At 42.2% G+C, this 125,771-nt stretch overlaps 6 protein-coding genes across 9 annotated transcripts; 4 read left to right on the top strand and 2 right to left on the bottom strand.

The window, feature by feature from the left end:
• Positions 1-17,069: 17,069 nt before the first annotated feature.
• Positions 17,070-20,578, bottom strand: LOC135546311 (tetratricopeptide repeat protein 16-like). Its single transcript, XM_064975046.1, has 9 exons — positions 20,573-20,578; positions 20,346-20,489; positions 20,084-20,184; positions 19,380-19,509; positions 18,934-19,148; positions 18,411-18,703; positions 17,680-17,821; positions 17,373-17,538; positions 17,070-17,075 (listed from the first exon to the last, which is right to left on the bottom strand). The coding sequence occupies exons 1-9, from the start codon at positions 20,576-20,578 to the stop codon at positions 17,070-17,072; spliced, it is 1,203 nt and encodes a 400-aa protein (XP_064831118.1).
• Positions 20,579-22,466: 1,888 nt separating this feature from the next.
• On the top strand, positions 22,467-36,423 carry LOC135538289 (solute carrier family 2, facilitated glucose transporter member 8-like). 3 transcript variants are annotated; one of them, XM_064964233.1, is made up of 10 exons: positions 22,468-22,832; positions 23,017-23,179; positions 23,397-23,603; positions 23,836-23,935; positions 24,701-24,912; positions 25,320-25,469; positions 31,106-31,214; positions 31,710-31,877; positions 34,976-35,121; positions 35,460-36,423. In XM_064964233.1, the coding sequence occupies exons 1-10, from the start codon at positions 22,741-22,743 to the stop codon at positions 35,601-35,603; spliced, it is 1,491 nt and encodes a 496-aa protein (XP_064820305.1). In that variant the 5' UTR covers positions 22,468-22,740; the 3' UTR covers positions 35,604-36,423. The 3 variants fall into 3 exon arrangements, with proteins under 3 accessions (XP_064820412.1, XP_064820305.1, XP_064820357.1); XM_064964285.1 differs by having other exon boundaries at positions 22,471-22,832; positions 23,532-23,603; XM_064964340.1 differs by lacking the exon at positions 31,710-31,877 and having other exon boundaries at positions 22,467-22,832.
• Positions 36,424-37,347: 924 nt separating this feature from the next.
• lcn15 (lipocalin 15) lies at positions 37,348-39,831 on the top strand. The gene is made up of 7 exons (XM_064964173.1): positions 37,348-37,502; positions 38,083-38,222; positions 38,506-38,582; positions 38,720-38,830; positions 38,952-39,053; positions 39,222-39,247; positions 39,357-39,831. Exons 1-6 carry the CDS (start codon positions 37,410-37,412, stop codon positions 39,245-39,247), a joined length of 549 nt encoding a protein of 182 aa, XP_064820245.1. The 5' UTR covers positions 37,348-37,409; the 3' UTR covers positions 39,357-39,831.
• Positions 39,832-40,816: 985 nt separating this feature from the next.
• On the top strand, positions 40,817-91,884 carry jak2b (Janus kinase 2b). Its single transcript, XM_064964096.1, has 24 exons — positions 40,817-41,523; positions 43,655-43,900; positions 50,482-50,605; positions 50,726-50,843; positions 69,557-69,702; positions 69,988-70,279; positions 70,988-71,107; positions 71,271-71,428; positions 71,537-71,648; positions 71,824-72,010; positions 72,662-72,786; positions 76,702-76,836; positions 77,065-77,152; positions 77,661-77,788; positions 78,027-78,165; positions 78,469-78,620; positions 78,748-78,898; positions 79,245-79,381; positions 79,608-79,797; positions 82,315-82,439; positions 82,655-82,827; positions 84,045-84,162; positions 89,773-89,886; positions 90,156-91,884. The coding sequence occupies exons 2-24, from the start codon at positions 43,669-43,671 to the stop codon at positions 90,261-90,263; spliced, it is 3,372 nt and encodes a 1,123-aa protein (XP_064820168.1). The 5' UTR covers positions 40,817-41,523; positions 43,655-43,668; the 3' UTR covers positions 90,264-91,884.
• Positions 91,885-99,707: 7,823 nt separating this feature from the next.
• Positions 99,708-104,403, top strand: zgc:114041 (uncharacterized protein LOC574425 homolog). Of its 2 annotated transcripts, none has more exons than XM_064964008.1 (5): positions 99,708-100,100; positions 101,501-101,581; positions 101,791-101,934; positions 102,338-103,126; positions 103,275-104,403. In XM_064964008.1, exons 2-5 carry the CDS (start codon positions 101,557-101,559, stop codon positions 103,481-103,483), a joined length of 1,167 nt encoding a protein of 388 aa, XP_064820080.1. In that variant the 5' UTR covers positions 99,708-100,100; positions 101,501-101,556; the 3' UTR covers positions 103,484-104,403. The 2 variants fall into 2 exon arrangements, with proteins under 2 accessions (XP_064820080.1, XP_064820031.1); XM_064963959.1 differs by having other exon boundaries at positions 101,357-101,581.
• Positions 104,321-121,044, bottom strand: LOC135537822 (glycine dehydrogenase (decarboxylating), mitochondrial-like). Its single transcript, XM_064963867.1, has 25 exons — positions 120,661-121,044; positions 120,407-120,485; positions 117,872-118,007; positions 117,158-117,322; positions 116,697-116,774; positions 116,453-116,600; positions 116,051-116,247; positions 115,748-115,844; positions 115,420-115,525; positions 115,093-115,232; positions 114,561-114,641; positions 114,339-114,436; positions 112,471-112,555; positions 112,277-112,318; positions 111,775-111,917; positions 111,277-111,352; positions 110,182-110,307; positions 109,811-109,960; positions 108,217-108,329; positions 107,870-108,011; positions 107,287-107,398; positions 106,557-106,652; positions 106,228-106,400; positions 105,685-105,765; positions 104,321-105,539 (listed from the first exon to the last, which is right to left on the bottom strand). The coding sequence occupies exons 1-25, from the start codon at positions 120,943-120,945 to the stop codon at positions 105,399-105,401; spliced, it is 3,090 nt and encodes a 1,029-aa protein (XP_064819939.1). The 5' UTR covers positions 120,946-121,044; the 3' UTR covers positions 104,321-105,398.
• Positions 121,045-125,771: the final 4,727 nt, after the last annotated feature.

Below are 125,771 nucleotides of genomic sequence, written 5' to 3'. Positions count from 1 at the left end.
GGTCTAGCTACCAAATCCTTCTCCTTCACACTGAGGCACTTTCAAACAGCTGAGCCTACCATCCTCAGAGCAGCTGGTGGGGATTTCTCCTTTACCAGGTAAACTTTGTGTCACTAGCTAGCTTAAGATAAATGCACTAACTGTAAGTCGCTCTGGACAAGAGCGTCTGCTAAATGACTAACATTTTTAATGTAAGAAAGTGCAATCTACAATCAACACTCTTAACGCTAAGTAATTGACTTAATTTCACTATTGTTTAAGAAATAATCATTACAGAATGTACACTGACTATCTTAGACTGGTGCTTTTCACAATATTGATCCACAATCATTGAGTAATAATTTGTGTAGTTTTCTACTCAAGATCCTAATTCTTCTGCAGTTGATGAGAACGAGATTTGATCATCTTCACACGTTTAACAGAATACCTAAGACATCATCAAAACGAATGCATTTAGTGTGCTATAACACATTATATAGTTTATTGTTCAAATCACTTTTTCATTGGGCAGTTTCAGAACTTGAATTAGCATGAAAAAGAGCCTCCCCCTCATCAGTCTCTCCCACAGCCTTAGAGAGCTCTCCATCAATACACACACATTCACACCCACACACGCATTCACAACCACACACGCATTCACAACCACACACACACATTCACAACCACACACGCATTCACAACCACACATGCATTCACAACCACACACACACATTCACAACCACACACACACACACAAACACACACACACACACACACACACACACACACACACACACACACACACACACATTCACAAACAACACACACACACACACACACACACACACACACACACACACACACACACACACACACACACACACACACACACATTCACAACCACACACGCATTCACAACCACCACACACACATTCACAACCACACACGCATTCACAAACATACACACACACACACACACACACACACACACACACACACACACACACACACACACACACACACACACACACACACACACACACACACACACACACACACACACACACACACACACACACACACACACACACACTTGTTTTGGCCAGGAACAGGAGACAAGTCTCATTGGCTCGACTACCACATCACAAAACATACTTCACGGTAGACACACACACACACAGAATCACTTATGAACACACACATTATATGCACACACTTTTACACACAGACAGGCTGGAGGAGTGTAAATATTTACCCACTCACCTAGCTGCAGTCCAGGGGCCGCCGAGTTGTGTGATGCCGGGTCAGAGTGGGTGGTGTGGTGGTGGTGCTGCTGTGGAGATGTGTGTGCAGAGGGAGAGAGAGGGAGAGAGGTAAGGTGTGTGCTTTGCATCCCTCTTCCCCTCCCTCCCTCCCTCCCTCCCCCTCCCCCCCTTCTCCTCCCAGCAGCAGGAAGAGAGTGGCAGTAGGGAGTGAGGAACGCCTACAAACAGGAGGCTCCCGAACGGTGCCAAGCACTGGGGTGCATGCCTCTGCTGCTGCTGTATGTGGTGGGGACTCTGTCCTATTAACAGGCCAGCGCAAGCCTGGCAGCTCAACTCTCTCTCTGCTCTCGCCCTCTACTCCACTTCGCTCCACTCCACTCGCAGGTCAGACAGAGGAAGATGTTGCTGTTTCCAACAGTGGGACACCCCCCTACCCCTTCCCCTTCCCCTACCCCCTCCCCTAAACCCCCAACCTCCCATCACCCCTTCCCCTCATCTTCTCAGTTCCCTGAACATCCTTTCTCCCATTTCCTCTTCAGGCGCTGATATCTTGCCCTGTGTGCTTGTTTCAATGTCGAGAGAACACACCAGGAAGTAGTTTGTGATGAGTTTCAGAGCAGGACCCTACCTATCACTGAGGTGGATCCAGAATATCTAAGGCCCTATACATAAACAAACATTTCAATTAAAAAGCATTATGCATATCAAAGTTACAGATATGAAGAGAGTGAACGAAAAAGAGAAAGACGATGGAGAAAGTAAGAGAGGTTGAGTCTCTAGAATGTCTTGAGCAGCACAGAGAGAGAGAGTGAGAGACTGGGACTGGGAGGACCACCATGCCTGCCCACAACGTCTGCACCCAGCAGCCACATGTTCTCTCTGCTACGTTGCCTCTGTGTCTGCTATGTGCATTAGGATTCCTCTACTACGCTACACTGCTAGGCTTCAATCACATGCTCTATACAACCACACAGATAATCTATATATACAAAAGTATGTGGACAACCCTTCATATTAGTGGATTCGGCTATTCCAGCCACACCCGTTGCTGACAGGTGTAGAAAATCGAGCAGACAGACATGCAATCTCCATAGACAATCATTGGCAGTAGAATGGCCTTACTAAAGAGCTCTGTGACTTTCAACGTGGCATCATTCCAGTTCGTCAAACTTCTGCACTGCTAGAACTGTAAGTGCTGTTATTGTGAAGTGGAAACGTCTAAGAGCAACAACGGCTCAGATGCAAAGTGGTAGGCCACACAAGCTCACAGAAGGGGACCACTGAGTGCTGAAGCGAGTAGTGTGTAAAAATTGTCTGTCCTCGTTTGCTACACTCACTACCGGTTTCAAACTGCCTCTGGAAGCAACGTTAGCACAAGAACTGTTCGTTGGGGGATTCATGAAATGGGTTTCCTTGGCCGAGCAGCTGCACACAAGCCTAAGTTCACAATACACAATGCCAAGCGTCGGCTGGAGTGCTTGCCACTATTGGACTCGAGAGCAGTGGAAACGCGTTCTGTGGAGGGATGAATCACGCATCACCATTTGGCAGTTTGACGGACAAATCTGGGTTTGGCGGATGCTAGGACAACACTACTTAGCCCAATGCATAGTGCCAAATGTAAAGTTTGGTGGAGGAGGAATAATGGTCTGGGGCTTTTTTTCGTGGTTCGGGCTAGGCCCTTTAGTTCCAGTGAAGGAAAATCTTAATGCTACAGCATGCAATGACATTCTAGATGATTCTGTGCTTCAACTTTGTGGCAACATTTTGGGGAAGGCCCTTTCCTGTTTCAGCATGACAATGCCCCCATGTACAAAGTAACGTCCATACAGAAATGGTTTGTTGAGATCGGTCAGGGCTCTGGCCTGCACAGAGCCCTGACCTCAACCCCATCGAACACCTTTGGGATGAAATGGAAAGTCGACTGCGAGCCAGGCCTAATTACCCAACATCAGTGCCTGACCTCACTAATGCTCTTGTGGCTGAATGGAAGCAAGTCCCTGCAGCAATGGTCGAACATCGAGTGGAAAGTCTTCCCAGAAGAGTGGAGGCTGTTGTGGCAGTGAAGGGAGACCAACTCCATATTAATGTCCATGATTTTGGAATGAGATGTTCAACAAGAAGGTGTCAATTTACTTATGGTCATGTAGTGTATATATGGTGATGAACATAGGTCAGAGAGAGAACTGCATATACTGCAAGTTGAGTGATATTCTCTCTCTCTCTCATTCTCTCTCTCTCTCTTTCTCTCTCTCCTTCCTATAAAAGTATAAAGTACGAGGCGTCAAACAGAGGAAATGTTGTGGAGGGCTAACAATACTCCTGAGGTTTGGTGTTGTGTGGAGAAACGGTCTGGAGACAGTATGGTTAGTACACACAGACAAGTGGAAACAGTTTAGTTTTTTTCCCTCCACAGATGTTGGAAAATAAATATATACTGTTTCAGTCAATGACGCTCTTTCAGTGAGAGAGAGATTCTAGAATAAAAAGGTGTATTCCCAAACTGAGATATAAACAATATTGGCATTTTTTTAGGTTTTATTTACATTCATTTTAGTCATCATTTATATGTCTGAAATCAAATCTGAATTATAACACATTTTATCTGAATTGTTAAGCTCTATTTATTTCTGAGGTGTCTTTAACAGTTTATTTTAAACTGCCTCACTTCTCTTAAAATTATGTAAGCTATTGAGGTACCTGATAAATTCATTTTAGTCCATTTCAATGGTTATAGTTTTATCTTTTTAAATTCTCACCTACTTCCTCTGAGCTCAGAAACACAGTGACTGCTCCTCTTCAGCAGGAGAGGAGCTGTCATAACATTCTCTGATGTCCTCTTGGCTCACAGCCCAAGTTTATTCAAGCTGGTACTGCTCTTTAGACAGACACATTCATGCTCACAGACAGACAGCCAGACAGATTGGCAGACCTACACATCATCAAGCACATAGACAGACAGGCACACACACACACACAATATAACTACATATCTACATATCAACACACACACACACAAAGCATGCATGTGCCCTGGATATATTCTCTACATGGGAGTTTAACAGATAACTATTCTATACTCATACAGTATGTACACTGAGTGTACAAAATATTAGGAACACCTGCTCTTTCCATGAGACTGACCAGGTGAATCCAGGTGAAAGCTATGATCCCTTATTGATGTAACCTGTTAAATCCACTTCAATCTGTGGGGAGGAGACAGGTTATAGAAGGATTTTTAAGCTTTCAGACAATTGAGACAGAGGTTGAATGGTCAAGACAAAAGATTTAAGTGCCTTTGAACGGGGTATGGTAGTAGGTGCCAGGTCCACCGGTTTGAGTGTGTCAAGAACTGCAACGCTGCTGGGTTTTTCACACAGCAGTTTCCTGTGTGTATCAAGAATGGTCCACCACCCAAAGGACATCCAGCCAACTTGACAAAACTGTGGAAAGCATTGGAGTCAACATGGGCCATCATCCCTGTGGAACGCTTTCGACACCTTGTAGAGTCCATGCCCCAACATATTGAGGCTGTTCTGAGGGCAAAAGGGGGTTCAACTCAATGTTTTGTATACTCTATGTATCTCCAAGTCACTTTCCAAATATACTTTGGATATATTCCCACAGCTTTAAAACATTTTCTTTAGTATTATGCGTTCACAGAGTTGACCAACTAAAACATCTTCTTTAGTATTTGTAAAAGAACTGGAGGGCAGAAGGCAGAACTATTTATGAGCTAATCAAAAGGAAGCCCAGTGATTTCTCAGATACTTACAGGAAGTCCCTGGCAGCCACATTCCCACACTCCTGTCCATGACTATGTTTAGACAGGGACAGAGCAGGGGTATGGGCCTGTTGAGGTGAAAGTAAGCATGATACACTTTCATTTTGTTTGCTTTCCCCCTCCTCTCACATTGCTCTCTCAACAGGCTCAATCCATGACATTTAACCTCAGAATTCTGGGGTCAGCCCCTTTCCAGCGGCCATTACAAATTCCAAAGGCTGTACAATGGGCTGGTATGGGGAGGCCAGAGACCAGAGACCTGTGGCACTGAACACCCACTGGGGTCCCCAAGCTAAGCCTGAGTGGCGCTCTGATCGTGTGCCGAGTGCTAATGTTATATCCCCTCCTGGAATCTGAGGCATGAGGGTGTGTTCCCAATTACACTGTACCCCTTTGTGTTCTCTCATCAGCCCCACAGGGCAAGTGCAACCATTGAGGAGAGATGAGGACCACCACCAGCTAGTTCTAAGGGCATAGCCCTTTTCTGCAATCAAATGACCAAATTGTCCTCCAGTGGCCTCATGGGGGAGAGTGTTTACATTTACATTTACATTTACATTTAAGTCATTCGGCATAAACATTACTTTAAAAAACAGACAAAAGTCGGGTGTTTCTATGTCAAATGTTTTGGTTATATTTCAGTGTTCTGTGATATATTTAAAGTGTAATATTCAGATGTAAACTCAACATTGAATACGTTTAAACTCTATATCTGACATGGTACAGGTGTCTTATTCTTTTAAGCTCATAATCATGTGTGTGAGGGGTGTACTTTTGTTTGAAAGTAGATTTGTATAAGACTACCAAGAAACACTCTGTGACCCTGATTTAGCACCCTGCCATAATTAAAGGGCTCACCCTCTCTACCACTCTCTCAAATCAAATCAAATTTTATTTGTCACATACACATGGTTAGCAGATGTTAATGCGAGTGTAGCGAAATGCTTGTGCTTCTAGTTCCGACAATGCAGTAATAACCAACAAGTAATCTAACTAACAATTCCAAAACTACTGTCTTATATACACAAGTGTAAGGGGATAAAGAATATGTACATAAAGATGTATGAATGTGTGATGGTACAGAGCAGCATAGGCAAGATACAGTAGATGGTATCGAGTACAGTATATACATATGAGATGAGTATGTAAACAAAGTGGCATAGTTAAAGTGGCTAGTGATACATGTATTACATAAAGATGCGGTAGATGATATAGAGTACAGTATATACGTATACATATGAGATGAATAATGTAGGGTATGTAAACATTATATTAGGTGGCTAGTGATATATTTTACATAATTTACCATCAATTCCCATTATTAAAGTGGCTGGAGTTGAGTCAGTGTGTTGGCAGCAGCCACTCAATGTTAGTGGTGGCTGTTTAACAGTCTGATGGCCTTGAGATAGAAGCTGTTTTTCAGTCTCTCGGTCCCAGCTTTGATGCACCTGTACTGACCTCACCTTCTGGATGATAGCGGGGTGAACAGGCAGTGGCTCGGGTGCTTGTTGTCCTTGATGATCTTTATGGCCTTCCTGTAACATCGGGTGGTGTAGGTGTCCTGGAGGGCAGGTAGTTTGCCCCCGGTGATGCGTTGTGCAGACCTCACTACCCTCTGGAGAGCCTTACGGTTGTGGGCGGAGCAGTTGCCATACCAGGCGGTGATACAGCCCGCCAGGATGCTCTCGATTGTGCATCTGTAGAAGTTTGTGAGTGCTTTTGGTGACAAGCCGAATTTCTTCAGCCTCCTGAGGTTGAAGAGGCGCTGCTGCACCTTCTTCACGATGCTGTCTGTGTGGGTGGACCAATTCAGTTTGTCTGTGATGTGTATGCCGAGGAACTTAAAACTTACTACCCTCTCCACTACTGTTCCATCGATGTGGATAGGGGGGTGTTCCCTCTGCTGTTTCCTGAAGTCCACAATCATCTCCTTAGTTTTGTTGACGTTGAGTGTGAGGTTATTTTCCTGACACCACACTCCGAGGGCCCACACCTCCTCCCTGTAGGCCGTCTCGTCGTTGATGGTAATCAAGCCTACCACTGTTGTGTCGTCCGCAAACTTGATGATTGAGTTGAAGGCGTGTGTGGCCACGCAGTCGTGGGTGAACAGGGAGTACAGGAGAGGGCTCAGAACGCACCCTTGTGGGGCCCCAGTGTTGAGGATCAGCGGGGTGGAGATGTTGTTGCCTACCCTCACCACCTGGGGGCGGCCCGTCAGGAAGTCCAGTACCCAGTTGCACAGGGCGGGGTCGAGACCCAGGGTCTCGAGCTTGATGACGAGCTTGGAGGGTACTATGGTGTTAAATGCCGAGCTGTAGTCGATGAACAGCATTCTCACATAGGTATTCCTCTTGTCCAGATGGGTTAGGGCAGTGTGGTTGAGATTGCATCGTCTGTGGACCTATTTGGGCGGTAAGCAAATTGGAGTGGGTCTAGGGTGTCAGGTAGGGTGGAGGTGATATGGTCCTTGACTAGTCTCTCAAAGCACTTCATGATGACGGAAGTGAGTGCTACGGGGCGGTAGTCGTTTAGCTCAGTTACCTTAGCTTTCTTGGGAACAGGAACAATGGTGGCCCTCTTGAAGCATGTGGGAACAGCAGACTGGAATATGGATTGATTGAATATGTCCGTAAACACAACAGCCAGCTGGTCTGCGCATGCTCTGAGGGCGCGGCTGGGGATGCTGTCTGATTCATGCACTATTTATATTCACTACTTCACAACTGTCTCTGGAAAAACATTGATCCATACAATACATACTAAGAAAAAGATATGATTATGATTTTAATACTGACAAAAATGCATTGTACAGTCATATGTACAGTCATATGTGTCATTTATTAGGGGCACATATGTTTACAACTTGAAGTGTGGGTCTACCTTTATGTTGCGTTTCTATCACTGCTAACCTACCAGAGACAGTATTTGTTGATGGCACTGTGTCCTGTCAGAATTGAAATGGACAGAAATTAAGTTACTGTGTAATACAATGGTACTTAAAATTTATGGGAATTGTTTAATCCTAAATTTACAATGACCTACCTTGACATACCTAGATTTACCATGACCTACCTAGATGTACCATGACCTACCTAGATTTACCATGACCTACCTAGATTTACCATGACCTACCTAGATTTACCATGACCTACTTAGATTTACCATGACCTACCTAGATTTACCATAACCTACCTAGATTTATGATGACATACCTAGATTTACCATAACCCACCTAGATTTATGATGACATACCTAGATTTACCATAACCCACCTAGATTTACCATAACCTACCTAGATTTACCATGACATACCTAGATTTATGATGACATACCTAGATTTACCATAACCTACCTCGATTTATGATGACATACCTAGATTTACCATGACATACCTAGATTTATGATGACATACCTAGATTTACCATAACCTACCTAGATTTATGATGACATACCTAGATTTACCATACCATAACCCACCTAGATTTGATGACATACCTAGATTTACCATAACATACCTAGATGTACCATAACCCACCTAGATTTATGATGACATACCTAGATTTACCATAACTTACCTAGATTTATGATGACATACCTAGATTTATGATGACATACCTAGATTTACCATAACCCGCCTAGATTTATGATGACATACCTAGATTTACCATGACATACCTAGATTTACCATGACATACCTAGATTTACCATGACATACCTAGATTTACCATAACCTACCTAGATTTATGATGACATACCTAGATTTACCATAACCTACCTAGATTTATGATGACATACCTAGATTTACCATAACCTACCAAGATATATGATGACATACCTAGATTTACCATGACATACCTAGATTTACCATAAACTACCTAGATTTATGATGACATACATAGATTTACCATGACATACCTAGATTTATGATGACATACCTAGATTTACCATAACTTACCTAGATTTATGATGACATACCTAGATTTACCATAACCCGCCTAGATTTACGATGACATACCTAGATTTACCATGACATACCTAGATTTACCATGACATACCTAGATTTACCATGACATACCTAGATTTACCATGACATACCTAGATTTACCATGACATACCTAGATTTACCATAACATACCTAGATTTACCATAACCTACCTAGATTTATGATGACATACCTAGATTTACCATAACCTACCTAGATTTATGATGACATACCTAGATTTACCATAACCTACCAAGATTTATGATGACATACCTAGATTTACCATGACATACCTAGATTTACCATGACATACCTAGATTTACCATAACATACCTAGATTTACCATAACCTACCTAGATTTATGATGACATACCTAGATTTACCATAACCTACCTAGATTTATGATGACATACCTAGATTTACCATAACCTACCTAGATTTATGATGACATACCTAGATTTACCATAACCCACCTAGATTTATGATGACATACCTAGATTTACCATAACATACCTAGATTTACCATAAACTACCTAGATTTATGATGACATACATAGATTTACCATGACATACCTAGATTTATGATGACATACCTAGATTTACCATAACTTACCTAGATTTATGATGACATACCTAGATCTACCATAACCCACCTAGATTTGATGACATACCTAGATTTACCATAACATACCTAGATTTACCATAACCCACCTAGATTTATGATGACATACCTAGATTTACCATAACTTACCTAGATTTATGATGACATACCTAGATTTATGATGACATACCTAGATTTACCATAACCCGCCTAGATTTATGATGACATACCTAGATTTACCATGACATACCTAGATTTACCATGACATACCTAGATTTACCATGACATACCTAGATTTACCATAACCTACCTAGATTTATGATGACATACCTAGATTTACCATAACCTACCTAGATTTATGATGACATACCTAGATTTACCATAACCTACCAAGATATATGATGACATACCTAGATTTACCATGACATACCTAGATTTACCATAAACTACCTAGATTTATGATGACATACATAGATTTACCATGACATACCTAGATTTATGATGACATACCTAGATTTACCATAACTTACCTAGATTTATGATGACATACCTAGATTTACCATAACCCGATTTATGATGACCCTAGATTTACGATGACATACCTAGATTTACCATGACATACCTAGATTTACCATGACATACCTAGATTTACCATGACATACCTAGATTTACCATGACATACCTAGATTTACCATAACCTACCTAGATTTATGATGACATACCTAGATTTACCATAACCTACCTAGATTTATGATGACATACCTAGATTTACCATAACCTACCAAGATTTATGATGACATACCTAGATTTACCATGACATACCTAGATTTACCATAAACTACCTAGATTTATGATGACATACCTAGATTTACCATGACATACCTAGATTTATGATGACATACCTAGATTTACCATAACCTACCTAGATTTATGATGACATACCTAGATTTACCATAACCCGCCTAGATTTACGATGACATACCTAGATTTACCATAACCTACCTAGATTTATGATGACATACCTAGATTTACCATAACCTACCTAGATTTATGATGACATACCTAGATTTACCATAACCTACCTAGATTTATGATGACATACCTAGATTTACCATAACCTACCTAGATTTATGATGACATACCTAGATTTACCATAACCTACCAAGATTTATGATGACATACCTAGATTTACCATGACATACCTAGATTTACCATGACATACCTAGATTTACCATGACATACCTAGATTTACCATAACATACCTAGATTTACCATAACCTACCTAGATTTATGATGACATACCTAGATTTACCATAACCTACCTAGATTTATGATGACATACCTAGATTTACCATAACCTACCTAGATTTATGATGACATACCTAGATTTACCATAACCCACCTAGATTTATGATGACATACCTAGATTTACCATAACATACCTAGATTTACCATAAACTACCTAGATTTATGATGACATACATAGATTTACCATGACATACCTAGATTTATGATGACATACCTAGATTTACCATAACTTACCTAGATTTATGATGACATACCTAGATTTACCATAACCCGCCTAGATTTACGATGACATACCTAGATTTATCATGACATACCTAGATTTACCATGACATACCTAGATTTACCATGACATACCTAGATTTACCATGACATACCTAGATTCACCATGCATGTGATGGGCCAGGCCTCTCCATCATATGCTTCATTAAGTGTCCTGAAGTACTTCATCGTGTACGGAACAGCCATCTCTATCTGGGTCACACTGATAGGTGAATGTAAACAGCATCGTATCCTGACACTGTAATGGCCCATCCTCAGGGTGCGTTGTTAAGTGGCATAAAACTATGTTCAGAGGGCAAGTGAGCTCTGCATGCAATATCACTGAACAATTGTTTGGAACAATGTGCTGTGTCTGTCTCTCATTCTCTGCTACACACACACACTATATATTTTTATATTAGCTTCCATGTTTGGGGTGTTGACCTGTGCTATGGGATCTACCAGGACCTTTGGATCTACTCTGGACCAATAGGATCAGCAGTATTCATAATCACTGGCAGGGTTGTGTGAAGACAACTTATAATATGACTATGACAAACACTGATAACAATATGCCCTAAAATTGTCATATTTACAGTCATTTAATAGATATCTCATAATCTTGTCAATGCAAAATGTATACCAAAGTTCATACCTGTTTTTTTAAATACTGCCTAGCAACATTGCATTGATTATCTCTTCAACTGAACCTGTTATTCTAAACTGATCCTGTGTACTGTATCATATTTCAGTTAAAGAAAATGAAAGAGATAAAGGACCTCTACCAGAGACGTGTATATACCCAACTGGTGGGACCAGGATGCTGCTTCGGTGCCCTGACTCTGATGTCCGGCTCTGATGCTCCGCTTCTACTTTCAGGTATCATCACAACGCAATCTCCCTCCTTCCCCTTTCCATTCACAATGAAGGCAAGAGTAAATGTCAAACCTAGTTGAGATGTGTTCGGCTTTGCACAAGTGTGAACACATTGACATCCAAAAGTTTTTTTTTTTAAATGATTGATTTGAATTAGTTTTACACGAGTGGGAATATGCCTATGTCCAGTTTCTATCACCTGTCTATGGCTGTGTCCTTTGTGTTGCTGCTACCCAAGATGAACCGCTATGCAGGAACAGATGACCCTGCCAAGCTCAGCTGCTTACATCCTTTTTACCTCAACAATGCACATGGTTTCAGTGCTGGAAACATATTGCAGGAAGCACAGAACAAGTTCATTTCAGCTTGTTCAATGAGTAGCTGAATTGTGCCTATACTTCACTTAGATCAGTTCTCTCCAACCCTGTTCCTGGAGAGCTACCGTCCAGTTGGTTTTCACTCCCACCCTAATCTAAATCAGATCAAATATTATTAGTCACATACACATGGTTAGCAGATGTTATTGTGAGTGTAGCGAAATGCTTGTGTTTCTAGTTTCAACAGTGCAGCAATATCTAACATTTAATCTAACAATTCCACAACAACTACCTAATACACACAAATCTAATCTAGTGCACCTGATTCTAATAATTAGCTGGTTGATAAGCTGAATCAGGTGAGTTACAACTGGGGTTGAGCACTCCAGGAACAGGGTTGGAGAGCCCTGACTTAGATAATAATTCACAGTGACTTCAATGGAGCTTGTACCGGAGCTGCCATGTCTACAGTTGAACAAACATACTTGCTAAATTGCTAGTCAGATATAACGTGCTGTAAGCGCCAATAGACACCTTTGTTTCTAAACTCAGCACTGAAAAATATTACTTGTCTCTTATTCACTTCTCTCAGTGTTTCACAAACTTGGTCCCAGGGACCCCAAGAGGTACACGTTTTGGTTTTTGCTCTAGCACTACACAGCAGATTCAAATAACACATAATTAAGCTTTGATTAATCGAATCAGCTGTGCAGTGCTAGGGCAAAAACAAAATGTTCACCCCTAGGGGTCACCAGGATCGAGTTTGGGAAACAATGCTCTAACTTTTCTCACTCTGTCATTTACTATCAGCCACCCTTTCCTGCTTCTACAAAGGAGAAGGACAAGAAGACCCCGTCTCTAACCATTTGGACCATTCCCACTGAACGGCCTTGGACACGGGCCTGCAGCTCACCAACTCTCTCTCCCTCTCTCTGTACAACCCACCTCGTACACCCGTTAAGAAAGGACTGGACTTCAGCAGCACTAAACCTGTTCACAAAGGACTGAACATCAGCATGCTCAAAGAACAGAATGGCTGGAAGTGACCCCACAAGACAGATACACTTTTATAAGTCAATTGGTCTTGGTGATGTCCAGAGAGAGAGCAAATAGAGAAAGATGTCATACAATTAAGGGTTACAGGGAAAACATATCTGCAAAGGTCAAGCCCTGTACTGTGCCCTCAAGGACCTGAAGAGTATGGCTGTCTCTTCCCCCTGTACAGAAAACAGGCGATCAGCCCTCTACTTCAAAACACGGGGAGACTGACAGGGAGATTGTTCCTGAGGCAAGCCAGTAAAACTGACTGGAAAATTTGTGAGTAGCACAAACCGGCAGACATTTTATCTCTCCAAGATGAATAAATTGTCTTTCAAACGTTTCTCAGAAGGACCTAATGTCTGCTCCTCTCTCTGAGAAAGAAAATATGCAGTTAAATTTGGTTATGAAAATTACAAGATTGTGAAAGCACATTGTACTTGCTTCAATATATCCCCTAGGTGCCAAACATGTCATCTGGTGCATCAGACTTTTGAGTGTAGTGGAATCCGGTCCAGACGCGAGGCTGTAAACCAACTGCAAAACTTCAGGATGTTTTTGAGGCAGCAGGTATTTATTCCAGTAAAGTGAGTGACCAAGCAACTTTCACTTTATTTCCTTACTTTGCAACCTCGCTCTCTTTAACCATGATGAACTATACTTTCTATAATGCTTATTTATTGTAATGGGAAGGTTTGTAATTAACTGTTTCACTATCATGTACGTAAATATTTTTTGTAAGAAATATTTGAAAATAAAATGTTGATTCTTCATTTGATCTGATTCTGCATCCTTGAGCAAAGACCCCTCATGTGAATGGAAAATAACTACCTGTATCTAAGTAATTTTGTATCACCATTGATACACACCATGACTGGCAAATAAATGAAGCGGCACTAATCCACTTAAAGACCTATACATAATAAAACGGCAAGACTCCTACATTTCCCTTTCAGGACGACATAGTGGCGTGCGTTAGCTGCACGTCACCTGCTCCGAACACTACCCAAAGAGTTCAAACGTGTTCTGAATGTCTTAGACAAAACAGTTTCCAGCCAAACGTGAATGAAACTTCTCCGGTTCACCATTAATTATTTGACAGGGTGCCAAGCCACCAGCTCCTGTGCCCAGAGAAAGGTGTTTTTGTCTGGGCTAAAAACCTGACGGCCACTGGGATCTCCTGGACGCATTTCCCATTCCTGACAGGACAGTAACCTGAAACTTTTATTACGCAGTGTGAAACACTTTTCAGCTCCTTAACGACCACCGTCTGTCCCAGACCACTTTGTTCAGGGGCTGCAGCCCACACACACACACACAGTCTGAAGGAGCTGAACCCGGCACCAAGCACTATCCCCATTGAGACACCACATTGTAAGGCGGCGGCCCGACCACGCTCTCCAAATGGAGCGACTGAAAGTCAACAACACATCTGAGGATTGACATCAGTCTGGGCATGGGCTCCGTGGTCGTCTGCACCAACATTGGACAGACACCATTGAGAAGATTTGGGTGGTATCTGGCGTACGGTGTATGAACATGTACTTTTATATTACTTTCTCCACTGTTCCACTCCGCATGTGACTATGCCACTGCTCTCATTCTTATACCGGCAAGGGGAGCTTGAGGAGACTTTGTACTGTTCCTTCATTCTGGTCACAAATTAAGCCAAATGAAGTATTGTTTGTTCAGCAATTGAAATAGCTGGTATGGATGGATGGAGTGCATGTGATCAGCTACTGCTGGGGTGTTTTCTACAGGGTTGAGTGTCACAACTCCTTTCTCCTCCAATGTTACTACAGTGCTGGGAGGGGGCAGCTGCTTCGCTCTCAGTCTCCCATGTACAATATGCTACAATCCCCAACTATTACACACTGTAAACCACTTTAGATCTAGAGTTTAAAATATTTTATGCGTGGCAATATTTACAGGACCAGTATGAATTCAATCTATACAATGGTCTATAATCTGGATAAATATCTTTTAATTTGGCAAAACATACTTTTCAGACAAATTTCCAACACAAAACAATCTGTTAAAAATAAAGATTTACTGTATACTGTTAAAAATGGTAGACAGACAATGGTATTACCATTCAACTAAATTCTCAAGCTTATAGAACCGACACAATAGAGCTACAGTACAGTATCTCCATCCTTTATGTCTGTCATATCACTAAACTGCCCCACCTATTCCCTTTTGTCATACGCCCTTCACATGTCTCCATATGCCTGTTAATCTATGGACATAAACAATACAAAAACTTGAGGAAAATACCATAACAAAATCGTTTTGCCCTGACAATCTAGATTAATGGATCAATTAAATAAATCCAAACAGGTGAGGTGGAACTATGGAAAATTGTGCCTCTACTGACACCTATTGGATTAAGAACAATATGGTACCATCACAACCTCTACATTACTATGGCCACACTCAAGCTCAGAGGGCTGAAGAGCAACAGTGGACCAACAGTTCCACCATGTCAACCGAACAGTAGTAAATACCATTGTGTTGCTGCTCATTTGGAATTCACTCCAAACCCCCCAAACTTCCTCCAGTGGTATGGCCTATCCTTTGAGCCCAGTGCAGATTGCTCCTGTTCCACTGTGCAGCCGGGGGACAGACGGGGCCCGTCATAATGTAGAGGCTGCCGCCATTCGAGGGCCAATCGCACTGCTCGCTTCACCTGGCACAGCCAACACAGGAAGTGCACCTTTGGTCAGTATGAGAGATGCTCTCAACGGGTGGAAGATCCAACTTAAACAAATACTGATCAATGGTGAATGTGAGTGGAAAGCATGAGCGTTTTATGTGATTTGGTGAATAAGAGGTATGGAAAAGAGAGTTTGAATTGAAGGGCTTTATTGAGTGACCTCATTAGATGAGGTTAGATGAGTTTGTCTGTCCCAGTGTCTGGATGTCTTCCTGGTCTCGTACCTGCTGGTTGATCCTGACAATCTGCTGGTATACCTCCTGCGGGGCCACACAGGCTTTAAGAGGCTCCGCCCCCTGGTCAAACTGGTCCTCTGAGGATTGGCTGTCAGACTGGCTGTCTGCGTCATGCGACAGGGTTATCTTGTCAAGCTCACTGCACATTCTGGGGAAACAGGTTAAGGAAATCTGTAATTAGCATCCACCACAGTTAGTTTGTACACTTTGGGACTGGTGAACACACCCATATTTAGCCTATGAAAGGACTACAAATCACTTACAATTGAGACTCTCTGTTGGAAAAAGCTTATCTGTCGTCCAGGATAAGGCTTCATCTGGACCTGTGCAACTGCCCTTTAAACAAGTACTTGAGGTGTGCTTAATTTAGCTTGGATTCTGCACTTTGGGAACTATTCCACTGGTTATATTGTACCTGGCAAACTAAACCAAGTGAAGATTAAGTATTGGACATATATGTTTCTGACTCAGGTCTGACCTGTTTAGCAGTAACAGGGAGGGGTTGCAGACAAACAGTGCTAGCCTAACCTTAGCACGGAGGATGCAGATTGTTTGCAGGCCTGGATGCTGTCCATCAGCTGGGCTTTGACCGTCCTGGCCATTTCACTGGACAGAACATCTGACACGGAGCAGCCTGGGAATAGACTCAGCAGCAGAGGGACCACCTACACACACACACACACACACACACACAGATTTACTACAGCAGTCAGTTCTGCACCGTGGGAGTTCCGCACCACTTTATGAAACATTTATTACATAAAATGAAACGTTGGTTAAAAGAAAGAATCAACCATTCATGTATTTATAAAAAAACATGTTTGGTTTCCCCCCAACTGCATAGGAAACAAGTCGTGAGAGCTTTGTACTTGCATAACTAGGGCCCTTCGTATTTCCTGACAAAGTCACGTTAAGCCCTTGCCATAAAAGCTCATAGTCCATAGTTTTTGTACAGGCCAAGGTTAGTTTTATGGATAGAGTGAATGAGACATATAGGCGTTGAGGGTCTTGCCTGATCATTAGTGGGGTCCAGGATGAGGGTACTGATGGCATCCTGCTTGGCCCCCTCAACGTTGGGCAGTTTACTGTGGGCTTTGGCTCGGTTCTCATAGTACCGGCTAACTCCAGGGTTATAATTGATGGCCTCAGAGAACTTGTCAGCTGCCTCCTGGTACTTCCTGCGGGGAAGACAAGAAACAGTGGTGTGGATGATAGACAGACTCACCGGTCCTGGTAGCAGTGTGTTCCCAGGGTGTTGTGGATGAGACTCACCGGTCCTGGTAGCAGTGTGTTCCCAGGGTGTTGTGGATGAGACTCACCGGTCCTGGTAGCAGTGTGTTCCCAGGGTGTTGTGGATGACAGCGAGGCGGATCCTAATGACCTGGTCATCAGGAGAGATCTCCTTCGCCTGCTGGTAGTCAGCCAGGGCAAACTCCCACTCATCCTGTTTGAAGAAACAGTCTGCACAAACCACAACCACCTTTATAAATATCTGAAGTGATGTGTGCGGTCTACCCAGATGCACTCATTCCTGAAATTGGATGTTATGGATGTAGGCATAGCCACGGAAAGTAGGAATGCTGAGGGTGCTGCAGCGCCCCCTGATAATCCATTTTTTAAACATTTTTAAATACACAAAATTAGTGCCCTGGCCCTTTATTACTCCGGTATAAGCGAACAAAAATAGCCTTCATCAGCGTGCGGAGAAAAACATTCTCAGCACCCCAACCTCTAAACATCTTCCCATGGCCATGGATATAGGTACTGACTTTATGCATTAACGTATTCAAGTTGTATGAGGAGATATAAAATCACATCACCAGTCACTTCAAACACATTCTCTTTTGATCTCAGAGACTCCTGCCCACCATCTATAGTTACACAATATTGTTATTTCACTGGGCCAGACTTCAATTGCACCTTTTTCAAGAGGGAGCCCACAGCCTTCCTCACTTAATTTCACCTCAGCCAAACTCACCCCCCCCTCAGACATACCTCACTTCCCTGATCTTACCCTCCTCTATTATCCCCTCCGCTCATTTCTTCTCACCTCCTCTGTTGATGTAGAGGCCACTCTCCTCCTTCTGCTCCTGGATGGCCTTGTTGAGCAGCAGGACTGCCTCTGTGTAGAAGCTACGGGAGAAGCAATGCACAGCAAAGTCGTTGTAGGTGAGCACCAGCTGGACCTGGGCCTCTCCCTGCACGGCCCTCCAGTCTTCCTGGGTGTGTCCGCTCAGCTCCGACCCCTGGTCTCCCGCATCTCCAGCCTCACTCAGCTCCACAGCCAGGACCAAGTCCTCAATGGCAGCAGTAAACTCTTTCAGCCTGCGGTACAGAATACCCCTATGGTGCAAAATACTACATATTAGTGGATAATAGACCGTATGTATCCTCATTTACTATAGATTGGTAGAGAAGCTTCTCCTAACAGGTACATGTAGATGTATATCTCTTCAGTGGTAGCAGAGAACGGTATGGTAAAATGGGGTCAGGCATGTATCAGATAAACCACAGGCCTAATCAACCACCTTGCTTGGTGTATCAGAACCTGATAAATACTCTGCCATCAACACCTGAAGAGGTAGTGCCGCCCAGTCTCAGGGCAATGCTCCAGGGCTGTGTTGATCTTGGACAGGGCCTCTGTGAGCTCCCCTGCCAGAGCCCTGCTGACGGCCTGCTGCCTGGCCCTTTCACTGGCCTCCTCTAGCTGGCCCATCAGGGCACCTGCCTCTGGGCACGACGGACTGAGAATCAAAGCGGACCTCAGATCATGGTAGCACATTTTTACCTGTATAGAGAATTGTGCTGTCATTACATTACATTGCATGTAAATTAGACTTTTGATCATTTATGTAGATAAAAGTGGCAATGACCTCACGTGTTAAGCTAGTACATAAGCTATTTATCCCTAGGGTTAAAACTAGAAATCGCCACACCTTTGTTCTTTCTAGCATGGTATTTTCAGATATTGCCCAGTGTTTAACACAGAGGTAACGGAGTGTGAGAGTGTACTACTGACCTGGTTGAGCTGTTTGTGGAGCCGTGCTCTGAGGGTGAACAGATCTGCGGTCTGAGAGTCTGCCTCCAGCCAGTTACTGACCAGCCTCAGACAGTCAGTATAGCGGCCCAGGGCCGTCAGACATGCCAGGCTACAACAGCAACAAAGGGGGACACTTCAGTGGTTCACACTTTAAATCTTAGGTGAATAGCACCATCACATGGCTGTACACGGTGTCTGTCTATCTGTAGAGACGGCTGAGGTCAAAGGATCTCACATGACCTCCTTATGCCGCGTCCACACAAGTTATTGCCGTACGGTACATTTTACGTAGTCTTCACAATCCAAGTGCCGCATCACAGCAAAAAGATTCACACCACACATTAGCAACTTCTTCTGTGGTTTACTACTGACACCGCGCGGCAAAGCAACACACAAGTTTTAAAAATCCAACGCATGCGACACACTGCACGCAGTGCCACGAACCGCAACCTAGTCCCGCAGATGAGTCGCAGCAGTGCAGATTGTCTCCCAATTAAATTAATGGACATCTGCCGGAATTTGACGGAATTTTACAGTTTGACGCAACTGGTATGCACGAGGCGTTAGGCAGATAACATATGGATAAAGCCATTGAAAGTGTTTGTAAATAGAGGAAAGAGTAATACATCTATTATTTTTATGCACATAGCTCTCCATGTGAATAACTCGTATTTCACACTGACCTCCTCATGTGATATGACCTGCAGCTAGGCTTGAGCTCGGCAGCCTTGGCAAACGACTCCAGAGCATCCAGGAACATGCCCTTATCATACAAACATTGGCCCTGTGGAGTGGACAAGATTTTATATATTACAAACTGTTTTCAAGTGAAAGCAAGAAGTATTTCAATAGTGCTGGATGCTTGCTTGACTGTGTAGGAATGATCATCCTGTTTGCATCACACAGCAGGCCGCTTTGGGGGACATTCTCCCTCCTCACTCTCACCTGAAGGTAATAGATGAAGGCTAGACGTGTGTGTAAGGTCTTAGCCTGAGGCTCCAGGAGGCAGGCATGCCTGTAGCTGACGACTGCAGACTGGAAGTCACATAACTGTAAATAGGCCTCCGCCTGGCTCACATAGAGCCGGGTCTGGAAGTCAGGAAACGTATGACAACTTCAGACAATTCTTTCAGACAAATCAGACTATATTTCAGTTAAACAATCAACCTCACTCCCATCTGTTCTCCTTCCAACAGCAGTTACTGTAGATATTCAGAATTTGGTACTTGATGTCAATTTATGTGGTTCTGTACCTGTTTCGGCTGAAGATGGATAGCTTTGGTGAAGAATGTCACAGCCTTTGAAAATTGGGACTCTGCCATTGCCTCTTCTCCATTCTCATAGCTGCAAATTGTTAAATATAGGTGAGTGACCCTTGGCAAACTCATCTTCAGAGATCCTATTGACATGTGATCAAAGTAATACATTGTCAAAGAAGCTGCATCAACCTGTTGCCATGTCAAACTCACTGTTCAATGGCTTTGTTTGTTAAAATGTTAACGAGATCAGGCCGGTCCCCTCTACGGCTTTCAGATGATAGGAAAATGCTGCTGGACCCAAAGAGCCGGCAGATGGCATGTTTACGCCGCGCCTCCACGAGCACTTCCTCCGATACAGCAGTGGGGAACAAAACCCTGTCGTCGTCGACCTGTTGGTCTATCTTCAGAGCAGGAACAGACATGCCTTATATTATGCAGCTAACGTTAGCTAGCAATTTGTTGGAATTCATAGCTAATGTAGGGGATCGCAAAAGTGCCTACTTTATCATTCTAACGTACCAAAGTATTTGCATATAACAGGGTAGCTAGCTACTTAGCTATTAGTGCGAAAAGTTTCTATAGTTGTTTTTCTCTCTTTGCTTTCAGTCACTGTTGAGAGCGCCATGTAACCAAGGGAACGAACAACATGTGCATGAGCAGCAAGTGGATTTACCACGCCCATTCTGTCTGATTGATCACAAGCTTTTGTTACATAAATAATTACAATTTTAATGTTTTGAGAAGAATTTCTAACTTTAACCTGAAAGGCAAAGGAGAAGCAATTTGTTTTACTCTGCCCAAAATTGGTCCATAAAAATAGGCACACGAAGTGAGGAATTTTTGTATGGCAGTCAAGGGGAGAGTGGGCTGATTCGATTATGCTGAGCTCCGGGGACCCTTGTAATAGTGCTCGTGGCGTGCAAAAGCGGGAGTCGCGCCCTTCTCAAATCGAACAGTATTCTGCTCCGCTCAGAAACACACAATATCTATTTTATATTACATAAATCTTCGAATGAATTTTCAAAATAGTTTTAATTGAGAAGGCAGATTAAGTGTTTTTTTCAGAGGCAATCAGGTGAAAATATCATCCTTATCATTACTCCTCGTGCTTAATTACGTACATTTTGTTTTGAGGCAATTTTGCCGTGGTCTTTGAACGGGGCTCCTGGCACACGCCCAGGAGGCGGCCCGGTTCCAAGCGAATACAATCAACTTTCACCCGGGTCGGATTAATCGAATCCCCTCATAGTGAATTTGGTCAACAACAATTATTATTTGCTAATTTCCTACATGAGGCGTATTTAATCGAATATACGTTTCGTAATAGTTAGGTTGTTACAAATACACTGGAGTGGACGCACGTGGCATTTAGGCAATACAAAAACAATTACTTGAAATGAGAAGTGTGCCTGTTGTCAAAGCTAGATAGAGGATTTTTAAGCAATAAGGCACGAGTGTGGTATATTGGCCATATATCACAAACCCATGAGGTTCTTTATCGCTATTATAAGCTGGTTACCAACGTAACTAGAGCAGTATACATACATGTTTTGTCATACCCGTGGTATACGCCAAATAGTTCATCTGTGTCGTTTACAGTTTCAGCAAATTAAGCATGTGGGCAAAGCCATGTACAGGCTTGCGAGATCCTATTGGCGCGTTGTAGCAGATATTTGCATATTTCCGTTAGGGAACGCCTTCCCTGTGAAACGAACAAACTACGTCCTGGGGAACAGCTGCACTTTTATTTTGAAAAACCAAACCGGAAATTGCAATTAATTGCTAGCGTGCGCATCAACTGATTATATGAAAACACAAGACCAGATTTCACAATCTGCTGGTGGGTCGGTCGGTCAGTTGACAACATTGAAACGGATATATTGCTTTAAAAATTGTAATATAATTATGATTTTCGTTCTTTCTTGATCATTGTCGATTTGAATTAGGTGGTTCTAGTCTCACGCGCGGTGGTCGTTTTCAATTCGCGTATATTTTTTTTGCACAGGTTTGCTAAATTATCTGTCGCTGGCTCTGCATGTTCAACATTCATGGTTGTCAAGTGACTGCGAACAGGACAAACCATGATTGAAATCCAAAATGAGTCAAGACGATTGCTTGATACAGAAGATGGAGAATACATAGGAGTGAGGTCGGAACAGGACGCATATCTTGAGTAAGTTTGTGTTATTGATTGTTAGAAACAAAAGTTTTAACCCAATATCTTTGGTGGCCCTATACCACATATGTTGTTCTTTACTAAAAACATGGTCTCGTGTTGTTTAGATGAAGTCTTATATGTAATGTTATTGTTACAATATATACTGTTTTGTAACCCCACCTGTTCTGTCTTTCAACAGCAAGGTGAAGAATGGAAAGCTGTTCCTGGCCACTCTCGCAGCTGTCCTTGGTCCCTTGAGTTTTGGGTTTGTATTGGGGTACAGTTCCCCTGCCATCCCTGAACTAAGCACAATCACTGACCCAAGATTACGACTAGATGATGACGAGGCTTCGTGGTTTGGGGTAAGATAAATTCTGGGCCCCATGACGTTTTTTTTTTCTCCCCTCTCATAACCCCACTAGGATATGCTTTGAATCCTTGTCATGCGATAACAAGGACCCAGAGTTTTATTTGGTCGGGCCACACCACTCTTGGGGGGGTGGGGACTTGGGGCCCTAATCATTCCTGAGTGGATGAAAGTGGACATTTGCCACTTATTTGACTGTTTTTGTTTTGTAGTCTATCGTGACGATAGGAGCTGCTATAGGAGGTCTACTCGGCGGTTGGATGGTGGACAAGATCGGGAGGAAGCTGAGTCTTATGTTCTGCTCTCTACCTTATATCTTTGGTTTTACTATCGTCATTGCTGCTCAGAATGTCTGGATGCTGTATCTTGGGAGGGTACTCACAGGACTGGCAAGTGGGGTTACGTCACTCGTGGTGCCGGTAAGTACTATGGAATGTCTACTCTTATGCTATCAGTTTAAGGTCAGAGGGAGTTACAATTGACCATGATAAGTGTATTATGTGAATGCCTGCATTCTAATGATCTTATTTCATCATACAGTTCTTTTTTACATAGCACCTCAAATCTTGAATTATTTATATTGATATGCCATGCTGCATACTCTTCCTATGTGAAAATTGTTTTTCACTTTTCTCTTCCTCTGTGCCCTAGCTGTACATCTCAGAGATTGCCCATGAGCGTGTCCGTGGGACAATGGGCTCCTGTGTTCAACTCATGGTGGTCACAGGAATCATGGGGGCATATATAGCAGGTATGCCACAGTAGGTGTATGTTTGTTAGCGGTATTTGGATGTTATGACTTTATCGTTTTGAATCTCATGAGAAAGTCTTTAATTTTTTTTTATACTGTATCTGGTCAGCGGAGGGGATTTCTGACCATGTCCCTAAGGATTTCTCTGTATTATACAACTTTGACAGAGGTTACAACAGTAGTCATACGGGTAGAGGTTCATGTTTTAATGATGTGGCGCAAAGTTTTCCAATCCCAATCAGTATTGGCAACCGAACCTTGATAAACACATCATGTCATGTGATCATCATCATCACCAGGAATGATCAGGATTCCACCCTGCTAACTGAGAGCTCTCATTTGTGCCAGCCTCCCAAGCCACCGCTATGCCTAATCAAGTTACTGACATGACATGCTTGTTTCTCAAGATACTTTCCTCAATAGACAGTACTATTGCAGGCGTGGTAGGCTGTTTTGTCTCATTATTGTCTTATGTTTAGAAGGAATGGTCGGTCTTTGGCTGAGGAATGTTGTAAGGCAGAGGCTTTTCATTATCCCATTTTGTCTGTATATGCTCTTCTAATTATGCATATTTCAATTTAGTGGGGTGATGGATACTAATAATGGACACTATAGATTTTCATTGTTCATCTTCTGGAGTTAGATAATATCAACACCACTGTATGTGGAATCCAGAGTGTCAGTGGTTAATTTTCACTGGGAAGGATCCAACTAGGGTCATCCCACTACTGTCCTCTCACATTCCCTACTCTACTAACATCCCAGGGATGTTTCTGGACTGGCGCTGGCTGGCAATCTGCTGCTCCATCCCACCCACCATGATGATGGTGTTCATGTGTTTCATGCCCGAGACCCCCAGGTTCCTGTTGTCTCAGGGTAAACGGAGGGAAGCCGAGGAGGCAGTGCGCTTTCTGAGGGGGCCAGATGCCCCTGCAGGGTGGGAGTGTGCCCGCATTGAGGATGCTTCTGACGACCAGGTGAGCTTTGTGTATTCCCTAATAATCATGAGGTATAAGACTTGCTTTGAAAAAGACATTGTGCAATGGCGTAATACAAGGGACAAAGGTATGGATTGTGAAATATTGAGTCACCTCTGTGTTGCACTTAACCAAATCAATAAGAACATGTGGGGAAAATCCAAAACTTTCAGCTGAAGGAACTCTGTCTTTACTTGCATGGCTTTGTATCTGAGTGAGTATATTCTGGTCAGCCCCACTATTATATAGAAGCAGAGCAGAGAATCTTGGCAGAGCTGAGAAACGGTTGTCATCCGTTCAGTGGATATAGTGTGAGGAGAATCAGGAACAAAGAAGCATGCTAACACATCTGACTCATGTTAATGGGAATAAGAGGGTGTGATGACTGTGTGCTTTGTTAAACCCAGGGAGGTAGTTTGGGGATGGCTGATCTTAAGGACCCTGGAGTATACAAGCCCCTTGGAGTGGGCATCATGTTGATGCTCTTCCAACAGCTCACCGGTATCAACGCCATCATGTTCTATGCTGAGACTATCTTTGAGGAAGCCCATTTTAAGGTAAGAATTGTTAAGTGTTATTTGAGGTATTTTGGCTGCTGGAATGAGCTATTCTATTTTTTTTATGATTACAGTTTTAATACATTTATAAATGCAACAATTTCAAAATTGACTGAGTTACAGTTCATATAAGGAAATCAGTCATTTTAAATCAATTAAAACTGACATTTTCAGCTTCCAGGAATTGTTACATATTCTTGCGATGTGGGGCTGTGCATTATCATGCTGAAACATGAGGTGATGGTGGCGGCTGAATGGTACAACAATCGGCCTCAGGATCTCATTATGTTATCTCTGTGCATTCAAATCTCCATTTGATAAAATGCAATTGTCTTCATTGTCCATAGATTATTAGCTTAGCTTACTTATGCCCATACCATACTTACATAGCTTACTTATGCCCATACCATAACCCCACCGCCACCATGGGGCATTCTGTTCACAACGTTGACTTCAGCAAACCCCTCGCCCACATGATGCCATTTGCCCGGTACAATTGGAACCGGGATTCATCTGTGAAGAACACACTTCTCCAGCTTGCCAGTGGCCATTGTGACTTTACTTTCATTAATTTGATGACTTATTTATTTAATCCACTAACTATGTTTAATTGTTACCCGATTTAAAATGATCATCTAACAATTAACTCAGAAGGAATTTGGGGCACCACGGAAGAGATTAAGAGATACCATAGACTAATTAAGGAGATGACAAATCTATTACATTGATAAACAGTAATGTTATTAATTATTACCTCATATCATCATTCTAAACAGTTGTAATCTCATGCATCTGCAAAAAAAACAGCCTTTGGGCCTCCTGGGTGGTGCAGTGGTTAAGGGTGCTGTACTGCTGTGCCACGAGAGACTCTGGGTTCGCACCCAGGCTCTGTCGTAACCGACCGCGACCGGGAGGTCCGTGGGGCGACGCACAATTGGCATAGCGTCGTCCGGGTTAGGGAGGGTTTGGCTGGTAGGGATATCCTTGTCTCATCGCGCACCAGTGACTCCTGTGGCGGGCTGGGCGCAGTGCACGCTAACCAAGGTTGCTAGGTGCACGGTGTTTCCTCTGACACATTGGTGTGGCTGGCTTCCGGGGTTGGATGCGCGCTGTGTAAAGAAGCAGTGCGTTTGGGTTGTGTATCGGAGGACGCATGACTTTCAACCTTCGTCTCTCCTGAGCCCGTACGGGAGTTGTAGCGATGAGACAAGATAGTAGCTACTAACAATTGGATACCATGGAAATTGGGGAGAAAAAGGGGGTAAAAAAAACAGCCTCATGATTCAGTACTACACAAATTGGTTTATTTACTAGCTAACAGGATACACAACATGGAGGGGGAGAGAAAGAAAGATGCTTATCGTTGATACATTTCAGAACTTAATCATATAGTTTGCACACCGCCCGTTTAGAATAAGAAATTATGTATGTATTTGTGAGTTCCTTAGTCTTGTTGGCCTTTTCAGCGGCAAGCTGTATGGCTCTGATTGTCCGAAAGGGGTCTCCCCTGTCCCGTTTTCTACTGTTATTCTTTCTGGAAGATAGCTAGCTAGCCAGCTGTGTCGATGGTTCCTACTGGGTGACGTGACTAGCGTACAGTGATTGTCTGGAAGATGAGCTTCTCGCCAACCCCTCAAGTCGAGACTCAGGGTTCAGGATTCAGATCACTTTACACTCACACCTGCAACCTGGCAATGTTCTAGTCTCGTCTGGGAAGTGAGTATTTTCTTCACCTCGTGTTGAGGTTTAAAGTTCCAACCATTTCAAACGTGTAACTCACGGCTCACATTTCCTGGTCTAATTTTAATTTCTGTTGGCAATCCTTTTATGCATTCTGACCAAAGGGGAAGGTTCCGTTAGTTTGATATGCTCTCTGGCTACTTACTTATGCAGTTTATAGGAGAGGGATTCTCTTTATAAACTCAGCAAAAAAGGAAACGTCCTCACTGTCAACTGCGTTTATTTTCAGCAAACTTAACATGTGTAAATAGTTGTATGAACATAACAAGATTCAACACCTGAGACATAAACTGAACAAGTTCCATAGACATGTGACTAACAGAAATGGAATTATGTGTCTCTGAACAAAGGGGGGTCAAACGTAAGTCAGTTTCTGGTGTGGCCACCAGCGGCATTCAGCACTGCAGTGCATCTCCTCATGGACTGCACCAGATTTGCCAGTTCATGCCGTGAGATGTTACCCCACTCTTCCACAAAAGCACCTGCAAGTTCCTGGACATCTCTGGAGGGAATGGCCCTAGCCCTCAATCGCCAATCCAACAGATCCTAGAAGTGTTCAATGGGATTGAGATCCGGGCTCTTCGCTGGCCATGGCAGAACACTGACATTCCTGACTTGCAGGAAATCACGAGCAGACACTTGGTCTGCCACTGCGAGGGCTATCAGCTGTCTGTCCTGTATCCTTGTAGCGCTGTCTTAGGCATCTCAGTACGGACATTGCAATTTATTGCCCTGGCCACATTTGCAGTCCTCATGTCTCCTTGCAGCATGCCTAAAGCACGTTTACGCAGATGAGCAGGGACCCTGGGAATCTTTCTTTTGATGTTTTTCAGAGTCAGTATATAAAGTGGGGCAAAAAAGTATTTAGTCAGCCACCAGTTGTGCATGTTCTCCCACTTAAAAAGATGAGAGGCCTGTAATTTTCATGATAGGTACACTTCAACTATGACAGACAATGAGAGAAAAAAAAACCCGAAAATAACATTGTAGGATTTTTTTATTAATTTATTTGCAGATTATGGTGGAAAATAAGTATTTGGTCAATAACAAAAGTTTCTCAATACTTTGTTATATACCCTTTGTTGGCAATGACAGAGGTCAAACGTTTTCTGTAAGTCTTCATAAGGTTTTCACACACTGTTGCTGGTATTTTGGCCCATTCCTCCATGCAGATCTCCTCTAGAGCAGTGATGTTTTGGGGCTGTTGCTGGGCAACACAGACTTTCAACTCCCTCCAAAGATGTTCTATGGGGTTGAGATCTGGAGACTGGCTAGGCCACTCCAGGACCTTGAAATGCTTCTTACGAAGCCACTCGTTCGTTGCCCGGGCGTTGTGTTTGGGATCATTGTCATGCTGAAAGACCCAGCCACGTTTCATCTTCAATGCCCTTGCTGATGGAAGGAGGTTTTCACTTAATCTCACGATACATGGCCCCATTCATTCTTTCCTTTACACGGATCAGGTGTCCTGGTCCCTTTGCAGAAAAACAGCCCCAAAGCATGATGTTTCCACCCCCATGCTTCACAGTAGGTATGGTGTTCTTTGGATGCAACTCAGCATTCTTTGTCCTCCAAACACGACGAGTTGAGTTTTTACCAAAAAGTTCTGTTTCATCTGACCATATGACATTCTCCCAATCTTCTTCTGGATCATCCAAATGGTCTCTAGCAAACTTCAGACGGGCCTGGACATGTACTGTCTTCAGCTGGGGGACACGTCTGGCACTGCAGGATTTGAGTTACTGGCGGCGTAGTGTTACTGATGGTAGGCTTTGTTACTTTGGTCCCAGCTCTCTGCAGGTCATTCAATAGGTCCCCCCGTGTGGTTCTGGGATTTTTGCTCACCGTTCTTGTAATCATTTTGACCCCACGGGGTGAGATCTTGCGTGGAGCCCCAGATCGAGGGAGATTATCAGTGGTCTTGTATGTCTTCCATTTCCTAATAATTGGTCCCACTGTTGATTTCTTCAAACCAAGCTGAATCTGCAATAGGTAAGCAGTCTGCTCAGCCTGGAGCAGGTCTACAATTTTGTTTCTGGTGTCCTTTGACAGCTCTTTGGTCTTGGCCATAGTGGAGTTTGGAGTGTGACTGTGAGGTTGTGGACAGGTGTCTTTTATACTGATAACAAGATCTAAAACAGGTGCCATTAATACAGGTAATGAGTGGAGGACAGAGGGGCCTCTTAAAGAAGGTCTGTGAGAGCCAGAAATCTTGCTTGTTTGTAGGTGACCAAATACTTATTTTCCACCATAATATGCAAATAAATTCATTAAAAATCCTACAATGTGATTTTCTGGATTTTTTTTTCCCTCATTTTGTCTGTCATAGTTGAAGTGTACCAATGATGAAAATTACAGGCCTCATCTTTTTAAGTGGGAGAACTTGCACAATTGGTGGCTGACTAAATACTTTTTTTGCCCCACTGTAGGTCTCTTTTAGTGTCCTAAGTTTTCATAACTGTGACCATAACACTAACAGCTTACAGACTGTAGGCAATTAATGACCGTTCCACAGGTGCATGTTCATTTATGGTTCATTGAACAAGCATGGGAAATGGTGTTTAACCTGTTGAGTGTAGGGGGCAGTATTTTGATATTTGGATGAGAAACGTACCCAAATGAAACTGCCTATTTCTGAGGCCCAGAATCTAGAATATGCATATAATTGTCAGATTAGGATAGAAAACACTAAAGTTCTCAAAACTGTCAAAATATTGTCTGAGTATAACAGAACTGATATTGCAGGTGAAAACATGAGGAAAATCCAACAAGGAATTGCCTAAAAGAAACAAATCTCCCTGTTCCATTGCATGCCTTCCCTCCATTCATTTAAAGTCATATCAACCAGATTCCTTATGGCTTCCACATGGTGTGAACTGTCTTTAGACACAATTTCAGGCTTCTATTCTGAAAAATGAGCGAAGGATCACATCGCGTCAGTGGATGGCTGGGTGCCAGCAGAGTTTTGCATGCGCAACAGCTTGGAGCAGACATTTTCTCTCTCCTGTTGAAATATTATCAATTATTGTAAAAACAACCTGAGGGTTGAGTATAAAGAAACTTTTGACATGTTTCTACGTACATTTTACGGATACTATTTGGAATTTGTCTGCCCCATCGTGACCGCTCGAGCCTGTGGATTTCTGAACAAAATGCGCCAACCAAATGGAGGTATTTCGGATATAAAAATAATCTTTATGGAACAAAAGGAACATTTATTGTGTAACATCCAAAGATCATCAAAGGTAGATTCATTTTATTGCTTTTCTGACTTTCGTGACCAACTTTGCTGCGAGCTGTTTGTGATTTTTATTTTTTTTTATTATTTTTTTTTTGTCTGCTGAGAGCGATGTCCTTACATAAACGCTTGGATAGCTTTTGCTGTGAAGTTGTTTTTTTAAAATCTGACACGCCAGGTTGATTAACATTCCTGCAGTCAGCATGCCAATTGCACGCTCCCTAAACTTGAGACATTTGTGGAATTGTGTTGTGTGAGAACTGCTTATTTAAGTGGCCTTTTATTGTCCCCACAAAGTGCACCTGTGTAATGGTCATGCAGTTTAATCAGCTTCCTTGTATGCCACACCTGTCAGGTGGATGGATTATCTTGGCAAATGTAGAAATGCTCATTAACAGGGATGTAAATACATTTGTGCACACAACTTAAGATCAGCTTTTTGGGCAGCTTTTATTTCAGGTCATTAAACATGGGACCAACACGTTACATGTTGCGTTTTATATTTTTGTTCAGTGTCGATTTATTGGTTCAATTTGTTTGTTTTTACACATTACTATTCCTAAGCTGTAATCTGATCTAAATAATATCAAGACTATGGATATTGACATACCAGTTGGGTTAAATGTATTAAATGGCAGATGGTGATTTTGTTTTTCAGAACAGCAATGTTGCTACGGTGGTAGTAGCAGCAATCCAGGTAGTGTTCACTGCAGTAGCAGCATTGGTCATGGACCGCGCTGGAAGAAAGCTTCTCCTCATCCTCTCAGGTGCATATGTCTCAAGTGTGTCTGTGTAATATCAGATACTTAACTTTCCTCCACCACTGATTATAATGCATCAATTGAGTCCTTTGTGGCAATCCCGCTCAAAATGTAGGGGGCGGAAATAAGGCGCTGTCAAGCTTGACATCATCAGATTATCTCACCCAAACTGGGCCCAAACTCCCAAAAAATAATTGTTCAATGGCGGACCTGCATAAATATGGAGGCCTCCATGCACTTACCACAAATGCCTCGTTTGCTGTATTGTATATTGCTCTGTTACGCTTTTTGGATCTTTCTTTTTTTTTTTTTTTTTTGTATCGGCATTAGCACAGTATATGATCCAAATCTCCAAAGACACCAGCAACTCAAAAAGAAAAAGATTGAGCCATGTCGCGTCTCATAGTTTTAGAACTATGACATGTCTGTACTCTGCCATCTTTATACTTGTTCACCAATGTGAAAAGAAATGTCAATTTCTCCCTCCCTTTATATATCAAGGAGTTTCTATGTGCCTAAGCACTGCTGCCTTTGGTGTCTACTTCAAGTTGTCCAGTGAAACCCATGGTAACTCCTCAGGACTTTGCCTAGTAGAGAGTCCCCTTGCAGAGAACCCTGCGGTTGGGCTGTCCTGGCTCGCACTGGCTAGCATGGGCTTCTTCATCACAGGTGAGCTCCACACTTAGATTGGGCTCTCTCTAATCTAGAAAACAGTGACAACTGTTGCCCAGCAAACTATCCTGGCTAAATAAACACATTTAAAACAAATTGTTGGCAATGTACAGTGCATTTGGAAAGAATTCGGACCCCTTCCCTTTATCCACATACAGCCTTATTCTAAAATGTATTACTTTTTTTATACCTCATCAATGTACAAATACACTACCCCATAATAACAAAGCGAAAACAGATTAAAAAAAATGTTTGTACATTTATGTAAAAAACAACGTTATTCACATAAATATTCAGACCCTTTGCAGTGAGACTCGAAATTGAGCTCAGGTACATCCTGTTTCCATTGATTATCCTTCAGATGTTTCTACAACTTGATTTGGCGTCCGCCTGTGGTGAATTAAATTGTTTGGATATGATTTGGAAAAGCACACAACTGTCTGTATGGTCCCACCGTTGACACAGTACATGTCGGAGCAAAATCCAAGCCATGAGGTTGAAGGAATTGCTGTAGGATTGTGTCGCGGCACAGATCTGGAGGAAGGGTACCAAAACATTTCTACAGAATTGAAGGTACCCAAGAAAAGTGGCCTGAATCACTCTTAAATGGAAGAAGTTTGGAACTACCAAGACTCTTCTAGAGCGGTCCACCCGGCCAAAATGAGCAATCGGGGGAGAAGGGCCTTGGTCATGGAGGTGACAGGTCTCAATGTTCTTGAGTGGCTCGGACTTGAACACGATCAAACATTTCTGGAGAGACCTGAAAATAGCTGTGCAGCTAATAAATAATAGTTTTTGTAGATTCTCATTAATACGTGATATAAATTAAGATCAAGCTCCTTGATTGGATAAAAATGATAACTTTAACACTTCCCTGTGGTACTTTTATTTATCCCCATCCAACCTGACAGCACTTGAGAGGATCTGCAGAGAAGAATGGGAGAAACTCACCAAATATAGGGGTGACACGCTTGTAGCGTCATACCCAAGAAGACTCGTTGACACTGACGTCTTGCTTCCGGACAAGCTAAACACCTTCTTCGGCCGCTTTGAGGATAACACGGTGCCACCGACACGGCCTGCTACCAACGACTGTTGGCTCTCCTCTCCTCAACCTCAGGAGGCTGAAACTTGGCTTGGCACCCTCAAACTTTTACAGATGCACAATTGAGAGCATCCTGTCGGGCTGTATCGCCGCTTGGTACAGGAACTGCACTGTCTGCAACCACAGGGATCTCCAGAGGGTGGTGAGGTCTGCACAACGCATCACCAGGGGCAAACTACCTGCCCTCCAGGACTCCTACAGCACCTGATGTCACAGGAGGGCCAAAAAGATCATCAAGGACAACAACCACCCAAGCCACTGCCCGTTCACCCCGCTATCATTCAGAAGGCGAGGTCAGTACAGGTGCATCCATGCTGGGACCGACCGACAGACAGTTGTTTCAATCTCAAGGCCATCAGACTTTTAAATAGCCATCACTAGCACATCAGAGGCTAATGCCTTAGACTTCATCACTGGCCACTTTAATAAACGGAACACCGGTCACTTTAATGTTTACATATTTTGCATTACTCATCTATGTATATACTGTACAGTCGTGGACCAAAAGTTGAAAGAATGACAAATATTAATTTTCAAAGTTTGCTGCTTCAGCGTCTTTAGATATTTTTGTCAGATGTTACTATGGAATAAGTATAATTACAAGCATTTCATACGTGTCAAAGGCTTTTATTGACAATTACATGAAGTTGATGCAAAGAGTCAATATTTGCAGTGTTGACCCTTCTTTTTCAAGACCTCTGCAATCCCTGGCATGCTGTCAATTAACTTCTGGGCTACCTTCTGACTGATGGCAGCTCATTCTTGCATAATCAATGCTTGGAGTTTGTCCGAATTTGAGTTTTTGTTTGTTCACCTGCCTCTTCAGGATTGACCACAAATTCTCAATGGGATTAAGGTCTGGGGAGTTTCCTGGCCATGGACCCAAAATATCAATGTTTTGTTCCCTGAGCCACTTAGTTATCACTTTTGCTTTATGGCAAGGTGCTCCATCATGCTGGAAAAGGCATTGTTTATCACCAAACTGTTCCTGGATGGTTGGGAGAAGTTGCTCTCGGAGGATGTGTTGGTACCATTCTTTATTCATGGCTGTATTCTTAGGCAAAATTGTGAGTGAACCCACTCCCTTGGCTGAGAAGCAACCCCACACATGAATGGTCTCAGGATGTTTTACTGTTGGCATGACACAGGACTGATGGTAGTGCTCAACTTGTCATCTTTTTCCGGATTCCCCAAACAATCGGAAAGGGGACTTTACAACAGTTCTCAGCAGTCCAATCCCTGTACCTTTTTGTAGAATATCAGTCTGTCTGTTTTTCCTCAGTGGCTTCTTTGCTGCCCTTCTTGAGGATGGCCTGGTGTCAGTCTTTGCCTTGCTGTGCGTGCAGATGCACTCACACCTGCCTGCTGCCATTCCTGAGCAAGCTTTGTACTGGTGGTGCCCCGATCCCGCAGCTGAATCAACTTTAGGAGACGGTCCTGGCGCTTGCTGGACTTTCTTGGGCGCCCTGAAGCCTTCTTCACAACAATTTAACCGCTCTCCTTGAAGTTCTTGATGATCCAATAAATGGTTGATTTAGGTGTAATCTTACTGGCAGCAATATCCTTGCCTGTAAAGCAATGATGACTGCACGTTTCCTTGCAGGTAACCATGATTGACAGAGGAAGAACAATGATTCCAAGCACCACCCTCCTTTTGAAGCTTCCAGTCAGTTATTTGAACTCAATCAGCATGACAGAGTGATCTCCAGCCTTGTCCTCGTAACTCACTCCTGTGTTAATGAGAGAATCAGGCTGTAGAGTAACAATCTGGGAAAAGTTGAGGGTTTTGAATACTTTTCAAATGCACTGTAGGAGTGTTTAGTAATGTTTTTAGAGTATAGTGGGTTTAGTCACCTATTAGTAGTTCCATGTCTTTTGGCTATAATATTGAAATGACTATTAACCATAAAATATAAATGAGTATAAGTTCAGATCTGACGTTTTGCCTTGTGATATGTTTTCTCATCGGCATAACCTGTTGTCCGTTCAGGTTTTTCTCTTGGTTGGGGTCCTATCCCCTGGCTGGTGATGTCTGAGATCTTTCCTTCGCGAGTAAAGGGGTTTGCCAGCTCTGTTTGTGTCCTCACCAACTGGGGCTCTGCCTTCATCATCACCAAGACCTTCCAGGACATGATGGTGAGCTGGCGCTGATTTGTGGCATTGTGTGGCAGATGAGGGGGATAAAGGGATGTTTTGCAGGCAGAGGGCTTGGCAGGAAGCCATTTTGCAGTTATGGGTTTGCATGTTCTTAGCCTAATAGAGACAAATGTCTTCAACATGTTTTATTACAGATACACACAAATTGCTATGTATATATTTAGATACTAAACGCGTCGAGCAAGGTAGTTTAGTGCAGTGTCCAAGTCAAGACAAAACACAGTTTACAGGATCAGCTAAGATGTCTGAGGTAATACTGGTAACTGTAAGGATGAATTTGGGAATTGTAATAACAATCCATGATGAATTTATTTCAGGACCTTCTAACCAATGCTGGGACCTTCTGGCTGTTTTCTGGGTGTTGTGCGCTCAACATAGTCTTCACCATCCTCTTCGTCCCGGAGACCAAAGGCAAAACTCTGGAGCAGATCCAGACACAATTCAAAGGGACTCCAGAATAATTAAGCTACAATAGACTAACTTAATGCCAACCCCAAATATAACATCAACGACAGCGTCTCACGATACTTTGTGGTCAATAGTTTTCTGGGTAGTCCTATCCGGATGGTCCTTGGCGCTAGATTATCTCATTCTGTGACTTGAAAAGGTATAAATGGTTGTGGCTGATTTATGCCTATTTGATACGCTCAGACTTAATAGTGGGCCTTGCATTCTGAGCCATTGGCCTTTTGGGCATCCTGAATGAATGCTGGACCTCTTAAGCCCCCTTTTTTAAGGGTACTTTTACCAACAAAAAAATTGCTGGAGTAGTTTAGGTCACATCACACTTGAAGATTTACAAAATATGTGTGCTCCAGAAATATTTGTCAATTCAACTTACAATGCATGCATTTCATTATGTTTTATGTATTTTTGGGGGTAAAAGTACAAGAACAGTTTACAACATTTTCAAATGTGAGAACAATTAAGGCTATATGCATGTAAGTTAGAATTTGGCCCATATTGATAATTAGAGACTTTACTGATTTAATGTTCTCTTTGTACCATGGGGGTATACATTTTTAAGTGTGCACAAATGTCCTGTTGGTATTATTTGTCATGTTTTTCTTCTGAAATAACTAAATGTTTTTACTGAAACATATTAGAAAGGTGGAGAAAAGTATGTCATTTTGGTAAGAATGGCTGTGACTACAAATGAAGTATCAATGCACACTGTAATATAATATGGTATACTATTACTGGTGCCAAAACATTGAAAGTAAATGTGCTACAGTAGTGAATGGTCATAATATCATGTTAATAAAATACTTGTCTATTTCATCCATACTAGCACTGTACATTTGTTTTTTACAATAGACATTCTATTGTTTTCTTCTTCTGAATAGTTCTAGGGGTTATGGGGTCTGTTCAGTGGGCACTCAACTGTATGAAAGCCTAGCGGTTAGAGGGTTTCCAGTTAGAAACCCAGGTCTGATGTGAAAATTCTGGCGGGAAGTGAGCTGGCAACCGGGGCTGGTATCAAATCCTAGATGCCATTGCCTGCTTTTGTGCCCTTGAGCACAAAAACTGCTCCATGGGCGCCCAATGTGCATCCCCTTCCAACATGTGTGTCTGTCGGAGGGGTTGGGATAAAAGCAGAAATCGACTAAGTGTATAATTAATGAATAAAGTGATTTTAATAAGACTACATGAAATTGCTATTGCAATGAAATGAGGAGTGTGTGACTAACCCTTGAGAGACTTTTCTCAAACTTGTGGTGGGTCGTTTGATCGCCTACACCTGCAATTATCTGCCTTATTTCCCATCTTACATTTGTATAAACTTGTAAGACCATTTGACTTCTACACTTTTAATGTCATTAACATTTTCTGAGATTATACAGTATGTCGTCTCATGTTTTAAATCCTTTCAACTGTGAATGGAAATGTCAGCTGCTTTGTTTCCTGGCCTCACGCTAGGAATGAGTCTATTTTAAGCATATTTTATCACCTCTGAAAAGACTGTAGATGCATCATTACAATGTGGAAGTTACATTCTGATAAACCTTTTTTTGTTGGACAATATGGTATGTTTCAGTATTCTCATCACTACTTTACCCTTTGAAAAGTGAATATGCATTACCCGCAGGGTACAGGAATGTGCAATTACCTAATTGGTGACAGGTGAATGTGAAGGCGGCATTAGGAACATTTCCAAGTACTTAGAGGAAGATATAAAGGTCCACATCCAGGAGACCTCCCACTTATCTATTTGATTCTACCTGCTTGGTCTCACAACAGGGTCTGTATTTCTCTATTTGTTCATCATGTATTTAGTGGTGACCGTCTTCAGTGTGATGCTATGGACTCAGTGTATCAATGCTGATATTCATCCACAACAGCACTTTGATCTACAAAGGGTGAGAACAATGGTATATTTGTCAATGTGCTGTGGCAGTCTGTTTTTTCTGATAAAAGCACTGTGGTTCTTTGATCTTTTTTTACAGGTTTTACTCTTTGTTAAATGCCTGCTTTAGACCATTTTATTTATCCTCTGAAATCTGATTAACTAAATGTAATGTATCTATGGTAAATGTCTGTGTCTAATCATAGTATATGGAAATCCTTGTTTGAATCAGAAAAGTTACTGAATTGAAAAACAAACAGTAGTGAGGTCAAAGAACAGTGGAATTTCAACTTTGTTGTTGTTTGTTTAGACCATTACATAAGATTGGTCTTTTTGTGTGTTTTGAATCCTGTTTTGTGAACATTTATTTTAACGTGTACCCTGAGATATTATTTTAAAGCAATTATTAATATTTGTTCTTCATTTTAAACAATGCTGTTCTCTCGTCGCTATATATTTAAAAACACACAATTGTGTTATTGAATTGTTATTACTATACTTGATGCATTTTGATGGAAGGATTTTTATTTCCCTATTTAATGTTGTAGGGAATAATGTATTGTCTTTATTAAAATTCTTAGTGATTTGCTCAGTTTTCAGGACAGTGGTATCGTGTTGGCCTGGCATATGACTCGCCAGCATTTGTGCCATGGAGAAGTTATGTGCAGGTCTCCAATGGGAATGTAACCTATGATATGGATGGCAATGCCAACCTAACCGTATGGGGGACAGGGTATTTACCCTATTTTGTCTTTTAAATGAGATCTACACTCCAACAAATAAAAACATTGTAGTTATTAGGAACATTACACATATTAGTCAACACTGGGATAAACTGTATACCTACTTTATGACTTTAAGTAATAGGTGCTTATAGATGCTTATGTTTATAAATGCTTAAATACTCAAGTAGTAAAAGTAAACACTATAATATGTGTATTCGTACTTATTAATACATGTTATAAATACTTGCAGCACACAAACCCATAACCCCTTTCTCAATTTCCTGTTGTCAGGTTAAAAGGTTGCATGTGTCATGTGTACTACTACCAGAAGACTGACCTCCCAGGCCAGTTCAACTACTTTAGTGACCGTAAGTTGTGCTTCCTGTCTCGAGCTGGTTATAGGAGAGGTTTCATTTGTCTCTTTATGGTATCATGTCCTGAGCCTGTAAAGATAAACCATTTCAAACCATAAAGTATTCTAACTAACAAATTACCTAATTGACAGGCCATCAGATATTGAAGGACATCACCGTGGTAGAGAGCAATTACACTGAATATGGTCTGGTGGTGAAATACAAGAACATTGTGAAAGAATTCTCCCAGGTGTCTCTTTATGGTAAAGATAATTTACACACAGAATTGTCTTTTTCATGTGGATCCCCTTACTCCTACAGTTATTCTAGTCATTATCAAAAAAGTATGTTTTTCTCAATATTTCCCACTCTGTTTTTCTTAAGGTCGCTCTCCAACGCTGAGAAAAGAATTGGTGGAGAGATTTAGAAACTATTCTCTGTCTCTGGGCTTCTCTGCAGACTCCATTCTGACCCCATCGTTCGTAGGTAAATATGACTGATCAAACACAGCACAAACTGTGTTTGTAGCGTAGGACTTGGACTGGTGCCATTGAACTGTATATAATCATTGTCCCAATTTTAAAAAATGACTAAATGTAATTTTTATGCTTTAAAATTTCACCTTTTGTTTTTTTCATTTGACTACTTATACAGATCCCTGCTCTGATTGCGGGCATTAAGTGAGTAGAAATTACATTAAATGAGAATAACATTTCTATAGCAATGGGGTTTTCTGAGCGTTTCTTGTGTGCTGCTTTTTATATAATACAATCTGCTCACTTTTTTAAGGACCTAACAGCAAACATTGGTTAAAGAACTCCACACCATCATACTGGACCAAGATAGGAGCGCATCACCCTTCCATATCCTGGGTCTCATGTTTCGCTCTCTACTTTACATACATGTATTGTACAATAACACTATTGAATACACAGAGAAGTGTTGCCATACTCTATAACAAGTCTGAGTCATATTACTCATATACGTCACTGCCTCACGTGTTGTACATGAAGAATCTGTTGTATTTAATATGGGATAGTGGGTTGAAATGTCTTGAAGGTTGACATTGGAAGCTATCAATATAACCCTATTACCTGAGGGAAAATAGAGGCCTGCTTAACATTATTGCTGAATCACTCAACATCGCTTTACATCATTAAATCTTTCTATTTAAATCTCAGGTTTTCTGTAAGCAAATGTACACAATTTATACTGTATACACAGGTCCAGAAATCAACAATAAACAAGATTTTGCATATAATAACTTTATTTTTCCCTTGAGGGAACTTCTTGCCTGGTGAAAACAAAAAAAGGACCTTGTCTAATTGTACTTGAGCAGATCTGCCCCACATTTTACCAAACCTTTTCAGCTCCCTCTAGTGGGTCTTAATAATGCCATTTAAGAATTTTGTCAGTGTTCATTCAATTTCAGTATAGCCCATGATTTTAGTTTTTTAAGAAATGTCCTCCCATAATAGATCCATAGACACTGTGTGAAAAAGAGTGGACCTGTAGAAGGGAAACAACTTGGTTCTTGGGCTTGAACCAATAAATCCATAGTTATACCAAGTGCACTAATGGGCTAATACACTTATAACTATTTCACTTTTTAGGTGGTATGCTGAAAATGCAAACACAAAATGGCTTCCAACAAGGCCAGAGGGACTGTGATGACACTAATGTTGCACTTCCCACTAAATTATGGGGAACAGCTGGGAATGGGATAAGGGTTTGAACAGTTCATTGAGATTATAGAGCATGACTGAGTTTATACTATAAAGGTCTAGACTCCAGACACCTTGGTTGATGTCAGAGGCCAGTAACTGTACACTGTGAAACTCAATTAGGCCATTTAGCTATCCCTTTCTAACCTGAACTAAACAATTACAACGTTAGTCAGTGGATAACACATATAACACAGTAATATAGGGCACAGAACGCTAATGAAAACAAAACTCTTTTATAAAATATTTGTCCATTTAGAAAAATTGTGGTTCCTTCTTATGGGTATCAGTTCCATTCAATGGACATTTTGGACTAAATGTGTTCCAACATTTGGCCAGCCTAAGAAAAAAACTAAATTGAAATTGACATAGATATTGAAATTGAACGGCAAGGGTTTATAATCGAAACAAAGTAGAATTTACGAGATAGAAGTCTTCAAAGCAGGGCAAATAACTGACATAGATGGCCTTCACTCACAGCTCGTCAATTTCGTCCTCTGGCTAGTTTAGTTTAAAGCTACAATTGGCTGGTGTTACTGTTATGCAGATCTCCATAAGGGTGGTAGCTAGAACTGACATAATATTGCTAGCTGACTTGCTGGGATAGCTATTAACGTTACCTTATGCCGTATTCTTATTTCTCTGGTATTAACTAAATTGTAGTTTGGAAACTGTTTTCGACATAACATTGTCTTCATAACGGGGTTGATAGAGCTGTGGGAGCTTGACAAGTTGTGCATGCTTTTGAAAACTTAGCCTGTTAGCTAGTTTAGCTAGCCGGGGGTTGGCACTGGGGAACAGACTCGGAGAGCTGACCAGCTGGCTTGCTAGCCACTTACTACCAGTCAGTTAGCTAATGTTATTGGCCAAGCTAACGGTACTGTAACAATGCAGGTTAACTAGATAGCTATATTCGCTAGCTAACTGTTAAGGCTAGATAAATCGTTTCAGGTAAACTGTGGTGTAGCTACATGGATTCGATAGCTAGTTAGCCTGACGACAAGAACATAACATCTTGGCTTAACGTTAGTCCTCGCTACTGTACTTTTTTTGTTTCGTGAAGGGGAAGAATGGAGAGAGATACTATTTTGAGATACATTGACAAATGAATTTATCTGGCAAAGATTGATTTACAAGAATTGGATCGGACCTGGCGTTGACAAGCAAGCTATAAACTCACCCTGCTAGCTAGCTAAGTGGGCTAACGGTAGCTGACTGGCGTCAACAACCGAGTAAGTTCTATAACGCGTTACGCTAACGCAATACTTTTAACGCTAGTAGGTATAAAAATGTCACGCACTGTACAGTAACTTTACATGGTATGGATTTGTATTTTCTGAAGTTGTAGGTGCAGCCCGTAAGATTGAGTTGACCCGAGCTAGAAAGCTACATTAAGCTAGCTGACTAACGTTGTTACGATAAAGTCGAAGCGAATAGTCACCATATTCAAGTTGAATTGCAAGACATTTGTTCCACTAGCTATACATCATAAGAACAGTAACTAATTTGTCATTACAATAGCATATACTTGCTAGTAGCTAGCAATCAAGGCCCAGTTTGCGTAGTTAACTCGCTGACGTCAACAGGTTACTTAGCTACTAGCTAACACTAGTTAACTAATTGTTTTGCTAACATTAGCCAACTAAATAAGCTTGAAAGCAAGTTGTCAGGCACACATTTCTCATTTGTTTTTATGCATAATGTGTTTTCTGTTTGAATTGTATGGTGGTTAACAGTTTCTACACAAGTTTTCTGTGCTGATGTAGAGGTTATTGCTCCCATTTCTACCGGAAGTGGGGCGTAACTCTTGCGCGATAACTAGCTAGCTACGTATATACCCAGTAAAGTATGGACTGATTGTTTTTTTTTTACATCTAGTAATGAATAGGTGTAACATTAGGTAATTAATATATATCTGGACACCTTGAGTCACTCACACATTATTTGCAGTGTCTGCCTGAGGGGTGATGTCTCTTGGTCACCCTCACTGCCACAGCCTACAATTCGCTCAAACATAATTTGCACTTCACTAAAACTGAATGCAATATTCATTCAATTCAGTTAAAAAAATCGATGTATTGAATTGAAGTGCAATATCTTATACACATTGAAAATATTTAATTCAAATACAGTTTCTGTTGGCACTGAAATCACTCAATACACCACCATGTCACCATGAAGATCCAAGAGACCATGAGTCAATGACATTACCTATTTTGCATGTACTCATGCAACATAGGCACATATAAGGATTTGGGTTTGCCCATGTTTTGAAACTCTAATTGACCGTTATTTCAAACCCCCGAGCTGACAAGGTTGAAATCTGTCTTTCTGCCCCTGAACAGGCAGTTAACCCACTGTTCCTAGGCCATCATTGAAAATAAGAATTTGTTCTTAACTGACTTGCCTAGTTAAATAAAGGTTTAAAAAAAAATTCAGTTCAGATTGCTTCCAAGCCAGCACAGATATACTGTGGAAAGTTGTAATATTATGTAAAGAAATGATAAGGCCTGCATCTTCACAACAGTTACTCCAAAGCTGCTAACAAAGGTTTTTCTTTGATGAGTTGCTAAGTAATAGCCTTATACAAACTCTTGATGGTGTTATACACCAGTCTTCTGTGATTTTGATTCAGCCCCATTATAAGGTCTTGTGCTCCTCTCTAATCATATTACAAGCTTTTGCCCAGAGGCAGCTTTTGTCATTTACTTCTTCCGATCAGAAGTTATTCATCTCGGCTCAAAACTTTGCCAAGGGCTTAACTCCTGCTTTGGTCTAAGTGTTTGTGTTAATTGAGTCGGGCAGTCCTATCATGAGCTGCTCATCTCCGGGCCCACAGGCAGTGTCAGGAGGTTGTGTGTGTACAGTGTGTGTGAACTCCGGTGGTACTGGTGGAGGATTTACAGTAGTCAATAGACCAAAACATCCAGTCATCAACAGAAGAAGGCGCTCCTCTGCTCTAAGGCATCTTTGTTTCAAGGTTATATGTTTGTTTGTTATGAAACCCCTCTATTGCCTGCCGGGCAGTTGAAAAGTTGTGTTCTAGCCTGTTGCGCTTCTATGCTCAATTTCTTTGACTGCCACTACTATCTGTCATTGAGATTAATTCTGAGATCTTGATTGCAGACAGTTGTAGCACGCGCTGACAATGGGCCCCTCTGTATTGTAGCTCTCTGCAGACATTTGTTTCACGGTTTCCCTGCTAAGCTAATCAAAACATGAGATGCTCCGCAGTATGGTGGAACAACACTGGCTGTACTACTTTCAAAATGCTCTAACTAACCTACCTGTCTTGTATTGTGTGACAAAAGAACTCATCACCTTCCCTTTTCTTATTCTTTCCCCGTCTGCTGTTCAATGCAGGCAGCTGATTGCGGATGGCCGGTGTCTCTGTATTGGACATGGAGACGCCTTCATGCCCTCCGGTCCCTGTGCACCAGAACGGGACTGCTCACCGGGAGCCTCGGGGGTCCAGGCCAGCCACTGCTCCGGTGCTGCGGGTCCACCTCTACCACAGCAGCCTGGCTGGGCTAGACTCAACCCCCCTCAGCTACCCACCGGGGGACTACGTGGTCGAGCAACTGTGTGTCAATGCAGCGAAGGAGTGCAGTGAGTACCAGTCAAATTCTTTCAAAACAGCATGATAACGGTCATGAGTTTGTCCTCACTTAGTGACCTGGCCAAGAAGACCTCTGGACTCTAGTTGTAGACTTGTAACTTTAATAACTTAAAATCATAGTTTTTGGTTAGGTCCTGTGGGTTTGGCATGAGGTGTCTTTTCTGCACCAAAATGCATTGTTGCATTTCCTCTGAAAAGGGATAGAGGGAATTGGGTTTGAATGGTATTTTGGTACAGTATTTTATTAGGATCCCCATGTAACTTACATGCTCATTGAGTTAATGTACTCCATACTAGCTCAGACATAGAGGACTAGACACAGAGGTTATGGTCTTGGTTGATTGCAAAAATAAACTATATTATACACTTTGTTCCAGCCTGTCTACCTTTATGTGCTGTTGTCATGGACGCGTAAAATATAATAACTAAGGTTGAGTGAGTTCTGACATAAGCTCCACTCCCAATGGTCAATAAAAATGTGCGACAACAAAAAAATGTCAGCGAGGAGAAACTTAACCCGCATGTTTTTAAATGCCCACAAGATTTATTGAAAAGCAAAACATGAGGGACAATTTAAAGGACAATTCAACCACTTTTCAACCTCATTTTCATTATCTCCAGCACAATAACAGTTGCTGGAAATAAGTGTCTACATACAGTGTGAAAACTGCACATTTCTACATTTAAAAAAAACTTTTAATCCTACCCTGAGATGTCACAGAGAAGCATATTTTTAAGACCTACCTTCTCATCTTTTTAATCACAGATCATACAGACATGCTGTTTTAACATATGTAGACACTGGTTTGGTGCAGGAGATAATGAATATGCGGTTGAAACATTTCACAATTGCCCTTTAAGCAAACGGCAACAGGTACGTTTGTTGGAATATGTCCCAAGTTCCAACGGCTCAAATACATGTCTTGTGTTTAATGACCTTTTGGTGACCCTGTAGGTAGAACATTTTATTATCGTAACAGTGAAATCCTTTTCAAGCTTTTTAGTAAGACTCAAGGCACAGTGCATTATCTGGTCTCCTAAATGTTGATGAAAGATACAATGTTGTTGTGAAATAAATCATGTTTCCATCCACAGTTTTTATGCGAGTAAAGTCATACAGCTAAACCGGACGTTTCGGCTCAATTTATATAAATGCTGAAAGATCATTTGTTCGTTCGACGTGGTCAGATCTTTTTGTGTCGGTAAATTTTTGGGGTGAGAAATGGTGGTGGAAACCATCGTATAATAACCATCATCTCATCACGTGACTCCAAATTTACTTTGATATGATGTGGTTTAGAGGTCGACCGATTAATCGGCTATGCCGATTAACAATCAGTAATCTGCATTTTTGGACGCCGATTACATTGCACTCCACAAGGAGACTGCATGGCAGGCTGACCACCTGTTACACGAGTGCAGCAAGTAGCCACGGTAAGTAGCTAGCATTAAACTTTATATTATAAAAAACGATCAATCTTAACATAATCACTAGTTAACTACACATGGTTGATGATATTACTAGTTTAACTAGCTTGTCCTGCGTTGTAAATAATCAATGCGGTGCCTGTTGCGGTGCCTTATCATCGAATCACAGCCTACTTCGCCAAACGGGTGATAATTTAACAAGCGCATTCTCGAAAAAAAGCACTGTCGTTGCACCAATGTACCTAACCATAAGCATCAATGCCTTTCCTAAAATCAAGAAATTCATGTTAGCAGGCAATATTAACTAGGGAAATTTTGTCACTTCTCTTGCAAGCAGATTCAGGGAATATGCAGCAGTTTGGGCTGCCTGGCTCGTTACAAACTGTGTGAAGACCATTTCTTTCCAACAAAGACCGTAATTAATTTGCCAGAATTTTACATAATTATGACATAACATTGAAGGTAACAGCAATATTTAAACTTATTGATGCCACCTGTTCGATAAAATGCAGAACAATTCTGTATTTCACTGAAAGAATAAACGTTTTGTTTTGAAAATGATCGTTTCCGGATTTGACCATATTAATGACCAAGGCTCGTATTTCTGTGTGTTTATTATAATTAAGTCTAGGATTTGATATTTGATAGAGCAGTCTGACTGAGCGGTGGTAGGCAGCAGCAGGCTCGTAAGCATTCATTCAAAAAAACACTTTCTTGCATTTGCCAGCAGCTCTTCACAATGCTTGAAGCACAGCGCTGTTTATGACTTCAAGCCTATCAACTCCCGAGATTAGGCTGGCAATACTGTAGTACCTATAAGAACATCCAATAGTCAAATGTATATGAAATACAAATGATACAGAGATAAATTGTCCTGTAATTCCTATAATAACTACAACTAAAACTTCTTACCTGGGAATATTGAAGACTCATGTTAAAAGGAACCACCAGCTTTCATATGTTCTCATGTTCTGAGCAAGGAACCTAAACGTTAGCTTTTTTACATGGCACATATTGCACTTTTACTTTCTTCTCCAACACTATGTTTTTGCATTATTTTGAACATGTTTAATTATTGAATTGAACATGTTTAATTATTTATTTGAGACTAAATTGATTTTTATTTATGTGTTATATTAAGTTAAAATAAAAATGTTCATTCAGTATTGTTGTAATTGTCATTATTACAAATATATTTATAAAAGTCATCCAATTTAATCCATATCGGCTTTTTTTGGTCCTCCAATAATCCGTATCGGTGTTGAAAAATCATAATCGGTCGACCTCTAGTGTGGTCCTCCCACTACGTCTCGAAATTGGAAACTATGCAGTTTATTAGGCACACATGCCAAGACCAGAGTTGGCACATTTGCTATTTAACATAACTGTTTTTGTGACTAAACTATCAGTAGAGTTGAAAATGTAATGGAAACACTTAACTTTAGATTTTTAGCAAAAAAAATACAATTTTGTGTGCGCTACGTCATCACCAATGTTCCCTCTAAACTGCGCGCGTGCCCCGAGACTGCCCTTGCAGAAATATCAGCTCACAGAGAGAAGAAGCACTGAGATTGAATTTCTCTCAACTTTCTAGAGCAGTGGTCACCAACCGGTCGATTACGATCGCCTTGTTGATCCAATGCATTCCTAGTCAAACATTTCTGTAAAAAAAAAAACAACGTTAAAGACTTGTGTTTCTATTTTTTTGCATTAGTCTCGGGAAGTTGGCGGTATGTGCACCACGTTTAAAACCATGCCTAGAGAGAGACAGTCAACGAATACAGAAAAGTGTTGCTGTTTTTATGAATTAGTTCATGTTTAAGCTCTTACAACACTTTGTATTCAACATTTTTAGCGGCTTTGGTATTTTTTAATATAGAGGAATATTTCACTTTCTCTGTTCATAGAAGTAACAACATGCAGTTGTGCATGAGGCAGAAATAATGCAGTAAAACTCGTGTTTCGCCATCAGCTGGAAGGTGTTCCTTTTTAGTCCGTTTCAGTGGATGAAAGGGAGAGCGGAGGGATGTTGAGAGGTGGACCCTCAGCCCAGTAAAATAAAAAGCAAATAATTTGAATGTATGCTCAATCAGCTGTGCCTCACAAGTAATACAACATGTCTAGTACCGGTGTGATCATACAGCCTACCTCAAATTTTGTAATATAATTTTTTTTAAATGTCCCAAACAACAATGCATTGGCAGGGCAGTTCAAGCAAAGCTAATATGCAGTGTTAATGTGTTGGGCCTTTAGCTTACTGCACAAACCTCATTGCTACAGTACTGTTTTTAATTGGTTAATGTTGCAAAGGCTAATGTTTTTTAAGTCATGTAAAAAAAAGATCTGAGAGGTACAGTGAGGGGGGAAAAAGTATTTGATCCCCTGCTGATTTTGTACGTTTGCCCACTGACAAAGAATTTATCACTCTCTAATTTTAATGGTAGGTTTATTTGAACAGTGAGAGACAGAATAACAACAACAAAAATAAAAAAAAACATGTCAAAAATGTTATAAATTGATTTGCATTTTAATAAGGGAAATGAATATTTGACCCCTCTGCAAAACATGACTTAATACTTGGTGGCAAAACCCATGTTGGCAATCAGAGGTCAGATGTTTCTTGTAGTGGGCCACCAGGTTTGCACACATCTCAGGAGGGATTTTGTCCCACTCCTTTTTGCAGATCTTCTTCAAGTCGTTAAGGTTTCGAGGCTGACGTTTGGCAACTCGAACCTTCAGCTCCCTCCACAGATTTTCTATGGGATTAAGGTCTGGAGACTGGCTAGGCCACTCTAGGACATTAATGTGCTTCTTCTTGAGCCACTCCTTTGTTGCCTTGGCCGTGTGTTATGGGTCATTGTCATGCTGGAATACCCATCCACGACCCATTGTCAATGGCTGAGGGAAGGAGGTTCTCACCCAAGATTTGACAGTACATGGCCCCGTCCATCGTCCCTTTGATGCGGTGAAGTTGTCCTGTCCCCTTCGCAGAAAAACACCCCCAAAGCATAATGTTTCCACCTCCATGTTTGATGGTGGGGATGGTGTTCTTGGGGTCATAGGCAGCATTCCTCCTCCTCCAAACATGACGAGTTGAGTTGATGCCAAGAGCTCCATTTTGGTCTCATCTGACCACAACACTTTCACCCAGTTGTCCTCTGAATCATTCACATGTTCATTGGCAAACTTCTGATGGGCATGTTTATGTGCTTTCTTGAGCAGGGGGACCTTGCAGGCACTGCAGGACTTCAGTCCTTCACGGTGTAGTGTGTTACCAATTGTTTTCTTGGTGACTATGGTCCCAGTTGCCTTGAGATCATTGACAAGATCCTCCCGTGTAGTTCTGGGCTGATTCCTCACCGTTCTCATGGTCATTGCAACTCCACAAGGTGAGATCTTGCATGGAGCCCCAGGCCGAGGGAGATTGACAGTTCTTTTGTGTTTCTTCCATTTGCGAATAATCGCACCAACTGTTGTCACGTTCTCACCAAGCTGCTTGGCGATGGTCTTGTAGCCCATTCCAGCCTTGTGTAGGTCTACAATCTTGTCCCTGACGTCCTTGGAGAGCTCTTTGGTCTTGGCCATGGTGGAGAGTTTGGAATCTGATTGATTGATTGCTTCTGTGGACAGGTGTCTTTTATACAGGTAACAAACTGAGATTAGGGGCACTCCCTTTAAGAGTGTGCTCCTAATCTCAGCTCGTTACCTGTATAAAACACACTTGGGAGCCAGAAATATTTTTGATTGAGAGGGGGTCCAATACTTATTTCCCGCATTAAAATGCAAGTAAATTTATAACATTTTTGACATGCGTTTTTCTGGATTTTGTTGTTGTTATTCTGTCTCTCACTGTTCAAATAAACCTACCATTAAAATTATAGACGGATAATTTCTTTGTCAGTGGGCAAACGTACAAAATCAGCAGGGGATCAAATAATTTTTCAACGTTTCCCTTTAATGTGGCAATTGTGATTGAATCAATGCAATATTAGCCACTTTCAATGCAACATACAGGCAGAAAGCATTGGAGTAGGATTATATTGTATTGACACACTCTACACAGACCGGTGCGGTATAAACAATCAGAGTTGCAGTAAGCTTTTATGCAAATAGACCATTGCCATATATAGATCTGTGCCATTTACTTGGAACTGGATTGTGTTTACAGCATGAGAGGTCGTGAGTAGATGCGCTTGTTTTGAGAGCAAAGCGAGAGCTGCATTAAGCCACGTGCAAATTTAGTTCATATCCTTTACTAGTTAGTGAGAGCTATTAGCCCAGTTATAGATCATTTGTAGCCAGCAAAGGGGGAGTTATCGCTTCCTACAAGAGCACAAAACATGTACATTTCTAGACACCTTTGAAAAGGGAGAGAGCAAAAGAGCTTTTTTTTGTCTTAAAGGGGCAGTGTAGTATTTTGAGATAGGCTAAGTAGCCAATAGGCAGAGGGTAGCATAATTTTTCTGATTCTCTGTAATAATGGTATGACAATAATGCATTTTATTTTGTAAAGTGGTTTCTTGCATCAAACAACACAACAGCATTGTCAGTCACCTCATTGTCTGAAGGACAAGTGGATAAACAGTCAAGCCCTGTATGTTCTTTTTCAAAAGTCTCATGAAATGTAGACCTAGATTGAACACCACACATTGGCTGCTACTGTAGGCGGAATGATAGAACAGCTATTTCCATGTTAAAATGTTATGGGGTGCATTCTCCATAGTTTTTTATGGAAGGCAACTCTGGTAGGTACATGATGATCAAATAGCCACTATTAAAATGGTAACTTAAAGCGGGTACAGCGTCAATGTTCGCAGTAAATGCTGGAATTTGCACAGAATTTTCACAATGTAAGATTTTGCTTAGAGCAGACCTGAAATTTGCTCAGTGATGGAAAAATATTTGAGGGAGCATTGGTCTTCACACGCTGATTTTTATCCGCAACAAGTATGTTTGTTGGAAACACCACTGGTGGGAAAATGTGCTTATTTTCTTAATGAGGATTTTAGAATATTCACATGAAATTCTGTCGCCAATTGGATGGAACCTAGTTATTGAAACTAAAAATGTGTACCGTGGAAGTGCTTCATAAGCACAATGCATGCTATCTCATGATGTATCTTCTGTCTCCACTCTTCTTTAGGTGTGTCGCCTCTGTACTGCAGCCTGTTTGGGCTCTTCAGAGAGAGAGACGGCATGTGGTTCTCCCCGAACCATGTCTTCCAGCTAGATGAATATGCCAATGAAGACATGGTCTTCAGAATAAGGTATGTGTAGTGTTTTCTGTGCTCATTGTTTCTCCGTTTGTGTTCGCTCGATCTCACGCGCTCTAATTATACATTATTCATTTCTCTCTCTGTCTGTCTCTCTCGCTCTCTGTCTCTCAGGTACTATTTCCCTGGCTGGTACAGCAGTGGAGCTACGAGGGCATATCGGTATGGAGTCACCAAGGGCTCTGAGAGTCCTGTCCTCGATGACTTTGTCATGGCATACCTCTTTGCCCAGGTAAGAGTCAGTCTGGGACATATGGAACCAAGCAATCTAGCAAATTGTCTCACTCTTCATTGTGATGATGTTTGTTAAGATTTGATCACTAAAGCACACGTTTGTCCATTGGTGCACATGTGGCCTTATTCCTTCAATAATGCTGTGGAAAAACAATGGTGGTTGATTGGCTGACATTTACTGTAGCCAAGCGGTATCTGAGATAAGAACATTGACTAGCTATATCCTTGAGGAAGTATCAGTATTGCTTTCAGACTGTTGTACTGTCTGTATGTATCGTGCTTTCGGAAAGTTTTCAGACCACTTCACTTTTTCTACATTTTGTTACGTCACAACATTTTGTTACGCCCTATTTATCTTCAGAGTTTGTATTGTTAGGTGACCTAAACAGGGATATGCTTAACACCCCGGCCGTCCTACAGTCTAAGCTAGATGCCCTCAATCTCACACAAATGATCATGGAACCTACCAGGTACAACCCTAAATCCGTAAACACGGGCACCCTCATCATCCTGACCAACCTGCCCTCTAAATACACCTCTGCTGTCTTCAACCAGCGATCACTGCCTCATTGCCTGTGTCCGTAATGGGTCCACTGTTAAACGACCACCCCTCATCACTGTCAAACGCTCCCTAAAACACTTCAGCGAGCAGGCCTTTCTAAACGACTTGGCCCGGGTATCCTGGGAGGATTTTGACCTCATTCTGTCAGTAGAGGATGCCTGGTTTTTCTTTTAAAAGTGCTTTCCTCACCATCTTAAATAAGCATGCCCCATTCAAAAAATGTAGAACTAAGAACAGATATAGCCTTTGGTTCACTCCAGACCTGACTGCCCTTGACCAGCACAAAAACATCCTGTGGTGTACTGCATTAGCATCGAATAGCCCCCGCGATGTACAACTTTTCAGGGAAGTTAGGAACCAATATACACAGGCAGTTAGGAAAGCAAAGCCTAGCCTTTTCAAACAGAAATGTGCATCCTGTAGCAAACTTCAACAAGTTCTGGGAAACTGTAAATTCCATGGAGATTAAGAGCACCTCCTCCCACTGCACTGAGGCTAGGAAACACTGTCACCACCGATAAATCTACGAAAATAGAGAATTTCAATAAGCATTTTTATATAGCTGGCCGTACTTGCCACCTGGCTACCCCTACCCTGGTCAACTGCTCTGGACCCCCCCACAGCAACTTCCCAAGCCTCCCCATTTCTCCTTCACCCAAATCCAGATAGGTGATGTTCTGAAAGAGCTGCAAAATCTGGACCCCTACAAATTAACTGAGCTAGACATTCTGGACCCTCTTTCTAGAATTATCCCCCGCAATTGTTGCAACTCCTATTACTAGCCTGTTCAAACTCTCTTTCGTATCGTCTGAGATCCCTAAAGATTGAAAAGCTGCCGCGGTCATCCCCCTGTTCAAAGGCGGTGACATCCTAGTCCCAAACTGTTACAGATCTATCCTACCCTGCCTTTCAAAAGTCTCTGAAAGCCAAGTTAACAAACAAATCATCGACCATTTCGAATCCCACCATACCTTCTCCGCTATGCAATCTGGTTTCCGAGGTGGTCATGGGTGCACCTCAGCCACGCTCAAGGTCCTAAACGATATCATAACCGCCATCGATAAAAGACAATACTGTGCAGCCATATTCATCGACCCGGCCAAGGCTTTTGACTCCGTTAAGTCACCGTATTCTTATCGGCAGACTCAACAGCCTTGGTTTCTCAAATGACTGCCTCACCTGGTTCACCAACTACTTCTTTGACAGAGTTCAGTGTGTCAAATCGGAGGGCCTGTTGTCCGGACCTCTGGCAGTTTCTATGGGGGTGCCACAGGGTTCAATTCTCAGGCCGACTATTTTCTCTGTATACATCAATGATGTCGCTCTTGCTGCTGGTGATTCTCTGATCCACCTCTACGCAGACGGCACCATTCTGTATACTTCTGGCCCATCTTTGGACATTGTGTTAACTAACCTCCAGACGAGCTGCATGCACCTGCCCGCCCATCTAGCATCGCTACTCTGGACGGTTCTGACTTAGAATATGTGGACAACAACAAATACCTAGGTGTCTGGTTAGACTGTAAACTCTCCTTCCAGACTAACGTTAAGCATCACCGATCCACTGCGACCTGTATGCTCTCGTTGACTGGCCCTCGCTTCATATTCATTGCCAAACCCACTGGCTCCAGGTCATCTATAAGTCTTTGCTAGGTAAATCCCCGCCTTATCTCAGCTCACTGGTCACCATAGCAGCACCCACCCGTAGCACGCGCTCCAGCAGGTATATTTCACTGGTCACCCCCAAAGCCAACTCCTCCTTTGGCCACCTTTCCTTCCAGTTCTCTGCTGTCAATGGCTGCAACGAATTGCAAAAATCACTGAAGCTGAAGACTCACATCTCCCTCACTAACTTTAAGCATCAGCTGTTAGAGCAGCTTACCGATCATTGCACCTGTAGATAGCCCACCTGTAAATAGCCCACCCAACTACCCCATCCCCATATTGCTGTTTATTTTTTGCTCCTTTGCACAATTTTTTGCTCCTTTGCACTCTACCTGCACATTCGTCTTCTGCTCATCTATCACTCCGGTGTTTAATTGCTGAGTTGTAATTGTTTCGCCACTATGGTCTATTTATTGCTTTACCTATCTAGTCTTACTTAATGTTCACACACTGTAGATATACTTTTCTATTGTGTTACTGACTGTACGTTTGTTTATTCCATGTGTAACTCTGTATTGTTTGTGTCGCTTTGCTTTATCTTGGCCAGATCAGTTGTAAATGAGGAGTTGTTCTCAATTGGCCTACCTGGTTAAATAAAGATGAAATAAATATAAAATAATTGAACAGCCTTATTGTAAAATGTATTACATAAATATTCAGACGCTTTGATAAGAGACTTGAAATTGAGCTCAGGTGCATCCTGTTTCCATTGATCATCCTTGAGATGTTTCTACAACTTGATTGGAGTCCATCTGTGGTAAATTCAACTGATTGGACATGATTTGGAAAGGCACACACCTTTCTATGTAAGGTCCCACAGTTGACAGTGCATGTCAGGAAAAACCAAGCCATGAGGTCGAAGGAATTATCCATAGAGCTCTGAGACAGGATTGTGTCGAGGAACAGATCTGGGAAAGGGTACCAAAAAATGTCTGCAGCATTGAAGGTCTCCAAGAACACAGTGGCCTCCATCATTCTTAAATGGAAGACGTTTGAAACCACCAAGACTCTTCCTAGAGCTGGCCACTGGCCAAACAAAGAATTTGGGGGAGAAGGGCCTTGGTCAGGGAGGTGAACAAGAATCCAATGGTCACTCTGACAGAGTTCCTCTGTGGAGATGGTTGTTCTTCTGGAAGGTTCCTCTATCTCTGCAGCACTCCACCAATCAGGCCTTTATGGTAGAATGGCCAGACGGAAGCCACTCCTCAGTAAAAGGCACATGCCAGGCAGCTTGGAGTTTGCCAAAATACAGTGCCTTGCGAAAGTATTCGGCCTCCTTGAACTTTGCGAACTTTTGCCACATTTCAGGCTTCAAACATAAAGATATAAAACTGTATTTTTTGTGAAGAATCAACAACATGTGGGACACAATCATGAAGTGGAACGACATTTATTGGATATTTCAAACTTTTTTAACAAATCAAAAACTGAAAAATTGGGCGTGCAAAATTATTCAGCCCCCTTAAGTTAATACTTTGTAGCTCCACCTTTTGCTGCGATTACAGCTGTAAGTCGCTTGGGGTATGTCTCTATCAGTTTTGCACATCGAGAGACTGAAATTTTTTCCCATTCCTCCTTGCAAAACAGCTCGAGCTCAGTGAGGTTGGATGGAGAGCATTTGTGAACAGCATTTTCAGTTCTTTCCACAGATTCTCGATTGGATTCAGGTCTGGACTTTGACTTGGTCATTCTAACACCTGGATATGTTTATTTTTGAACCATTCCTTGTGGCTTGTGGCAAACTTTAAACGACACTTTTTATGGATATCTTTAAGAAATGGCTTTCTTCTTGCCACTCTTCCATAAAGGCCAGATTTGTGCAATACACGACTGATTGTTGTCCTATGGACAGAGTCACCCACCTCAGCTGTAGATCTCTGCAGTTCATCCAGAGTGATCATGGGCCTCTTGGCTGCATCTCTGATCAGTCTTCTCCTTGTATGAGCTGAAAGTTTAGAGGGATGGCCAGGTCTTGGTAGATTTGCAGTAGTCTGATACTCCTTCCATTTCAATATTATCGCTTGCACAGTGCTCCTTGGGATGTTTAAAGCTTGGGAAATCTTTTTGTATCCAAATCCAGCTTTAAACTTCTTCACAACAGTATCTCGGACCTTCCTGGTGTGTTCCTTGTTCTTCATGATGCTCTCTGCGCTTTTAACAGACCTCTGAGACTATCACAGTGCAGGTGCATTTATACGGAGACTTGATTACACACAGGTGGATTGTATTTATCATCATTAGTCATTTAGGTCAACATTGGATCATTCAGAGATCCTCACTGAACTTCTGGAGAGAGTTTGCTGCACTGAAAGTAAAGGGGCTGAATAATTTTGCACGCCCAATTTTTCAGTTTTTGATTTGTTAAAAAAGTTTGAAATATCCAATAAATGTCGTTCCACTTCATGATTGTGTCCCACTTGTTGTTGATTCTTCACAAAAAAAATACAGTTTTATATCTTTATGTTTGAAGCCTGAAATGTGGCAAAAGGTCGCAAGTTTCAAGGGGGCTGAATAATTTCACAAGGCACTGTACATCTAAAAGATGCTCAGACCATGAGAAAGAAGATTCTCTGGTCTGATGAAACCAATATTGAACTCTGACCTGAATGCCAAGCATCAGATCTGGAGGAAACCTGGCACCATCCCTATAGTGAAGCATGGTGGTGGCAGCATCATGCTGTAAGGATGTTTTTCAGTGGCAGGGACTGGGAGACAAGTCAGGATCAAGGGAAAGATGAATGGAACAAAGTACAGAGAGATCCTTGATGAAAACCTGCTCCAGGTTCTTCTTCCAACAGGACAATGGCACTAAGCACATAGCCAAGACAACGCAGGAGTGGCTTCGGGACAAGTCTCTGAATGTCTTTGAGTAGCCCAGCCAGAGCTCGGACTTGGACTGGGTCAAACATCTCTGGAGAGACCTAAAAATAGCTGTGCAGTGACTCTCCCCATCCAACCTGACAGAGCTTGAGAGGATCTGCTGAGAGGAATGAGAGTAACTCCCCAAATACATGTGTGCCAAGCTTGTAGCGTTACACCCAAGACGACTCGAGGCTGTAATTGCTACCAAAGGTGCTAAAACAAAATACTGAGTGAAATGTCTGAATACATATGTAAATGTAATATTTCTGTTTTTTTTGCAAATTTCTTTGTCATTATAGGGTATTGTGTGAAGATTGAGGGGGGGAAAAACAGTTACATCCATTTTAGAATAGGGCTGTACCGTAACAGAATGTGGAAAAAGTCAAGGGGTCTGAATACTTTCCAAATGCGCTGTATATATCGAGACATCAGCCGTGGAATGTGAGCATGTTCCAACTGCGTTTGATAAGGGCCCCCTATTAGGGAAGTTGCATGATAAAATGAAGAATTTCTACACCCGCCTGACATTGCTGATGGGCGATGCCTGTTTGGCCATCAATATTTTTGTTTGGGATGTTTACTGTTGAGTCACGTCTACAGTGTATGGTTTAGTGCTGATTGGAACATGTCTTTATCACGGAAGTAGAGAGGGAGACTATTTTAATCGCTGAGGACACAGATTTACAGTAATCTATATATTTGTGTCTTTTCTTATTAGAGACCATTTCAAAATGATCACACATACACAAAGCTATTTTTAATTTATTTACCACCTCTTCATGTAGCCTGATCTTTGTTCTTTTCTTTAGGCCTTTGATATAATTTGTCCAGTCAGTGAATACATTTAGAGGTGCCCATACTGTCCACCCATTCTGTAAAACATGAATTATCTATTCAAATCAAATCAATTCAAATTTTATTTGTCACATACACTTGGTTAGCAGATGTTAATGCAAGTGTAGCGAAATGCTTGTGCTTCTAGTTCCGACAATGCAGTAATAACCAACAAGTAACCTAACTAACAATTCCAAAACTACTGTCTTATACACAAGTGTAAGGGGATAAAGAATATGTACATAAAGATATATGAATGAGTGATGGTACAGAGCAGCATAGGAAAGATACAGTAGATGGTATCGAGTACAGTATATACATATGAGATGAGTATGTAAACAAAGTGGCATAGTTAAAGTGGCTAGTGATACATATATTACATAAAGATGCAGTAGATGATATAGAGTACAGTATATACGTATACATATGAGATGAATAATGTAGGGTATGTAAACATATTAGGTAGCATTGTTTAAAGTGGCTAGTGATATATTTTACATCATTTCCCATCAATTCCCATTATTAAAGTGGCTGGAGTTGAGTCAGTGTCAGTGTGTTGGCAGCAGCCACTCAATGTTAGTGGTGGCTGTTTAACAGTCTGATGTCCTTGAGATAGAAGCTGTTTTTCAGTCTCTCGGTCCCAGCTTTGATGCACCTGTACTGACCTCGCGTTCTGGATGATAGCGGGGTGAACAGGCAGTGGTTCGGGTGGTTGTTGTCCTTGATGATCTTTATGGCCTTCCTGTAACATCGGGTGGTGTAAGTGTCCTGGAGGGCAGGTAGTTTGCCCCCGGTGATGCGTTGTGCAGACCTCATTACCCTCTGGAGAGCCTTACGGTTGTGGGCGGAGCAGTTGCCGTACCAGGCGGTGATACAGCCCGCCAGGATGCTCTCGATTGTGCACCTGTAGAAGTTTGTGAGTGCTTTTGGTGACAAGCTACAAGCCACAATTTAATAGAAAGTTTATTTTTAAGAGGATATAACATTGAGATAAACCGACTAACACCTTAAATTTGCCAAGCTAATTTTAGATCTGGGGTCAAATTAGATTGGAGATTCTCCAATGCAACTTCCCATGTGCCTCGATGGAAAAGAGGAGAGGTGAAACCAGGTATCTTGAGACTGCGATATGACTGGGGCTGAACTCTCAGGATTATATGGATTTATACCCTGGAAATCTGCTTCAGTGACAGTGCTCTGGGGCCTCATTTATAACCGTTGGGTAAATTTAACACTATATGTCTGCATGCTGCTTTTCTGAAAAGACTGCACACGCACAGAAATATTGAGATTCATACGTTTGGCACACACCATACATATGCATGTTTGCCACTATAAATTAGACCTGTCATAAAACTACGCACATGAAGGAGCATTATAACGCCACCTGAAAAACACCCATCATTCAACTTTTATGGTGACAATAACTCCCTTATTTGCTGTATACTTTGGAAGTATTGGAATTAGGGCAAGACGGTAAAGGAAGTAGCCTAGTAATGGTGAACTTGATGAGATGTTGTTTAGAGGTGTTGGCAGAATGTTTTTTTCTGCAGTGACATTTGCTGTATATGAAAGGCAAAAACAATTGCAAATTCTTGTGGACCTGTAAACAGATAGTTTGATTTCAATAATGTTTTGCATTCACTTTTTCCCGAACCTTAATATGCTGAACTGCTAGCCAATTCTGAAACGTTGTAAACTACAGTAGGCTTACTTACAGTGGCAGCCTACACACTTCAATGCAAAATATCAACTGTTAATTGATACTGGATGTTCTAAGCCATGCTCCCTGTCAGATGCATAGAGCAAAGAACTTGAAATTATAATAGCCTATCTAATAGGCTCAATTAAATGAGGTGTGCATGGTCATTTGTTGTATGGCTACTTCGGGAATATTAACTCATCGTGGACAGAAAAGGTGAGGAATTTATTATGCAATGGTTATGAGATACACTACCATTCAAAAGTTTGGCGTCACTTAGAAATGTCCTTGTTTTCCAAGAAAACATACATGAAATGAGTTGCAAAATGAATAGGAAATATAGTCAAGATGTTTAAGGTTATAAATAATGAATTTTAATTGAAATAATAATTGTGTCCTTCAAACATTGCTTTTGTCAAAGAATCAACCATTTGCAGCAATTACAGCCTTGCAGACCTTTGGCATTCTAGTTGTCAATTTATTGAGGTAATCTGAAGAGATTTCACTCCATGCTTCCTGAAGCACCTCCCACAAATTGAATTGGCTTAATGGGCACTTCTTACGTACCATACGATCAAGCTGCTCCCACAACAGCTCAATAGGGTTGAGATCCAGTGACTGTGCAAGCCACTCCATTATAGACAGAATACCAGCTGACTGCTTCTTCCCTAAATCGTTCTTGCATAGTTTGGAGCTGTGCTTTGGGTCATTTTCCTATTGTAAGAGGAAATTGGCTCCAATTAAGTGCAAAATAGAGTGATAGCCTTCTTCAAGATCCCTTTTACCCCATACAAAATAAACTCAGCATAAAAAGAAATGTCCCTTTTTCAGGACCCTGTCTTTCAAAGATAATTCGTAAAAATCCAAATAACTTCACAGATCTTCATTGTAAAGGGTTTAACTTCTTATGGCTGCAGGAGCAGTATTGAGTAGCTTGGATGAAAGGTGCCCAGAGTAAACGGCCTGCTCCTCAGTCCCAGTTGCTAATACAGTGGGGCAAAAAAGTATTTAGTCAGCCACCAATTGTGCAAGTTCTCGACTTATAAATATGAGAGAGGCCTTTAATTTTCATAGGTACACTTCAACTATGACAGACAAAATGAGGGAAAAAAATCCAGAAAATCACATTGTAGGATTTTTAATGAATTTATTTGCAAATTATGGTGGAAAATACGTATTTGGTCACCTACAAGCAAGCAGGATTTCTGGCTCTCACAGACCTATAACTTCTTCTTTAAGAGGCTCCTCTGTCTTCCACTCATTACCTGTATTAATGGCACCTGTTTGAACTTGTTCTCAGTATAAAAGACACCTATCCACAACCTCACAGTCACACTCCAAACTCCAAGACCAAAGAGCTGTCAAAGGACACCAGAAACAAAATTGTAGACCTGCACCAGGCTGGGATGACTGAATCTGCAATAGGTAAGCAGCTTGGTTTGAAGAAATCAACTGTGGGAGCAATTATTAGGAAATGGAAGACATACAAGACCACTGATTATCTCCCTCATTCTGGGGCTCCATGCAAGATCTCACCCCGTGGGGTCAAAATGATCACAATAACGGTGAGCAAAAATCCCAGAACCACATGGGGGGACCTATTGAATGACCTGCAGAGAGCTGGGACCAAAGTAACAAAGCCTACCATCAGTAACACACTACACCGCCAGGGACTCAAATCCTGCAGTGCCAGACGTGTCCCCCAGCTGAAGACAGTACATGTCCAGGCCCGTCTGAAGTTTGCTAGAGAGCATTTGGATGATCCAGAAGAAGATTGGGAGAATGTCATATGGTCAGAGGAAACAGAAACAGAACTTTTTGGTAAAAACTCAACTCGTCGTGTTTGGAGGACAAAGAATGCTGAGTTGCATCCAAAGAACACCATACCTACTGTGAAGCATGGGGGTGGAAACATCATGCTTTGGGGCTGTTTTTCTGCAAAGGGACCAGGACGACTGATCCGTGTAAAGGAAAGAATGAATGGGGCCATGTATCGTGAGATTTTGAGTGAAAACCTCCTTCCATCAGCGAGGGCATTGAAGATGAAACAATGATCCCAAACACACCGCCCGGGCAACGAACGAGTGGCTTCGTAAGAAGCATTTCAAGGTCCTGGAGTGGCCTAGCCAGTCTCCAGATCTCAACCCCATAGAACATCTTTGGAGGGAGTTGAAAGTCTGTGTTGCCCAGCAACAGCCCCAAAACATCACTGCTCTAGAGGAGATATGCATGGAGGAATGGGCCAAAATACCAGCAACAGTGTGTGAAAACCTTGTGAAGACTTACAGAAAACGTTTGACCTCTGTCATTGCCAACAAAGGGTATATAACAAAGTATTGAGAAACTTTTGTTATTGACCAAATACTTATTTTCCATCATAACCTGCAAATAAATTAATAAAAAAATCCTACAATGTTATTTTCTGGATTTTCTTTCTTCTCATTTTGTCTGTCATAGTTGAAGTGTACCTATGATGAAAATTACTGACCTCCCATCTTTTTAAGTGGGAGAACTTGCACACTTGGTGGCTGACTAAATACTGACTCTGAAAAACACCAAAAGAAAGATGCCTGGGGTCCCTGCTCATCTTCGTGAATGTGCCTTAGGCATGTTGCAAGGAGGCATGAGGACTGCAGATGTGGCCAGGGCAATAAATTGCAATGTCCGTACTGAGAGACGCCTAAGACAGGGAGACAGGACGGACTGCTGATCATCCTCGCAGTGGCAGACCACGTGTAACAACACCTGCACAGGATCGGTACATCTGAACATCACACCTGTGGGACGGGTACAGGATGGCAGCAACAACTGCCCGAGTTACACCAGGAACGCACAATCCCTCCATCCGTGCTCAGACTGCACGCAATAGGCTGAGGGAGGCTGGACTGAGAGCTTGTAGGCCTGTTGTAAGGCAGGTCCTCACCAGACATCACCGGCAACAACATCGCCTATGAGCACAAACCCACTGTCGCTGGACCAGACAGGACTGGCAAAAAGTGTTCTTCATTGACGAGTCACGTTTTTTTCTCACCAGGGGTGTTGGTTGGATTCGCGTTTATCGTCGAAAGGAATGAGTGTTACACCGAGGCCTGTACTCTGGAGCGGGATCGATTTGGAGGTGAAGGGTCCGTCATGTTCTGGGGCGGTGTGGCACAGCATCGTTGGACTGAGCTTGTTGTCATTGCATGCAACCTCAACGCTGTGTGTTACAGGGAAGACATCCTCCTCCCTCATGTGGTACCCTTCCTGTAGACTCATCCTGACATGACCCTCCAGCATGACAATGCCATACTGCTCGTTCTGTGCGTGATTTCCTGCGAGACAGGAATGTCAGTGTTTTGCCATGGCCAGCGACGAGCCCGGATCTCAATCCCATTGAGCACGTCTGGGACCTGTTGGATCGGAGTGTGAGGAGTAGGGCCATTCCCCCCAGAATTGTCCGGGAACTTGCAGGTGCCTTGGTGGAAGAGTGGGGTAACGTCTCACAGCATGAACTGGCAAATCTGGTGCAGTCAATGAGTAATAGATGCACTGCAATACTTAATGCAGCTGGTGGCCACACCAGATACTGACTGTTACTTTTGATTTTGAGCCTCCCTTTGTTCAGTGACACATTATTCCAATTCTGTTAGTCACGTCTGTGGAAACTTGTTCACTTTATGTCTCAGTTGTTGAATCTTGTTATGTTCATACAACTATTTACACATGTTAAGTTTGTTGACAGTGAGAGGACTTTTTTGTGTTGCTTAAGTGTCTCCAATTAAATGATAGATGGTTTGAATGGTAGCCTATCCTACCTGGTTGTAGGCCTTTAGGCTATTTTGCAAGTAACCTATGAAACCATCTCAGTCAGAAAGGGTGAGGATATTATTCTGCAATGATAATGGAAATTAAATAAATAATCTGAAATATATGCCTATTTCTAATTATTTTAGAATGCACAGAAAAAAATAGGCCTAAATTGAATTTCGCTCTTTTCACTAACGGCAAATGATTTCATCTTGTTATTATATTTAGCTACCTATTTTTTTTTTACATGAATAACTCATCATATATTCCCAATTTTCAAAAGGCTAAAACTAAGCTACTGTGCGTTGGCAAGGTCTAAAGTTTGCTGGAGGATAAGGGAAAGGGGGATACCTAGTCAGTTGTACGAATGAATGCCTTCAACTGAAATATCTTCCATATTTAAACCAACCCCTCTGAATCAGAGAGGTGCGGGGGGCTGCCTTAATCGACATCCACGTCTTCGGCGCCAGGGGAACAGTGGGTTGACAGCCTTGCTCATTTGCAGAGTGACATATTTTTACCTAGCACATTCTTACGTCTCCAACTTTTCTGCGAAAACTGGTGCACGCAAATTTTGTGGCATATTTTGTGCTTACTCAGCGTTTATAAATAAGGTCTCTGGGCCTGTAGAAATATACACTACTGGTCAAAAGTTTTAGAACACCTACTCATTCAAGGGTTTTCTTTATTTTTACTATTTTCTACATTGTAGAATAATAGTGAAATACATCAAAACTATGAAATAGCACATATGGAATCTTGAAGTAACCAAAAAAGGGTTAGGTTCTAATTATTAGAGTAAGAACTTGACCGACACTGAAAGCTTACACCAAGTTTATTATTCCCAAAGGATCGAACAGCTGAATCGCCCAAGACATATTCACACAAGCACTGATATTTAACTCTTTCTTCTATGCTGAGTCTCCTCCTACACATCTGAACAAACATTGTATCTTTATTGCTTGGCAGAAAACTAAGTGATATGGGCCATAAACTCTTTCTCCCTTAACGTGACCTGACCTGACCTGACCTTGACCCCCTTCATCACTAATCCATGGCTCTCTCCCCTTATCAATGCCTGCCACATGATCGCTTTCCCTACACTCAGTACATTCCAAGCTTAATTGCACCCACCTTCCCCCTACAGATAACCATTCATCTCTGGTGTAGCCCCTCAATTAACAGGTGTGCCTTCTTAAAAGTACATTTGTGGAATTGCTTTCCTTCTAAATGCATTTGAGCCAATCATTTGTGTTGTGACAAGGTAGGGGTGGTATACAGAAAAAAGCCCTATTTGGGAAAACCAAGTCCACATAATGGCAAGAACAGCTCAAATAAGCAAAGAGAAATGACAGTCATTATTACTTTAAGACATGAAGGTCATTCTATACGGAACATTTCAAGCTCTTTGAACGTTTCTTCAAGTGCAGTCGCAAAAACCATCAAGTTCTATGATGAAACTGGCTCTCATGAGGAGCGCCACAGGAATGGAAGACCCAGAGTTACCTTTGCAGAGGGTACGTTCATTAGAGTTACCAGCCTCAGAAATTGCAGCCCAAATAAATGCTTCACAGAGTTCAAGTAACATACACTTCTCAACATCAACTGTTCAGAGGAGACTGTGTGAATCAGGCCTTCATAGTTGAATTGCTGCAAAGAAACCACTACTAAACGACACCAATAAGAAGAAGAGACTTGCTTGGGCCAAGAAAGACGAGCAATGGACATTATATGGGTGGACATCTGTCCTTTGGTCTGACGAGTCCAAATTGGAGATTTTTGGTTCCAACCGCCGTGTCTTTGTGAGACTCGGTGTGGGTGAACGAATGATCGCCGCATGTGTATTTCCCATTGTAAAGCATAGAGGAGGTGTTATGGTGTGGGATGCTTTTCTGGTGACACTGTCAGTGATTTATTTATAATTCAAGGCACACTTAACCAGCATGGATACCACAGCATGGATACCACTGCATGGATACCACTGCATTCTGCAGCGATACGCCATCCCATCTTGGTTTGCGCTTAGTGGGACTATCATTTGTTTTTCAACAGGACAATGACCCAACACACCTGTGTGATGGAATACTGTATCAGATGATCTGGCCTGCACAATCCCCCGACCTCAACCAAATTTGAGGTTTGGGATGAGTCGGACTGCAGAGTGAAGGAAAGCAGCCAACAAGTGCTTAGCATATGTGGGAACTCCTTCAAGACAGTTGGAAAAGCATTCCAGGTGATGCTGGTTGAGAGAATGCCAAGAGTGTGCAAAGCTGTCATCAAGGCAACGGGTGGCTATTTGAAGAATCTCAAATCTAAAATATATTTTGATTTGTTTACCACTTTTTTTGTTACTACATGACTCCATATGTGTTGTTTCATAGTTTTGGTGTCTTCACTATTATTCTACAATGTAGAAAATAGTTTTAAAAAATAAAGAAAACCTTTGATTGAGTAAGTGATCTAAAACTTTTGACCGGTAGTCAAAGCTATTTCTATGACTGAAGAATGGCCATGGAGGGGATGTGGACACGAGGGCACAGTTATTTCAGTCCATACAACAGCACTTTATCTCTAGGTTTAGATATGTTGCTAAGCTTGTGTCAAGTAGACACTTATCGAACACATGATACTGAACAATCTTACAGATTACCATACAAGTAGTTAGTAGATACAGTGGTTGATACAAGTGCTCTCTCTAAGATGGTATCCCTCCTAATTCTACATACCTTTGAAATAAAACCTGTCTTGTCAAGCCTAACAAAGACTTATGCTTTTACAAGAGAGGAAATGCATTTTTTACAGATACAATTATTTATCACTTGAATTGTACCTTCATGCTTGTTGACAAGATTATACAGGGTTATTTAAATGTTTTATGTTTATTCTTCTCTACCCTTTGTGTGTCTTTGTGGCCTTGTACCGACTTGTTGCCTTCCCTATCAGTCGCTTTGTTTTGTAGAGGGATGACTACAATATGTATTCTTTTTCCAAAAGGTTGGCTGGACCTCTTTGAAATCACGTAGATCACATCATTACGCTTTTTCTGTTTACAAAGCCCTGCTCCACAAACTTCCGACTTACCTTACATCACTGTAAGATTTAAAACGACAAGTTATCAAACCCGTTCACTCCTTTGGTGTATTGAGAAATAGTTAAATCAGCCTTTAATATCCTTGCACCTTATGTGTGGAATGATCTACAATACACTTTAAAATGGGAGGAATTGGTGCCTCTAGGGCATTTCAGATGGTTGTTTGCTTTCCATTTATTACTTAACCTCTTTAAAGTGTAATATGAGGCATGATACCTTCTTCCTTTGAACAATAGTGAATGAAACAATGGCCTGTGTCTACATCATTAAAAAAAGTAAAGAAAGAAAGCAAAGCAGACCTGAGCTTATAACTTCAAATTATTTTTCAAAAATATGAGCATGTCTACATTGTCTGGGGAGAGGGTAGACCTCTTTGCAGTCTTCATATCTCCTGCTGTGGAAAACACCCTCTCGCTAGGAACTGAAGTACCAGGCACAGCCATGTAGCATCTTGCCATCATGGCAATGTGAGGGTATTTACACTCATTGCTTTTCCACCATGCCAGTGGATCACCATCCACTGGAGTGCTGTTTGCTGCCTTGTAGGATGCCACCTCCTCTTTGATGGTGTTGGCAAACGTCTTGCCTGTGTCCTTGCTCGCAAAGGTCTCCCCGAAAAGCTCCTTCATGGCCAAATTATTTTATTTTGTGGAGGAGATGCCTCTGAGTCTGCTCCTGTCGGCTCTGTGGCTTGACCCTGCAGAAAAAATGACTTGATCTATTAAACTAACTATTTATTTCCATATTTCATAGAACTAGAATTGTGGCAATAACATTTAATAAAAGCCATTATTATTCCAAATCAAAAGTGGATGATTCTAATAGCAATAGCATAGACTAAGATTAGACTGCACTATATTTATTATTTAAGTAATTCACTCATTTTTTTTTTTTTTACCTCTTCAGTGGCTTTAAATCTCAGTGGTGAGATCACTGTATGTCCTCCGGTATAGGGCAGGGTCTCGGTGAGACAGGGACTTTAACCTTGGATCCAGTGCAGTAGATCTATGAAGGTAGTCCTGTGCATTAGGGGGGTATCTGGGGTTCAGGTCCTCTCTAATGGCAGCCTTGACATCTCTAGTGATGGTGCTGTCTTCCTCACTTGGGGCCATGGATTGTAGATTCCTTGTTTTCAGAGGTAGGATCATGGACACAGGCGGTTCAGTTTCAGCGCTCAATAGGGTTGTATCCGTTTTGAGGGGTTTGAGCACCTGCAGGATCTCCTCTGCCACTTTCACGTCATCATCAGACAAGGTGACGATGTCTTTATTTTTTTTAGGGTCTTGTCTGTCAGTGCAGAGTATACAGCTGCCTGCTGCTCAAGATGGTGCTCCAACATGTCATAAGTGGAGTTCCATCTTGTTGTGACATCTTGTATGAGATGTGGGTCGGTAGCTGTAGCATTTCTTGGTTGGTCTTAAGCACATGGGCGGCTATTGTGCTTCCTGATCCTCCCAAGGAGGCGGTCCATCTGGTTCACTGAGATTCCCCTTTGGGATGCTAAATTGATCACGTGCAATACCATTTGTATTTCATATACCTTTGACTATTGGATGTTCTTATAGGCACTATAGTATTGCCAGTGTAACAGTATAGCTTCCGTCCCCCTCCTCGCCCCTACCTGGGCTCGAACCAGGAACACATCGACAACAGCCACACTCGAAGCATTGTTAACCATCGCTCCACAAAAGCCGCGGCCCTTGCAGCACAAGGGGAATAACTACTCCAAATCTAAAAGCAAGTGACGTTTGAAATAGTATTAGCGCACACCCAGCTAACTAGCCATTTCTCATCGGTTACACCAGCCATTAGGCTGATAGGCTTGAAGTCATAAACAGCGCTGTGCTTGCGAAGAGTTGCTGGTAAAACGCACGAAAGTGCTGTTTGAATGAATGATTACGGGCCTGCTGCTGCTCAGTCAGACTGCTCTATCAAATCATAGACTTAATTATAACACAGAAATACGAGCCTTTGGTCATTAATACGATCGAATCCGGAAACTATCATTTCGAGAGAAGAAAAAAACGTTTATTTCAGTGAAATACGGAACCATTCGGTATTTTATCTAACGGGTGGCATCCCTTAGTCTAAATATTCTTGTTACATTGCACAACCTTCAATGTATGTCATAATTACGTAAAATTCTGGCAAATTAGTTCGCAATGAGCCAGGCAGCCCAAACTGTTGCATATACCCTGAGTCTGCGTGCAATGAACGCAAGAGAAATGACACAATTTCACCTTGTTAATATTGCCTGCTAAACTGGATTAGTAGTTATAACTAGTGATTATGATTCATTGTTTTTTATAAGATGAGTTTAATGCTGCAGTGATAAACATCCCAATAGATTTGGTGATGGCTTTAGCTCGGTATGATTCTGCAGCAATGGGCTGCTTAAATTCCACGGTGAGAAGTTGTTGCCTCCCATCACTGACACACCAGAGTGATGACGCTTTAAATGTGTGGCCATGCTCGATGTATTTCCATGATCATACGGCTTTCTTGTAGCACAATGGCTCCTCACTGTAATGGTGTTGTCCACCACCCTTCTTCTGTCATCATATTTGACAGGGAAGCCAAAATGCTCCCATACATGAGACTTAAATGAAGCGGGAGGCTTTTCCAGTTCTTCAGCTCCTCCGCCAGCCATGGCTGTCACTGCTCTTTAGTCTTCTTTGCTTTTTGCAACGCGACCATCCAGGATTGATTCGTTGGGATTCAACATGCCCTGTTCATGTGAACAGCACACACAACTGATTTAAAAAAAAAAGTCAAATCATCCTTCAGGCTTCAAAGTAAAACATTGCACACATCTGTCTTGTCTATCTTTTCATGGCATCGAGATTTAGGGACCCGAGTCTTACTGATCATTCCTTACCACGCAAATTGATGTAATTATTTATTTACTAACTAAATGATAACACAGGATACACACACACACACACACACAGTATAGGTTATTGATTAGAAACTTAATACGATGAAAACAGGTCCCTAGTAGACTAACGACAACATGACTGCTTGTTTATCAGAAGAGAGAGAAGTAGAGGGGACAAAGAAAGAGAGGCAACACTTATACACTTCTAACTATGCTCAAAGTAATACTAATACTTTGCTCCGAACTGCCACCCATTTGGGAAAGAAATAATGAATGCATTTACATGTTTCAAGGTCTTCTTTTGTCGTTTCTCTCTGTTGGCTTAGGCCTTCGTGGAAAGGGCTCTGATGGGCATCCTCCCAAGCTCCCAAGTGTACGGCTCTGATTGTCCACAAGAGGTCACAATGTCCTTGTCCTGTCGTCTGAAGCAGGCTAACAGGGTGGTGTTTACTTTCACTTCCCAGGAAGGGGGGGGTCCTCTGAAGACAGCGAATCAGCCGTGTCGATGAGAGCAGTGTAGTTGACGATGATTCAAAGAGAATAACAGGATGATCCTACTTAAATTCACTTTCTTAGATACTTAGAAAAGCTACTCAGCCGTAACATCGATTGTTAGGGAGGCTACTTTGTCATCTTCACCTCGTGTTGATTTTCAGGGTTGTGACCAATGTAGACCTAAGCTGCAGCTTGAGTCCTTCTAGTCTGATATGTTCATTTTCAACTCACCCTTTATACACTCAGGTAAAAAGAGGGTGTTTCCGTCATGCTGACACGCTCTTAGAGCTCCCTCGGGTGTGGCTAATTACTTGGCAAAGTATCATCCAAACTATGATCTTGTTAGAAAACTAAAATCACATTCCTATCTTAACAAAAAATATTCTCTTCATACTTGATATTTCCTACACGCCGTAAAGGATTTAACCTGACATAAACAATGTGAAAACTCTTCAAGTTACAATATTTTTAGACCATATTTAATGACAACACAAAATAGACATTAATTTCCCGTCTCATAATTCCCCACATCCGGATGCTAGAAATATTGTCCCAGTGTTCACTTTTGGACATTAGCGTTTCTGAGCGGAAAAATCTTCTGGAGACACAGGGACATTCCAATCCCAATACTAGAGACCAAAAGGAGTTGTCTGCTGCATATCATTTACGATTGGCGTGAGGTGTCATAAAAACCCCACACCAATCCCTCTTCCCCTCTGCGGGTGAGAGGGATCTGTAGTCGTTGATCCGTTGTAACCTGATCTTTGCATCCTCACAGGAGAGTCATGACAACTACAATATATTAACCAGCCCACCTCTGTCTCTGTGTTTAGTGGAGGAGTGACTTTGTGAATGGCTGGGTGAAGATCGCCAACACACATGAGACTCAGGAGGAGTGCCTTGGCATGGCTGTGTTGGACATGATGAGGACAGCCAAGGAAAGACAAATGTCTCCGCTGGATATCTACAATTCCATAAGGTGCAGAGGAAAGATAAATACATGTCCAACCACTTAAGTGGTTTAACCTGGTAGTACTGGGGGTCAGTTGTAGCTAGAGACAAATGTCTCTGCTGCATATTTACAACAATGCCATAAGGCCATACCTAAAACAATACTGTAAGTAGTATGGCCAACAGAATGACTTGAATTGGCAATGTAAATTATTTATGGTGTATTGTGTATCTTGGTATTCTACAGGTACCTATTATACTAACCTATTCCATATGGCTTGACTTATCCTATTCTTCCCCGCTGTCACCTCAGCTACAAGTCCTTCTTGCCCAAGGAAATGAGGGCTCACATCCAGGACTGCAACTTCGTGACCAGGAAGAGGATCCGCTACCGCTTCAAGAAGTTCATCCAGCAGTTCAGCCAGTGCCGGGCTACGGCACGCGACCTGAAGCTCAAATACCTCATCAACATGGAGTCTCTCGAGCAGGCATTCTACACAGAACGCTTCCAGGTCAGGGAATCCTCGGTAGGGCAGGTCACCATCATCGTGACGGCTGATCATGGCATCCAGTGGTGCAGAGACGGGCACAAAGACTCTGAGCAGGTACTCACAGCAGTGTTGTCCAGGTTGTTCATGTTCACTTGTCTAAGGGGAATTTGCTGAAATATTATAATTATCAGACTTATCATTGACTATATTTCCCTGAAAGTGGAAGGATCAATACAGCAAATTAGTACACTATGATTTGAGTGGAATTTCTTACTTAGTGGAAACATGACTGAACTCCAGGTTCCCTAGTATAGCCTATGAATTAATTTCATACAGTAATCCCAGTGATTTAGCAAGCTACGATGGTTTCATGCTGTTGTCAGGAGGGTTTTACTGTGAAGTTGAATTTAGGGTGGTGATGTCATGTTATTTTGTAGCTTTGGCCTGGCCGTTTTATTCTTTCCTAATCCACGGTTAGAGGTGTTAATGTATAATTGAGTAATTAATGGGTTTAAGAGCTGTTACAGTAGGTCAACAGTGGCTTACATTGCTAATGGAATCTAATGCCGATGGATTGCATCAGATCAGTCTGTGGTGTTTAACAATTTAAAATGTTCAAGGACTTAATTTTCTCCAGTGAAGATGGGCAAAAGCAAATACTGTACTTGGCTCATTGCTGGCTTAGAACTAATTGCGTCATGCAATTTTCTGCTTCTTGGCACTAAAGGTTATTCAATCAACACATTTTACTTTGTTTCAGAAGAATGATATCCTCTAGATTGAGTCAAATGACGTCTTGTTTTCCCACCTTTTTCCGGGCAGGACCTGCAGACCTACTGTGATTTTCCAGACGTTACTGACATCAGTATTAAACACGCCAATAAGGAGGGCTCGATGGAGAGTCGAGTGGTTACCATCAATAAACAAGACGGCAAGACTCTGGTAAGACTGACGTCAGCCTCTCACCTCCACTAGCCTTTCTTAATATTCACATTGAAACAGCCACAGTATTGAAACCTCATTCTATCAAATGTAGTTTTTATTGGATTGGATAAAGATTTTGACAATTGACAATTGTATTCTCATCCTTTTTGCACTGTCTTAGGAGCTGGAGTTCAATTGCCTTTCTGAAGCTCTGTCCTTTATATCGCTGATTGATGGCTACTATCGTTTGACGACAGATGCACACCACTACCTCTGTAAAGAAGTGGCACCCCCTGCACTGGTGGAGGCCATTACCAGCCACTGTCATGGTCCCATTTCGTAAGTGAAGTTTGGAATCCTACCCTTATAGAGCACTGTGCATCATCTGATTGTGTATCAATAATATACAGAGATGCATACATAGATACACTCTGTGCTTCTCCACAGAATGGATTTTGCAATTAATAGACTGCAAAAATCTGGGAACAAGCGGGGTCTGTACATCCTGCGATGCAGCCCGAAGGACTTTAACAAATACTTTTTGACCTTCACCGTGGGGGTATGTAATGTATTTAAGTTATACTTTTAGTACATAACAGATTTTTTTTAATTAATGAATTTTGCCATTTTGGAAAACCTTTGTGTAGAATTTAAGCAGTTTGGAACATATTTAACTATCATGTCACAGGAACACTGATTTGATTATAATTTCTTGCTCCTGTGCTTTCCTTTAGGTATACGATGGCATTGAGTACAAGCACTGCCAGATCACTAAGGCTGCTAATGGAGAGTTCAATCTGAGTGGAACCAAAAGGAACTTCAGCAACCTCCAGGAATTGCTGAGCTGCTACCAGAAGGAGACTGTGCGCTCTGATGGCATCATTTTCCAGTTCAGCAAGTGTTGCCCACCCAAATCCAAAGGTAACTGAGTTTAAAGACTCACTCCAGCTATGTTGGAATTTTTCCTATTGAAAAACAAAATCTATATCCCAAGCATAAATACAGTAATGTACACACACTTAATGGTAAAAATATATGTTTTGAGCAAAATATAATTTTTCTAGACACAACTGGGGCGGCAAATAGCCTAGTGGTTAGAGCGTTGGGCCAGTCACCGAAAGGTTGCTAGATCGAATCCTCGAGCTGATATGGTAAAAATCTGTCGTTCTGCCCTTGAACAAGGCAGTTAACCCATTGTTCCTTGGCCGTCATTTTAAATAAGAATTTGTTCTTAACTGACTTGCCTGGTTAAATAAAAAAATAACAACTGGAAACTTCAAGCTGTAGGCCATTCAAGGGGTTCGTCTGATGTAATGTCACCGGCCTCCCCCCTTGCTTGCCTACTTGTGCCATGTCATACCAAGACTAGCTATTGAATGTGCCTTCTATTAAGTAAATCGGGTGATAAATGAGGTGAAAAGGAAACTGGAGTGCCACCTTAAATCTTGATTTTCTTTTTGCCTCTAAATCGGCAGAGAAGTTCTTTGACATGTTGAGGCATTGCTCCACTTAAACTCAATATACTGTCAATGGTTAAGGTTGATTTATATGGTCCTCTTGTTTTCTTGACAGACAAGTCCAGTTTACTGGTATCCAGGAGTAACAAGGGCTCAGACGTGCCGCTCTCTCCCTCCCTACAGAGACGCAATATCAACCAAATGGTGTTCCACAAGATCAGGAAAGAGGACCTGGAATATGTAAGCATTTCACACTCAACACAGACACACAGTCTTATTGTCATTCATACAGCAAAATTGTAGATCAAATCAAATCAAATTCAAATCAAATCAAATTTGATTTGTCACATACACATGGTTAGCAGATGTTAATGCGAGTGTAGCGAAATGCTTGTGCTTCTAGTTCCGACAATGCAGTAATAACCAACAAGTAATCTAACTAACAATTCCTAAACTACTGTCTTATACACAGTGTAAGGGGATAAAGAATATGTACATAAGGATATATGAATGAGTGATGGTACAGAGCAGCATAGGCAAGATACAGTAGATGTTATCGAGTACAGTATATACATATGAGATGAGTATGTAAACAAAGTGGCATAGTTAAAGTGGCTAGTGATACATGTATTACATAAGGATGCAGTCGATGATATAGAGTACAGTATATACGTATGCATATGAGATGAATAATGTAGGGTAAGTAACATTATATAAGGTAGCATTGTTTAAAGTGGCTAGTGATATATTTACATCATTTCCCATCAATTCGCATTATTAAAGTGGCTGGAGTTGAGTCAGTGTCAGTGTGTTGGCAGCAGCCACTCAATGTTAGTGGTGGCTGTTTAACAGTCTGATGGCCTTGAGATAGAAGCTGTTTTTCAGTCTCTCGGTCCCAGCTTTGATGCACCTGTACTGACCTCGCCTTCTGGATGATAGCGGGGTGAACAGGCAGTGGCTCGGGTGGTTGATGTCCTTGATGATCTTTATGGCCTTCCTATAACATCGGGTGGTGTAGGTGTCCTGGAGGGCAGGTAGTTTGCCCCCGGTGATGCGTTGTGCAGACCTCACTACCCTCTGGAGAGCCTTACGGTTGAGGGCGGAGCAGTTGCCGTACCAGGCGGTGATACAGCCCGCCAGGATGCTCTCGATTGTGCATCTGTAGAAGTTTGTGAGTGCTTTTGGTGACAAGCCGAATTTCTTCAGCCTCCTGAGGTTGAAGAGGCGCTGCTGCGCCTTCTTCACGATGCTGTCTGTGTGAGTGGACCAATTCAGTTGGTCTGTGATGTGTATGCCGAGGAACTTAAAACTTGCTACTCTCTCCACTACTGGTCCATCGATGTGGATAGGGTGGTGTTCCCTCTGCAGTTTCGTGAAGTCCACAATCATCTCCTTAGTTTTGTTGACGTTGAGTGTGAGGTTATTTTCCTGACACCACACTCCGAGGGCCCTCACCTCCTCCCTGTAGGCCGTCTCGTCGTTGTTGGTAATCAAGCCTACCACTGTTGTGTCGTCCGCAAACTTGATGATTGAGTTGGAGGCGTGCGTGGCCACGCAGTCGTGGGTGAACAGGGAGTACAGGAGAGGGCTCAGAACGCACCCTTGTGGGGCCCCAGTGTTGAGGATCAGCGGGGAGGAGATGTTGTTACCTACCCTCATCACCTGGGGGGGGGCCCGTCAGGAAGTCCAGTACCCAGTTGCACAGGGCGGGGTCGAGACCCAGGGTCTCGAGCTTGATGACGAGCTTGGAGGGTACTATGGTGTTGAATGCCGAGCTGTAGTCGATGAACAGCATTCTCACATAGGTATTCCTCTTGTCCAGATGGGTTAGGGCAGTGTGCAGTGTGGTTGAGATTGCATCGTCTGTGGACCTATTTGGGCGGTAAGCAAATTGGAGTGGGTCTAGGGTGTCAGGTAGGGTGGAGGTGATATGGTCCTTGACTAGTCTCTCAAAGCACTTCATGATGACGGAAGTGAGTGCTACGGGGCGGTAGTCGTTTAGCTCAGTTACCTTAGCTTTCTTGGGAACAGGAACAATGGTGGCCCTCTTGAAGCATGTGGGAACAGCAGACTGGTATAGGGATTGATTGAATATGTCCGTAAACACACCAGCCAGCTGGTCTGCGCATGCTCTGAGGGCGCGGCTGGGGATGCCGTCTGGGCCTGCAGCCTTGCGAGGGTAAACACGTTTAAATGTTTTACTCACCTCGGCTGCAGTGAAGGAGAGACCGCATGTTTCCGTTGCAGGCCGTGTCAGTGGCACTGTATTGTCCTCAAAGCGGGCAAAAAAGTTATTTAGTCTGCCTGGGAGCAAGACATCCTGGTCCGTGACTGGGCTGGATTTCTTCCTGTAGTCCGTGATTGACTGTAGACCCTGCCACATGCCTCTTGTGTCTGAGCCGTTGAATTGAGATTCTACTTTGTCTCTGTACTGACGCTTAGCTTGTTCGATAGCCTTGCGGAGGGAATAGCTGCACTGTTTGTACTCGGTCATGTTACCAGACACCTTGCCCTGATTAAAAGCAGTGGTTCGCGCTTTCAGTTTCACGCGAATGCTGCCATCAATCCACGATTTCTGGTTAGGGAATGTTTTAATCGTTGCTATGGGAACGACATCTTCAACGCACGTTCTAATGAACTCGCACACCGAATTAGTGTATTCGTCAATGTTGTTATCTGACGCAATACGAAACATGTCCCAGTCCACGTGATGGAAGCAGTCTTGGAGTGTGGAGTCAGCTTGGTCGGACCAGCGTTGGACAGACCTCAGCGTGGGAGCTTCTTGTTTTAGTTTTTGTCTGTAGGCAGGTATCAGCAAATCATGGAGTCGTGGTCAGCTTTTCCGAAAACGGGGCAGGGATATGTTGCGTGGTCAGCTTTTCCGAAAATTTAGGAGTCTTGTTTTCAAGGGGGCCATCGGGGTATTCGTTGCCCCCTTGGGCCTTATATGCATGGGACACAATCATGCGGAATATTAGAGTAACAGTGATCCAACTTTGTTTTTCCACCCTGGTTGCGCAATCGATATGCTGATAAAATTTAGGGAGTCTTGTTTTCAGATTAGCCTTGTTAAAATCCCCAGCAACAATGAATGCAGCCTCCATTGGATAAATGGTTTCTCCAGTTTGCAAAATGAGTTAATCTTCCCATCAATTTTAACCATCTTCCCTGTCCCTGCTGAAAAAAGTTTGCCCAAACCATGATGCGTTCAGAGCCATCGATGTGTCTGCTTGGGGGGAAACTTTAAACAACATATGGCTGTGATTATAATGGAAGATAATGCTCTTGGTAGTTAATGCGGTCTACATTTGATTGTGAGGAATTCTAAATCAGGTGAACAGAAGGATTTGAGTTCCTGTATGTTTCTTTCATCGCACCATGTCTCGTTAGCCATAAGGCATACGCCCCCACCCCTCTTCTTGCCAGAAAGGTGTTTGTTTCTGTCGGCGCGATGCGTGGAGAAACCCGTTGGCTGCACCGCTTCGGATAGCGTACTGAAACTCTCCAGTGAGCCATGTTTCCGTGAAGCACAGAACGTTACAGTCTCTGATGTCCCTCTGGAATGCTACCCTTGCTCGGATTTCATCAACCTTGTTGTCAAGAGACTGGACATTGGCAAGAAGAATGCTAGGAAGTGGGGCACGATGTGCCCAGTCTCCGTAGTCTGACCAGAAGACCGCCTCGTTTCCCTCTTTTTTCGGAGTTGTTTTTTTGGGTCACTGCATGCGATCCATTCCGTTGTCCTGTTTGTAAGGCAGAACACAGGATCCCCTCTTTTTCGCACTGCATGCGATCCATTCCGTTGTCCTGTTTGTAAGGCAGAACACACACGCGAAAAACATATTCTTGGTCGTACTGATGGTGAGTTGACGCTGATCTTATAAACAGTAGTTCTTCTCGACTGTATGAAATGAAACCTAAGATGACCTGGGGTACTAATGTAAGAAATAACACGTAAAAAAACAAAAAACTGCATAGTTTCCTAGGAACGCAAAGCGAGGCGGCCATCTCTGTCGGCGCCGGAAGTCAGATGTCATCATCTCACTGTTTAGTACAGTTGTGGATAACCAGCATGCAGTGTCTGTTTCTTATCAATGAAAGATTCAGGAATGCATCCTTTTATTGTAGACATTATCTTGTTTGTGTGTTTTTTAGACTGAGAGTCAAGGCCAAGGGACATTCACAAAGATCTTCAAAGGGGTCCGCAAGGAGCTGGGAGACTACGGGGAGATGCACCAAACAGACGTCATCATGAAAGTCCTGGACAAGGCCCACAGGAACTACTCGGAGGTAAGAAACTAAGATTATATACACATAGAAGACATTAAACAGTTTCCTGAGTTGATTGGCAAAAAATTAAGTACTTCATCTTTCTACAAAGAAAGTAAGAGCAGGTGACTAATTGCCTGTGGTCATGTCTATTGGCGTTATTGTCTTAAATCAGCCATTGTCTATGGTGGGCTGTAATGAATGATGACGGTGTTTATTAATGATGGTTATCTCTCTCCTTCTCTACAGTCTTTCTTTGAGGCAGCCAGCATGATGAGCCAGCTATCTCACAAGCACCTGGTGCTGAACTACGGCGTGTGTGTGTGCGGGGAGGAGAGTGAGTCAATCAATCTGTCCCAGTTGGGAAATGTATATAACAGATAAAGCAAGTGAATGAGTGTGTCCCTCCATCCATAATACCTGCCTGCGTTTTAAGCTTAGGTTATTATCCTTTAATGTCCACTACCCTACTGTGACTGATGATCCTCTGACCCGTTGTAATAATCTGTGTAACCTGAAGAAGAGACCACAGCAGAGTCAAGGTGGGCTATTCTTAGGGGGATTACAATACCGAGCTGTTTCATCAAAACCCTCTTACCTGACCATTCTTAATCTGCCAGCCTCTGTGCCCTATGAGTGTTCCTCTGCTGCTTTTAGATTGACCCATGTTGTCTCTGGTATGTAATGTAGTGCTGCATATGGCTGGAGGGCTGGATTCGATGAAAGCTCATATAGCGATATTTATGCTTTATTGCAAAAAGGTTCATTAATAGTGGCATTTGATAAATCCTTTGGGACAATGTCTTGTGTTTTAACCCCTGTAAAAATGCTGTTAACTCTTACAGATATCATGGTGCAGGAGTATGTGAAGTTTGGCTCCCTGGACACATACCTGAAGAAGAACAAAAACTCAGTCAACATCTTGTGGAAGCTTCAAGTGGCCAAGCAGCTTGCCTGGGCCATGCACTTCCTGGTAAGGCTGAACCCAACCTGTACTACAGACATGGCTGCTCATTGATAAAGGGAGTCTATGGATAATTATACATTCTCAGCGTTACAAGCCACAGACTGCACCAGTCCATCAGTGCCTGCAGGAAGTTTGTGAATGTTTAGTTAGTTGGTGTGATGCACCTCTGCTCCTGACTGTTCCATCCCCTCTTGATTGTCCCGTCTCCTCCCCTCCTGACTGTCCCCTCCCCTCAATCCCGCAGGAGGAAAAGAACCTTGTTCATGGGAATGTCTGTGCCAAGAACGTCCTGCTGATCCGGGAAGAGGATCGGAAAACTGGGAATCCCCCCTTCATCAAGCTGAGTGACCCTGGTGTCAGCATCACTGTCCTGCCCAAAGATAGTGAGTTCTCCTCTCTCTTCCTCTGATACACCGGTGTTACCACTAGGCTGCCAGAAGGGGGCAACGTTTATCCATCAAAACTCAGTTGTGTGCACAAAGTTACCCCAGCTTTGACCTGAGCCACACCTCCAAAAATCCTTGGAATACCTCAGTTTTTACGACCTTTCACATCTTAAAATATTACAACCTAGATATTATATTCAAATCATATTGTACTATTTCAGAGTTATGATTATTGAACACTAAATGCTGTGTGAATTGATTGTCAATTAATTATTAATTACATATTATGGTCTGGCCCAGTTTTGGTTGAGCGAATCCCCTGGGTGCCTCCTGAATGTATTGAGGATTCTACCAACCTGAGCCTTGCAGCAGACAAGTGGAGCTTTGGCACAACGCTGTGGGAGATCTGCAGTGGAGGGGAGAAACCACTGGCGACACTGGACAACTCTAAGGTGAGGATCACATCAGCTATACCAGTATGTTATGTTTTAGAAATATGTAGCAGTATGTTTACACTAATGCAACTTGATATGCAGTCCTACTACAAACAAACATACATCTAATGATTCTTTGGTTCAGAAAAACCTATTTTACGAGGACCGCCATCAGCTGCCTGCTCCTAAGTGGACTGAGCTTGCTAACCTGATCACCAGCTGCATGGACTACGAGCCCACGTTCAGACCCTCTTTCAGGGTCATCATCAGGGACCTCAACAGCCTGTTCACACCTGGTCAGTGCATTGCTACAGTCATTGCAGATTTAAACTGGGTCATACTGATGGGTCCTACGGTCTCTTCATTGAGTTGATTGTCTCAAGGAGGTCATGATTATTATAATTGTCACACATCATGTTGTTATAGGAAGAGGAAATTATGGGTGTAATGGTGGCCATATTACCAGCCTATATTATATCTAGGCTGTTACCGGTGTTTGTGTTTTAGGTGGACCAAGTGCTGCTAGGGGCTTAAAAGAGATGGGGAGAATCCAAGCAGACATGGAAAAAAAGTCTCTGCAAAAAATACTGTCATTCTTGAACATGTCTGTGTGATTTGACATTGTGCTGTTTTTGCCCACAGAATATGAGCTGATTGTGGAGAGTGACCTCCTGCCAAACAGAACAGCAGCGTCACCATGGGTCACTGGGGCTTTTGAGAACCAGGAGCCAGTCCAGTTTGAGGAGAGACACCTCATCTTCCTACAGCAGTTAGGCAAGGTAAGGAACCACAGTATCACAGCCAATGATGGCCACAAGCTAAGGAATCACACTCATTGTCATGAACAATGATGACCACAGATGATCATTCATGGTCTTTGAACACCACACAGTGTTCTCGTTTGTGGATGTGTCTGATTCCGTCTCAAAGCGCTTCATTAAGTAATCAGCTGAATTTAATGTCATCTCTTCCATCCTACTTAATCATGTTGGTTTCTTCCATCAGGGTAACTTTGGCAGTGTGGAGATGTGCCGGTACGACCCACTCCAGGACAACACGGGGGAGGTTGTGGCTGTGAAGAAGCTTCAGCACAGCACGGCAGAGCACATGCGGGACTTTGAGCGGGAGATCGAGATCCTCAAGTCTCTTCAGCATGAGAATATCGTCAAATACAAAGGAGTGTCTTACAGCGCAGGTACCGTGTGACGTGTGGGATTGGCTTGATTCCTCGCGTCCTCTCCTCCTTTCGAAAAAGGTCCAATTGAAATTACTCTCCACTACTGCGTCATCAGGCAAATTACGTTTACAGAAGAGGAATCCCAAAATACGTATGTAAAGTGGTAAGGTACATCCATGTATAAATCTATACATGGATAAGTAGCATACCATTTTACATGTGCATGATTTTCTCCTCCGAGAAAACAACAGGTGATTCAAAGGGGGTGTGGCGGATTTCAAAACAATTCTGCAATAGGATACACCTGAGTATCTTTGGCCGGAGGAGGCAATCGAGGAGAGGAGCAAACTCCTCAGTTCACTTTACAAGTCACTGTCCTACATATGGCAACAACTTATGTCTCTGTGTCCAGTATGAAGGAAGTTAGAGGTACAGTAGTTGTGCGAGCCAATGCTAACTAGCATTAACGCAATGACTGGAAGTCTATGGGTATTTATACTGAACAAAACTATTAACTCAACATGCAACAATTTCAATGATATTACTGAGTAAATCAATCAGTTGAAATAAATAAATAATCTATGGAATTCACATGACTGTGCAGGGGCGCAGCCATAGGTGGGCCTGGGAGGGCATAGGCCCACCCACTGGGGAGCCAGCCCCAGTCAATCAGAATCATTTTTTCCCCACAAAAGGGCTTTATTACAGACAGCTCTGGTGGACATTCCTGCAATCAGCATGCTAATTTCACACTCCCTCAAAACTTGAGACATCTGTGTCATTAGGTTGTGTGACAAAACTGCACATTTTAGAGTGGCCTTTTATTGTCCCCAGCACAAGGTGCACCGGTGTAATGATCATACTGTTTAATCAGCTTCTTGATATGCCACATCTGTCAGGTGGATGGATTATCTTGTCAAAGGAGAAATTCCCACTAACAGAGATGTAAACAAATTCGTGCACAAAATTTGAGCGAAAGAAGCTTATTGTGCGTATGGAACATTTCTGGGATCTTTTATTTCAGGTCATGAAACACGGGACCAACACTTTACATGTTGCTTTAATATTGTTGTTCAATGTACTAGCATGCTAGCAGATACCCATAAACTTCTAGCCATTGCGCTAACGCTTCATTGCCAAAACCCTGAAGTATCCCTTTTAAGGCTCAAGTTTAAAGTTTTAATGTCACATGCACAAGTACAGTGAAATGTCTTTCTTGCAAACTCAAAACCCAACCATGCAATAATCAATAACAATGTAATACTAGAAAAAAAAAACACATGAGAAATAAGATGAATAATGAAGAACACAATAAGTAAGTAAACATACTATGTACATGGTCAGTTCCAATACCATATTTACAATGTGCAGGGATACTGGAGTGATGGAGGTAGATATGTGTAGGGGTAAGGGGACAAGGCAACAGGATAAAATAAACAGAGTAGCAGCAGCTTGCATGTGAGTGGGTGTGTAGAGTGTATAAATGTATGTTCATATTTTGTGTGAGTGAGCAAATGATGGCGTGAGTGTGTAGGGCCCTATAAGTGTGCGTCGAGACACTGAAATATGTCAATAAGATGCAAGGTAAACTCGGTCTATGTAGCTATTTATCAGTCGTATTGCTTGGGGCTATAAGATGTTCAAGAGCTTGTTGGTGTCAGACTTGATGCACCAGTACCTCTTGCGATGCGGTAGCAGAGAAAATTGTCTATGGCTTGGGTGGTTGGGGTCTTTGACGATTTTCCAGGCCGCCTTTTCACACCGCCTGGTATAGAGGCCCTGGATGGCAGAGAGCTCGGCCTCAGTGATGTACTGGGCTGTCCGCATAACCCTCTGTAGCATAACCCTCTGTAGCATAACCCTCTGGCACCACGCTGCCAGTCACTGACCTCCTCCCTGTAGGCTGACTCATTGTTGCCTGTGATCAGGCCTACCACCGTTGTGTCGTCAGCGAACTTGATAATGGTGATAGTCGTGCATGGCCACACAGTCGTGGGCGAAGTCGAAGATCCAGTAACCTGTTAGTCCAGGATCCAATCATTAGTAACCCGTTTGCTTCTGAAAAGAAGAGTCTAGAATACACTTTTTTGGTGTTTTTTTTGTGTGTTTAAAAAAAATTGTACCCCCTTTTTCTCCCCAATTTCGTGGTATCCAATTGTTAGTAGCTACTATCTTGTCTCATCACTACAACTCCCTTGCGGGCTCGGGAGAGACGAAGGTTGAAAGTCATGCGTCCTCCGATACACAACCCAACCAAGCCGCACTGCTTCTTAACACAGCGCGCATCCAACCCGGAAGCCAGCCACACCAATGTGTCGGAGGAAACACCGTGCACCTGGCAACCTTGGTTAGCGCGCACTGCGCCCGGCCCGCCACAGGAGTCGCTGGTGCACAGAAGGTGAATAGTAGTTACCTTGTAAATCCAACAGATCCTTTTAATTCAGTCAGAAGACAAGACAAGTTCAGCAAGTTATTCGTATATAATCCTAAATCAGTGCAGAGGTGAATGTTTCTCTATTTGTTTGTTGTCTGCAGGCCGGAGAAACCTGCGACTGATCATGGAATACCTGCCCTATGGGAGTCTGAGAGATTACCTCATCAAGAACAAGCAGAGAATAGACCACATGAAACTGGTGCATTATACCGCTCAGATATGCAAGGTACTGATAGTGACCAGATATGAAAGTAACTTTAACCTTTTGATTATAATGGTTTTACTCTTCCATATCCAGATATCTACCCTCAACTGATGCTTGATGTTTACTATATGGTGATAGTTCATAACATTCTAATACAGTCTGCAACCTAGTGGGAAGTAAAGGTAAAGCATGTATGAGGTCTGAACGTTTTTGTCTTTGTTCTTTTGTGTGCGCAGGGTATGGAGTACCTGGCAACCAAGCGCTACATCCACAGAGATCTGGCAACCCGGAACATCTTGGTAGAGAGTGAGCTGAGGGTGAAGATAGGGGACTTTGGCCTGAGCAAAGTCCTGCCCCAGGACAAGGAGTACTATATGGTCAAGGAGCCTGGAGAGAGCCCCATCTTCTGGTTAGACACTTTTAGCAGCCACTCCAGGATTCTGCTATCTTTTTTAGCTAAATTAACAATTCCCTGCTTATTATCATCATTGAAATCATTGCATAATGTGAAAATAATTTTTAAAAACCCTGCAAATCCTGGAGGGACAGTTTTATGCGGTCACTGGCAGAAAAGTTTTTATTTTTGTAGTGACCAATGATATTTCTTGAAGTCAACCAACATAATCGTTTAAAGTAGGACCAGGCGGTTTACATATAATTACTACATACCGGTATTGAGGCATTTCCACCGCCATTTCTCGCACGTTTTTACAGACACAAAAGGATCGCAACGTCGAATGAAGAAATTAATCTGCCAGAATTTATAAAATTGTACTGAAACTTCCTGTTTCTAACAAAGCTGTCGTGATGATTATTTATACAGTTTGCCTTTACTCGCATAAAAACTGTGGATGGAAACATGGTTACAGAGAAAAATAAGGGAAAAGTGACTTTTTAATGATAAAGACAAAACAAACAAGCCACAGTGTGGAAATGATAGCAAAAATTGGTAAATGCAAAAATTGGTAAATGCTGAAAATTATTTTGTGTTGAAGTTGACTAAACAGTTTAAGACACGTGTCAAAACTCATTGCATGGAGGGCCGAGTGTCTGCAGGTTTGCACTCCTCCCGTGTACGCGATTAGATTAAATAGGGTCAATGATTAGATAGGAACTCCCAATGATTAGATAGGAACTCCTTGTCTAGATCTTAATTGGATACAAATTGAAAGGTGAAACCAAATACCAGCAGACACTTGGCCATGGAATGAGTTTGACACCCCTGTTTTAAAACAGTCAGAATAGAGAAAGCCCCGTTAAATCCACTTAGAATTTGTGTTGCCATTCTAGGGTCATGCACTACTCGAAGCTTATTTAGAACTTTTATTATTCAAAAACATAAACAACTGTCAAATGCCATCATTCTGTAAAAAAATGTGGATAATATTGTGATATGATACTGTATTTTGAACATATCGTCCAGCCCTAGCTAGTTTAGAGTTCTATGAACTGTGCAATCTTGTTCCTGACTTTATTGTTAGTTCCTGTGTTAGATTTGTGCTTTAGCTGTTCGTTTTCACCCATTTCCTTGGCTTCCTATGTGGTGTAACTGTAATTCCTAGTCATCCTTTTTTTGAGAGAAGAATAAGAGAGAGATTTGGGACACTTTTTTGTGTTGTTGTGCAGGTATGCCCCAGAGTCTTTGACGGAAAGCAAGTTCTCTGTGGCTTCTGACATCTGGAGCTTTGGCGTAGTGCTCTATGAACTGTTCACCCACAGCGACAAGAACTGCAGCCCTCCTGCAGTGAGTTCATCCCTCTCTCTCCCTTCTCTGATTTTTTTTTTCTTCAAATACAGCTAATATGTTGTCTCATTAAATTCTTGATACTTGAACAGTGGGGCAAAAAAGTATTTAGTCAGCCACCAATTGTGCAAGTTCTCCCACTTAAAAAGATGAGAGGCCTGTAATTTTCATCATAGGTACACTTCAACTATGACAGACAAAATGAGAGAAAAAAAATCCAGAAAATCACATTGTAGGATTTTTAATGAATTTATTTGCAAATTATGGTGGAAAATAAGTATTTGGTCACCTACAAACAAGCAAGATTTCTGGTTCTCACAGACCTGTAACTTCTTCTTTAAGAGGCTCCTCTGTCCTCCACTCGTTACCTGTATTAATGGCACCTGTTTGAACTTATCAGTATATTTTTTTATTTATTTTTTTTATTTCACCTTTATTTAACCAGGTAGGCTAGTTGAGAACAAGTTCTCATTTGCAACTGCGACCTGGCCAAGATAAAGCATAGCAGTGTGAACAGACAACACAGAGTTACACATGGAGTAAACAATAAACAAGTCAATAACACAATAAACAAGTCAATAACACAGTAGAAAAAAAGGGGAGTCTATATACATTGTGTGCAAAAGGCATGAGGAGGTAGGCGAATAATTACAATTTTGCAGATTAACACTGGGGTGATAAATGATCAGATGGTCATGTACAGGTAGAGATATTGGTGTGCAAAAGAGCAGAAAAGTAAATAATTAAAAACAGTATGGGGATGAGGTAGGTGAAAATGGGTGGGCTATTTACCAATAGACTATGTACAGCTGCAGCGATCCGTTAGCTGCTCAGATAGCAGATGTTTGAAGTTGGTGAGGGAGATAAAAGTCTCCAACTTCAGGGATTTTTGCAATTCGTTCCAGTCACAGGCAGCAGAGTATTGGAACGAAAGGCGGCCAAATTAGGTGTTGGCTTTAGGGATGATCAGTGAGATACACCTGCTGGAGCGCGTGCTTCGGATGGGTGTTGCCACCGTGACCAGTGAACTGAGATAAGGCGGAGCTTTACCTAGCATGGACTTGTAGTTGACCTGGAGCCAGTGGGTCTGGCGACGAATATGTAACGAGGGCCAGCCGACTAGAGCATACAAGTCGCAGTGGTGGGTGGTATAAGGTGCTTTAGTGACAAAACGGATGGCACTGTGATAAACTGCATCCAGTTTGCTGAGTAGAGTGTTGGAAGCAATTTTGTAGATGACATCGCCGAAGTCGAGGATCGGTAGGATAGTCAGTTTTACTAGGGTAAGTTTGGCGGCGTGAGTGAAGGAGGCTTTGTTGCGGAATAGAAAGCCGACTCTTGATTTGATTTTCGATTGGAGATGTTTGATATGAGTCTGGAAGGAGAGTTTACAGTCTAGCCAGACACCTAGGTACTTATAGATGTCCACATATTCAAGGTCGGAACCATCCAGGGTGGTGATGCTAGTCGGGCATGCGGGTGCAGACAGCGATCGGTTGAAAAGCATGCATTTGGTTTTACTAGCGTTTAAGAGCAGTTGGAGGCCACGGAAGGAGTGTTGTATGGCATTGAAGCTCAATTGGAGGTTAGATAGCACAGTGTCCAAGGACGGGCCGGAAGTATATAGAATGGTGTCGTCTGCGTAGAGGTGGATCAGGGAATCGCCCGCAGCAAGAGCAACATCATTGATATATACAGAGAAAAGAGTCGGCCCGAGAATTGAACCCTGTGGCACCCCCATAGAGACTGCCAGAGGACCGGACAGCATGCCCTCCGATTTGACACACTGAACTCTGTCTGCAAAGTAATTGGTGAACCAGGCAAGGCAGTCATCCGAAAAACCGAGGCTACTGAGTGCCGATAAGAATATGGTGATTGACAGAGTCGAAAGCCTTGGCAAGGTCGATGAAGACAGCTGCACAGTACTGTCTTTTATCGATGGCGGTTATGATATCGTTTAGTACCTTGAATGTGGCTGAGGTGCACCCGTGACCGGCTCGGAAACCAGATTGCACAGCGGAGAAGGTACGGTGGGATTCGAGATGGTCAGTGACCTGTTTGTTGACTTGGTTTTCGAAGACCTTAGATAGGCAGGGCATGATGGATATAGGTCTGTAACAGTTTGGGTCCAGGGTGTCTCCCCCTTTGAAGAGGGGGATGACTGCGGCAGCTTTCCAATCCTTGGGGATCTCAGACGATATGAAAGAGAGGTTGAACAGGCTGGTAATAGGGGTTGCGACAATGGCGGCGGATAGTTTCAGAAATAGAGGGTCCAGATTGTCAAGCCCAGCTGATTTGTACGGATCCAGGTTTTGCAGCTCTTTCAGAACATCTGCTATCTGGATTTGGGTAAAGGAGGACCTGGAGAGGCTTGGGCGAGGAGCTGCGGAGGGGGCGGGGCTGTTGGCCGAGGTTGGAGTAGCCAGGCGGAAGGCATGGCCAGCCGTTGAGAAATGCTTGTTGAAGTTTTCGATAATCATGGATTTATCGGTGGTGACTGTGTTACCTAGCCTCAGTGCAGTGGGCAGCTGGGAGGAGGTGTTCTTGTTCTCCATGGACTTCACAGTGTCCCAGAACTTTTTGGAGTTGGAGCTACAGGATGCAAACTTCTGCCTGAAGAAGCTGGCCTTAGCTTTCCTGACTGACTGCGTGTATTGGTTCCTGACTTCCCTAAACAGTTGCATATCGCGGGGACTATTCGATGCTATTGCAGTCCGCCACAGGATGTTTTTGTGCTGGTCGAGGGCAGTCAGGTCTGGAGTGAACCAAGGGCTGTATCTGTTCTTAGTTCTGCATTTTTTGAACGGAGCATGCTTATCTAAAATGGTGAGGAAGTTACTTTTAAAGAATGACCAGGCATCCTCAACTGACGGGATGAGGTCAATGTCCTTCCAGGATACCTGGGCCAGGTCGATTAGAAAGGCCTGCTCACAGAAGTGTTTTAGGGAGCGTTTGACAGTGATGAGGGGTGGTCGTTTGACTGCGGCTCCGTAGCGGATACAGGCAATGAGGCAGCGGAGGTGTATTTGGAGGGCCAGTTGGTCAGGGTGACGTCTATGAGGGTTCCTTGATGATTTGTGTGAGATTGAGGGCATCTAGCTTAGATTGTAGGACTGCCGGGGTGTTAAGCATATCCCAGTTTAGGTCACCTAACAGAACAAACTCTGAAGCTAGATGGGGGGCGATCAATTCACAAATGGTGTCCAGGGCACAGCTGGGAGCTGAGGGGGGTATAAAAGACACCTGTCCACAACCTCAAACAGTCACACTCCACACTCCAGTCACACTCCAAACTCCACTATGGCCAAGACCAAAGAGCTGTCAAAGGACACCAGAAACAAAATTGTAGACCTGCACCAGGCTGGGATGACTGAATCTGCAATAGGTAAGCAGCTTGGTTTGAAGAAATCAACTGTGGGAGCAATTATTAGGAAATGGAAGACATTCAAGACCACTGATAATCTCCCTCGAACTGGGGCTCCATGCAAGATCTCACCCCGTGGGGTCAAAATGATCACAAGAACGGTGAGCAAAAATCCCAGAACCATGCAGGGGGACCTATTGAATGACCTGCAGAGAGCTGGGACCAAAGTAACAAAGCCGACCATCAGTAACACACTACGCCGCCAGGGACTCAAATCCTGCAGTGCCAGACGTGTCCCCCTGCTTAAGCCAGTACATGTCTAGGCCCGTCTGAAGTTTGCTAGAGACCATGACCATTTGGATGATCCAGAAGAAGATTGGGAGAATGTCATATGGTCAGATGAAACCAAAATATAACTTTTTAGTAAAAACTCAACGCGTCGTGTTTGGAGGACAAAGAATGCTGAGTTGCATCCAAAGAACACCATACCTACTGTGAAGCATGGGGGTGGAAACATCATGCTTTGGGGCTGTTTTTCTGCAAAGGGTCGACTGATCCGGGACGACTGATCCGTGTAAAGGAAAGAATGAATGGGGCCATGTATCGTGAGATTTTGAGTGAAAACCTCCTTCCATCAGCGAGGGCATTGAAGATGAAACGTGGCTGGGTCATTCAGCATGGCAATGATCCCAAACACAACGCCCGGGCAACGAAGGAGTGGCTTCGTAAGAATCATTTCAAGGTCCTTGAGTGGCCTAGCCAGTCTCCAGATTTCAACCCCATAGAAAATCTTTGGAGGGAGTTGAAAGTCTGTGTTGCCCAGCAACAGCCCCAAAACATCACTGCTCTAGAGGAGATCTCCATGGAGGAATGGGCCAAAATACCAGCAACAGTGTGTGAAAACCTTGCGAAGACTTACAGAAAACGTTTGACCTCTGTCATTGCAAACAAAGGGTATATAACAAAGTATTGAGAAACTTTTGTTATTGACCAAATACTTATTTTCCACCATAAAATGCAAATAAATTCATTAAAAATCCTACAATGTAATTTTCTGGATTTTTTTCTTCTCTTTTTGTCTGTCATAGTTGAAGTGTACCTATGATGAAAATTACAGGACTCTCATCTTTTTAAGTGGGAGAACTTGCACAATTGGTGTCTGACTAAATACTTTTTTTGCCCCACTGTATATGCAAAGCCTACTGACCTCATGCAAAGATGGTATATGTTACAGCATAAGGCCCCATGGTGTCAAGGAGAACATCAGGGTAATTTTAATAGGCTACGTTAAGATCACATAGCCTGTTAAAACAAACTATGGGGGCCTCCCGGGTGGCGCAGTGGTCTAGGGCACTGCATCGCAGCGCTAGCTGTGCCACCAGAGACTCTGGGTTCGCGCCCAGGCTCTGTCGCAGCCGGCCGCGACCAGGAGGTCCGTGGGGCGACGCACAATTGGCATAGCGTCGTCCGGGTTAGGGACGAATACAGCTAAGCACGGGCAAAATCCTAGAGGAAAACCTGGTTCAGTCTAATTAATTCCAACACATTTGGAGAAAATTGCAGCTTTCAGCAGGACAATTCTACACTGGTTGCTTACCGAGGTGACATTGAATGTTCCTGAGTGGCCTAGCTACAGTTTTGACTGAAATCGGCTTGAAAATCGATTGCAATACTTGAAAATGGCTGTCAAGCAATGATTAACAACCAACTTGACAGAGCTTAAAGAATGTTAATATTGTACAATCCAGGTGTGCAAAGCTCTTGGAGATTTACCCCAAAATTACTTCTAAAGTTGTAATTACTGCCTAAGGGGGTTTTAACATGTATGGTCTCAGGGGGGTGTATACTTATCTAATCAAGATATATGTAAGTGTTTTATTTTTCATATCTGTTTCATAAATATGAGCTTTTTTTGGCATTAGAGTATTTTGTGTAGATCACTGACCAACAAATACAATGAAATCCATCTTAATCCTAATTTGTAACACCACCAAATAAGAAAAAATTGAAGGAGTGTGAGTACTTTCTGAAGGCACTGTATGTTAAGACACATTGTCACAGACTCTACTTGAGTCTACTTGTATACACATGAGCCTGCACATAAAGGAAAGTATACTGTATGTGTGTGCAATAGAGACCTAAAAAAAACTGCTAACATCCCTGCGTTACACTGATCTAGTTTACATATACTTGTTAGATCATTTGTAGTTCACACCTGACCAACCATCCTTTCTCCACACCCTCAGATGTTCATGGGCATGATGGGTAATGACAAGAAGGGCCAGCTGATTGTTTATCATCTCATTGAGCTCCTCAAGTCGGGCAGCAGGCTGCCTCAACCTGTGGGCTGTCCCATGGAGGTAAGGGCTGGGTTGTTGTCATTATGTCCGTTTTGTCTTGCATTGTTCAGCCTATATAGGCGTTTGCCTTCCTTAATGATGCAGTGTCATATGTGTAAAAGAGGAGTTGCGGTTTCCACAGTTAACTTAGTACCTTAACTGGGCAATGTGAGTGAATGGTAACATGTTTATGTTACAATCAGATTTCAATTAATATATACCATAGGAAGGCTACCAGTTGTGACCATCCCAAATAAACATGTCTTTGGTTCTCTCTCTCGTTCTCTCAGATGCATGAGATAATGCAGGAATGCTGGGATAAAGACCCATGTTTGCGGCCCTCATTCAAGGAGCTGGCCCTGCGTGTCGACCTGTTCCGTGACAGCAAGGATACGTAGACAGACAAACACCCTAAGTGCCCCTCTTCTAAGAGACTGTTTTTCTGCATTCACTTGGTTGCCGTGTGTGTGTGTGTGTGTGTGTGTGTGTGTGTGTGTGTGTGTGTGTGTGTGTGTGTGTGTGTGTGTGTGTGTGTGTGTGTGTGTGTGTGTGTGTGTGTGTGTGTGTGTGTGTGTGTGTGTGTGTGTGACCGCCCCCCCTGTCCTTTTGCAGTGTGGCAATAGATTGGACTGAGAACAAGATCTTCTACCAGGACACTATAGAGACACTTGTATCAAACAAGGTCTCATTTCTCTTGAGTGTGTTTTTTATTTTCTTCTCCAGCCCTTTGTTTTCTAAGCTAGCAGGGCTAGCCTTCACCTTTCTGTCCCCCCATCTGAAAATTGAAAGTATGCTGGACTGATGGAACGGAATGTTTCTTCTTTTTATTTGTGTCGTTTTATGTATGTATATACATATATTTGTGTACATATGTCAAGAGGATTTTATAATTTTATAAAATGAAAAGAATTCACTGCAGTCTGTATTTGAAATGTTAGACAAGAAGTCAGTGTAAATGAAGTACATTTAGAGATTTAAAAATCCATTGATTTAAAATTCCATTGTGAAGCAGGTGTTGTAAGATTAAAATATATATCCATGCTATATGAAATAGGGTTGTAGAATGTTTTTCAAAAACCCGTTAGTGGGGTCAGTAATTTCTTCTGCTGGCCTTACAGTCAATAATACTATGTTCAAGGTCAGTACAGATTATAGGACTCTTCTGATACTTTGTACACAGGCAGAACTCTGCTTGAGGATAGTTCAACAGTAGTTGAGAGTGTGACACTCATTCCTTCCATATCCCATGTCCATTCTAAAAATATCCCTTGAACCGAACAGGCTACTCATCATATCACTCCTCAAATCACAAGTTCTCTTTCATTTGTATAGGGTCACACTATCAGTATAATCTTAGTGTGACATGAGCTCTTCAATTTCACTAGTTGGGTTTGTCAGCTAACATTGAACTCTATCAAGACATTATGGTGCATAGTCCTACACAATCCCTTTCAAATACTTGACACCACTTGCCTTTAAGTTCCTAGAGATACTTTATTTTTCCTAGAGCTACTTTATTATTGCAACATCTCATGCATTTTCTCCCCACGTCATTACAAAATGGGAGTGTTACAAACTAGTGTATCAAATCCAGGGGTCACAACTGGTCAATGAATAAACCCAGGTACAAGTTTACTGACGTTTTTCAAAGATTATAACAGATTCTTCTATTTGTTCAAATGTGTCTACATGCATTCCCCTCCATATGTATTTGGACATTGAATAATTATATATTTTTTGCTTTATATTCCATACTTTATACTTTGGATTTGAGATCAAATGTTTCATATGAAGCGACAGTACAGAATGCCAGATCTTATTTGAGGGTATTTTCATACATACAGTGCCTTCAGAAAGTATTCACAACCCTTGACTTTTTCAACATTTTGTTACAGCCTGAATTTAAAATGGATTAAATTGGATTGTGTGTCACTGATCTACACACAATACCCCATAATGTCAAAGTGGAATTATGTTTTTAGAAGTTTTTACAAATTAATTAAAAATTAAAAGCTGGAATGTCTTGAGTCAATTAGTAATCAACCTCTTTGTTATGGCAAGCCTAAATAAGTTCAGGAATAAAAATGTTCATAGCAAGTCACATAAGTTGCATGGACTCACGCTGTTTGCAATAATAGTGTTTAACATGATTTTTGAATGACTACCCCATCTCTCTACCCCACACATAAAAGTATATGTTGGTCCCAAGCACACATTCAACCAAGAAAACCAGGGAGGTTTTCCAATGCCTTACAAAGAAGGTCACCTATTGGTAGATCGGTAAAAATAAAATAAAAAGCAGACATTGAATCCCCATTTGAGCATGGGGAAGTTATTAATTACACTTTGCATGGTGTATCAATACACCCAGTCACTACAAAGATACAAGCGTCCTTCCTAACTCAGTTGCCGGAGAGGAAGGAAAGCACTCAGGGATTTCACCATGAGGCCAATTGTGTGATTTTAAAACCATTAAAGAATTCAATGGCTGTGATATAAAACTGAAGTTGGATCAACAACATTGTAGTTACTCCGCAATACTAATTTAAATGACAGGGTGAAAAGAAGAAAGCATGTACAGAATTTTTTTACATTAAAAAAATGCATTCTGTTTTCAATAAGGCACTAAAGAAATACTGCAAAAATTGTGGCAAAGAAGTACACTTTTGTTCTTGAATAAAAAGCATTATTTTGGGGCAAATACAACACATCAAATTTATTTATATAGCCCTTCGTACATCAGCTGATATCTCAAAGGGCTGTACAGAAACCCAGCTTAAAACCCCAAACAGCAAGCAATGCAGGTGTTGAAGCATGTTGGCTAGGAAAAACTTCCTAGAAAGGCCAAAACCTAGGAAGAAACCTAGAGAGGAACCAGGCTATGAGGGGTGGTCCTCTTCTGGCTGTGCCGGGTGGAGATTATGACAGAACATGGCCAAGATGTTCAAATGTTCATAAATGACCAGCATGGTCAAATAATAGGTCTGGGACAGGTAGCACGTCCGGTGAACAGGTCAGGATTCCATAGCCGCAGGCAGAACAGTTGAAACTGGAGCAGCAGCACGGCCAGGTGGTCTGGGGACAGCAAGGAGTCATCATGCCAGGTAGTCCTGAGGCATGGTCCTAGGGCTCAAGTCCTCAGAGAGAGAGAAAGAAAGAGAGAAATAGAGAATACAAACTGACCCTAGCCCCCCGACACACAAACTACTGCAGCATAAATACTGGAGGCTGAGACAGGAGGGGTCAGGAGACACTGTGGCTCCATCCGATGATACCCCCAGACAGGGCCAAACAGGAAGGATATAACCCCACCCACTTTGCCAAAGCACAGCCCCCACACCACTAGAGTGATATTTTCAACCACCAACTTACCATCCTGAGACAAGGCCGAGTATAGCCCACAAAGATCTCCGCCATGGCACAACCCAAGGGGGGGCGCCAACCCAGACAGGAATATCACATCAGTGACTCAACCCACTCAATCCACCGAGTTTGTGTCTCACATGGGTAGGCAGACCATTCCATTAAAATGGAGCTCTATAGGAGAAAGCCCTGCCTCCAGCTGTTTGCTTAGAAATTCTAGGGACAATTAGGAGGCCTGTGTCTTGTGACCGTAGCGTACGTGTAGGTATGTACGGCAGGACCAAATCAGAGAGATAGGTAGGAGCAAGCCCATGTAATGCTTTGTAGGTTAGCAGTAAAACCTTGAAATCAGCCCTTGCCTTGACAGGAAGCCAGTGTAGGGAGGCTAGCTCTGGAGTAATATGATCAAATTTTTGGGTTCTAGTCAAGATTCTAGCAGCCGTATTTAGCACTAACTGAAGTTTATTTAGTGCTTTATCCGGGTAGCCGGAAAGTAAAGCATTGCAGTAGTCTAACCTAGAAGTGACAAATCATGGATTAATTTTTCTGCATCATTTTTGGACAGAAAGTTTCTGATTTTTGCAATGTTACGTAGATGGAAAAAACCTGCCCTTGAAACAGTTTTGATATGTTGTTCAAAAGAGAGATCAGGGTCCAGAGTAACGCCGAGGTCCTTCACAGTTTTATTTGAGACGACTGTACAACCATTAACATTATTTGTCAGATTCAACAGAAGATCTCTTTGTTTCTTGGGACCTAGAACAAGCATCTCTGTTTTGTCCGAGTTTAAAAGTAGAAAGTTTGAAGCCATCCACTTCCTTATGTCTGAAACACAGGCTTCTAGCAAGGGCAATTTTGGGGCTTCACCATGTTTCATTGAAATGTACAGCTGTGTGTCACCTGCATAACAGTGAACTTTAACATTATGTTTTCGAATGACATCCCCAAGAGGTCAAATATATAGTGAAAACAATAGTGGTCCTAAAACGGAACCTTGAAGAACACCGAAATTTACAAGCCATTCACAGAGGCAAACTGATATCTTTCCGACAGATAAGATCTAAACCAGGCCAGAACTTGTCCGTGTAGACCAATTTGGGTTTCCAATCTCTCCAAAAGAATGTGGTGATCGATGGTATCAAAAGCAGCACTAAGGTCTAGGAGCACGAGGACAGATGCAGAGCCTCGGTCTGATGCCATTAAAAGGTCATTTACCACATCACTGAGTACCGCTCAGTATTTCCAAACATGACAGTGGCTGTATCATGTTATGGGTATGCTTGTCATTTGAAAGGACTAGGTAGGTTGTTTAGGATAAAAAAATAAATGGAATTGGGCTAAGCACAGGCAAACTCCTAGAGGAAAACTGGTTCAGTCTGCTTTCCAACAGACACTGGGAGACATTCAACTTTCAACAGGAAAATAACCTAAAACACAAGGCCAAATATACACTGGAGTTGCTTACCAAGACGATGTTGAATGTTCCTGTGTGGCCTAGTTACAGGTTTGACTTAAATTGTCTTGAAAATCTATGGTAAGACTTGAAAATGGCTGTCTAGCAATGATCAACAACCAACTTAACAGAGCTGGACGTATTTAAAAAACAATAATGGGCACAATATTGTACAATCCAGTTGTGCAAAGCTCTTAGAGACTTACACTCACAGCTGTAATCTCTTCCAATGGTGCATCAAACATGTATTGACTCGGGGTTGAATGCTTATCTAATCAAGCAGTTTGTTTTGGTTGTGTTTTGGATTATGTTTTGCCCAATAGAAACTGAATGATGACTAGAGTAATTTTATTTCTAATTAAGTTGGTAAGATTATTTTTGAACACTTATAAATGAATCCTGATAAAAAAAATCATGAATAATGATGCCGTTCAGAGGCTGCAACAAAATGCTACCCTCTCACAATTACCAATAACAGGGAAGATACGCATTTTTTGGGGAGTATGATCTTTGTGCCTCTGTAACCTCACTCATACATTCATGATTAATTTATGATTATCCATAATCATGGTAGCATCCACTTAATGTTTCTTCAATGATATGACTACATGATTCATTCATGATTTTCCTTATTAGGATGAATGTAGACTCCAAAATGGCACAAGACATTATTCACCATTCAGTTCCTGTTGGGAAAAACATAATCCAAAACAAACTGCAAATTCATCCAAAAAGTTTGTAGAGTCACAAGCTTGATGTAGTCCTTGCGTGCAAGAAATACTACACTTTTGACTACTTTAATACACTAAGTGAATTTGTCCAAATGGGGGGACTAGATACATAGTGTTTTCATTTCTTAACAGTAAAACAGATACAATGGGTATACAAAGTCACCACCCCCTTTCAAAATGTTCACCTTTTGATGTTGCCTTACAGCCTAAAATGAAAACACATCCAATTATTTATAGGCAGTAGCCCACAATATCTAAGTAAATGTTTCTTTCTAAAAAAATGAAAATGAATTAAAAGTAAAACAGTAAAATACCCTATTTGGATAGGTGACGCCCCCCACCCCCACCCTTAGAATTGTAATTGCAAATATGCTGAGGTATAACCAACCACCTTCCAAATCACAAATCAAGCTAATTGGCTTCCATCTGTGACCATTTGTAGTGACTTTGATTAGTTCAGAATAAAAGCAGTGTTCATAGAGGACTCTAATGCTGAGTAGTGCAATTCAAAGCAAAGAATCCACTATGGGCGGAAAGGTACTTTCAAAAGATCTACGAGATAAAGTTGTGGAAAGGCACGAGTCAGGATGGATATGAAAATATTTTGTGAAGGCTTTGTCTGTCCCTCGGAGCACAGCTAAGACCATTATTAAGAAGTGGAAGGTGTAAGGCACCACCCAGACCCTGCATAGATCAGGCCTCAATCCAAACTGGATGACTGGGAAAGAATGAAACTGATCAAAGAGGCTACCAAGAAGCCAATGTCGACTTTGAAGGAGCTCCAGGCCTTTTTGGCAAACACTAGTCAATGAGTGCATGTGACCACAATATCACAAGCTCCACAAATCTGGCTTCTATGGGAGGGTGGCAAGAAAAAAAAACTCAGAAAAAGCCACATCAAGTCTCATTTGAGCTTTGCCAAAAAACACATTGTAGATTCCGAGGCCGTGGCAAAGGGTTCTGTGGTCAGATGAGACCAAAATTGAACTGTCTGGCGAAATCCCAATACATCTTTACACCCAAAGCACCATGCCTACAGTAAAGCCAGGCGGTGGCAGCATCCTGTTATGGGGGTGTTTCTCTTAGTAGGAACTGGAGCACTTGTCAGGATAGAAGGGAAAATGGACAGTGCAAAATACTGACAGATTCTTGAGGAGAACCTGCAGCCCTCTGTCAGGAAGTTGAAGATGGTTCATGTTTCAACATGACAATGACCTAAAGCAACTGTACAGTGGCTGAAGGACAAGAAGGTGAATGTCCTTGAGTGGCCTAGTCAGAGCCCCGACCTAAATCCTGTTGAATCTGTGGAATGACTTGAGTGCAGCCCCTGAGCGGTCACCTTGCAATTTGACTGAGCGTGAACAATTCTGCAAGGAAGAATGGGCAAATATTGCACAGTCTAGCTGTGTAGAGTTAGTGGAGAAGTGTTCAAAGAGACTCATGGCTGTAATTCAAGCAAAAGGTGCTTCCACCAAGTATTAACTCAGGGGGGTGTTCACTTATCCAAATAGGGTATTTTACTGTGTTTATTTAATACAGTTTGAGGTTATTTTATTTTTCTCACTTGGATATTGTGGGTTACTTACTGTGTGAAAATAAAGCTGGGAAAAATCTGATTTGATGTGTTTTCATTTCAGGCTGTAAGGCAACTAAAGGTTAACATTCTGACTTTCTATACCCACTGTATGTCTCAAAGTACTCTCAAAAAGAACCTGACATTCTATGCTGTCGCCTATATGAAACATTCTGTCTTAAATACAAAATGCTGGAGTATAGAGACACATTTTTTACAAGTGCTCACTGTCCAAAAACGTATGGAGTGTATTTGCTTCTGCTGTGGAAATGCATTTTATTACTATACAACTCTGGACTCTGAATTCTCACACTCAACCATGCTCTCTGTTTTTAAAAGTTCAGCTCAGGGGAAAACCAATCCCTTTCAGAGGACATGCACCCTAGTGAGAGGGAGAAGTGGGAGTTGGCATACGTCGTGAAAACAGTGAATCAAGCATTGCTATGTAGTAGTACCGTCTACAATCTTCAATGGTTCCTTCTCCTGTGCAGAGAGCAGGAAACCTGTTGAGATACCAAACAGATGGGGCATGGACAGTTGAAAAGGGCTGTCAGATGTTGTAAATGGACTAGTTTGCACTAATATTCATCATTAATTTCCTTCAGACAATTATGTAATGATGAACATGCCTGATTCTCAAGCCAAGGGCAAATTACACCATTAATGATGGGGTTCTCTCCATGTTGGCACACACCATGGACTCTAAGCATACACATATGATTTAATCAATTATTAGGTTGTGGGTCTTGGTCCATTCCAGTAATGACAGTAATGCTTAATTTTGACTGCACATTTTAGTGGTCTACGATGGTTATGTTGTAGGATACAACCAACCTAACACAAGCATAGAATATATACAACCACAACTCCCTTTGCTGTATGAGCTCCAGAGTGGCTCAGCAGTCTACGGCACTGCATCTCTATGCTTGAGGCGTCAATACAGACCCTGGTTCGATTCCAGCTGTGATTGGGAGACCCATAAGGCAACGTACAATTGTCCCAGCGTCATCCAGGTTAGGGGAGGGTTTGGCCGGGGTAGGCTGTAAAATAAGAATTTGTTTTTAACTGACTTGCCTAGTTAAATACATGTTAAATGAAAAGAAATGAGTTGTGACCAAAGCCTCTCATTGGCCAATATATAGCATCTGGGATCCAGGGTTTATATACATGATTGGTCGATGTAGTAGGATGTCCCTTGGGGGTATTAGTACCTATGTAGGACATGCGAGGGTTCGGTTAATAAACAGGCTGGAGCTAGAACCTCGTTGTCGTGTGTCCCCAAGGAAGGCACTGATCACAGCAGATGCACTCTCCAGGGCCCCAATTAAACGTCCATTATCAGAGGAGGAGCAATGTCTAGAGGGTGAGGTACAGGTGTCCATTAATGCAATAAGGGACAGTCGACCTGCATCTCAGACCAAACTGCAGCAGATTGCAGAGGAGCAACAACGAGACCACATCTGCCAACAGATAGTGCAGCAGTGCAAAAAGGGATGGCCCAGGCAGGAGGAACTGCCTCAACTGCTGAAGCCCTATTGGGTTCACCAAAGTGACTTCCACTGTAATGGAGACCTTCTCATGAAAGGACAACGGATAGTTATCCCAGAGACTCTACAACCAGAAATACTAGACAGAGTTCATGATGGACACATGGGGATAACCAAATGCAGACTGAGGGTTCAACAGTCAGTGTGGTGGCTTTGTCTGAGTACTCAGATTGCCAAGCCAGTGGCCCAGTGTGAGGTCTGTACAAAATGTCAACCTTGTCATCCAGAGCCAATGATGGCAACGGAGCTGCCAAAACGGCCATGGCAAAAGGTAGGGGCGGATATGTTCTATTGGAAAAATGACACTTATCTGCTAGTGGTAGATTACTACTCAAGATACATTGAAATAGCAAAGATACCCATAACCACATCAGCTGGTGTTATCAATGGATTAAAGTCCATTTTTTCCAGGTAAGGGGTCGCTGAGGTCCTGGTTACAGACAACGCTCCCCAGTTCTCTGCCAGCTCCTTTTCTGCTTTTGCCGCAGAATATGACTTCATACATGTGACCCTACCATGCACAGAGTAATGGTGAGGCAGAGACAGCTGAAAAGAACAAGGATCCATACAGGGCTCTGTTAGCTTACAGAGTTACACCACTGCATCACATGGGCCGTCGCCTGCCGAGCTCCTGATCGGCAGGAGGCTGCGTTCCCCATTGCCTGTCTCGCCGGCTCAGCTTAAACCCCGATGGCCTAACAGGAACGCCTTCGCTGAGAGGGACAAACGTCTGAAACAAACGCAAACTGGAGACTTTAATGGGAGACACCGTGCTAAGGAGAGGCCAGAGCTGACCGAAGGTCACCGTGTGTGGATTACAAACTCAAAGACACCAGCAACAGTGCTGAGGAAAGCGGATGCCCCACGCTCCTATGTGGTGGACACAGGCTCAGAAGAGGTACGGAGGAACAAAACACACCTCAGAGCTCTTCCAGATCTACCAGCCACACAGACCGAGGCCACAGAAAATGCACAGAAAGAGGGTGAAGGAGAGAGAATGCTCACAGAGCCACAAGCACGCCCAAAAAGGGATGTGAAGCCACCAGAGTGGGTGAAAGACTATGTTACGTGAAGAGAAAACATACTGTTGGGGACCATATCCAGCAAAAATAGACTGTACCTAAGTTAATGCTCATACTGTGTGATTTAATGCTTTTATACTGTTTCAGGATGGGAAGTAGCATGTTAGAGAATAATACTGGTTTCCAAATTGCATTTCAGTTATGCTTCAGTGGTTATGCATGTTGAGTTCTTGTTCATGGGAGAGGGGAAGATGTAGTAGGATGTCCCTTGGGGGTATCCGTACCTATGTAGGACATGTGAGGTTTAGGTTAATAAACAGGCTGAAGCTAGAACCTCGTTGTTGCGCGTCCTTATTTTAGATCATACTACAGTCGTGATTTACATAATTAGCATGAGCTCGAAGGGGAGTGTCCAACTCCGACATGTATATATAGAAGACCTTCCCGCACTGAAATAGAATTTACGATATGGCCGGTAGAAGAGAACAGCAATATCTCCCAATAAACCAGGAGAAGAGCAGGAAGTGAGGAGGCTACGATCCAGTCGTGAGTGATACTCAATTTCTTTATTCCATGCTTGCGTTAAGTTTTCAGAACGTTTAGCAGGATAAATACTGTCAATTTAGACATAAAAAAGGCAGAATGACAAGACGCAAGTGCCGTAACTGCTGTTATCTCATTGCGAGGAAGAATAGATATTGGGGATCGATTCATTGTATCACAAGTGGTGCGGATCGTCATTGCTTGGTTTGCAGTGCAAGTCCACTACGTGCGGTCATTCGCGTGAACGACCGAGAAGCTGTGAGTTTAGAGTGCGGATGGACACGACTTAATAGTCAGAAACGGTCATCATGCTCAGAAATACATTCAGGCAGGCAAGCTGAAGCTCTAAGAAAGTGTTTCATACTCGCTGTCAACCTTTTATTTATTTAACCTTTATTTAACCAGGCAAGTCAGTTAGGAACAAATTCTTATTTTCAATGACGGCCTGGGAACAGTGGGTTAACTGCCTGTTCAGGGGCAGAACGACAGATTTTTACCTTGTCAGCTCGGGGGTTTGAACTCTCAACCTTCCGGTTACTAATCCAATGCTCCAACCACTAGGCTACACTGCCCTTGTCTCGGAGCATTTCGTATTATTCTGTACGTAAATCCGAGACAGTTTACTTGTTAGGCATTTGCAAAACGTACAATTAAGTTAGGAATTGGCTAAACATATGTTACTAATTCTAGCTAGCGGAGTAACGTTAGCTAGCTCCCTAATGTTAGCGAGGCTAGGCTTTAGGGTTAAGTTTAAGAATTAGGTGACGAGTTAGTTAGGGGAAGGGTTAGCTAACATGCTAAGTAGTTGCATGTGATGCGCTTTGAACTCTCAGCCTTTGGGTTGCTAGACTTTTTGTACATGTCAAACCCTCCTTTTGTTTTTGCGTTAAGTAACCATCTGTCTAATGTAACATATCATACTAAATGGAGCGTGTTGGATTTACATACAGAATAATACAAATGCTCTGAGACCAGTTTGCAACGAAGTGTATTTGTGTCCACGAAATGAGTGCCTTTCATGTTAAGTAGAAATTGTGCGCAAATATTGCATTTTGAAAGCCTGTTATATTAAATTAAGTGCCTTTTTTAATATCTACAGGTTTTTTTTGGGGGGGGGGGCAAGATCAGTTTTTTTTATTAAATTGAACATGTGCTCTTTATGACGATGTCAATTATATGAAATAAAGTGGTGGATCCACCCATTTACTGACCACATTGCAGCAGTGAACATGTGCCTACTGTACATATGTTCTTTGAAGGCTGTAGAGCTGTGATGCAGAGCCCTGGTATGAAGGCCGGTGGCCCCCCTGATGGGGGCTATGGATGGGTGGTGGTCACCTCAGCCTTCTTTATCATGGGCCTCACTACAGGCGTCCTTAAGAACTTCGGCCTATTCTTCCTAGAGATCCAGAACCACTTTGGAGTCCTCACCAGCACCACCTCGTGGGTCACCTCCACTATGATAGTCATGTTTCACTTGGGAGGTAAGTGAGGGGAAAATTGTCTTGTTTACATTGCAGTTTAACTTCTATTTCATTATTCAACTGAAATGTGTTGCATGGTTATAGAGCGTTATAAGTTGGCCAAATAAACAAACCTGCTCAAGCAACTAGAGACCAGGTTGACATTTTGTTGTAGTAACCACTAGAACAATCCACTCTGGTTCCTGTAATAATTTGTCTCCTCCCCTCAGCCCCAGTTGCCAGTGTCCTGAGCATGCACTGTACCCAGAGGGCAGTCATCATGACGGGAGGGCTCCTCGGTGCTTCAGGGATGATCCTGGCGTCTCTCGACCTCAGTCTTCCATGGATGTATCTCAGCATAGGCGTACTGCAAGGTAGGGTTGAGGGCTCCCCAAGTGGGGGGAAAAAACATAACATTTAAGAACAGTTTACATTTGTGTGTTCCCAGGGTGATAAAGTTACTACTTTTTTTGTCGATCACCACACCAACCCATAAAACCTACTGTACCAGTACAGTTAAAATAATCAGAGAGAAACAAAAGGCATTACCTCAAGTGATTTATGATTTCAGGAGTTTGAGAAAATAGAACTGAAATGGTCATCCCTGAGGGTAAACAATCCTGATGCGTTTTGCCTTGTGACCAGAACACATTGTAACTGAACTTGGTGTAGTCTTTGATTAGCTATATTGGCTCATTAAATTTGAGCACATACACATGTATTACATTTAGTAACAGACCAACACAGAGCCTAGATTTATCTTTGCTTTATTTTTAGGTTTGGGACTTTCATTTTCCTGGTTACCAGCCAACAGCATAGTGAGCCACTACTTCCTGAAGTGGCGTCCCATAGCGTACGCCATAGCCAGCTCCGGGGAGTGTGTTTTCGCCATGGTGTTCAGTCCTTTTTTCCAGTGGCTCATTGAGGTCTACACCTGGCAGGGAGCTCTACTCGTCATAGGGAGCCTTCAGCTCAACCTCTGTGTCTGTGGAGCCCTCATGAGACCTCTTGAATCCAAACCCCATAATCACACAAAGCCAAATAAGGACAACCACCAGGACTCCAAAGCTGATGATGACCCAACACCAAAAAAGCTAAGCTTCCAGTGGACATTGCTAAGGAAACCAGAATTGCTGCTCTACATCCTGTTTGCCATTTTTGCTGCTGCAGGATTTTTCATCCCACCTCTATTCGTGGTTCCCTATGCCACCAGCCTGGGATTGAAGAACTACTGGGCGGCATCCATCCTGTCTGTGCTGGCATTGGCTGACCTGCTTGGTCGTCTGGCCTGTGGTTGGCTGGCCAACCTGAGGCTGGTGAGGAACCTACAACTGCTGACAATGGTTGTCACCATGTTGGGGGTAGTGCTACTGCTGCTGCCCATTGGCAAGGACTACTCAGTCCTTCTGGTCTTCTCCTCGCTCTACGGCTTTCTGTTTGGCTGCGTTGTAGCCATCCATGTGACGTCTATTGTGGACATAGTGGGCTTGGAGGGGTTCGACAGTGGCCTGGGACTCTTCATGCTTTTTAGAAGTATCGGGGGGTTCATTGGTCCACCTGCTGCAGGTGAGATGGGGTGAAATTACAATGTTGACATGCACTAACTGAATTGCACCCATTTTCACTTTGCATGAACTAAGCTTTTAATCAGTGAAGCTACTGGTTTATTCATCCAGGTCAGCAGTTTGTGGGCTCAAATTTCGTCTTTCCACAGGTTGGCTGGTTGACCTGGACAAAGACTTTGGTGCATGCTTCTACCTGTCTGGATTGGTTCTCATCATATCTGGGGTGTTTGTGGTGCTGGTGGACCGACTTGTCGAGCGGAAGAAGGCCTCTCAAAGTGAAGCCGAGCTCGAGGCCACCCAGGCCTTTGCCTACAAGATGGGAGTGAAGATGGTTGTTAGTGAGAGCAACTGCAAATAATGTTACTGTTTCAGGGGATATGGCAGTTAATGTTTGCAGTTCATGAGCTCTTGGGATGGCTTCATTCTGAGCTTGTATCACGTAGTCAGGGTTTTATCTATTAAGCTGTGTCACAGGAGTAAGTAATGGAGGGTGTTGACATTATACCTGGTCATTCACCATTTGTAAAGTTCCCCGTTTACATATGTTTGACCAGGTTGTACAGTAGTTTTTATCACTTTTAATGCCTACCATGATGTATTTGAATGTTCACTGTCTTGAAATGATGTTATATACTTGGCATACAGTATACCTGTATGAACATCTAAAGTTATTTTTGTTTAGACCTGCTGCTAACACCTATGCTTAGGCACATAATGTGAGTGAAGTTAGGTACTTTCGATGTGCCGTTTTACCCATACATTAACTGGAATGTCATGTGCTATAGGGCTAATGATCAATGTTATTTATCCCCTTTGCACAATAGAAAATTGCACATGGCAATCTAGTACTGGCGCTGTGGCTCAGCACTTTACATGTCAACAGTGCCTTATCTGTATTACCACTGATTTATTTTCAATAGACTCTATTCAAGTATATCAAACTTCATGGTTGTGCAAATTCCTTCATCTACAAAAGGTTGTCAACTGTTGCCACACCATTTAGTCCTCCCCTGAAATAATGAGCAGTTTGTTTCAAAAGCTGAATGTCTTCTGTGGCTTTTAAATCTTCCCTGCCATTGGATGCAATGAAACCACCCAACAAATCCCATGCAGCTGTTGCAAGTTCAAACACTTGAATGTGTGATATTGCCTAGACTACATTTCCCCCCCCCCCTCCAAATATAACAAGACATAATTAGAAGGGTACTTTTGCACCCATCAAGTGTTTATTTTTGCAATTGAATAAAAAAATGGTGGCTGTACAATGGCACAAATCTGCACGAGTCAGTTGTCTAGGGCACAATCGCGCTCCCCTGATCCTTAAGTTGATTTGCTACCATTTCACTTACACTAACCAGACCAAGGCATATGCTAGTCATTTGTAAGAACAATGGTGTATGTGTGACTGGAACTGATGCTCAAGTTTGCAAGCTCTTCAAATTGAGTCTCATACATGGTGTTGAATGAGTTGCAAAAATGACTTCAATCACAAGTCGATATTTAATCACGCATACAGGCTGTCGCTCTTACAAGTTCTGGGTCTAACAGTCTTTGCGTTGATATTCACCACATCACTTGAGTCGTGCACCCACAACTGTTCCCAGTTGTACACTAAGTCAACGTATTTGAGGCTAAGGAAAGATGATCACCCAATAGGATTAACAAAAGGAATTAACTTCCTTTGGGTTCTCATGCCATGTTCATAGACAGAACTGAAGTCATTCTTTGAACTAATATTTAAAGCCCAATTAGTTTGATAAACTGTTCTTCAATGTCACCTTAGTCTCTGGAGATAAGAAATATTAATGTCCAAATGTATTTGTCTCAGAACAAATCATGTGAGAACGTTATTGGTGTTTAACATTCACATCTAGATGGCAGTACTTATGTGGAAAAGAAATGACTGAAGTCTTCAAGCTGAACAAGAAAAGATTGACAATGTTCAATACAACTATTTTCCTTAAAGATCATTAAAACTATCCATAATTCCTATCAAGACTAGTATAAGTGATTAGGCAAACATCAAAATACACTTTAAACATTTTCATGCACAGAACACCGCAAATATTAACAAAACCCTACAACTTGATATACGTGTCAGTCCGGCCCGCTACTTTAGAGCATAAAAACATCATGAAGGGAGAATCAAGGCAACTATTTGTACAACAGAAAAGAGTCGAGGCACATTGAAATACAGAAACTACAGTGGACGATACAACTCAATGGATTTTCAGAATTTGGAAGTGTGATGACTGGTATAACGGAGGCGACTGTCATGAGGAAGCTCTCTTCTCCTCGTATGGTGACTCATACACGTCCATGGGGGGGCAGGTGCAGACCAGGTGCTGGTCACCGTAGATATCGTCAATCCTGGAGATGGATGGCCAGAATTTGGTCTCGGGCCTCACAAATGGCTGGAAATGGGGAAAGTGAGTTTACCTTGTTATTAGAAAGAGTAAGGTGTAAAGATTTTGCTAACGCTGATGTAAACATTCACATGAATACAACCATTTTTAGTGGAGTTGGTAGTGTGTGATGTTTTCCAGAGGGAAGACTCACTAGGGGGAAAGCAGCATACTCCCTGGAGTAGGGCCTGTCCCAGGTAGAGGAGGTGATGCTTGCCAGGGAGTGAGGTGCCATCTGTGGACACAGACCCCAGTCAACACCTATTTTAGCTGGTCTGGTGTCAAAGCAACTCATGCTACATTTTAGGTGCCACCACTAAAAGCACAGATTTATGCTCAATAACAAAAGGTTGTCCATATCACAGTGGTATTTCTTAAACAGTCTAGTGAAAATCTTGCTTTTTAAGTTCATACTCTAAACTCCAACCCCAAATAATGTTGACTCGTCCTATTCTCGTATGTGCCCAAACCATACATAAATAAAGAATAATTACACTTCAGAAACCCTATCTCAAAACAGACAGTTTCAAAAATGCTTGCCATTTCCTCAGAGGATGTCAACAACACAAAACAGTTAAGTTGAAACTAACCGATTTGACTTGGTAAAATTGCTATTAGTTTAATGACCACTGTACGTAGCTGATTACATGGCTTGACATGCAATTTGTTAGTTGTCTGAGTCAGGCCAGTGACGTACCTTCAATGGGTTAATGCGGGCATCCATCCTGCCTTCCTCGATATCTGCTATTTCCTGTCTGATTCCCATCAGCGAGTCACAGAAGCGGTCCATCTCTGCCTTGTCCTCCGACTCAGTGGGCTCGATCATCAGGGTTCCTGCCACGGGCCACGACATGGTGGGGGCATGGAAACCTGACCAAGGTCAGACACACAGGGGGATGAGAAGGCTCACAGGTCAATTTAATAAAACTATTCCTATTTTTTTTAACTTAGATTAAGAGACAAGTGGACCATGTTGACTTTTCAGCAGTGCCCAACTATCCATTAATGCAGTGTGTTCCAGCTCACCGTAATCCTGCAGCCTTTTCGCCACATCCACCGCTTCAATGTTTGCAGATTTCTTGAATGGCCTCACATCCAAAATAAATTCATGAGCACAAAAGCCTGTGGACCAAAACAATCGGTGTTAAAGCAACATTTTGCTAGTGTTGGCTAATTACTGAAGGACTTTATAAAGTGATGTAATCAAAAGCTAAATTTTTACTTTTATTTGGGAGTGTGACCGTCCATTACAAATGGAATATGGTTCCAAGTGACAGATGCAAAGGTATTAAAGTTTAGGAACAAAATCTAAGAAGATCATCTGGCAATAATTGTATGATCTTCTGTGTAGAAAAGATCATTGCTTTCAGTGATGGTGTTTTTTCCCTCCAGTCAGATTTGGTGACTGGTCCTGTCCACTCTGTTTTAAGTCCTGTGCAGCTTGTGCGCATCGTAGAGGGAAAAAGACACATACGTGTTCCTGCGAGTCTTAGCTTTCAGGAATGGGGTCATAATAGCTTATAGCTCCAACTGTTCAAAAATGTGAGCCACATTTGTAGGAAGTAAAACAGACCGCTCTGTTTGTCCCGACCACTTTTAGCGGATATCAAAATATTACTCATGTACCCGTGGTTCTATGAACTAAATGGCACATTAGTTTCTCGCGACCCCATTTTCAAATCAAGAAATCCGACAAGGTCATGACCCCTAGTTTGGAAAACACTGCCATATGGGGTGAATAGGAACTACCACTCACCTTTCCTGCCTTTGAAGAGGATTTTGTAGTGGCTCTCCAGTCTCTTGGCCATATAGTTGGCATTCAGGATAGCCACCTCTGTGGCGTGAACCAGCCCCTTGGCTCCCATCATCTACACAGTAGGATACAAGGTCATGTTCTATATCGACATGTACTCAACTGTTGTCGCTGCTTTAGTTGCATGTTCTCTCTGCATTTGCCTAGAAAGACAATTTGAGTATCCTGAATAACACTATTCTAACAAATCTATCATTATTGAAATTCCATGGCACTGAACCATAAGATGCATGTTGGCATGTAATGTCATGACTTGTATACTGGAGGCAGCTCTGCAGTGGTCACAAGCTGACATAGAATCAGATTTTAAACCTATGACTTTGTGGCTAACAACCACACTGCTAATCCTGATGCCTAAGCTTAAATTAAAAGACCAAAAAACACATTTTGGTTTCCATTACATTTTCACAATATAGCCAATATTGACTTTGCATCTGGCCAATCTTGCAGATATCACTCAGTTCTTCCTCCAAGCCAATATTCATGACAAACGTCAACCTGCTCTTAGGATAGATGTAGTACCGACCTTGATGTAAGCCCAGGAGATGGGCAGGATGGCACTGGAGCCCCAGGGGGCAGCACTGATGGTGCCCAGGGAGCTGGACATGTTGCCTGCTGACATTAAGACCACTGGGTGGCTAGGCAGGAACGGGGCAAGGTGCTCCTTCCTGTTTAACATACACAACTCGATTTAAAGTCAAAAAGTAATTACTTATCCACTTTTTAAATATATATTTTTTGCACTAATACTTAGTGAGAGTAGTGTTTCCTGACCAGGAAAAAAACTCCACATTTATAATGGATTTGGCCAGACATAGATCTGCTTTGGGCAGGTTGAGTTTGTGCTTAGCCCATCAATGTGCATTCACTTACACTCCAATAGGTCCCATCCCTGGTCCTCCGCCTCCGTGGGGGATACAGAAGGTCTTGTGGAGGTTCAAGTGAGAGACGTCAGATCCATAGTCACCAGGACGACACAGGCCCACCTGTAGAGTAGAGAGCAGACCAGGTAGGAGAGAGCGGTGATGACAATGTGGTAGAAAGGCAATTCTCCAAAGTTACTCATTTGCAGAAGAGGGCGCTACTGTACTCTGGGGGTAAAATGCATTAGACCTGAGTTCAAAAATATTCCAATTGAATAGCTCAAATACACTACATGACCAAAAGTATGTGGTCACCTGCTCAGGGAACATCTCATTCCAAAATCATGGGCATTAATATGGAGTTGGTTCCACCTTTGCTGCTACAACATCCTCCACTCTTCTGGGAAGGCTTTCCACAAGATGTTGGAACATGCAGGGACTTGCTTCCATTCAGCCACAAGAGCATTCGAGGTTGGGCACTGATGTTGGGCGATTAAGGCTAGCTCGCAGTCGGTACTCCAATTCATCCCAAAGATGTTTGATGGGGTTGAGGTCAAGGCTCTGTGCAGGTCAGTCAAGTTCTTCCACACCGATTGACAAACCATTTCTGTATGGACCTCATTTTTTGCACTGTCATGCTGAAACGTCCTACCCCAAACTGTTGCCACAAAGTTGGAAGCACAGAATTCACTAGAATGTCATTGTATAATGTAGCGTTAAGATTTCCCTTCACTGGAACTAACCACTTCAGCAGACTCTTGGCATTGCGCAAGGGAATCTTAGGCTTGTGTGGCTGCTCAGCCATGGAACCCATTCCATGAAGCACCCGACGAACAGTTCTTCCGCTCACATTGCTACCAGAGTCAGTTAGTAATTAAGTACCGAATGTTGTAACCAGGGACAGACATTTTTTTACACTACGCATACTCTGTGGTCCCGTTCTGTGAGCTTGTGGGGCATACCACTTTGCGGCTGAGCCGTTGTTGCTCATAGACATTTCCACTTCACAATAACAGCACTTAGTTGACCGGGGCAGCTCTAGCAGGGCAGAAATTTGACAAACTGACTTGTTGGAAAGGTGGCATTCTATGACAGTGCCACGTTGGAAGTCACTGAGCTCTTCAGTATGGGCCATTCTACTGCCAATGTTTGTTTATGGAGATTACATGGCTGTGTGCTCAATTATATACACCGGTCAGCAACAGATATGGCTGAAATAGCCAAATCCACTAATTTGAAGGGATGTCCACATACTTTTGGCCATGTAGTGTATTTATGCTTCAGAATGGCACTTCCTGTTTTGGCGGGAAATACTGGCTTACCCAGAGAGAAAAGTGATTTATTCTCAGGACAGAACATTTGTAAACATACGCTGTAGAATAGCTGCAACATACGCTGTAGAATAGTGCAATCCCTGAGACACTTATGAAAGTATGTATAGATTTTTTACAAGGTTCTTTCAAATACACTTCTGTAATATGACTCAATATTAAATTAATGGGTCCATGATTCAATTAACATCTGGATAAGTAGCCCAATTATTTTTTTTGGACCAAAAAAGATCTTTCAGCAGTTTTAGTACACAGCTTATACTCTTCTCTCACCTGTGCGTTCATATTAGCACCATCCAGGTAGACCTGTCCTCCGTTCTGGTGGATGAGATTGCAGACATCATCAATGCTCTCCTCAAACACACCAAAAGTGGAGGGGTACGTGATCATCATGGCTGCCAGGTTAGCCTTGTGTTTGTCCACCTGAGGGGGGAATAATGTGTTAGTCTGTGACTCTGCAACATGACAGTCCACTTTTAAGGGGGGGCGGGGGTAATTGACTGCCAATTACACTACCAGTACATAGTGAGTGACCTGACTGTCGGGCCATCATGTTCCGCAATGATTTTTTTAGTGCGGCTGGTTCGATTGAAAGACTACTCTAATAGAATCAGATTAGCAGAATCACACCAACCAGCTCTTACCAGTGCCTTGAGATTTGCCATGTCAATGTTGCCATCCTTGTCCACCTCCACCACCTGCACCTTCATGCCAGCCATCTGGGCACTGGCCGGGTTGGTACCATGGGCTGACTTGGGAATCAGACAAACCTGAGCAAAAGGAAAATATCAGAAACAGTTGCACTCAGACCATCAAAGTAAAAGAGAAAATTAAGACTCAACAAATCAACCATTAGATATGCAATCACACAGTCTTAAGATTTCGAAGCACAAATCTACAATTGACATCAAACATGATTTAAAATAGGTCTTCAAATTATTTTATCCCTTTTATAAGGAGACTTATTTTGACATTTTGCAATATTGTCACAAGGTCACCAAGACCTGTGTGTTTGTTGGGTAACGTTTACATTTCCCCCCTAACAGGAAAAACAAACTGAGCTCAATCTATTTTGCCCATGACTTGCAGTTCACAAAAAACACCAAATATGTGATCTTGGAATCAGGTAACTTCCAGATAGTGTGGTATTTTCTGTCCCTTATTTGCACAACTGTAGACCTTGACTGTTTCAAGAGCTCACACCACTATCAAAGAAATGCTTATAATAGTTAAAAAATAAAGGCCAAATTAGAAAACCGGAAAGCTACTTCAACGAGCATTCTTATCTTCGGTCACTGTTCTATCATATTCCCATCACCAGATGTACTCAAGTCACTTCAACCCAGCACATTGTGACACTTGGGGCCTTTCAAAGTTCCTGTAGAAGTATCCAAAACAACCCTCTTCTTCAGATAGATAGCTAGCTTTTCCAATACAATGTCTGTTGACAAACTAGTGATTGTACTTAAAAATGAGTCCCTTTATGGCTTTACATGTGATAAATGATTGTAGGTGGGTCTAAGTATCATGTATTACATACAGGTTGTTTACAGGGAAATGGGTGACCTCAGCAAACATTCAGACTGAAAATGAATTAAAGTCATTTGTAGTACGCACACCCCAACATGTACTTTGATCTAATGTTATAACTATTAATCAAGGGTGGGTTATTTTGATTCTACAGGGCCTAGCATGTGTGCTAGAAAAGATGTGTTTAGTTTCATCAGAACCATACTTACTGTTCTATGGGCCTCTCCTTTAGAGTTCAGGTAGGCTTTGATGGCCGCGAGGCCAGCGTATTCTCCCTGAGCACCACTGAAAGACGAGGTTATACAGTCTTAATGTACCAGACATGCTCACAGACACATGCTCCCAGTTAAGTCTCAGCATAATCAAAACGTGCCAAGTTCAAAGGTTAATCTATATGAGCATCATAGTAACTGTAAAGGAAAAGCATGGAATAAGAGTTGAACAACCAGGCCGCTATCTTTCCAGGCCAATGTAGCACGATGTGCTTTTCATCAGCCCCATTTATACTGATAAGTAGGGGACTTGGAACCATAGTTATCAGCCACAAACTGAGTTATATGATCAAATAAAATTAATCAATTGGACAACTTGGTATGTGTAACAGAGGGCGACAGGGAAATCACGCTCGGATGAGGAGTCTGGGAAACTGAAATCCCAGTTGGTCATGAATACCCCAGACTGAATATTGCTGTCAGTGAGTGGCTTACCTGTTGGGTTGGAAGGAGATCTTGTCATAGCCAGTCACCTCACAGAGATCCTTCTCCAGCTGCCTGAAGAGCTGCTGATAACCCTCAGCCTGGTCCAGGGGACAGAAGGGGTGAAGGTTGGCAAACTCCTTCCAGGTGATGGGCTAAAAACAGTGGGAAAGAGAGAACAAAGGGAGAAATATGGGAAATGACAGTCAGCGATGTCCTTATGAATTGTACAATGTTTTGTCTTAAGGTAAGCTAGTGTTTTTCACAACACCACCACCATAAGGAGGAGAAAGAAAAGATTAATTAATCAGGGTTGGGGTCAATTCAAATCAAAGAGTCAATTCAGGAACTGATTTGAATTTAAATATGGAAACTTAGTTATAAATAGCATTTACTTTTAAGTATATTGGGAAATCATTGCAAGCTAAAGCACTTTAATTATTGGTGCAATCTCAGTACTTCCTGAATTGACTGCCTTCTAACCGAATTGACCCCAACCCTGATATTAACTCACCATGAGCTCTGAAGAACTGTTTAGCTTCATTGTGCAGGAACCCTGACATGGAAAACAAAATGGATATTACAAATGGCGTTGGCCGAGAAATCTTTTCAGTGGTTAGTAAGTTTTTAGTATTCAGACCATGTAAAAAATGCTAAAGTTAAAAAAAACAAAGTAAAACATTTCTTCTTTGCTTTCCCATAACTCACCAGTGGGATCATGCTGTGAACCAGAGAGATGTCCTTGTTCTCCAAGCGTTTCATGTAACGCACAATGTTGGTCTCCGAATGGTAACTGCATGGGATGAAGAAAAGGAGTGAATCAAGATTATAAAGATACATTTTAGGTCTAATGTGTTATTTTTCTTTAAAACCTTAGTGCTTAAACCCTGTATTATCCCGTATACAGTACCAGTCAAAAGTTGACACCTACTCAATCCAGGGTTTTTCTGTATTTTTACTGTTTTCTACATTGTAGAATAATAGTGAAGACATCCAAACTATGAAATAACACATATGGAATCATGTAGTAACCAAAAAAAAGTGTGATGAAAGTAAATAAATATTTTATATTGGCATTCTCTCAACCAGCTTCATGAGGTAGTCACCTGGAATGCATTTCAATTAACAGGTGTGCCTTGTTAATTTGTGGAATTTCTTTCCTTCTTAATGCATTTGAGCCAATCAGTTGTGTTGTGACAAGGTAAGGGTGGTATACAGAAGATAGCCCTATTTGGTAAAAGACCAAGTTCATATTATGGCAAGAACAGCTCAAATTAGCAAAGAGAAACGACAGTCCATCATTACTTTAAGACAGTCAGTCAATCTGGAAAATATCAAGAACTTAAGAAACTGAAAGTTTCTTCAAGTGCAGTCGCAAAAACCATCAAGTGCTATGATGAAGCTGGCTCTCATAAGGACCACCACAGGAATGGAAGACCCAGAGTTACCTCTGCTGCAGAGGATAAGTTCATTAGAGTTACCGGCCTCAGAAATTGCAGCCCAAATAAATGCTTCAGAGTTCAAGTAACAGACACATTTCAACATCAACTGCTCAGAGGAAACTGTGAAATCAGGCCTTCATGGCCAAACTGCTGCAAAGAAACCACTATTAAAGGACACCAATAATAAGAGACTTGCATGGGCCAAGAAACATGAGCAATGGACATGAGTCCAAATTGCATCCAAATTGCGATTTTTGGTTTCAATCGCCGTGTCATTATGAGACGCAGAGTAAGAGAACGGATGATCTCTGCATGTGTGGTTCCCACCGTGAAGTATGGAAGAGGTGTGATGGTGCTTTGCTGGTGACCCGGTCTGATTTATTTAGAATTCAAGGCACACATAACCAGCATGGCTCCCACAGCATTCTGCAGCGATACGCCATCCCATCTGGTTTGCGCTTAGTGGGACTATCATTTGTTTTTCAACAGGACAATGATCCAACACAACTCCAGGCTGTATAAGGGCAACTTTTTGACCAAGGAGGAGAGTGATTGCTGCATCAGATGACCTGGCCTCCACAATCACCCGACCTCAACCCAATTGAGATGGTTTGGGATGAGTTGGACCGCAGACTGAAGGAAAAGTAGCCAATAAGTGCTCAGCATGTGGGAACTGTTGGAAAAGCATTCCAGGTGAAGCTGGTTGAGAGAATGTCAAGAGTGTGCAAAGCAAAGGGTGGCTACTTTGAAGAATCTAAAATATATTTTTGTTTACTACATGAACCCATATGTGTTATTTAATAGTTTTGAGCTCTTCACTTTTTTCTACAATGTAGGAAATAATAAATAAAGAAAAACCCTTGAATGAGTAGGTGTGTCCAAACTTTCGACTGGTACTATATGTGTAACAACCTTATGCTATCAGTGCAAGGAATTATTCTACCAAGCATCAATTGGAGTTTGGGACAACAAAGACAATCACAGAACGTCACCTAATGTCTCTCACCAGTCTGGTGTCATTATACTGATAATACTATCATCACTGAGAACACAAGTCATCAACAGTTATGGCATAACAAGCTCATCCTTATTACGGCAAATATTGTAATATTTAGCAGCTACAAACAGACCAACCTGTTGAAGACTGTGTGAACGAGGTACTTGCTGGTCCTCTTGAAAGGACTACCCATAATGCCTTTCACCCCTTCACCCATCTTCTCAGCAATCAGCTCCTGTAAATTGAGATTTAAATTAAATTTGATATTTGTCCTATGGCTTCAAGATGGACCTTTGCACGCTCTTAAGAAAGCATTGCTGAATATATGCATTATCTTATTCCATTGAAAGCAAACGTACCGCTGAGGATTCACATCCAAAGACCCAGAGCAGATCGTCCAAGTCTCTCTCCATCACGGTCTCATCCAGAGACACACCTAACTAGGTAAACAAATAAATAATTTCAACAAAAAGTAAACTTGTCTGAGAGATTTACATGGTTAACAAAACATCATGCCAGGGTCAGCCTAAATGAAACACCGCCCTTATTTGAAGTGTTTCTCAAATCCCTTATGCGAAAAATGAATGTTACAAAAACAATCAGAACCATTTCCCTGTTTGACTGCTAGGTTATGACACCGCCACTGTGGAGCTCTATGGAGGGGGTCTTAATATTAGTGTATCTATGCTTCTGTGTGCTTTAATGACAATGTATTCTAACACAGAACCCAAACCGGCTGCGTGCGCCATCGTGCATACATTTATTTTGTCCCCCATCACCAAACGCGATCACGACACGCTGGCTAAAATATCAAAACAAACTCTGACGACATGGGAACACTGGGTGGATGTGTATGTAACTTGTTCCCAAACTGTATCTGTTACTACTCACCACTCCCTCACTGTAGACACGCAGATTGATCTCCCTTTGGACAGCCCTCTCCAGGATGTCCTTGGCTGCCACACTGCAGCCAACCTTCAGCGTGTCGAAGAACATCTCACTGTGCAGCCTGTGTCCGGCCCGCTTCAGACCTGATACAAAAGGATAGAGGCATTTCTAAAAACTCAAAGAATATATTTGTAAATCATCTGAAAATAAGCTATGTTACCATTGTCCTTCTCAATGCACCCTTATAGTTGAAATTAGCCAACTATTCATTGATCGTAAAAGTTGTGACGTAAAAATGGATCAGTGCAGTCAGGGTGTCAGAGGACATACCTTCAGCCAGTATCAGTGCAGCATTGTGTGTCCTCTCAGCAATGTGCTTTAAGCCTTGGGGTCCATGATACACCCCAAACATGGCTGCCATGTTGGCCAGCAGAGCCTGAAAAACAGATACATTTGAAGGTGAGAAACTTTCTTTTCAAAAACTAAAAATTAATAATTCATAAATGAAGACAACCACTGCATTGAGATTTTTTACACAAACAAACTTTCATAAGAGTTGAATACACTAAGGTAACAATCCTGTCCTGGGGCAAAGAGTGTTGGTATTTGGGGGGGGGGGGGGATTTGACAACACAGCGTGTCAGTATTGGGGGGGTACCTGTGCAGTACAGATGTTACTGGTGGCCTTGTCTCTACGTATGTGCTGCTCTCTGGTCTGCAGAGCCAGACGGTACACCTCCTTACCAGCCGCATCCCTGCAGACAAACAAGGGACATTTCAAACCAATGTGCATCGAGATAGTCTTTATGTATATGAGCATTCTGTATATTTCAGCCTTTTCCACTGTGAGCAAGAATTCTATGAAGTCAATCAACATGTTTATAAAGCCCAACATTGAACAAACTCAAGAGATCTGACTTCCATTCTGAACAGGGCCCATGTGAATCTTAAGGGCTCTCACCTGGTCACTCCCACCATCCTGCCAGGCATCATCCTGACCAGGTTTTCTTTGACAGAGAAGAAGGCAGCATGGGGACCACCGTAGCAGAGTGGTACTCCGAACCTCTGGGAGCTGCCCAGGGCGATGTCCACCCCAAACTCTCCAGGGGGGCGCAGCACACACAGGGCCAGCAGGTCAGTGGCACAGCAAGCCAGAGCCTGCAGGGATGAGAGACGGGGAGTTTTCAAACAAGTCACTTCGGCACCAAACTGGAATCACCACATAATGAGGGGTCCTTTCCTACCAAACGAGGAGCAACAATTCCAAAATAACACTACCAAACCCCAACCCACATTTACTTTAAGATAGCATCCAAGGTTAATAAACCATTACTACCAATGTCAGACGTGGCAGCTCTCTTACCCCTCCCTTGTGAGCGCGGTCCACCAGCGCAGTGAAATCCTCCACTCTGCCGTCAGTGTCTGGGTACTGAAACAGCACACCGCTCACATCCTTTCCACTGAAGTCCATCTCATGAGGCAGCTTCAGCACAGTCTTGACCCCGATGTAGCTGTTGGTCAACAATCAGAGCACCCATAATGAGGATGCTGCTTTTAGTACACAGTTCTAACCTTGGTCTGAGTGAAGCTTTGAAGGATGTCCGTACTTGGCTCTGGTCTGCACCACAGCAATCGTCTGAGGGTGGCATCGTGAGTCGATGTAGAACGTCCTTCTCTTGTTCTGTCTGTAGGGAACATAAACAATTAAAGATGCAATGTCACTTTTTAGGGAGCCTGACCAAATCCACATAGAAATTCAGTTATAGATCTGTCATTCTCACTTAAAGCAAGTGTAAGAAGTACAATCATACAATGATTCTCTACACTATACTTGCTTGTTTTGTCACAAATTCTGCACATTTTAGGAACCAGGAAATGGAGAAGCGATTTCCGCATAGTGCACCTTTAACATGTGTAGGGCCAGGAGTTTTTCATGAAAAGTAACCACACCAGGAGAAACTCTGGGCCTTATTTATAGACTATAACTAGACCCTACACATGAACGATACTAAATTAACTACCCTTTAATGGTCAGCCACTATTTCGCTTGTGTTTATTCTCCCCTCACCTATGACAGAGCTGCATGGCCTCAGCGGCGGCTGTCGCCTCATCCAGCAGAGAGGCGTTGGCCACAGCCATGCCCGTGATGTCACATATCATGGTCTGATAGTTGAGCAGACTCTCCAGGCGACCCTGAGCCACCTCAGGCTGATAGGGGGTGTACTGTGTCACCCTGAGGAGAACAGGAGACACAGAGAAATGATTACACATTACATGTACTTGCTACGACTGTGATATGTGGTTGTCTCACCTAGCTATCTTAAGATGAATGCACTAATCACTCTGGGTAAATGACTCAAATATGTTTTTGAATGTAAGAATGTATGACAATACAGAGAAAAAACAAAACTCTTTTTCAAGGAATCAAGATACTAGGGTTAAGTGGGTGGAAGTTAATGAAAATAAAGAAAAAGTCAGTGCTGTCTTGTTTTAAGTTGGACAAAAAAACAGATCCCAAGATCCCATGTGAGGATGTAATTTAATGCAGTGCAAACCTAAACTGGAAACTTGAGCCTCAAGTCAAAAGACGTATTTGATTAGGGGCACATTTTTCTTCAATGTAGCAATTAGTGATTTAATGACAAGCAGAAGCCCATACATATATGCACCTTGAGTGCACAATCAAACAGTATCTTTCTCTACTGATGGATACAACTTGGCTAGATGCAGAACACATCACAACTCTTTTGTTTTTGTGGGTTTGTACCAAAGTGACCGTTACCATCCTGAATTCTCCAGAAGGTTTCTCTGTATAACTGGAGGCACTGAGCAGTTGTAGTAGCCCATTCCGATATAAGACCTCCACACCTTGTTCTTTGATGCAATCTTTTGGAGATGCTCCAAGACTTGATTCTCGCCTGCAGAAATAGAAATCACAATTGGCATCACATATATTTGAGGCAAAAGTGAATCGAACAATTATACCCATACATTTTCTGAACAAACCACTCAAACAAATGGGCAGTAACATCATACAGCATCAGATTCACTGTCAAAATGGAGTGGAAAGGAAATTACACTAAACAGCTTTGTGTACTCCACGTCACTGTGTCATGTTGTATACAGTTCACACAGAACACTTCTGTGCGTGTAGAATGCACTTCCATTTGTGCATCATATTTCTATCTATTGTAGGGGACAATTATGTGCAACATATGGGCCCTTTCCCAAAGGTTAGTAATCTAGCCTAATTCTCCAGTGCTGTAGGGGAGATCAACCAATATACACCTAGACACTGGAATTACTCAGGCATGCTGTCGCTGCTTAGCAACGCCCTCAGCAAGGAATGGACAATACTACCCCTCTGAATCGAGTGCCCAAAGTACTCTCATATTCAGGATGAGCATTTCTATGGTTATTTCTAATGGGGTATACCACCATGCGATCAGAAAAAGGTGAACATTTGCAGTTTGAGTTTAGGTGGCAAAGAATTTAACTGTAAATCCATTAAAAAATGCTTGCTTTATGACTCAGCAGCACAAGAAGGGTGTTTGGAAATCTAACATTTGACAACGAATAACAAAACAAGTGAAAGCATTATCAGTAGTGGAGGCCAGTGGTTTAGTGTGTGTGGGGCCGGGGGGGGGGCTACTGTGGAGCTGCACATTTCATTAGAGAGGACAGTTTTCCCATGGTCCCAAAGTTCCTCAAAGCATCAGAAAAGCCTGATTCAGAACCATCCAGCACATCTATTGTTGTGAAGAGAATCCCTTGCTGGCTTTGCAAACCAAGCCCCCCCCCCCCCCAAAAGCTGAACAGGCAAAAAGCAGTATAGCCTCCAGTTTGTTCCTTCAGCATGGTTAGCTACATAATGGAACAAGACAGAAAGGAGTGACCGAGGGTGGTCTTAGAACCCCCCCTCGACCTTCTTATTACTTATTAAGCATTGTGAATATTAAGTCAATCATTTTGCATAACAATGATGTTGGAAACTCCCCAAATAGCAGATAAGTGTTATTTTAGATCTGATCAGTAAGTGTTATTTTATAGCATCTGATCAGTAAGTAGTACAGTAGTATTTAAGTACACTAGGCCAAGCCTTCATTACCAATTACATATTCCTCTCACCATGTTGAGCACTGCTGGAATATCAGGATAGTGAAAACAATGACTAATGTAACTGATGCAAAATTATGCAGCAATAATACTAGGGATTTTGACAGCTGAGAGTTTCAATACATGACATTGACACTCCAAAACGAGTAGTTTGTATTACATTGATTATTGTAGAGATGGGTCACTGTTAAGAGTGCATCAATGTGGCCTGGTGAGAATATTGGCAAAATAAGAATAATCTTTGATGTGCCTTCCATGAAAATTGTCATCAGCAATACTTGTGTCTGTTTTCAAATGGCCATATTGGCCATATTTTCAGTTGCTTAAGAACAATTATTTTAATAAATGCAACCCATTACACAGAACAAGGTAAATTAGTAATACAATGTACTGTACTTGTCCAGAATAGTATTTTTATAGACTTGTAAATCTCAAGTGATAACAGTATGAGACTTCAGTCTCTGGTGGAATAATGCAGGGGTTTGCCAGGGAAATATGCCTAGTGAGTGTTTTGTAGACAATAAACTATTATTGATAGTAAGACATTTAAAAGGTCTCCTAGTTCTCTTAATCGATTGAAACTCCGTCTGGCTCTTATTAAATGCAACAACAAAAAAACGTATTAAAGTAAGAATACAAAAACCCATCAAATTAACCATATTAGGAATTCCATGAAGCTCGTCTGCACATGTCATTCGTCTGTGATGTAATGTTAACGCTATAACCAGATTGAACTGGACTTGGGACAGGAGCTCAAGGCTGAACTTTACACTCCAATTGCCATCCTATTAGCATCGGCTTCCCAACAGGAGATTGGTGCTGCTCGTTGAGTTCCGCAAAAACAACTCCAAATATGTTCAAAGGAAGACTTAACGGTGAAGAGGGCTTCACAATAGGAGTGCAACCTACATTTCAGCCAGTCGCTTGCTTGGCTTGATTTACAATGTAAAAAAAAAACTCAGACCAGCAAAATAGGCAGACAAAACATAAATGCAAATAAATAAAACACCAAGATTACAATTGACGGGGAAATCAACAACAATAATGAAATGCACTGGAAAAACAAAATCATACCAGAAGCGGAATTGTATAACACGATGAGGCAATATTGCCTTATCGTGTTATAAAATCCCGCTTCTATATAGAGAACACACACACATCAACAATAACACGTGCTGTTAAAGATGAAAGATAAACTTACAGAGAGGATCATCCATTTTCATACTTCTTTGAATACGGATGGATTCTGGAACTGTATCTTCTATCAACTGGGCGATTGACTGTAAAACAATGTATAGATAACAAAACAACCGCACTAAAACTATATACATTGTTGAAAGTTCAGCTGTTTATGACAAGAAACATGCAAGAGCGCCTGCAAGGCATTAGATCGACACATTAGCCTACTTTCTGTCCTATCAATTCTCTATTTATCCAAATGTTTGTAAATCTTACCTCAAGTCCAAGAACATCCAGCATCTCCCTTTTCTCCCGTTCGCCTGGACCAATATGTCTCTCTGCAAAATCATCGTGTCTCGGCAGTATTCTGTCTATCTGTCTGGAAGAAGCATAGACGGCAGACATCCGAAGACCGCGGACTGTTACAAAAGCATTGCGGTTTTGGATTCTAGTCTGTAGTTTCCCAAAGAATCGGCTTTGACCAGATATATGTCTGCAAGGTGCATGTGAATTCACCGATTTGGCGAATAGGATCCCCCAAGACTTTGCACAGCTTTGCATTTTTAACTCACTAAAACAAAAAGCTATTCAAAGAAATCCTTCACACTGCCGACCTCAACTGAATCCCTCAGACATGTGATTTCTCCCAAAGTCTCTGCCATCTACTTCAAACTGCTTAGTTTTTACGCCTGCCCCTTAAAAAAAACTAACCAATCGATAAGAGAAAGGTCGCTGACGCGCTGACGAGCCCCAGTCAAACAGCTGCAGTGAACTTTCTCACGTGCCCGCCCACTGTAAATAAAACGAATCAAATCAAATCAAATTTATTTATATAGCCCTTCGTACATCAGCTGATATCTCAAAGTGCTGTACAGAAACCCATCCTAAACCCCTAAACAGCAAGCAATGCAGGTGTAGAATCCGCTGCTTTGTATCCAGCGACCATCATCTCCCGCCAGTTAGCTGTACAGTTTACACCAATTTTCAATATAAATAGCCTAGAAATATACAGTACCATTAAAAAGTTTGGGGTCACTTAGAAATGTCCTTGTTTTTGAAAGAAAGGCTTTTTTGTCCATTAAAATAACATCAAATTGATCAGAAATACAGTGTAGACATTGTTAATGTTGTGAATGACTATTGTTGCTGGAAACGGCTGATTTTTTTATGGAATGTCTACATAGGCGTACAGAGGCCCATTATCAGCAACCATCACTCCTGTATTCCAATGGCACACTGTGATAGCTAATCCAAGTTTATAATTTTAAAAGGCTAATTGAGCATTAGAAAACCCTTTCGCAATTATGTTAGCACAGCTGAAAACTGTTGTTCTGATTTAAAGAAGCAATAAAACTGGGCTTCTCTAGACTAGTTGAGTATCTGGAGCATCAGCATTTGTGGATTCTTGTGGGTCCTGTGTGGCTCAGTCGGTAGAGCATGGCGCTAGAGCATGGCAGTCGGTAGAGTCGGTAGCAGTCGGTAGAGCATGGCGCTTGCAACGCCAAGCGTCGTGGGTTCGATTCCCGCTGGGGCCACCCATATGTAAAAGTAGTGGCTCCAGCCGACTTGTAAGTCGCTTTGGACAAAAGCGTCTGCTAAATGGGATATATATATATATTCTTTATCCCCTTACACTTGTGTATAAGACAGTAGTTTTGGAATTTTTAGTTAGATTACTTGTTGGTTATTACTGCATTGTCGGAACTAGAAGCACAAGCATTTCGCTCCACTTGCATTAACATCTGCTAACCATGTGTATGTGACAAATAAAATTTGATTTGATTTGATTTGATCACCTATCAACCAGTAAGAATTCCGGCTCTTGCAGACCTGTTAGTTTTTCTTTAAGAAGCCCTCCTGTTCTCCACTCATTACCTGTATTAACTGTACCTGTTTGAACTTGTTACCTGTATAAAAGACACCTGTCCAAACACTCAATCAAACAGACTCCAACCTCTCCACAATGGCCAAGACCAGAGAGCTGTGTAAGGACATCAGGGATAAAATTGTAGACCTACACAAGGCTGGGATGCGCTACAGGACAATAGGCAAGCAGCTTGGTGAGAAGGCAACAACTGTTGGCGCAATTATTAGAAAATGGAAGAAGTTCAAGATGACGGTCAATCTCAGATATTACTCCCACTGGAGGATATTATTATTATTATATTATTATATATTAGGATCAGACTGAATAATGCTGCTGGGCTTGGGTTCAGGGGGATGGTGTCACATCCTGACCTTAGTTCCTTTTTTATGTCTATATTTTAGGTTGGTCAGGGCGTGAGTTGGGTTGGGCATTCTATGTTTTCGTCTGTGTTTATATTTCTATGTGTTTGGCCTGGTATGGTTCCCAATCAGAGGCAGTTGTCAATCGTTGTCTCTGATTGAGAACCATACTTATGGAAGCCTGTTTTCCCACTTTTGTTGGTTTTGTTGGTTTTCCTTTATTCTCTTGTTCGTTTGTTTTCTGTGTTCAGTGTAATAAATATGACAAACACTTACCATGCTGTATATTGGTCCGATATTTCATACTCCTCCTCGGATGAAGAGGAGAACCGTTACAGATGGCCAGGGAGGACGGCACAAACTGGAGTGGCTTGTCTGACAGAGATGTCCTTCCAGGTGTCTGATTTTGCCTGTCGGTGGAATGGTATGACAGCCACATCGCTACGTACGCTGGTTTTGCAAAAAAGAAAAACTGCTCTGCTGTTAATGACATTTGGGTTTTCAACCTGGTGGCATGGCTTACATATCGGTCAGTTTGTGGGGATTCTTGTCTGGACTGCAGCTGTGAGAGCAGACTACCAGTTATACAGTGCCTCTGGAAAGTATTCAGACCCCTTGACTTTTTCTATTTTGTGTATGTTACAGCCTTATTCTAACATGGGTTTTAAAAATAGAAAATCCTTAGCAATCTACACACAATACCCCATAATAACAAAGCAAAAACAGGTTGTTAGAAATGTTTTCACATTAATTAAAAATAAATACTTATTTACATAAGGAGACTCAAAATTGAGCTCAGGTGCATCCTGTTTCCATTGATCATCCTTGAGATGTCTAAATAATGTCCCACAGTTGACAGTGCATGTCAAAAACCAAGTCATGGGGTCAAAGGAATTGACTGTAGATTGCAGAGACAGGATTGTGTTAAGGCACAGATCTGGGGAAGGCTACCAATACATTTCTGCAGCATTGAAGGTCTCCAAGAACACAGTGGCCTCCATCATTCTTAAATGGAAGACGTTTGGAACCACCAAGACATTTCCTAGAGCTGGTCGCCTCGGCCAAACTGAGCAATCGGGAGAGAAGGGTCTTGGTCAGGGAGGAGACCAAGAACCCGATGGTCACTAGTTCTAGTTCCTCTATGGAGATACCTCTATGGAGAACCTTCCAGAAGGACAACCATCTCTGCATCACTCCACCAATCAGGCCTTTATGGTAGAGTGACCACTCCTCAGTAAAAGGCACACGATAGTTTGCCAAAAGGCACCTAAAGAATCTCAGACCATGAGAAACAAGATTCTCTGGTCTGATGAAACCTAGATTGAACTATTTGGCCTGAATGCCAAGCGTCATGTCTGGAGGAAACCTGGCACCATCCTTACGGTGAAGCATGGTAGTGGCAGCATCATGCTGTGGTGATGTTTTTCAGTGGCAGGGACTGGGAGACTAGTCAGGATCAAGGCAAAGATGAACAGAGCAAAGTACAGAGAGATCCTAGATGAAAACCTGCTCCAGAGCATTCAGGACCTCAGACTGGGGCGAAGGTTCAGTTTCCAACAAGACAACGACCGTAAGCATACAGCCAAGACAGTGTAGGAGTGGCATCGGGACAAGTCTCTGAATGTCCTTGAGTGGCCCAGCCAGAGCCCGGACTTGAACATGATCGAACATCTCTGGAGAGATCTGAAAATATCTGTACAGCAATGCTCCCCATCCAACCTGACAGAGCTTAAGAGGCTCTGCAGAGAGGAATGGGAGAAACTCCCCAAATACAGTTGTGCCAAGCTTGTAGCGTCATACCCAAAAAGACTCAATGCTGTAATCGCTGCCAAAGGTGCTTCAACAAAGTACTAAGTAAAGGGTCTGAGTACTTATATAAATGTGATATTTCAGTTTATTTTTTATAAATTAGCTAAAAAATTTGAATCTGATTTTGCTTTGTCATTATGGGGTATTGTGTGTAGATTGATGAGGGGGAAAACAATTTAATACATTTTATAATAAGGCTGTAACCCAACAAAATGTGGAAAGTCACGGGGTCTGAATACTTTCCGAAGGCACTGTACAAGTACTTAAAGCTAAAGCTCACATATATTAGGAGGATATTAGTGTGCACCTATCTGGGTTGGGTAAATACTCAGATTGTCAGGTGTTGAGGTGTTGTGCTCTGGCAGAGTGCAAACATGGATTATTTTGGAGCAGTTGTTATCATACTTCAGATCATACTTTAATAATGTCACTTTAATAATGTTTACATATCTTGCATTAGTCAATTCATATGTATATACTGTATTCTATAGTATCTATTGCATCTTAGCCTATGCCGATCTACACACAGAACCTGTGGTTAGCTCTATTATGTGTATTTTTAATCCTAAATAACTTCTTAGTCCTTGCCGATGGCAAGCATACCCATAGCATTATACAGCCAACAACATGCTTGAAAATATGAAGAGTTGTACTCAGTGATATGTTTTGTGATTTGCCACAAACACAACGCTTTGTATTCTGGACAAAAAGTTAAATAATTTCCTTGCCACATTTTTTGCAGTGTTGCTTTAGTGCCTTTTTACAAACAGGATGCATGTTTTGGAATATTTGTATTATGTACAGGCTTCCTTCTTTTCACTTCGTCATTTAGGTTATTATTGTGGAGTAACTACAATGTATTTGATCCATTCTCAGTTATCTCCTATCGCAGCCATTAAACTCTAACTGTTTTGAAATCATCATTGGCCTCATGGTGAAATCCCTGAGCGGTTTCCTTCCCCTCTGACAACTGAGTTAGGAAAGACACCTGTATCTTTGCAGATACACCATCCAAAGCGTAAATGATAATTTCACCATGCTCAAATGGATATTCAGTGTCTGCTTTTTATTTTCACCCATCTACCAGTACATGCCCTTATTTGAAAGGCTTATTTAGGCTTGCCATAACAAAGGGGTTGAATACTTACTGACTCAAGACTTCCCAGCTTTTCATTTTTAATAAATGTGTAAAAAAATTCTCACAACAACATTTTATTTTGACATTATGGGGTATTGTGTGTAGATCTGTGACACAAAATCCCATTTTAAATTCAGGCTGTAGCACAACAAATGTGTGAAAATATTATTATAGGGTTGATTTGTTGTTCTTGACCTTGATTTTCCTAGAAGCC

This window comes from Oncorhynchus masou, chromosome 1, assembly GCF_036934945.1.
Source record: "Oncorhynchus masou masou isolate Uvic2021 chromosome 1, UVic_Omas_1.1, whole genome shotgun sequence".
Classification (NCBI taxonomy): Eukaryota; Metazoa; Chordata; class Actinopteri; order Salmoniformes; family Salmonidae; genus Oncorhynchus; species Oncorhynchus masou.
Note: the sequence above shows the minus strand (reverse complement) of the source record. Positions and strands in the feature narration are given on the sequence as shown.

Excerpts from the sequence above, each read along its gene's own strand:
- LOC135546311 (XM_064975046.1), bottom strand. Across the intron at positions 18,704-18,933 it reads GGGCGGCACTACCTCTTCAG|GGGTATTCTGTACCGCAGGC; the intron begins GTGTTGATGGCA and ends TTTGCACCATAG. Across the intron at positions 17,539-17,679 it reads ACACACTGCTACCAGGACCG|GAAGTACCAGGAGGCAGCTG; the intron begins GTGAGTCTCATC and ends TCTTCCCCGCAG.
- LOC135538289 (XM_064964233.1), top strand. The coding sequence starts at position 22,741 with ATGATTGAAATCCAAAATGAGTCAAGACGATTGCTTGATACAGAAGAT. Across the intron at positions 23,936-24,700 it reads CATGGGGGCATATATAGCAG|GGATGTTTCTGGACTGGCGC; the intron begins GTATGCCACAGT and ends CTAACATCCCAG. Across the intron at positions 35,122-35,459 it reads AGACCTTCCAGGACATGATG|GACCTTCTAACCAATGCTGG; the intron begins GTGAGCTGGCGC and ends AATTTATTTCAG.
- zgc:114041 (XM_064963959.1), top strand. The coding sequence starts at position 101,371 with ATGCAGAGCCCTGGTATGAAGGCCGGTGGCCCCCCTGATGGGGGCTAT. Across the intron at positions 101,935-102,337 it reads CAGCATAGGCGTACTGCAAG|GTTTGGGACTTTCATTTTCC; the intron begins GTAGGGTTGAGG and ends CTTTATTTTTAG. Across the intron at positions 103,127-103,274 it reads CATTGGTCCACCTGCTGCAG|GTTGGCTGGTTGACCTGGAC; the intron begins GTGAGATGGGGT and ends GTCTTTCCACAG.
- LOC135537822 (XM_064963867.1), bottom strand. The coding sequence starts at position 120,945 with ATGCAAAGCTGTGCAAAGTCTTGGGGGATCCTATTCGCCAAATCGGTG. Across the intron at positions 115,845-116,050 it reads AGGATGGTGGGAGTGACCAG|GGATGCGGCTGGTAAGGAGG; the intron begins GTGAGAGCCCTT and ends GTTTGTCTGCAG. Across the intron at positions 114,642-115,092 it reads GTGTCTACAGTGAGGGAGTG|TTAGGTGTGTCTCTGGATGA; the intron begins GTGAGTAGTAAC and ends TTGTTTACCTAG.
- jak2b (XM_064964096.1), top strand. The coding sequence starts at position 43,669 with ATGGCCGGTGTCTCTGTATTGGACATGGAGACGCCTTCATGCCCTCCG. Across the intron at positions 77,153-77,660 it reads GTGTGTGTGCGGGGAGGAGA|ATATCATGGTGCAGGAGTAT; the intron begins GTGAGTCAATCA and ends TAACTCTTACAG. Across the intron at positions 79,798-82,314 it reads AGGAGTGTCTTACAGCGCAG|GCCGGAGAAACCTGCGACTG; the intron begins GTACCGTGTGAC and ends TGTTGTCTGCAG.
- lcn15 (XM_064964173.1), top strand. The coding sequence starts at position 37,410 with ATGTATTTAGTGGTGACCGTCTTCAGTGTGATGCTATGGACTCAGTGT. Across the intron at positions 38,583-38,719 it reads GTTCAACTACTTTAGTGACC|GCCATCAGATATTGAAGGAC; the intron begins GTAAGTTGTGCT and ends CCTAATTGACAG. Across the intron at positions 39,054-39,221 it reads TCTGACCCCATCGTTCGTAG|ATCCCTGCTCTGATTGCGGG; the intron begins GTAAATATGACT and ends CTACTTATACAG.